We start from the raw sequence: 130394 nt of genomic DNA on the forward strand, positions 1-130394 counted from the left end.
GCGCTGTCCCTGTTCCAGCCCTGGATCGGGTCACCCGGGCGGCGTCGCCGAGTTTCTGTTCCGCGTTGAGCGGCGGGAACCACGACTTTGTAGCACCTTCTCGGGCCCCGCAGCTCGATCTCGAAACAACGCTCCCGCGCGGTCTCTGTCGGGATGAAAAGACGCCGAGAGCAGCAAGCACCGCCACCGGCACGAGCCCGGAAGTCCCGCCCGGCGCGCGCGCGCGCTGACGCCTCGTCCCGACCTGTCATCCGCCGGCATCGCGCTGTCTCGCGCAAGGTCTCCTGGGGCCTGTAGTTCTCAGAGCTTAGACGCACGGCGCCCGCTTCGGCCCCGAGGATGCTGAGATGCGCGGAGGGGAAGCGGAGAGGGGCCCGGAAACGTCGATATACTTTTTTGTCTTGTCTATATGCATCATAAAACCGATTCTTTTTGTTTAGGAAGTTTGGGGTAGATTCATATGCATATCCATACAATAAACGACATTTCCTCTTTCTCTGAGTCATCTACTCAACCTCTGTAATACAGGTGTTAAGTTCTGTCATCAAATGTGTACCCTTCCAGAAATCTTTGTTAGCAAACTTTTGTGGCACTGGCCTGTACTTTATAAGTCTGATGTTACATAAACTGTAAGCATAACCTATCATTTATTGTTCTTTAATTACTTATTGACTATTAATGGAAACGAGTAAAATATTATTAGGGATTTGAAATAACTGATACTATCATGAATCCTAATCTGAATTCTCTGGGACCATGTAAATTTTCGTGTTTTTTTTTGTTTGTTTTTATTTGCCGTTAATATAAATGTGGCTGAAATAACCCGTGTGCTGGGCATGTGTTTTACACCTCACCAAAGAAGGGAAATGTAGAGTAACAAGCATATGTAAAGATGCACCTCATTTTTAATAGGAATTTTGAATTAAAGTTAGGTGTCATTACATATCTATTAGAAATGGTCAAAAATCCAGAACACCGACATCATCAAATGCTGGCAAAAACATGGAGCAACAGAAACTCTCATTCACCGCTGGAGGGAATGCATAATGGTAAAGCCGCTTTGGAGGATGGTGTGGCATTTTCGTCTAAAACTAATTATACTCTTATCATACAATCAGTATTGCGCTCCTTGGTATTTACCCAAAGTTAGTGAAAACTTATGTCTACACAAAAAACTGCAGATGAATAGCTGAAGCCTATTGTATTTCGTTACCAATGTTACTATAAAAAGAAATAATTTTTAAAAAATGAATAAATAATAAAAATCTGCAGATGGATGTTTATAGCAGCTTTAGTCTTAACTGCCAAAACTAGGAAGCAACCAAGAAGCACCCATCGATAGGTGAATGGATAAACTGTGGTATATGCAGACAATGGAATAAAATTAGCATTAAAAAGGAATGAATTCTCAAGTCATGAAACCACATGTAGGAAACCTGAATGCATATTACTTAGTGAAACAAGTCAATCTGAGAAGGGTACATAATATACGATTACGATTTCAAGTATATGACATTCTGGAAATAGCCATACTATTGAGACAGTAAAAAGATCGGTATTTGCCAGAGTTTACGCAGGAGAGGGCTAATGGGCAGAGCACACTTCGATTAATGACAGACCACAAATTTGGTGGTGGTCCCTAAAGATTATAATGGAGCTAAAAACGTCCTACTGGTGAGGGACATTGCACTGTTATACTGCAATGCATTACTCACGTGTTTGTTGTGATGCTGGTATAAACAAACTTACTGTGCTGCCAGTCACCTAGAAGTACAGCGCAGTAATACATGACAGGACACTGATACTAAATGACTGTTACTGGTTTTTGTATTAACTATACTATGCTTTTTAAAAAAAAAATGTTAAAAGTTAAAAGTTCTACCATCCATGAAGTGATCCCCGATTGCCCTAGCACCCATAAGACACAAGCATTACAATAATATTGACTGTATACCCCATGCTATACTCCAAATCCCTGAGATTGTTTTACAATTCACTAGTTTGTTTTCTTTATCTGTGAGTCTGTTTCGTTTAGTTTTAGTTTGTTCGTTTCTTTTGTTCCTTAGTTTTCACATATAAGTGAAGTGTATGGTATTTCTCTTTCTCTTTCTGACTTATTCCACTCAGCATAATACTCTCTAGGTCTATCCATATCATTGCAAGTGGTAAGATTTCATTTTTTTCTATAGCTGAATATTTCATTGTGTATATGTACCATAACTTCTTTCTCAATTGTCTGTTGATGGGTACTTAGGTAGCCTCCATATCTTGCGCATTGTGAATAGTGCTGCTATGAACATAGGGATGCACAGATCTTAAGGAACTAGTGTTTCAGGTTTTTTTTGGATGAACACCCAGAAGTGCAATTGCTGCATCAAAAGTTAGTTCTATTTTTAATTTTTCAGAGAGACTCCAAACTGTTTTCCAGAGTGGCTATACCAATTTGCAATCCCACCAACAGTGTACAAGGGAGGGTTCCCTTCTCCACATCCTCACCTACATTTGTTATTTTTGATTTATTGATGATAGCTATTCTGACAGGTGTGAGGTGATATCTCATCGTGGTTTTCATTTGCATTTCTCTGACGATTAGTGACATTGGCTCTCTTTTCATATGTCTATTGACCATCTGTATGTCCTCTTTGGAGAAATGCCTATTCAAGTCTTCAGACCACATTTTTTTGAAATATCTTTGTGCATGTGTGTTGAGCTGTATGAGTTCTTTATAAATGGATACTAAGCCCTTGTCAAATGTCTCATAGGCAAATATTTTCTCCCTTTCAGTATATTATCTTTTCATTTTGACAGTTCCTTTCCGTGCAAAACATTTTAGTTTGATGTAGTCCCATTTGTTTTTATTTTGTTTCCTTTATTCAAAAAATTACATCAGAAAAAAATTACTAATAGTAATAACAAAGAGTTTACTGCCTATGTTCTCTTCTAGAAGTTTTATGGTTTTAAGTCTTACATTTAAGTCTTTAAATCATTATGAGTTTTGGTTTGTATTATTTTGTTTGTTTGTTTGTTTTTGCATATGGTGTAAGAAGTAGTTTCATTATTTTGCGAGTATCTGTCCAGTTTTCCCAACACCAGTTTTTGAAGAGCGTGTCTTTACCTCATTGTGTATAATTGCCTCCTTTGTCAAAGATTAAATGACCGTGTAGCCATGGATTAGTTTATGGGATATTTTGTTCCACTGATCTATGAGTGTTTTTATGCTGTTTTTAAAGATTAATTTATTTCTTACCATGCTATTTTGATTACTATTGCTTTGTAGTATAGCTTGATATCACGTAGTGTAAAACCTCCAACTTTGTTCTTCTACTGTACTATACTATTTATTGTTAGAGTGTACTCTCTCAACTTATTAAAAAAAATGTTTCTGTAAAACATTGCTTTTATGCCAGCAGCAGCCTCCTACATCCTGTGTTTACTGTCTTTTGATTGCATCATTTCCCTTGTGCTTGATTTAATTTTCTGACGTTTTGTACGATAACATGCTGTACACGTTTGTAGATTAGCGAGCTGGCTAAGGTAGCCTTGTGGGTCTCATAGACGTAGCCCTGCTTGCTTTCAAAGCTCGATGTTTTGGAAGGCCTTTCTCTCAAGTGCACATCGTAGAATTTGGTGTGCCAGATGTAGGATCCAAACCCTTAGTTCTTCTGGGAGAAGCTGGGAGTTGTAAATTCCATCCTAATTCTGTGCTGCTGCTGCAGGGGGTGGAGTTTATGGCGAGCTTGTGTCTCAGCCTATCCTACCCATTTTGATGTGGGTTTTTCTAGTTCATGCAATGTGTAGGAATCTCTCAGCTACTATCTGGATTTTTCAGGGTAATCCTACATAGGGGAATGTGAGTTCAGCAGCCTCCTATGTCACCACTTTAAGCAAGATAAATCCTCCGAAACTCTATTTTGAAATGTAGTCTGGTCATTGCCAATTTGTATATTCTTTTTCAGTGTCCCCACCCTTAACTCATTCTCTCCCATGCCGGAGGTTCAATCAATCAGGAAAAACTGCAGGTTCAGTGCTCAGCTGGTCAGAGACTGTCTAGTCAGTGTCAACTGTATTGCAAGATCATCTTGACCTTCTTATGGTTGTGTCATCATGGCTATCATCTCATGAGGGAGCCACTGAGTAGCACTTAAGGCAGCAAATGAAATGTAATAGACCAGCATCATGACCATTATGCCCAAAACAATTAAACAAGTAGACTTTCAAATCCAAGAACCCCCAATTGCCCAACACGGGCCAACCAAAATTCATTTTTAAAAAACCAAACATATATATGAATATACATTTTACCAAAGAAGGCATTCAAGTAGCAAATAAATGACAAAAAGTTCAACATCATGAAACGTCAGGGAAACGCAGCTCAAAGCAGTGTGATATGGTTACACATTTATAAAAAAAGGGTCAAAAACTTTAAAATTCCAACCATAGCCAATATTGGCAAGGATATGGAAGAACTAATTGTCTCCACATTCCTGGAAATATAAAATGAAAAAAAAACATTTTAGATGAAACGTTGCAATTTCAAAAATGTTATATACTCGCCTAGTTCTGAGTCAGGCTTTCCCCCCAGAGCTATTAACACAAGATAATGTAACCAAACCTATACATACAGCCTAGCATAGACTAACTTTTATTTACAATTTATAACTGTGCTAGATTAACCTGTAAACCCACTTAGATCACCCTAGATTTTATAACGTTTGTGTAACCATATGCTCGAATTTGCCAAGAGTTCCAGAGAAAGGCTGAGACTTAATTAAACTGGCTTTCCATATCTGTGCCACTCCCGACATTGGTAATTGCTGGAACTGTTTATCAGAATGCGGGCAGGGGAGAGGGGGGGCCGGGGGCGTGATCCAGCAGAAACCACCTGACGCAGCCAGGGCAGCCTGGGGACCCGCTATAGACCCCATGAACTTTTCTCATTATACCATCATTATAACACTAAAATCTCCTCCCAGGGGGTAATTTCAAGCCATTTTTCTAGGTTTGATGGACATACATGCATGTTTTCAAAGCGCACATGGGCAGGAATGTCTCCACTTATACATGTGATGCTGAGGTTTGACCTTGATGTATCTGCAGGATTTATCTGAGTAAAGATGAATCTCATCCTTTGTTCTAGGAGATGTCGCTTTGGGAAGTGACCGTCAGTGTGTCCTCGCTTGCCTGCTGGCAATAAAGTTCCTTCTCAAAAGATCACCTGGAGTTGTCTTTTGGCTGGCAACTACAAAGTAACCGGACCTGGTTAGGGCTGGTGACAAGAAATGAAATATATGTATATGAAGAACTGGTTTCAAATATCTGTAGCAGTTTTACTTGCAACTGTCAAAAACTCGAAAGAACTCAAATATGCATAAACAGACAAAGGAATAAACAGTGGCATCCACAGAACGTCACACTTCTCAGCAGTATACAAAGAAGGAAATGTTCACATAAGCACCACTGAAGAATCTCAAAATGAATAAGTCACACGGGGGAAAAGTGTAAACACTTTACCAGAAAAAATCATCTAAAAGTCTAGATAATGGACTGAAAAGCAGGGCTTGCCCACAGGGCAGAGAGTAGAGACACAGACATTAGAGGAAACAGGGTAAAAAGAGATGATAGAGGTTCATTATCGTGACTGTGATGGTTTTATGGGTTTAACTGAATGTCAAACCTTATCAAATTGTACATTTTACATATGCAACATACCGCATGTTGTTTACACCTTATCCAAGCTGTAAAAATATGATTCTAAGTAATTCTGGACTTTCTACTCTTTTTGGAAAATCACTTTGGCAAATCTATATTGATGCCACGTCTTTCCTCTTGCCCTTGTAAGGTGACCTCATCACTTTGCCTCAGTGGTGGGAAATATTGGCGGGCAATGAGTCAGTTTCTACCTGGTTCAATGGGAATGCAGGCTGGTCACAAAGCCACGGAGCTGGCCTCTTTATCCGCCTTTTCCCACACAGCAATAGCCTTGAGGTGAACAGCCCAGATATCCACAATACCTTTAGGATTCTTCCTCTCACAGGGATCTCACTACACAGACACACAGCTCCGGAGGGCCTGAGAATTCCCAAACCTGCTCACCCTTCACAGCCGAAGTGACTGGAACACTGTGCCCGCCCCTTCAGAAAAGGCACAGGCCAACTGGTTGCTGTCAGCTGTCTCCCTTCCCTGTAATTCCAGTGTTTCTGTGACAAGTATGTGTTCTATGGGTCCATTACATTGTGCATATAATTAAAAATTTGACAAAAAATCAGAACTTAATATTCTAATATTAAAAACAATTATTCTATAAAGCAAAAAGCACAATGAGTAAAACTCCAACACACAGCTTTGTTGTTTCACTGTATTATTGTTAAAGAAAAAGGAAATAGCCAAAATTCATAGATGATTAGGCGGAACACATAATCCAACATTTTAGCAAAGATAGAAAGATAGTAAATCCACATAGCACAAAATGCTCACTATAAATCTTCAGGGAAATGCAATTAAAACAGTGAGATAGCACAACACACTTATTCACCTACCCTACAATTCAAACTTTGCACTATGTGAGTTATTAACAAAAGATGAGTAAAAATATATCCAAATAAAGAATTATACAGAAATGTTTCTACCAAATTTGTTTTCAAGTCACAATTAGAAACATGCCAATGTCCATAAACAATTGAATGGGTAAACAAATGGTATGCTCAAAGATAAGAACATTTCTCAGAAGAAAAATGAGGTACTCATATATCATTCAAGACTCTCCAAGTGTTTATGAAACAAAAACAGAAAAAATACTGAGTCCCATCATAAAAATTCTAGAAAATGCAGTTATCTACATTAAAATAGAAAGTAAATCAAACACTTAGAGAGACTATAGGACATGAAATAAATATACAGTGACAGATATGGTCAGTATTTTGACTATGGTGATGATTTCAGTCTCATATATGTGTGAAAACTCAGGAAATATTATACTTTAAATATGTTGTCTATTATATATTTATTATACGTTACTAACATTTCTAAATAATGGTTCAAGGTTTTTTGTTTTTGTTTTTTAAATCTGTATGTACAACGCTTTTCAAAAAATAGGTTTGGCAACACTATATTCAATCTACCTTTTCATGTTCTCTGTCGGTCAGTCTTTCCTCAGCGACAGCAAGTATGGCAAACAATGAAACTTTCATCCAAATTAACAGGAATGCTGGCTGGGTCACAAAAGCCACATCCTTTGGCTATACATACCCCTGTTCTCAGCTCTTTGTTTTCCTGCTTAGGTAGCAACGGCCCTGCGGTGAACCTCTCAGAGGCTACAGAAATACACAAAGCCTTTGGATTACTTTCCATGACATTAACTTCAACTACAGAAGATAAATATGCCCCGAGATCCTTAGACTTCTGTATACAATGATCCTGCAGTCTTTGCCACAGGAATATTTGTGGACGCGCTTTTAGACAAGGCACATTCCACATAATTGGCTGTGGTCTGGTCTCCTCCAATTCCTATTAAGCCTGTGTTCCTGTAGCAGTCATGGATTCCTCTGACGCCTATGGTCTTACAACCAGGGACCATTAACCACTGAATTGTGCACATCGGGGAACACGGCTCTTTGAAAGAGATTCCCAGAGCACTGACATCCCTCGTGAACAAGGAAGAAATTCATGCGGCTCCCAGAAGCCCTTGAAGGTGTCACATCTATGCCCCTCCTCGGGGTAATCTCTGAGTCACCTAAAACTATAGCATCCAAGCTTCTGTGAGGACTAGATAAAACTATGAGGACCAGAAAACCCTGCAGTCTTTCCTAGGAGGTGGGGCAGCTAAACAAGTTTGGGAAAAAATGATGAACTAATTTCTGCTGTCATACTCTTCCCCTGAGGCACAGAAAGTTTGAGCGCCTTGTAAAAGTTGTTCACCTCTTCATACTTGTAGAACACAAACTGTTCATGAACTACCCCACACAGTAAATACAATGCCCACGATTAAAAGAACTTAAACGATAAAGTCTTCATTGTTCACCAACCAAAGCGACATAGCTTTACCAAAGCATGGTAATTCTTGTGTTCGTGACTTGGAAACTCAAAAATGTCATCACAAAGTACCTAGGAAAACCACGTCCCTGAGAAATGCAGTCCTCTGCACCTGCCAGTTGAACTCATATGATGTTCTCTGAGGCCAACACTGGGTCAGGTCCATGCTCCTACTGGTCAGAGTGAAGGGATTGCAGCTCCCCTAAAAACTCAGGCTACTTCTCACGTCCTCTACAATATGAGAGAGGTTAGCTTCCCCGAGCACATTAGGATGGTGATCAATGCAAACTGTGAGGACCCGTTAGGTGGGAGAGGGGAAATAGCTTTGGCCACAGAACCCGACAGTGACATAAATCTGACAAGAGCCCCGGGCAGGTTAGAAAGTGCAACATAGTCAGGTTTCCCACATCACTAAAACTTATGGGGACTCTCCTGACTGTTGGGGTTTGAATGTATGAGATTCAATAAAGACACATGGCACCTCAGTTTTCTCCAGTGTTGTTAACATTAATCAAAGAAATTGTACATTTCCTAAACATCTAAGGCCTACCTCCAGTGTGAACTCTCATGTGCTGAAAAAGGTTAGATTTCCGGCTAAAAGACTTCCCACATTCGCTGCACTCATAAGGCCTTTCTCCTGTGTGAACTCTCTGATGATAAACGAGGGCAGAGACAGAAGTAAAAGATTTTGCACATTCACTGCACTCGTAATGCTTTTCTCCTGTGTGAACTCTCTGATGATTATGGAGGGTGGAACGAGAAGTAAAAGATTTCCCACATTCGCTACACTCATAAGGCCTTTCTCCTGTGTGAACCCTCCGGTGAATGGTGAGGTGAATTCTTTGTGTATAGGATTTCCCACATTCATTGCACTCATGAGGCCTTTCTCCAGTGTGAACTCTCCAGTGTCTAAGGAGTATCGAGCTATTGGTAAACGATTTCTCACACTCACTGCACTTATAAGGCCTTTCTCCTGTGTGAACTCTCTGATGATAACCAAGGGCAGAGACAGAAGTAAAAGATTTTGCACACTCACTACACTCATAAGGTTTTTCTCCAGTGTGAACTCGCTGATGTTCTTTCAACTGGGAACTATACCTAAAAGATTTCCCACATTCACTGCAGTCAAAAGGTCGTTCTCCTGTGTGAACTCTCTGATGACAACGAAGAGCAGAGCTTGAGGTAAAAGACTTGTTACATTCGCTGCACTCATAAGGCCTTTCTCCGACATGAACATTTTGATGATAACGAAGGGCAGAGCCAGAGGTAAAAGACTTCCCACATTCAGTGCACTTATAAGGCTTTTCTCCTGTGTGAACTCTCTGGTGTATATTGAGGTGACTTCTTTGGGTAAAGGATTTCCCACATTCGCTGCACTCGTAAGGCCTTGCTCCTGTGTGAACTCTACGGTGTCGAATGAGTATTGGTCTTTTGGTAAAGGATTTTCCACACTCACCGCACTCATAAGGTTTTTCTCCCAAGTGAACTCTCTGATGATAACAGAGGGCAGAACCCGAAGTAAAAGATTTCCCACATTCACTACATTCAAAAGGTCTTTCTCCAGTGTGACCTCTCTGGTGTTGAGAGAAGTAAGATTTGTGCCTAAACGATTTCCCACATTCACTGCACTTGTAAGGCCTTTCTCCTGTGTGAACTCTTCGGTGTATAACGAGATGATTTCTTTGGGTAAAAGATTTCCCGCAATCACTACACTCATAAGGCCTTTCTCCCGTGTGAACTCTCTGATGATAACGGAGGCCAGAGCTAGAGGTAAAAGACTTCCCACATTCACTACATTTATAAGGCTTTTCTCCATTGTGAACTCTCTGATGATAACGGAGGGCAGAGCTAGAAGTAAAAGATTTTCCACATTCACTACACTCATAAGGCTGTGCTCCTTTGTGAACCCGTTTGTGTTCAGTGAAGTCAGATTTTGCTCTAAAGAATTTCCCACATTCGGTACACTCATACCTCATTTTTTTAGTATACACTGTCTGTTCTTGCGCACATTCACGGCATACGTAACAATTTTCTCCCGTGTGACTTCTCTGAGGATAAATGATGAGAAATTTTTGGCTAAAGGATTTTCCACATTCGCCACACTTGTGCTGCTCTGCCCCAGTGTGAATTCTTCGGTGTTGACTGAAGTTTGAGCTTCCTCTAAAGGATTTTCCACAGTCGTCACACACATGAAGCCTGTCATCAGTGTGGACTCCTTGGTGAACAACAAATGAGGATTTGTTCTTGAATGTTTTCCCACATTCGTGGCACACAAAACACTGGCTTTCAGTGTGGAAACCTGGGTCCTGAACGAATATGTGTTTGGGGCTGAAAACTCTCTTGCATTCTTCCCAAGCGTTGTGACTTTTTATACTTTGGAAAGTCACCTCACACTCGGAGATTTTGTTTGGCCGCTCTGTGGTGTGACTGTCTTGTTGCTGGAGAGGTCCGGCAGGGGTCAGGAAGTCCTTCCCAACCTCGCTGCAGACTGAGGGCTTCCCAGACACATGGAAATTGCAGCTCATCAAAAATGAGGTTCTGTCCACACTGCTTACGAAGGGTTTTCCCCCCACAGGCTGCTCCTGGTGCTGCTGACAATTCGCACTGAAATAAAATTGTTTCCCACACGCTCCACACCTCAACAGTTTCTGGCTGTGCTGTGTTCCCTGGTGCTCGGGCAAGTGAAAAATGTCTCTTAAGACTGGACCACACATTTCACAGGGGTGGGTCTTCTGGGACGATGAAGGTTCCTTCGGAGTCCCGCCATGTGACGCTCCTACAGAAATGCTCGGTTCAATGGACGCCTCCACATCCTCTGCTCCACAGCAGCAACCTGAATGCAAAGAAATGCTGGTGAAGTACACGCTGACTTTATTGGAAAGGGACAACTCAACAACAAATGTGCAACTGAAAACCGAAACAGAGCAGAGGTAACTATGCTTATGTCAGACTAAATAAGACTTTGGGTCAAAAACTGTCACTAGAGACAAAAAACGTTATTAGGTAATGACAGAGCAGCTAATTCATCGAGAGGATGTAACAATTATAAGTACATATGAACGAAATATCGAGCTACTAAATATATTAAGGAAGTACTATCAGATCTGAAGGCAGAAATAGACAGCACTGCAGGAATCACGGGAGACTTCAATACCCCACTTTCAACAATGGATTCTCCAAAACTATCAATCAGAGAACACTGCACTTGAACTGCATTTAAGAATAAATGGACCTGACGTACATAATGCAGAAGGTGTCATCCAACTGCAGCACAATACACACTGTCCTCAAGTGCACATGGAACATATGATAAAATAGATCATGTGTTAGGTCACGAAACAAGTCTTAACAAACTTAAGAAGACTGAATCCTATCAAGCACCTTTTGCAAACACAATGGTATGAAACTAGAATTCATTCAGAGGAGGAAAGCTGGAAAAATCACAAACATGTGAAATAGAAACAACACACTGCTGAACAATCAATAGGTCAAAGAAATCAAAAACTATATGCAAACAAATCAAAACGAAAGCATAACACACCTTACAGATGACTGGAGAATTGTAAGAGGAAGGTCCTCAGTATAAATGCTTATATTAAGAAAGATCTCAAACAACCTTCCTTTATACTTCAGGGTATAAGAAAAATTACGGTCAGAGATAGCAGAAGGTAGCAGAACAAAGATCAGAGCGTAAATACATGAAAGAGAAATTAGAAAAATAGAAAAGATCAATGAATGTTTATTTTTTGAAAAGACAAAAAAAAAATTTGACAAATCTTTAGCTAGACTCACAAGAGAAAAGACTAAAAATCAGCAATGAAGGAGAAGGCATCATACTGTAATTGGAACTACAGATTCAAACCACAGTGAGATATCGCCTCACACCAGTTAGGATGGCTATTATCAAAGAGACAACAGATAACAAGTGTTGGTCAGGATGGAAAGAAAAAGACACTCTCGTACCCCATTTGCCGCGATCTAATTAGTTACAGCCATTAGGGACAACAGTAACTGAAGTTAATGAATATTTTAAAAATGGAAATAACACATAGTCTGACAATCCTGCTTCTGCATATACTATATCCAAAAGAAATAAAATCAGTACCTCGATGAGATATTTGAGTTCCCATGTTTCTTGCAGCATTATTCACAAGAGTCAAGGTACAGAAACAACCTAAGTATCTGTCTACAGATGGATGGGTAAGTAAAGCTTGGCACAGAAACACAATAGAGTATCACTCAGCAAGGAAAAAGAAAATCATGCATTTTTGACAACACCGATGAACCCGGAGGGCACAGGGCAAAGTGAAATAAGGCAGACAGAGAAAGACAAATACTGTACGGTATCACTTATATGTGGCATCGTAAGAAAAAAGAAAATTGAACCATGCAAATGAGCAGACTGCCAGGGGCAGAGGTGAGGGAAAGTGGGCAGACACCAGCCAGTTGTAAGATTAAGCTCTGAGTATCTAATGTAAAACATGGTGCTGACAGTTGAAAATGCTGTATTGTTTACTCAATATTTGTTAAGACACTAAGTATTAAGCGTCCTCTCACACATGAAAAAATAAAAACAGTCATCCCCACTTATCCGAGGACATGTTCCAACACCCCCAGTGGATGCGGGAAACAAGCCGACATGTGAGGTGCAGCGTGTGCTAATGAACTTGACTGTACTAATCATTTCACAATGTACATGTACATCAAATCGTAACATGACGCATTTTAAATACATACACATTATTTACCAATCATAGGTCAAGTAGGCTAGAAAAAGGCAAAGATATCTAAACGCAAATAGAACCCTACAGGACTGTCTTGGATAACAGCCAGCGGTCCTGATCAGTAATGACTGCCAGTGCCTGCGCTTGCTGCTGTGGGCAGAAACGAGGAAATGTCACACAAAGACAAAACCTGGGGCCCAGAAGTACCGTCTATCTGACACGTGACCCAGCCAGGGAGACGGCACACGAGGTGCAATCCGTTGGGCTCCTGGCCAGACTACGACCTCGCATCTCCCGGGGGAGGGCTCGGTGCGGCACGTCCTGGGGCTGCAGGAGAGGACAGGGCGCTGTGGACAAACCAAACCGGGTCCCCCAAGACAGAGGACAGCGCGCCCCCTGGGGACAGGGGGAAAGGGGAACCGCAAAGCCCGGTCCAGGTCACAGGGGAGCGAGAGGGTCTTACCCTGCGAGGACACGAGGGCAAAGTTCTCCAGCATCACAGCGAGGTACAGGCGTCTCTGCGCCTCATCCAGCAGGCGCCATTCCTCCCGCGAGAAGCTCACGGCCACGTCCGCAAAGGTCACAGCCACCTGTCAGGATTCACACCGATGAAGCCAGGAGGAGCCCCGCCCCGGGACCCCACAACCCGACTCCTCGCACGGCCCCCCACGTCCGCCCACTCCACAGCTCCCCGCTGGCGGGGGACACCACGCCCCGGCGCCGGTGCCGCCCGCTGCCTTCTGCCCCAGTTACCCACGGGGCCAGCTCTCAGCAGCAACAGGCGGCGGGGAGGGGTGGCAGAAAAGTGCCATCTAAGCTCTGGGCCAGGCCTGCACAACCCCATCCTTCCTGCCAAGCGAATCCCCTGGGGTCCTTTCCGCACATCGTGTCTGCAAGACACCATCAAACGTGGCTCCTGCTACACCCAGGGCCTGGGGACCATCAGCTCCCCGTTCCTTTCCCACACTCAGCATCACCTGCACCCCCTATCGCTCCTCTCCCTCACCTGGTCTGCAGGGCCCTACGACTCCTGTCTGGAGCTGCAGAAAAAAACCACCCTAGACCATGTCGCCACTGCCACAAACACCTGCATCCTCCCTTCACGACATCCGTAGCTGCACCCTGGTCCACGCAGGAGCTGCCCGTCTAAATGACTCCATCCTGGACCCTTCCCCAGATTTCCAGACATCTATGTCCAGCTGCCTCCTTAGCCTCCACTCAGTCAACTCAGAAACGACTCGGACTCTGGCCAGGGCCAAACCAACTTCGGATATTCCAAAGGAAAATTAACCTCCCACCCACTTCCCCATGTCCTCAGCTGCTCAGACCAAAACCCCTGGGTTGTCCCCAACTCCTCCTTATCCCCCTCCCCTACAACATCCAGCAATCCACATGGCCTTCTTTAAAAATGGACCCCACCCCGACCACTGCTGGGTTAGAGGAGCCGCCTCCTCCTGGCTCCCTTTCCTGCTCCTTGCAGTGTGTCCTCCCGGAGGGGACAGACAGTGCAACCTAAGGGAGACCAACCCCCCGCTGATCCTAGAATTCCATTTTCGCCAATTAGATGCCCAAATTATCAGTCGACCATTTCACGGCCTGATGACTGACCACGTGCTCTTTGTTCTCTACACAAGGGACACCTTGGTCCTGGTCCCCAGCTCCACCACTGGTGGGAAGCATTTTCCTGATGCCATTGAAAAGGAATTTTCTACTCAAATGGCTAACCTAGTAATCAGCTCTTTGTGCAGCTTGAGGACATGCAGACTGACCCTCCCCTTGGGAATGCTTTGTGGAGATAACATACGTCTTGCCTAAGTTCTTGTTTAAACTGCCCGTAGCCCATGGCAGCTCCCTAAGTCTGTAACTGGCTGAGAACAAATCAACCAATCCGCTAACTGTGATGGCGCACGCATAAAAGAAAAATTGCCCCTAAGCTCAGGCCCAGATCTTCAGAGCACTGGCTCTTCTGCAACCGCCGGTGTGATAAATCTGGCTTCTCCAACTCTCCGAGTGCTGCCTGGTTTCTTGCCGATCTTGTTTCACATTTCTGCAACATTTCTGGAGACCCCGGCGAGATTCCAACCACGCCGGCCCTTTGAGCTGCTGGACCGGTGGCTCGGCCAGTGTCAGGGGCAGAGGGGGGGCGGCTGCGAAATGAAGGAGGAGGCGCGCCACACGATGAGTATTCCGGGTTCTCTTTCCGACCGGCACCCAGACTCCTGGGACGACTGAGCCCACAAATGGACTCATAGGAGGGATGGACCAACTCACCAGGAGCAGCCACAGGATGAGGTAAGCTCCCGGGAAACAGCCCCCAGTCATGTCCCATCTCTGGATGGAAGAGGAGCTTGATCACCTCCTAATCTTTAGTTAGAAGGCATTGGTCAGGGTCTCCCCAGTGGGCCTTCCAAAAGAGGGGGAGGCATTGTTTTAACGTGGTGTGTGAATGAATGAATGAATGAATGGGCAGCCCGGTCGGCTTGACTCGGTCAGGTAAAAATTTGTGGCTCCACAGCTGGGCACCCTTAAGGTCCCCTAAAGGCTAGAAAGTCCAAGTGGGCTCATCTGTGGCTCCGTAGTGTACAGCATACTACGGCGCCACTGGACTAGTGTCAGATAGTAAGTTACAAAGCTGAGTCTGCTACGGCTAAGTATCACCTAAGCTCCTTTGGGACGCAGCCAGATGAGCGCCTGAGTGGTCTCCTCTCTGGAGGAGGCACCCACCCTTGTTTGTCTTTGCGTCACCAACAAGGGGTGGGATACATGGGGAGTTGGGGGGTAGTATTAATTACTGATTCGGCTTAAGAATTGTCTATCTCCAAATGGCCCTTTTGGCATAGGGGCCCTCTGTCGAATTATTTTCTTGGAATTTTAAGGTCTATGTTCCCCTTCCATTAGGAAGCTCCCTAAGGCAAACATAGATAGAGGTTCCTCTAAGTCAACTGTCTTAAATTGTATGTTGAAAAAAAAATTTTTTTAAAGGCTTCTCAGGGGATTACGGGGTCAAGTTGACTCCAGGAAAACTTTGTACTCTGTGAGCTTGAGCGGATTGACCGACTCAGGAAAGAACAAGGAAGAGCCAGCAAAAGACATCCAATTTATGTTAGCCACCTGCTGTACAATCATTGAAAAGGACCGCATTCTAATGGCGGCCAGTCAGGAGGCAGATGAGGCCTTTGCTAGGAACCCCCAGGGCCATACCCCTGAAACAGAGGAGTACATTTAGCTGATCCTGTTTGGAATTATAATACCCAAGAGAGAATGGCTAGATGTGCCAAATTTCTAGAGGCCCTCATGGAGGGAAAGAGGAAAGAAAAAAAAAAAAAAACGGAATACAAAAGCCATGAACTGTAAGAAGCTTAGAACCATTGCTCAAGAAAAAGATGAGAACCCGGCCAGCTTTTAAGCCAGCTGGAAGAATCCTTCAGGAGGTATACTAACGTAGACCCCACTTCCCCTGTGAGATTAACTTTGTTAGGCCAGTCAGCCCCTGATATCAGATGCAAGCTTCAAAAGCTGCAAACAGGGCCACAGACTAACCAGAATCCATTACTAGATATGGCCTTCATGGTCTATAACAATCGAGATCTTCAAGAGGGAAAAACAAAACAGAATAAAGAAAAAACAACAAGTCAGGATTATGGCTGTCACAATTGGTTAGGCCCTTGGTACCTGACAAGCGTCCGTTAAGAGACTGGGGAATAAGGAGCCATTGAGTTCTTGCTTCAAATGCAAGAAAGTAGGACATTGGGCAAAGCCCCCGAGTCCCTGCCACACATGCAAAGAAACCGGTACTAATCCCTGGCATTGGAGAATCGATTGTCCACACTCCCAGAGAGGAGGGCGGCCAGCCGATACCCTAGTAGCCCAGGTCCGGGGCCTGTGTGACTGAAGAGGCCTGGGGCCGTCTTCGCCGCCCTTGTCCAGGAATGTGGTCATCACTACCGAGGGACCCCGGGTAACTCTGGACGTCATGCGTAAGCAAATTCAATTTCTTCTAGATACAGGGGCAACCTATTCTGTTCTCCCTGCATTTACAGGAAAACCCTCCTCGCGAACTACGATTATCATAGGAGTAGAAGGGGCAGGCAAGGTCAACCATTTCACTCCACCACTGACCTGCCAATTTCAAGATCAGATCTCTCAGCAGGAATTTTTAATAGTTCCGATCTGCCCAGCTTCCTTGTTAGGACTGGATATTTTAATTAAATTAGAAGCGATGTTGTAACTTGGGTGTAAACCCCCCAGATTTTTAATGCTTCAAGAAGCAGCTAATATACCAGAAAACGTTGACCAACAAGTTCATCGAGTGGCTTGGTATAATGGCAAGCCCGAGCTAGCCAGGACTGTTGCACCAGGAAAAGTTCAGCTTCTATGCTCCTTCACCAAGACCCAGACTTATCATCCGGGCCACTGATAGGAGCGACTGATAGGGCCACTGATAGGAGCGACCCAGACTAATCATCCGGGCCACTGATAGGAGCGATCTCGGCAATCAGGAATTTTCTCCCCCTTCGCCCTTGGACTCTGAAGGGGAAATAAGTTCTCTCGGGACCCCAACTATTTCATCGTTCCCTGAGGGAACTAGATGTGCACCCCCAGGGAAGTTACAAAAACTGATGATGAGGAAATAAGAGTATGTGCATGACCTTGATCTATATTTGTCTGTGTTCTATGTAATATGGTGGTTCGGTTAAAATTCTAATATGATGGAAAGGAAAATGTTTTTGGTAACGGAAGGTATAAAGTATAGAGATTTATTTTGAAGGGAATTGATGGAAAGGTATTTGTCTAAAAAGTTGGTTATTTCTGAATGAGTAGGAAGAGGCGAACTAAAGGAATGAGGAAAGTAGTAGAAGGTTTGTAAAAAAAAATCCTGAGAGAAACGTTATGTGATTAAGCTAAAGAAGATTGGAAGTTTAAACGCCAAAAGTAAGCTAATGCAAAACTAGGGTTGTGTTTTAATGTTGCTTAGATGATTAGTCTGCTACTAATGTTATGGAAAAGTTTTCTGAGTAGAAAACAAGGATTCTGTGCTAAATCAAAATAATTTCTGAGTTTTATGTTGCCTTAAGTTTTCTGAGACTTTTAGAGAATATACTAACATTGGCCCAAAGTCTGAGGGCCAGACACTCCTGGCTATACATTTCAAAACTTGGTCTGTGCCCAATATTCAAAGGAAGCTCCAAAAGTTGGAGCCTAGACCCCAATCCCACAGGCTGCCTTGGTGCCAGAGGTTTAAGGTATCTGATAACTGGGACAGGGCAGAAAAGGAAGCAGAGTACAAAAAGGCGCAAATTTTAGCTGCCATCATACAGGGACAATCTTGAGGTGACTCCAGGCAATAAAAACCTTGCAGGCCTGGAGGGCCTCGATCACGGTCAGCCACTATTGGCATCATCGGGACTGGGGCATAATCAATGCGCAAACTGCAAAAGGAAGGGCACTAGAAAGGCGAGTGTCCATTTAGCCCTGGGAAGCCAGGGAGGGGGACCTCATAAGCCCTCGTCCCACATAGCAAACCTATGAAGGGGCCGCTCTCTCCTCCAACAACGGAGGCCCAAACACTTGCAAGCTCCTGTGCTAGAGAAACACACCGTGATCACAATAGTGGAAAGTCAGATCCCCCTCGACATGGCAGGAAGAAAAAATGGAATTTTTACTAGATACTAGAGCTACCTACTCCGTCCTGAGTCATCCCATAGGCCTCTCTCCAGTGCTAACTGCACAGGGACAGGAACAGTCAGCCTAATGTAATTTCCTCTTCCCATAGTGAGACCAGGACTAGCGATGAAGTTCTCTGCCACGCATCAAGACCGGGGTCCAGTGCGGAAAGCGCCCGGTCTAGAAAACTGGGACACAGCCAGAAAGGGGGGCAGCCCCCTTGCATACCACACAAAACACGTTTGTGTGGAACCTGAGGCTAAACCATTCGTAGATAACCTGCCTCCATGTCAGAGTTTCCTACTAGCAGAGTAACTACCTCCCCGCAACGTGGAAAGTCAGCCCTCAAAGCAAACGGAAAGGGCCCCGAAACTCAGGAAGGATAAGGCTATGTTTGCTTTAAAAGTTTCTACTATAACCAGTGCAAAAATGCATAACATTTACTAAGTGTACTAACTAATGTTTTAACATCTCAGATAATATGACCTTGAACTGCAGCTCCACTACTTCCGTAAAGGACTGAAGAGGCATTTCAGCAGGAAACCCAAGACCCGGCCATGATTAAGGCAGAAAGGGAAAGAGCTCCATGAAACTCCAGTAGGCAGGGACTATGACCCGTCTCAGCAGGAAGCAGATATGGAAGAAGAGACCTACCATCCGTCAACACCCATATCAATAACAAGGTGATTCATGGCTCTTAGAAAGGAGTTCGGCAGGAAAATTATTAGGGGGTTTCTGGGCCTGCTTGCAAAGACACTGAGGTCATCCTATCCTGGAAGGGATCCGCCCTACTCCGTCAACAATTGAATGATTCATGGGGGTCCTAGTCCAGAATATAGAATTGGGGATCCTGCCTTCTCCCACCTGCAGGTGCTTCAAGCTCTTATTTGGTCCCTGTATCCTGAACTGTCTTGTCAAGTTTGTCTCCTCGCGCCTAGAATCCATGAAGTTACAGATGGTTGTGACTTCCGGACCACCCTTAAACCAGCCCCTGGCCAGGAAGATCAAGAGGTTGATGCCCTATAAGAAATTTAAAGGGCATCAAAAGGGGAGGAATGAACAGGAATTTTCCACGCAAATGGCCAACCTAGTAACCAGCTCTCTGTTCTGCTTCTGTAGACATGCACGCGCCCTCCCCTTGGGAATGCTTTGTCCAGATAACACATGCATTGCCTAAGTTCCTGTTTAAACTGCCCGCAGCCCATAGCAACTCTTGCGCGTCGGTAACCCATAGCAACGCCCTCTGCCTGTAATCAGCAGAGAACAAATAAACCAATCAGCTAACTGTGATGGCGCGGATATAAAAGAAAAATTGTCCCTAAACTCAGGGCCCAGATCTTCAGAGCGGGGTTCCAGGCGTGAGTCCCTGCTCAATGCCCGCCCAGCCACGCAAGTGGGGACCACGGGCGCCGGACTATCTCTGCGCCTCCGTCCTCCGCGCTGCCTCTCACCAACTCTGCGACCTGGGACAAGGACGCGACTCTCAGCCTCACGGTCCTCGTCACCCGCGACTAGCTGCCTCCTCCCGGAGCACTCGAAAAGCTTCGGGAACCGTGCGCCGCTGCTGCTCACAGCTCTCGGCGGCCCCCAGAGGCCCGGGCGCCGGGGCCCGGGCTGCAGGACGCGAGCGGCGGCCGCGCGCCGGGCTTTAGGGTTCGGGGCGAAGGGCGAGGAGCCTGGGGGACGCGCACTCACCTGAGCGAGGACCCTCGGCGCCGCCATCGGACTCTGGGAGCGGAACGGGGCAGGGCGAGAGCGGAGGGGGCGCCGGGCAGCGCTGTTCCTGTCCTGGCCTTGGATCGGGTCACCCGGGCGGCGTCGCCGAGCCTCCGTCCCGCGTCTGAGCGGCGGGGACCACGACTCTTGTAGCGCCTTCTCGGGCCCCGCAGCTCGATCTCGAGAAAACGCTCCCGCGGTCTCTGACGGGATGAAAGGACGCCGAGAGCCCCCAACGACCGCCACCGGGAAGAGCCCAGAAGTCCCGCCCGGCGCGCGCGCACGCTGACGCCTCGTCCCGACCTGTCATCCGCCGGCATCGCGCTGTCTCGCGCAAGGTCTCCTGGGGCCTGTAGTTCTCAGAGCTCAGACTCACGGCGCCCGCTTCGGCCCCGAGGATGCTGAGATAAGCGGAGCGGAGGCGGAGAGGGGCCCGGAAACGTCGATATACTTTTTTGTCTTGTCTATATGCATCATAAAACCGATTCTTTTTGTTTAGGAAGTTTGGGGTAGATTCATATGCATATCCATACAATAAACGACATTTCCTTTTTCTCCTAGTCAACCTCTATAATACAGGTGTTAAGTTCTGTCATGAAATGTGTACTCTTCCAGAAATCTTTGTTAGCAAACATTTGTGGCACTGGCCTGTACTTTATAAGTCTGATGTTACATAAACTGTAAGCATAACCTACCGTTTATTGTTCTTTAGTTACTTATTGACTATTAATGGAAACAAGTAAAATATTATTAGGGATTTGAAGTAACTGATGCTATCATGAATCCTAATCTGAATTTTCTGGGACCATGTAAATTTTCGTGTTTTTTTTTTAATTGCCATTAACATAAACGTGGCCAAAATAACCCGTGTGCTAGTTGTGTGGTTTACATAACCATGAACAGATACCTCACCAAAGAAGATAAATATAGAGCAAACAAGCATATGTAAAGATGCACATCATTTTTATTAGGAATTTCAAATTAAAATTAGTTATCACTACCTATTAGAAATGGTCAAAAATCCAAAACACTGACATCATCAAATGCTGGCAAAAACATGGAGCAACAGAAACTCTCATTCACTACTGGAGGGAATGCATAATGGTAAAGCCATTTTGGAGGATGGTTTGGCACTTTTGTCCAAAACTAATTATACTCTTATCATACAATCAGTTTAGAGCTCCTTGGTATTTACCCAAAGTAAGTGAAAGTTTATGTCCACACAAAAACTTGCAGGTATATAGCTGACAATAATTGGATTTCGTTTACCAATGTCACTATAAAAATAATTAAAATAAATAAAAAGAAAAACCTACAGAAAGATATTTATAGCAGCTTTATTCTTAACTGCCAAAACTAGGAAGCAACCAAGAAGCACCCATCCATAGGTGAAAGGATAAACTGTGGCACATCCAGACAATGGAATAAAATTAGCATTAAATGAAATGAGTTCTTAAGACATGAAAACACATGTAGGAAATCTGAATGTATGTTACTTAGTGAAACAAGCCAATCTGAGTAGTGTACATAAAATATATGATTTCAAGTTTATGACATTGTGGAAGCAGCCAAACTTTCGAGACAGTAAAACAATCGGTGTTTGCCAGTGTTTGGGTAGGAGAGGGCTAAATGGGTAGAGCACATTGGGTTAATGACAGACCACATATTTGAATATTGGTGGTCCCCAAAGATTATAATGGAGCTAAAAACGTCTTATTGGTGAGGGACATTGCAGCTATCACTGTTATACTGCAATGCATAACTCATGTGTTATTTGTAATGCTAGTGTAAACAAACCTACTGTGCTGCCAGTCACGTAAAAGTACAGCACAATTATATGTAGTCCATGACACTTGACACTGATAGTAAATGACTGTTGCTGGTTTTTGTATTTACTATACTATGGTTTTTGGTTTTTGGTTTTTAAGTTAAACATTTAGCCAGGGGAGGAAGGGAGCAATTGGGGGAATCATTTTATGAACAATATCGATGTCTAACCAATGTACTGTATACTTGAAACTAATTTAAATTTATTTTTTTAAAGTTAGACATTTATACCATCCATGAAGTGATCCATTCTATTTCTTTAAAAAATGCCGATGGGATTTTGATAGAGAATGCATTAAATCTGTATAATGCTTTAGGTAATAAGATCATTTTAACCATGTTGAGTCTTCGAATGCAATAACATGGAATATTTTTCCATTTCTTTGTATATTCTTCGATTTCTCTTAATAGGGTCTTATAGTTTCCTTATACAGGTACTTCACACGTTTCATTAGATTTATTCCTAGTATTTTATTCTTTTGTTGTAATTGCAAAAGGCATTATTTTTTCCGACACTTCGTTGTTAGAGTATAGGAATGCTATGGATTTTTGAACATTGCTTTTGTATCCAGACACATCACTGTATTTGCTCGTTTCTAGTAATGTTCTTGTGGAGTCTTTAGGGTTTACTATATAGAGAATTATGTGATCCGCAAATAGTAACATTTTGACTTCTTCGTTTCTTATTTGGATGCCTTTGATATCGTCCTCTTGCCTGACTGCACTCGCTAGGTCTTCCAATCTTATACTGAATAACACTGGTGATAGTGGACAGCCTAGCCTTGTTCCTGATCTTGGAATATTTTTACTTTTTCATCATTAAGTCAAATGTTGGCTAAGTGTTTGTCATATATGGCCTTTATTATGTTAAGGTACTTTCCTTCTATACCGATTTTGTTAAGTGTTTTGATAATAAATGGATGCTGTACCTTCTCAAAGCTTTGTCTGCATCTACTGATATAATCATGTGATTCTTATTTTTTAATTTGTTTATGTGGTGTATCACATTAATCGATCTGCTTATGTTGAACCATCCCTGTGCTCCTGGGGTGAAGCCCACCTGATTGTGGTGTATAATCTCCTAAATATGTTGCTAAATTCAGTTTGCTAGTTTTTTATTTAGGATTTTTGCATCTATGTTCATAAGATATTGGTCTGTAGTTTTCTTGTTTAGTGTTATCCTTACCAGGTTTTGAAGGTATCAGGATAATACTGGCCTCATAAAATGAGCTGGGAAGTATTGTCACCTCTTCAACTTTTTGGAAGAGTTTGAGAATCGGTATTAAATCTTCTTTGAATGTTAGGTAGAATTCACTGGTGAAGCCATCTGGTCCTGAACTTTTACTTTTTGGTAGGTTTCTGATGATCGTTTCAATTTCCATACTACTGATCGGTCTATTTAGATTTTCCAGTTCTTCTTGATTCAGTCTCAGAAGGTTGCATCTTTCTAAGTACTCGTCCATTTCTTCTGTTATTAAATTTGGTGTTATATGGTTTTTCATAGTATTCTTGTATGATCCTTTATATTTCTGCAGTGTTTGTCATTTCTCCTCTTTCATCCCTGATTTTGTTTATTTGTGTCCTTTCTCTTTTTTCTTTAGTGAGTCTAGCCAGGGGTTTGTCAATTTTATTAACCTTCTCAAGAACCAGCTCTTTGTTGCATTTTCCTATTTTTGTTATTGTTGTTTTCAATTTCATTTAATCCTGCTCTAATTTTTATTATTTCTTTCCTTCTGCTAACTTTAGGTTTCATTTGTTCTTTTTCTAATTTTTTAAGAAGTGTTAGGTTGTTTATTTGGGCTCATTCTTGTTTTTGGAGATAGGCTTGTAATGATATGAACCGCTTTTGCTGTGTTCCAAAAGTTTTGATATGTTGGACTATCATTACCATTCGTTTCTATGTATTTCTTGATCTTTTTATTTCATCTCTGACCCAGTCATTCTTCAATAGCATGTTGTTTATTCTCCATGTATTTGTGGTTCTTCCCGCTTTCTTTTTACAGTTGACCTCAAGCTTCAAAGCGTTATGATCAGAGAATATGGTTGGTATGATTTCAACCGTCTTATATTTGTTGAGGCTTTCTCTATGTCCCAGTATGTAGTCAATCCTTGAGAATGTTCCATGTGCACTAGAGAAGAATGTATAAGCAGCTGTTTGGGGATGAAAAACTCTAAATATCAATTACGTCCAGTGGCTCTAATGTGTAATTTAAGGATGTTATTTCCTTCTTTTCTTTTTGGATGGTCTGTGCATATCAGACAGTGGGGTGTTTAGGTCCCCTACGATGAAACTGTTTTGGTCTGTTTCTCCTTTTAGTTGTTATTGCTTTATATATTTGGGGGCTCCCTGATTAGGAGCATAGATATTAATAAATGCGATGTCTTCTTGGTGCACGATTCCCTTTATCATTATTAAGTATCCTTCATCTTTCTTTACCTATTTTATTTTGAAGTCTATTTCGTCTGATATTAGTACCGCTACTCCCACTTTTCTCTGAATGTCATTTGCTTGAAAAATCATTTTCCACTCTTTCACTCTGAGTCTCTGTCTCTGGAACTGAGATGTGTCTCCTGGAGGCAGCACATGGTTAGGTTTTGTTTTGTGATCCAATCTGCAACTCTGTGCCTTTTTATTGGTGAGTTCAGTCCATTTACATTTAGGGTGATTATTCAAATACGAGGTTTTCCTATAGCCGATTTATCTTTTGCTTTCTGGTAGCTCAATGTTTCCATTGCTTCCTTGTCCTTGTGTGCTGTTGTTGTTGTTGTCGTTGTTGTGTGTTGTTGTTGTTGGGTTTTGTGGGTTTTCTCTCTAGTCCTTGTTTTGTTATATACTTCAGTTCTGAATCTTTTGCGTGTGGTTACCATTAAAAATATGTAGAGGATCGTTTATATTTTCTTCTGTGTGTGCCTTATCTTCATTCCTCTTTGTGAATTTGGATCTTTGAATCCTCCCGTTTTCAGTCATTGTTGTCTCGATTTGTCCCTATGTATGCTGAACTTTCATTATTCTCTTGCTATAGCAAATCTCTTTTTATTGTTTTATTTTATAATGCCCTATTCTTAGTAAGGTTTGCACTCCTCTGCTTCTATCTGCCTGCTAGTTGCCTCACTCCCAGTTGTTTGTTTGTTTCTGGTCATTTTAAGTGAGCTGACCCCTTTCAGTATTTCCTGTAATGCAGGCCTCATAGTGGAGAATTCCCTCAGTTTCTCTATGTCTGGAAAGGTATTTATTTCTCCTTCATATCTAAAGGAGAGCTTTGCTGGATACTTTATTCTTGGCTGGTAGTTCCTTCCATTTAATAGTTTGAGTATTTGATTCCACTCCTTTCTAGCTTGTAAGGTTTGTGCTGAGAAGTCCAACGATAATCTATTAGGTTTCCTTCTTTTCCCTGGCTATCCTGAGAATTCTTTGTCATTGATTTTCATTAATACAATGTGTCTTGGTGAAGGCCTTTTTGGGTTGAGGTAATTGGGTGTTCTGTTGACTCTTGAATTCGAAGCTCCAGCTCATTCCTTAGATTTGAGAAATTCTTGTCAACTATTTGTCTGAAAATGCTTTCTAGTCCCTAATCCTTTTCCTCCCCTTCGATTATGCCCATTATTCTCATCTTTCCTCTCCTGATGGAATCAGCTATTTCTTGAATTTCTTTCATTATTTTTCATTCTTCGGTTTCTCTCTTCTGATTTATTTCTAGATTTGTCTTCAATATCACTGATCTTTTCCTCCAATTGTTCAACTCTATTTCCCAAGCTTGCTATTATCTCTTGCAGTGTGCTCATCTCCAGAAGTTCTATTTGGTTCTTTTTGAGGATTTCAATCTCCTTGCAAAAGAACTCATTCTGCTCATCTAGTTGTTTTTCAATTCTTAAAATTGTTGATATAAATTGTTTCGGATCTCATTGAGTTTTTTTCAGAAGCACCATCCTGAATTCTGTCATTTAAGCCACATATTTCTATATCTTTAAGCTTATTTTCTGGAGATTTTGTTTCTGAGCTGCTTTGTCACCTTGGTTGCTCATGGTGTTTAATGGACTATTTCTCCACCTAACCATTAATAGAAGTGTATTCTGATTTTTTTTTCCCCAGAAAGATTTATAACATAAAGGTCTTTAGCTCATTGTAAAAAAAGGTGTTTTTCTTTTGGTTTCCAGTAGGTGGCATTTAAGCCTCTTGTATCCCTGCTTTATATAAAGTTTTAATAATGCTTTTTTCTTATGGATGTTTAGTCACGCTTGCTACCCTCAGTCTCTGTTCCTGTCAGTGTCAGCAACAATTTTGGCAGCGTTTGCTCAGATTCCCCTGGGGTTCTACAGTGTTTGGTCTCAGAGGACATGGGGGGAAGGGCCCTCTTGATTGGGGGGTGGGAGCTGCAGCTCAGCCTCCTGTTTTGCACCACAGCTGGTAATAATCAACTGTTGTTTCTCTGTCGTCCCCACTTCTCTGTTCTCTGTCCTGATCCCTAGGCACTGCTGCTGAGCGGAGTTCACAGCTCTCCCAGGCAGGGTTGTTCAGGGAACCCGCCGCACCTTCTCCCCTCCCCTTCCTCCTGCAGGGAGCTCCGGCTGTGAGGCAGCGTCTTTGATTCTCCCAGTCCACCGCCCGACACCCAGGAGGTTCTGACCTGTATGCACAGATACCACACTCAGACATGCTGGTGTGCAGTTTCGATGTTTTTTATTTTAGGTGTTCAGCTTGTTGTTGTTTCAAGGGGAGAGATCTGGGGACTTTTCTTACTCTGCCATGTTTCTTACGTCACTCCTTAATAATCCTTTAATTCCATTTCAAAGTAAAAACCTCAATCTCCTACTCTTTTTAGACAATAAGCTTTGGTTACTGTACATTGACTCTACACGCTCTCCTCTTGTCCTAGCGAAGCCAGTCTTGTCTCAGTGGCAGCTGGCAAGCAATGAAGGGTACTTCCACTCGTGTCAACAGGAATACTGGCCAGGCTGGGTCACAAATGCCACATCCCCGGACTCTGAGATCTCAATTCTCTTTATCTTCATTCTCCTGCCTGCACAGCAGTGGCCTTGATGACAAGAACAACCCGGGGAGGTGATGGGAATCCAAAACCTGTAGATTCTTATCTGACGATGATCTGTTCCCCAAGATACATGGGTCTGAATGTTGAGGTGTTTTTGTGCACCCTGATGCTGCACAGCCAGTGGAATATTTGTGTATGCGCTTTTAGAGGCAGCATATCCCATGGTGGTGGCTGGGGCTCCTCCAGCCCCTATTTATCCAGTCTTATGGATTACCAGTTATGGTTCCCCCGTACTGTTACAAGTGATTTCTGTACATCTGGGCACATGGCTCCTTCACAGGACCTGGGGGAGATATTCGACTCGACTGTACCTGGCATTATCTAAACCGTGGACAAGCACTGGAGGTTGTCACAGCTGCTCCCTCTGTGCCCACAAAAAATCCTGGCATCCAGACCACAAAGTCCGGGGGGCTGTTAGTTGGCTATAACTGTCGTAACAAAGTACCGCCAACAGAATGGCTTAGACAACAGAGGTTCATTTTCCCACAAATGTGGAGTCTAGAAATCTGAGAATAAGTTGTCAGCAGGGTGGATTTCCTCCGAGGCCTCTCCTTGGCTTGCAGTGGTGGTTTCCCTTCTGTGCATATCTGTGTTCTCACTTCTAAGGACACCATCCATATTGCTTACGAATCTACCCTAATGACTTCACTTTAACTTAATATCTCTTTAAAGCTGTTATGTCCAACTAAAGTCACATTTTGAGGTATTGGGGGTTAGAACTTTGACATATAAATTTTGGGGTACACACTTAGCCCATAACAAAGGCTTTGGGTCATAATGCAAATTAAGATAGAAAAGTGGAGAGCTTTTATTCATTCATTCATTCGCAATTACATTGTCCTCTCTAAAACATGAAGTTTGGTTACTAATGAAATCTGTTCTTCCTTTCATGCCGGCAGAGCTCAATTCTGCTTTCAAACTGCCCCTCAAAATGAAAAGAACACCCAACATTAAAGGTAATTAAACAAAAAGGTCTTTATTAGTGCAAAAACCAGAAAAACGTGTAGCACAATTCCTGGGTTGGTGATTTGGAAGCTGCAAAGATTTATCACAAGCCTCACATAAGACTAACAATGTTCCCAAGAAACAGTCTTGCTTCACAAGACACCACCCAGAACTCAGACCAGGTCCTCTGGGCTACACTAGGTCATATCGAAGCCCAGTAAGAGAGTATGGAATGAGGCTCCCTTGGGTGTCCCAATCACCAGTAACTTCCATCAGCAATGAGAGAGCACAGAGGTCAGATTCCCTAAGCATGTGGGGTGGTGACTGATGTACACTGTGGGGACCTGCGAGGCAGCAGAGCAGAGGCAAAATTACTTCTGCCACAGAAACTGGCAATGACTTAAGTCTATCAGGACTCTGGGAAGATCAGAAAACACAGTGCAGCGCCTGAATGTTTTCCAAGTAGCTGGAACACATGGATAATCACCCCACTGTGGACATTCAGACAAGCCAGGTTATGGCTGCCTTGCAAAGGTTCTCCTCCAGCGTAATCATACTAAGCAAAAAAATATCACAGAGTCCCCTATTTGAAAGCCTTTCTGCAGTGTGAACCGAAAGTGTGGAATGACGACAGATGATTGACTAAAGGAACTATGACAGTCGCTACACTCATAAAGGCCTTGTTCCAGTGTGAACTCTGATTTTTATGAGACTGTATCTTTGGTTAAAGAATTATCCATATTCTGCATATTGTTGTAGCTTGGGCCGCTATAAAATAATATAAACTTGGGGGCCTATAAACAACAGAAATGTATTTCTCCCACTTCTCAAGGCTAGACGTCTGACATCATGGTCCCCGTATGGTCAGGTCGTGTCTAGTGAGAACCTGCTTTCTGATTCACAGTGACATCTTCTCTCAAAGGGCCTTAAACAGCAGAAAAGAGCAAGCTCTCGCCTGACTCTTGCAAGGAAACGAATCCCATTCATGAGGGTTCTACCTTCATGACCCATTTACGTTCCAGTTACCTCCCAAAGACCTCAACTCGTAATCGCATTGGGGGACGGGGTTCTAACGTATGAATTTGGGGGAACATAACATTCAGTTCATAATATCACTCATAAGACCATCACCTAGTGTGTACCTTCTGGTGTTGAATGAGACTAGAGCTTTGGCTAAAAGATTTCCCACATTCACAGCACTCATAAGGTCTTTCTCCAGTGTGAACTCGCCAATGTTTATTGAGGTTGGACTTGTTACTAAATAACTTCCCACATTCGCTGCACTCATAAGGCCTTACTCCAGTGTGAACTCTCTGATGTTGAATGAGGCTAGAATTTCGGTAAAAAAGTATTTCCCACATTCACACTCATAAGGCCTTTCTCCACTGTGAACTACCTGGTGTTTAATGAGGCTGGAGCTATGGCTAAAGGACCTGCCACATGCACAGCACTCATATGGCCTTTCTCCAGTGTGAATTCTCCCATGGTTATTGAGGTGGGATCTTTGGCTAAAAGATTTCCCACACTGACTGCACTCATAAGGCCTTTCTCCAGTGTGAACTCTTTGGTGTTCTAAGAGAATCGACCTGTAGTTAAAGAATTTCCCACATTCCTTGCACTTATAAGGCCTTTCTGCAGTGTGGACTCTCTGGTGTTTCATGAGGTTAGAGCTATGAGTAAAAGTTTTCCCACATTCCCTACACTCATAAGGCCTTTCTCCAGTGTGAACTCTCTGATGGTTACTGAGGGTACAGCTTTTGCTAAAGGACTTCCCACATTCACTGCACTCATGAGGCCTTTCTTCCGAGTGAACTCTCCAATGTCTGTTGAGGCTGTAACTTTGGCTAAAGGATTTCCCACATTCACTGCATACGTAACATCTTTCTCTACTGAGGACTCTCTTGTGATGAACAAGTGTGTGTTTGTGCCTGAGAACTTTCGTGCATTCTTGAGGGCTGCGATGAGTTTTCTGCCTGGGAAAGGCTGCCAGACACTTGGTTCCAGCGTTTGGATTTTCTTCAGTGTTAGTGGCTTGTACCTGGAGAGGTCCTGAAGTGGCCGGGAAGTGCTTCCCAACCTCCCAGCAGGTATAGGGCTTCCCAGAAACAGGAGCTCTGCAGTCGCTGATCCCGAGAGGCTTCTCTCCAATGTTCTGTATCTGGTGCTGAGGGAGGTCTGCCCCGAAATGTAACTGCTTCCCACGAAGGACAAGCCTGCACAGCTTCCGTCCAGGATGTGTTCCCTGATGCTCAGCCAAGTACAAAATGTCTTTCAACATGGGGGTACACCTCCCACACGGGTGGGCCATCTGGGAAGACAGACCTGCTTCAGAAATCCTGACCTGTGACATTCTTCCTACAGAAATGCTCTGCTCAGGTGCCTCGTCCTCTGCCCCACACCACCAACCTGAAAGAAAAGAAATATGGTAAAGTGCACGCTGTCTGAGGTAGGAGGGGGCGGCCTGCACGCCACTCTGTGTTTGACACGACCAGGAATAAGTCTGAGGATCGTTTACAGAAGTGAGGAGCTGGGTTCAGGTTGAGGATTCCTTAGTAGCACTCTTGGCAGTACTGGGCTATGAGGTGACAGAATGTGGGAAGCCTCGTGAAGCGAAGGTGACACCACGCAGTGCAGCACAGGGAGGAGAGGCAGGTTCACAACTCACTTCTCTGTAAACAAATTTTAGCCAGACTTGTCTGCTGGGAGTTGACACCGTAACACTGGGTAAAAAAGTACTAGGCTAGAAAGAGCACAAAATGCGGGCAGAATTCAGAAGGGGAGCGCAGGGGCTCCTTCTCGTTCCTGTGAGAACGTTCGGCAGGATCCTGTCTGCAGCGGACCCACCAGTGCTGTGCAGAAGGGTGTATCCGGGCTCAGGAACAGCCGACGGCACCAGAGCAGCTGGCGCTCGAGGACTGTCTACGCGCGCACATCGTGACGGCAGCAGAGGTCAGCGCTGGAGAGCACCGCTGGCCACGAATGAACCGTGCGACGCGGAGGCCAGAGATGTGAGAATCAGCCCGCGGGCCGGACGTTAAGAGGAGAGGTGACATGCAGAACTGTCAGTTGGCGAAGTGTCACGAATGGACATGGAAAGGCAGAAATGGAATGCAGCCTTTGGCTTTGGAACCAAAACCAGAGTCAAACAGAATAGGTTTCTGGTACAGTTGTAACGCCACCCTGACATCACACGCTCCGCCCCCAGGGTGCTACTCCTCAGGACCAGGCTCCCTCTGAGCCCATCTTGCTGTGGGTGAACTCACAGCCATTCTGTGGACCACTGAGGGCTCCCCACCCCACCCCCAAGACGAGCGATGACATGGCCCCCGCGTGATGCACGTGCTAAGGGACAGGCAGGAGGTGTGCAGCCAGGAACAACTCAGCACATGACAGACCGAGCAAGAAAACTAACCACTACAGAGCCACTGAGGAGGGTCTACGAGAACATCCCATTGTCCACCTGTGCAGTGACAACGTAACGGAAATGAAGTGACAACGTAACAGGAATGGGCGACAACTCTTGGCACAGGCAGGCACGCGGCAAGAAGTAAACCTTGGGCAGGGAGTGGCTTTGGATCTGCACAAATCTGCCTGGCTAAGGGGACAGCAGGCAAGGTGGGATCCACAGCGGTGACCGCAAGACAACTGACGCTGGGATCTTTCGCGGGAGGCTTGGGGTAGCGGGTGTTGGGCACGTTCAAGAGAGAGCCGTGCACACACCTCAACCCAGCCAACCACGCACTTACCCGGGGCCCTGGAGGAGCATGCGGTGCCGGGGTCCCATGTGAGAAGGACAGACTTGTCTCTGGGGTAAAGGGAAGGGCAAAGACCAGCTCAGGGCACAGAGGAAGGTGTGAGGATCTTACCCAGGGAGGTCATAAGTGCCAAGTTCTCCAGCATCACATCCTGGTGCAGGCGCCTCTGAGCCTCATCAAGGAGATCCCATTCCTCCCAGGAGAAGTACACGGCCACGTCCTCAAAGGTCACACTGCCCTGGCATGATGGGGACAGATGAAACCACAAACGGCTCTTTCCTAAGGACCTACAATTCCTCCTCCCATCTAATGGCCCATGCCCATTCTCCCCAGCTCCCCATCTCAGAGGAAAACGCGGGCCCTCGTGCCAATGACAGACACTGCGCTCTCCTCATGAAGAACACACAGATTTCTGGGCTCTGGGCCCGGCACAGAAGATTCTTCCAGCTCCCAGCGGACTATTCCTCCAGTACAGCCGAGATCACGAAAGTGCCAATAGGAGGGACCTGGCGGTGTCAGGCACACTCCCGCTCCAAGTGCACACAATACTTAAGAGGACACGCCCAGTGCAGCCACATGCCCAAGGCCACCGACACTTCACTGCCCCACTCCATAGCCTCTCCCTGCCCCCCACTTTATATGCAATAGAATGACCTCCTCCCCCAGGCAACTGCTGAGGGTGAGATCCTATCGCAGAGTTATGTAGACAGCCAAACATACGACACTGGACACTGGACCGATGACACTAACAGCAGTTTAATCAATCACATATATTCAGAGCCGTGGGGTGGGGGTAACACGTGGGGGCTGTACGACGGAAAGCAGTGAACAGCCAGGGGCTGTGGAAGTGCGCTTCGCAGTGTCGAGAGGGCGAAGCGCCCCTAGGTCCCAGCAGGAGGATGGAACTGGTTGATCTGAGTAAGTCCATGGGCTGGTAGAGGACTAAAACCTAATTAAAAAAAAAAAAGGGGGCGAAAGAGGAAATGGGTCTGGTATCCTTGGTAAAAAGAGATCGCTTGATAGTCAAACTTATCCGAAGGCGCACAGTGCGGGAAGGAACTTGCATTCAGGCCAGTTCAGGCCCTCCGGGTTTCAGCGGATGTAAAGGCAGCACCTAACAGTGGGACTGACGCGAGGCCTCACACTACAGCCTGGCAGAAAACAGCCAGAGTGTGCTGGGCGAGTTCAACCGCGATCTCATATTACCACAGATTCCGCACTGCACCCGCTAGGGCCGCAGCTCCAGCCATTTCCACAGAAGTCTCCCTGTCTGACGCGGTCCCTTGCCTCGGGCTTGGCCAGCCAGAATCACGGTGCTCTCAGACGCCCACGCCTCTCCGCCACTTCTGTGCTGCACCTGCCAGCCCTCAGCAGTCCGGACTTCCTGTTTGCCTAAACTCATTCAAAGCTCGGCCCTACTGCTCACCCACCTCACGCCCAGTGACTCTCACAGATGACGGTACGTGCCCTTGACCTGATCCTCCAGGATGGATGAAACACCCCGGGCCCCATCAAAACTGTCACAAAATTCTGGTGGGCGCATAGCACGGAGAATAAGCACCAGCTCTGGCCTAGGCGTCATCTTGCTTCAATTATTCCTAGGCCTCTGCTTCCACCTCATATCCATTCTTCGCTTGGAAGCCCTGGTCACCTGCTAGACTATCCTGTCCTCCACGTGTCTTCCCTTCATGGCCACTTAATTGCCTCACCTGTGTTTGTGAAGCCCCAAATCATCGCCCAAGATTTCTGGCAGACCCCACCCTCCCCTACCTGGCTCCCTAATAGTTTTGCCACCATAATCTGCAGATTACCATTCCTAAGTGTGACCACAGCTCGCTCACCTGGGTCCACAACAGAACATTTTAGATGTTTCCATGGAGAACCCTTCCCAGATTTGCAGACCTGTGTCCAGCTTCCCAATTCATGCCTCCACTCAGTGGTCTGAGAAACACCTCCGACTCTTAACATGGCCAAAATAAAGCTCTTGGCAGCCTCAGTGAACACATCTCCTACTATAATCTTCCTCAGCTCGGATGATGGCACCTATTCCTACAGATGCCGGACACAGGGATCATCCCCGAATCCTGTATTTCATTCTTTCCCTGTCCACATTAGAAAATCTAGTTGCTCCTTTTTAAAACAAGCATCCAGGATCCAACCATTTTTCCGAAGCCACCATTCCGGTCCATTATGCCTCACCTGGAGTTACTAGTAGCCCGCAGCCCGATCTTACATTCTCCTGCCGCACCGCACAGTCTGCAGCCTCCCTACAGCCATATGGAGGCTGGTAAGACCTTTTAACATCGCCTCCCTCCTCTGAGCTAAACCTCCAGTTACCTCCAGAATAGGCACCCAAGTTCTCAGGCACCCTCGCTGTTGGTTCCCACGTGAAAAAACGAGACCTGAGGCTTCTTGAACACGTCCAGCTCAGTTACCTTTGAGCATCTGCACACCTTGATATCAGTTCCTGGTATGACCCGCCATGCTTTTTGCACTGGTTGCAAAGGGAACACCTCTAAATAAAGCCTGATGTGGACTCACAACTCTAGGCTTGGGCTTTCTCCAAGGTCTCCAAATCCAAGGTCAGGAGGAACGGCCCTTCCGACTCCAAGGTGGATATATAAATGTTAAAGCACTATGTTGCACACATCTGAAACTAATATAATATTTATGTCAACTATAATCTAAAATAAAATTTAAAAATAGACTCCCAGGAACAAACAATCCAGAGAAAATGTGGGTGAAGATCAAGGCCACTGAGGTTCTGGGCCACCCTTCACTTCCCCGTGGGGTTCCATAAGCACTTCTGCAGGCAAGGGAGCCTGTGTGAAGAAAGAGGCCTTAAAGAAATCAGTCCATGGTAGTGTGTGAAGGGCTCATGCCTCCTTGTGACCTTTCCTGGCCCTGGAGCCTGGTGACCTCACGCTGGCTGTCTAACCTGTGCGCCTCAGCGTTCAGTGTCCAATGACCAGCCGTGTGATCTTAAACAATGATTCGACCAACAACCCAGCGACTCAATGAACCCATTACACCCCTTTCGTTTGTTCTTCCTTTGAAGGGCCTTTGAGAAGTTTTTAGGACACAAATGCAGATCGTGTCCCTTTGTTTAAAACTCTCCGGGGTTTCTAGAGTTATCACAGCAAGGGACAGCCCCAGCCTGCTATTCCACGTGCCACTCCGCCTCACGCTCTCTGTTCCCCGCACATGTAAGACGGACCCCAAGTTCCCGGAGCCTCCGGGCTCGGACACTCCCACGTCTTCACGCGGCCGTCCCTTCTGCCTGTGACACTCTCCCGCAGCCCGTCACCCCGGATGTCGCCCGCCAGAGCCACACCGGCCCGGACGCCGGGATCCGGGCTGCAGGACGGGAGCGGCGCCCGCACGCGGGGCTTCAGGGTTCAGGGAGAGGAGGGCGACGAGGCCGGGGACCGCGCACTCACCTCTGCTGGGCCCCCTGGCGCGGCCGCCGCCATCGGGGTCTGGGGGCGGGGCGGGAGCGGAGGGGGCGCCGGACACTGAGGTCCCTGTTTCCCCCCTGGACACCAGGGCGGCGTCGCCGAGTCTCAGATCCGCGTCTGTGCGGCGGGGTCCATGACTTCTTTGCGACTTCTCAGCCCCGTCACCTTGATCCTGAGCCGACACTCAGGAGCCAGAAGAGACTCAAAAGACCAAAAACGGCCGCCATGATGAGGGCGCAGGAAGCCCCGCCCTTGCGCGACGAGCACGACGGGAACCCCTCACTCTGCCCCGTCATTGGCCGCCCGCCACGCCTCTCTGCGCAAGCTCTTCCGGGTAATGTAGTTCCCGACGCTCTGCAGGCCGCTGGGTGGAGGTTCTCCATCCTGACCAAACTTGGTACTAATCGTTTTCTAACAAGTTCCCATATATTTGCCTTTCCACAATTTGCCGCCCTTGGAAACTCAAGGTACTTTTGCATTGTCTTGTTACTTTTCTAAAGTGTATGATTTTTTATTGAAGATGTTCTATAAAACTGAATTCAAAGCCACTTGACCTGGCTGAGTCTCTTCCATGTATAGGAGATACACGTTAACGTGTTAAACAGAACGTGAAGTTCTGTTTTTACCATTTTTATTATTTTTTTTTAATTTGCGGAATCATTTTTCACCAGAATTTGGCACATTTCCAGATGTGGTTTTTCGAGTCCTTGATACTGTTCAACTGATCACCTTTCTCCATAATCCTATATACTAGATATTGATGAGATGGGTGATTGAGAATTCGTCCCAGCGGGCGGTGTGTGAAGGTGCCTGTTTGGTAAATAAAATCTCAGAATCGAGACACACTGTCCTCCAAAGTAGTAGTGACGGAAACACTTTTATTGAACAAGCATGAAACCAGAATTTGATGCATATCACAGGCAACGTGTTAAGAAATTGCAAAGGCAGGAAGAAACTCCTCTTTGTAGGATTAACTCAGAACACAGCCCCTCCACATTCTCGGAAGCCAGCAGCTACAGAATGCAGCACACAAAGACTGTCTCCTCTCAAGGATGTCTTCTGCTGCCCCCACGGACATCATCAGCTCTTGTAACTAAGCAGGACATCTTGCTCCCATCTGTCTGAGACGGTGGCTGCTTCCCCTGAGATAACCCCTCCCTCTGCTTGTGGGCAGAAAAATCTCTTTGCTTTCGGTCAGCAGCAACTTTTTTCTTGCAGCTCCGACCAGCCGCTGCTGAAGCTTCCTCGCCTCATGAGTAATAAACGGCATTTCTCAACTCTATGGTTCTCCTGCTGGTTTTTCTGGAATATCCCAACCCAGGTGTAAGTTCCAGGCCTGGGTCTCCTGAGTTACACTCTTACATAGCTAAACAGATATAACCCATTATATACGTGTTTTGGAAATAGACAATAACTAGTCGCCCAGCTCTGGTACCTGCACCATGCTCAACCACTGGCTGAGGGCAGCCTACTGAGATTATAGTTTCTGGAAGGCTACAGTGGATCCCCAAAACAACATTGCTGGGGCTGTCGGCCAGGTTCATTTATCACAGCGAGATCCATCATAAGGCAGAACCCAGCAGCACACTCCCAAGGCTGCCCAGGACTTAAACTATATGGGTGAGAATGGAATAATATGGTTTGGGCAGAAAAAAGGGGCAGCAGAATAATCTTTTGACAGGTTTACCTCTTAGTTTCTCAAACTTCCATCTCAATCCTTATCTTAAGAACATCAAAAGTTACTCTGGTCTAGAAGAAAGGAAATTGGCCCCGAAAAAAAAAAAAAGTCAAGTAAAAGAATTTGACAGCGCCATTTGTCACACGTGGTTCTTCCTAAATCTATCTGGTAATTGGGCTATCTGTGGTAGCTGATTGCCTTTATCCAGAGGAAAAACAAATTTCTCATCTTTATGAAGGGAGGTAGTTTTGTAAATTTGAGCAGGGCGTCCACCGGGCTGAGGCTCCTACCTTCCCACGGGGACTGAGAGACAGCTGGCTAAGCGGTAAAATGGAAAAAGCAGATAACATGCAGGAACAGATGGAGAATATAAGCAGAGAGATGGAAATTACACAGAAAGAATGAAAAAGAAATGCTAGAGGTTAAAAACTCTCGTCTACGTAAGCTACCAGGAAAAAATATTTTCTTCTACGTTCTCTCATTACAATCTGAATTCTTGCATCTTTCTAAATGGCATAACTTCACCAAATGGCTGAGCTGGGGAAGATTTAGTCTACATTGCTCTGGGTCTCCTCATCTAGTTCTGCATCCTCTCCAAGGGAAACAGCCCAGGATTCCAAGTCCCTGTCCCCAAGACTCTTTCATCCCACCCCTATAGAGCTGACCTTATCCCTGACTACTCATCCCCACCCCTTTAGATCAAATGCCAATCAAAGATTGACAGGGACTGCCAATCCCTAAAAACGTTCCCTTTCCCCCTGAGGAACTAGGTCAGCCACTCCCTCACCAGGCAAGACCAGGTCTGGCCTCTCCAGTGAAGCTTAGTCTGTCACACTTGACGGTATGACAGCATCTCACACTTGTCAAACTATGTCTCCAGGGTGTATGTGAGGTGCCATGTACTGTGCCATGTCAATATCACACATCATACAAGGTCCCCAGACGTGTGCATGTCACATCCAGTACCTGAAATGTTTTGTTTTCAGGCTGTCAGTGTGGTAGCAAAACATAGTTCACGCTATTTGTTTCCAGGTGTCACATACAAATTATTTTTATTCAACAAATATGAATTTTTTAATTTTATTTATTATTATTTTTTTTAGGCAAGACCTTATAGATTGCAAGGACCTTGTCAGCTTAAAATCCCTTATAATTTTTTTTTAATTTATTTTTTACGCCTACAGCACCTGGTCTTCGTAGGTGGTCTCCCATCCAAGTACTAACCAGGCCCGACCCTGCTTAGCTTCCGAGATTAGACGGGATCTGGCTTGTTCGAGGTAGCATGGCCATAGACTATGAATTTTTTAAAAATAATTTAACTCTACCTGTTGAAAACTGAGAAAAGGGATTTCTTTCCCCTCCTGATTCTCAGAGCATTTACCTTAGAAAACTTGTAAGAACACTCTCATCCCTTTAAAGTGTATGCCTTTGAAGACCAGATGGGCTTTTTGTCATCTGGCTTTTCTTCTCCAGCTTTAGGACCCAGAAATGTCTTTCTCAAGAACCTGGAAGCCATCTCTTCAGAATGCAAATATCAAGCGTGATAACTCCTCTGCCAGGTCCTGTGGGAAGGGAGGAGCCTCAACTTACAAAAGGACCTTCTTCGATAAAAGCGAGGTTGTTTTCCCTCTGGATAAAGCCAGTAAGCTAACGATAGTCACCCCAATTACCAAGTAGAGTTAGGATGAACTGTATGCGACAAATGGCACCTGTCAAGTCCTCTTCAGGACTAGTTTATCTTGAATCCATGTATGTAATGAGTCGGATCAGGTTTTCTATACAGGGAGGAGTAAGATTTTTGCCTTTGCGGTTTCCCGGTAGATTGCCTGCGATGTTCACCTATTTTAGTTTAATGCATATTCAGTAATAAAACTGATTTTGTTTCTGCTACCTTTCTGGAGAGGATTTATAGGTTGGGAGAAAATTTTGTTTTTATTGCCTCAATAGCCGTCATCGCACACCTGTCTGCAGGGACCAAACCTCAAGCGCCCATCTCCTCCCTATGCAGGAAACATGAGGAAAGGGTGGGCAATTCAACGGTACCAGAGCCTCCAGAAGCCACATCTACAATGTGGCAAATTCCCACGTGCAAGGGCCTCGACAACTTCAACGATAAGTATTTAAAAAGGTAAGTAAGTGGACTGGCCCTTCTCCAAGCCGCCGCTTCCATATAGCTGCTGTGGCCAAAAAGGAGCCCAGAGTGAGTTTTCCTGGACAGTCGCCATTTTGTTTGCTCTGAGCTGGAACATTTGGAAAAAGGCAGTTCACGCTGTACCTACCATTTCTCAGGTATAGACAGAAACCTTTATTAAAATCGACACGTCTCCGGAGGCCAGCAGAAACGTTTCTTTGATGGGGTCTTGCACATAGTTAAAATACAGCTTTTGAGAAGCAGCGTGCCAAGGCCAAGACAGCATGGAGGGGCAGATGGGAGTGGGGTGACGTCTGTAAAGGAAAACTCAGCGTCACGTGGCGCACATCTTGGCAATCCTTTGGGTCACTGACCTCGAAAGCTGAAGGCATCAGTCCCAGACCAAAGTTCAGTCGAGCCTTTATGATCCTGAAGACGAGAAGGGACTAAGCTCACGCAGGACGACGGTGTCTCACGTAGCTGTGCTGGATGAGGACTGCAAGATGACTGAAGTTGCTTTTGTTTCCCACCAAGTTTCAAGGTGGCGTCCAATCCTGAAGAATCTAAAAACACCAGCTGTTGCTGTCACTGTGCTTTAGAATAAAACTGGTTACCAGAAATCTGTGTTCGTCTGTGATGATGAATCTACAGAGATGGGAGAGAAGTCCTATGGGATGAGGCAAGCTAAAAGACAATAGGTTACTGTAAATGGACACATGGACACCTTTGTGGAGTTTTTTCTTTGGGGTGCTAATTCTGGTACCTGCCATATAAGTTACCAAAAAAAAAAAAAAATCCAAAGACTCTAGAAGTAAAAAAATTAAAAACTAAAATCTATATGTTGAGATACAACTAATGAAAGCTGTGAGGATATATTTTAGATTTTGAGGGCAATTAATCTGACCTAAGAAACAAACATATTTTTGAGACAATTGGACACTGATAAAATATTTACTTTCTTTATTACTATTAGGTTATGAAGACTTTAATTTAAAAAATGCAATCTGCTGTTGTATTAAAGTTGTACACTTTATGTTAACAAATGTTACCCCGATAAACTTAATTAAAAAATAAAAATGCATTAAGAGATTATGCCTTAAATGATGTCTCGAACTAGAAGTAAAGTAACCCCCTAGTGTACACGGGGATAGATGAAATAAGAATGGCCTGAAATGATAATGATGGAAGATTAGGTTCATCTGGCTTCATAACAGTTTTTTTTTTTTTTGTATATATTTGAAAATAACCATAACGAAAAGACAGAATTTGTCATTGTATCAGAAGTCTTGTATGCTGAAAAGGATAAATTTCAAAAGTCAGGAGGCAACTTTTGGTTTCAGGGCGTAAGCATACATCTGAACATCAAAATGTACATTTTAAGTATATGCAGTTTAAGTCAATTATATTTCCGTTAAACTATTTAAAAATCAAATCTAAAAACCTCTGACTTTCTAATTATTATACTATATTTTATTTCCTACGGTCTTGAGGTGAATTGTAGCTACTGGCAACTCTTCCCACCTCCATTTTCCATGAAACCACACCGACAATTTCAAAGCAGCCACAGGGGGAGTGTGTACAGCGGGGAAACTGACAAACACCACAAATCACAGCTTGAGATATTGGACTGTTGAATATCTAGACTTAAGAATGTGATGACTACATTAATAACGCACATTAAACTTAAAAATATGTGCTGTGTGTGACCACTGTGTTGTGTACAGTGCAAAAAACAAACAAACAAACAAACAAACGAGAAATATTCTTCCGGTTTTCAAAAGTAATTCCTTGCAGCAAAAAAGTCACATCACTGAAGAATGAACGAAGTTTTAACATAAGTGTTTGTGGTTTCACTCTTAATTGGTAATGAAAAGGGAAACAGCCAAAATTCATTTTAAAAAAATAAACAAGGAAAGGATATGGATATTTTATCAAAGACGACATACAGAAGGCAGATAAATGAAAAAATATGCTCGACATCATGAACGTCAGAGAAATGCAACTGAAACCGCAGTGAGATATTGCTACGCATTTATTTAAAGAGATCAAAAAACCAGCCATCCCCAGCATTGGCAAGGATCAGGAAGAACTGAAACCCTCATACGCTGCTGGTAGCAACACGAAAGGGAACCATCATCTCAGACCGTGACCCTTATTGAAAAGTTGTATATTCATCTATCTGGGGTTCAGGCACTGAAACCCAAGATACTAACACAAGACCAATGAAATAAAGACATATGAAGAACTGCTTTAAAATCTATGTAGTTTATTTGCAATAGCCAAAAACTGGAAACAAATGTCCACAGGCAGATGAACGAGTAAACAAACAGTAGTTCATCATACTTTTCAACAATATGAAAAGCACAAACTACTCACAAAATCATCATTAATGAATCTCAAATAAATATGCTGCATGAAGGTACCCAGGAGGAAAAATAAACACTTTATGACTTCAATCATATGACATTCTAGAAAACGTAAACTCTCCTGTGAAGGAAAGTGAATCAATGGCTGACTGGAGGGCAGGACGTAAATCTGGGTGATGCATAAACTCATGATCATGACTGTGATAAAGCATTCACGAGTTTATACGAATGTCCAAATTTCCTAAGTTGAACAATTTAAATATATTCCAGTTATTGCACATGGTTTATACCTTCTTGATGCTTTAAAACGTGGTTCAAAAGAGCAACCTAGAATTCTGTTTTTGGGAAATCAAGTCTGGCGACACAGTACTGACACCACCATCTCCTTCCTCACGCCTGGCACAGGCGTCTCGCCTCGCTGGCAGCAAACAGTGGCAAGCCATAAAGACTGTTCCGCCTGATTCGACAGGAATGCAGGCTGGTCACAAAGCCAGAGCTGGACGAAGCATTCTTCCTCCTCCTCAAAGATCTGCCTGTGCAGTAATGGTCTTGAGCTGAAAAGCCCAGCGGCCATGGGAATCCACGACATCTTTATTTTCTGGCAGGGCCACTCAGCTACACACACACAGCTCTAGAGGATGCGAGAATTCCTGAGCCTGCTCATCCTCACAGCCGTAGTGGCTGAACACTGTGGACGCCCCTTTAAAAGAGGGGCAGGCCAACTAATTTTCTATGGTCTCCTTCCTCCACTTCCCAGAAATCCAGTGTTTCGGTAACAAGTATGAGTCACCCCATAATCTTACAACCAGTCACACTACCCTAGGGAATTAGGGACACCAGGGCCCATGGCCCCTCTGAGGACCCTGGAAACAGACTTCCTCATTAGTACTGAGCACGATGCAACACCCACTATGAACGAGAGAACAATTTCATGTTGCTGGTGAAGTAACAGAAGTTGCCACAACTGTCCCCTCCACAGGCTGACCTCTGAACCCACAAAACATGGCATTTGGGTTACAAATGAGGCTTGGGCAGCAATGGAAACTAGGCCAAAACTGCAGAGACAGCTACATTCTCTGAGCCATCACATCGTTCCCTCTGAGGCAAAGTTTGGGATGCCAACAAAAAGTGCTCATGTCCTCATGTTAGCAGAAAGCACTTGTTTTCCAACCACCACATCAAGAGTTCCAGGATTCAATGAGCACGAACAATGCGGCCTGCCTTCATTGTCACACGAACCAGTACGATGAGGTAGGCTGGTCTCAGACTCACGACTAGAGGATGAAACACTCCACATTAGCCACATGAGACCAACGGTATTCCTGAATAAGGTCATCCATCTTTGCAAGTCATCGGCAGAGTCCTGAGCCAAAAATGGGCCATGTCCATGGCCTAACTTACCAGAAAAGAAGAAATGAGTGCTCAGGCTTCCCAAAAATCCTTCCTGTGAACGGAGATGGTGAGGTTTCCTTCCCTGGGCGCAATGAGGTGGGTGAGTGACGCACACTGTGGGCAGCAGCCAAGTGGTAGAGGTGAGAAGGCTTCTGCTACAGAACTGGCAGTGACAGAAATCTGGCAATGGCCCCGGGCATTTCAAAAGTGCAAGGCAGTTCCCGCATACCTGGAATTTATGTGGGTGTTCAGATGTATGAGGTTCAATTCAAGCAGATGGCACACTCACAAGGGATCACCCTAGTGTTATACCATAGAAATAACACATTTCTTACACATCTAACCTGTTGTTTCCATGTGACCTTTGTGGTTTCCAATGATAAAGCTAAAGGCCTTTCTTCAGTGTGAACTCTGATGTGTCTTGAGACCAGTTCTGGCTACAGAATTTCACACATTCCCCATTGAAATAAGGCCGCTGTCCAGTGTGAACATCGCATTGTTTTAGTACACTGGAGTTGTAGCTAAAGGATGTCCAATGTTCACTACATTCATCAGGTCAATAAGTCTGGATTTAGAACAAAGGAGTTTTCATTCACTGCACTGATTAGTTCTTGGCGCGGTGTGAACTATCGATGGCGAAGGAACACAGAGCTTTAGCTGAAGCATTTCTCACATTTGCTTCACTTATAAAGCCTTTCTCTAGTGTGAACTCTCCTATGGTTAATGAGGCTGAGGTTTGCAGCAAAGGATTTCCCACATTCAATGCACTCATAGGGCCTTTCTCCAGTGTGAACTCTCTGATGATAATGGAAGGCAGAGATCTGGCGAAATGGCTTTCCACATTCACTACATACGTAAGGTCTTCGTCCAGTGTGAACTCTCCTGTGTTTAATAAAATTGGAGTTTGCGGCAAAGGATTTCCCACATTCGCTGCACTTATAAGGCCTTTTTCCAGTGTGAACTCTCTGGTGTTGAGTGAGACTCGAGCTTTGGCTAAAGGACTTTCCACACTGCCCACATTCATAAGGCTTTTCTCCAGTGTGAACTCTCAGGTGCTTAGTGAGGTTAGATTTGCAGCTAAAGGTTTTTCCACATTCGCTGCACTCAATAGGACTTTGTCTAGTGTGAACTTTTCGACGTAAACTGATGTTAGAGCTTTGCTTGAAGAATTTTCCACATTCGCTGTACTGATGAGGGCTTTCTCCGGTGTGAACTCTCTGGTGGAAAATGAGGCTGACGTTTTGGCTAAAGGATATGCCACACTCGCCACACTCGTAAGGCTTTTGTTTATTGTGAATTCTCTGGTGTACAGTGAGGTTGGACTTGTACCTAAAAGACTTCCCACATTCACCACACTCATAAGGTCTTTCGCCAGTGTGAACTCGCTTATGTGTAACGAGGTGGGAGTTTCGGGTAAATGATTTCCCACACTCTGTACATTCGTAAGGCCTTTCCTTGGTGTTTCCTCTCCAGCGTTCAATGTCATGGGACTTGTTAAATAATATCCCACATTCCCCAGATCCAAAAATATCTTCTCCAGTGTGAACACTCTGATGCCTGAGGCTGCAGCTTTTGCTACATGATTTTCCATGTACCTTGGACTTAAAACATCCTTCCGTAGTGAGGACTGCCTGGTGCTGAATAAGCGGATGTTTGCGGCCGAAGGAGTTCGCCCACCCGCCCCAGCTGTCGAGAGTTGCTGAGAACAGGTGAGCTGCTCCCTTCTGCAAGGCGGCCATGTACTTGGCTCCGCTGTTTGACTGCTCCCTGCTGTACGTGCTCTGTTGCTGGAAAAATCCAGAGCTGGTCAAGAAGTCCTTCCCAACCTCCCCAAAGAAAAGTGTCTTCCCTGACACGTGGCACGTACAGTTCTTCACGAACCAGGCTCTGTCCCCGTTGCTTCTGAAAAGTCTCCCTCCGGAGCGCTGCTTCTCGTGAAGCTCTGTGCTGTCATAGAATTGTTTCCCGCACGTCTCATACCCGTGCAGATTCTGCTTGTCACGTGTTCCCTGGTGCCCAGCCACATGCAAGACGTCACTGAAGATCGAACCACACATTTCACAGGGCCAGGCCTTCTTGGGAGTCAGACTGGCACGGGCAGTCCTGACGTGTGACACTCTTTGTATGGAAAGTGTCTGCTCAGAAAGAGCCTCCTGATACTCCGCTTCATGGCGACCACCTGAAAGCAAGACACACTGGTGACATGCATGCTGACTCTGGTGGGAGGGGGCAGCCGTGTGTCTGACACACTTAGTGTGTGTCTGACGCACCCAGGAGCGAGTCCACGGGTTATCTGCAGGAACAGGAACTGGCTTCAGGTTGACGATGGGGCTGTTTAGCGGTACTGGGGAGGCCTCACGAGATGAAGGACACGACTTGCTCCTCGCCAAACAACTTTCAGCAGGACTTTGTTTGCTGGTGACAAGAGTGCTATGTAAAAGGCTATATCCAGGCCACCCAAAATAAAACTGCGACAGAGCAGCTATTGGTGAGGAATGGGTAAACGCTTCAGAATCCAAGTCACGTAAGCCAATATTGAAGATGGCTGCACATGGAGCACTGAGAAAAATGGGTGAGACATAGAGTCCAGAGAGGTAAGGGGCTAAAGGTAGGTGCAGAAGTGACAAAGCATAGAGGTGACAAGTAAGTATCAAGAATGGGAAAGAAAATGTAGAAATAGTGTGTGGTCCCAAGCTTTAGTACGAAAATACTAGTCAAACAGAACAGGTTTCTGGTATGATTTGAACAGCGCTGACATCATGCCCTCCCCCAAGGTGCCACTCAGGACCAGGCTTCTACTAAGCCCATCTTTCTGAGGCTGGATTCATATCCAGCCAGTGGACCACTGAGGGCCTCTTCCCTCCCCCATCGAGATGGTCAAATATACGGGACCTGGATGATGTAAGCAGTCACAGAAAGACAGACGGCACTGGCCAAGAACAACTCAGCGCATGACAGCCAACAGGAATAAAACCCTAAATGTTCTAAAGAGAATTTCAGAGGAGACTTTTGTAAGAACAGACCATGATCTACGTGAGTGGTGACCAATTCAGTGGTGGCCATTCTCAGCCCAGGCAGGGGTGAGGAAATGTCAGCGAGAGAAAAAAAAGTAGACCTGGGGTCCTCAGGTGCCTTACGTCTGGACAAAGCTACCTGGCCTGGGTGAGGGCAGGCGAAGAGGGGTCCGTTAGGGTGACTGCAACGTCTCTGCCCAAGACCTTCCCTGGGTAACGGCTGGGAAGGTGCTGGGGCTGCTCGAGGAGGGAGAGGACAGCACACACACCTCAGCCCAGCCAACCACGGCGCCTACCCGGGGGACGAGGGGAGGGAGCGGTGCCCGGGGTCCCATGTGAGGATAGACCTGCTCCTGGGACAAAGGGAAGGGCAGAGCCTAGCTCACGGCACAGGGGTGAGTCTGAAGACCTTACCCAAGGAGGTTATAAGTGCCCAGTTCTCCAGCATCACATCCTGGTGCAGGCGTCTCTGAGCCTCATCAAGGAGATCCCATTCCTCCCAGGAGAAGTACACGGCCACGTCCTCAAAGGTCACACTGCCCTGGCATGATGGGGACAGATAAAACCACAAACAGCCTCTCTCTGAGGAGCCGCAGTACATCCCTTCCCCTCCAACATCTGCTGTGCGCCCATCCTTCTCCTAGGCTCCCCAACTCAGAGGAAAAACCAGGCCACGGAATTACTGGTGCTACTGTCTCTTCGTGGGCCCGCTGATAACGGTAAAGCCATCGGCAGCCAAAGGCGGATGGACAAACAGCTACCTAAGCTGTGGGACTAGCGTAGGAGGACCTACCCCTCCACAGGCGATTCCCCTGGCAGAGCCACGGCCGTGGAATTCTCAGTGCAGTGCACCAGACCATCAGACGTGCTCCCCGTCCAGCTACGCATCACTCTCGATAATGCACATCTCATATCTCCAGATCCCACAGCCACGTGCCCATGGCCATGATCATCCATGCCCGACACACTTCTATGTCAATTACCCCCTCTAACCCCACTGCTGAGGGTGATCCCCACCCTAGCTGGGTGGCCAAACTCCTAACACCTGACGCTGGACAGATGCAATCAGCAGACGATTACTAATCTCATATATTCTGGGAGAGGAGGACACCACACGACACACGAGATGACATAAAGGCTGCACTCTAGAAAGAGTGAACTACCAGGGGCAGTCTTTACAGGACTGAGAAGGCAGGATGTCCCAATTCCTGCAGGAGCATGTGGCTGACTTATTTAACTCTACAGGCCCCTAGGGAACTAAAACCCACTCAAAGCGATGAGCAAGCACTGCGCCTGCTCCCCGCGATAAAGACAGCTGTGAGGCCAGAAGACTTTATCTGAGAGCAGAGTGTGGAAGGGAGCGGGCACCAGGGCCAACTGAGGGTGTCCTGGTTTCACCGCATACTGAGGCAGCACACGGATTGGCCTGAATTTTAGGACTTAACCACGCAACTTGGAAGAGAGCATCCAGCGTAGACCTGCCACATTCAAACAGGATCCAATGTCACCACAGAGTTCCATGATTCCCATTAGCGAGAGCAGCCCCAAATCATCCTGTGGTGGTCTCGCTACGTTTCTTGAGTCAGACTTGGCCACAGAGCGCCACACGTGTATGGGGCTTCAGAATGAGCAAATTATGTCGACCTAAAGGCAACTGAGACCCTGTGGGCTCAAGAGAAACTTCTGTCCCCACCCCCTTAACTATAGGAGCCCTGCCCATAAGGGATGTTTAGAGACCACCCTTCTTGACTTACCTGTATGGCAAGACAAACTACTAATTACTGAGCAGGTGTTCTCCTGCAGTGACCTTCTGAGCCCCGAGGCGCCTCACTCCGTCACTAGCTCAGAACGTCTCATATTTTCCCGTTCTGTCTCTGAAACTGTCATGTATGTGGACTTCCCACGTGCAAGAAAGTCAGTCTGACCTCCTCTTGTAATCTGTCTCTTGCTGATTTGACTATCTGGCCAACCAGAAGCAGCAGAAGAGGGAAGAGGAACGGCCCCCCTTCCCCATGTGCAGATCTCAGACACCCAAGGTCCCACGCTACGTTCGCGGCATTTGCTGTGCTCCCAGTAAGCGCAGCTTCCTCCGTCCACCCAACCCTCATTCAAAGCCCAGCCACACCGATCCTCCTCCCGTCCCATGAGTCTCTCACGTGACTGAATACACCCCCAACCCTAGCTACCCGGCTGAATGAAAACACCCCAGGCTTCACCAGAGTCCTCACGAAATCATGATGAGTCCTTCAAGTGGTGAACAAGCATCAATTTCAGCCTGAGTGCCTCGCGCCTTAATTAGAGCTCTGCATCCATCTTATGTCAGCTCTTCCCTTGTAAGCCTTGGCCACCTGCCGACTACCTGCGCGGTCACTTACCTCCCTTATCCGTGGTTATGAAGCCCAAGATCATCACCCAGGTATCCACGCAGAACGCCCAGTCCTTGAGCCCCCATCCTCCCCTTCCTCGCAGCCGTGAAAATTAATCAACAGAAACCTCATGTAACGTGGCGATGGCGGCGCTCTTATGTCTTACCACTCGTGGAGAACGTCAACCAGGAAGATGTATTTTCCACCTCCAACTAGCAGCTGCCTACTCCACTACCCCAGCAGGAAGGAGGAGGGCCTTTTCCTCACTGGGGAACCACTTAACCAATGACCAATGAAAAACCACTATAAATCGAACTCCCAGTTTCCTGCAATGCATGTTTACAAAAGCCCCCCTGAACTGCCCCTGCCTCTGTAAAAGAACATTCCTCTCCTTTTTAATCTGAACTTGCCTGTGGGTCTACCATAGCTTGAACGTCCTGAATTGCAATTTTATTTTTCCCAAATAAACCCAATTCACAGGAGAACCATATGGGTATTTGCTAAAGATCAACATCTGCTAATAGTTTCACAACCATAACCTGAAGTTTACTTCTCCTAAATGTGACCCACCGCTCACTCGCCTTGGTCTTCACAGTCGCTACGTTTTAGATACACCCAATCTGAATCCTTCCTCAGGTGTCTCAATTTGTGTGTCCGGCTGTCCATCTGAGGCTTCTACTCAGCGGTCTCTGAAACATCTGACTCTTAACATGGTCAAAACAAAGCTCCTGATATCCTAGTAAACATTATACCTATGACCAACTTGCTCATCTCTGTTAATGCAGCTTTCATCACTACAGCTGCTAACCCAAAAATCCGGGGGTCCCACTGATTCCTCTCTTTCACTCCCTCACTGACAACGTTTGAAAATCTAGCGCTCTTTTTTCTTTTTTTCTTTATTTGTAAATTGTTACAAATAATTACAATAATTACAATATTTTACATTGGTTGTCAGTAATGGAAGAATCTATACACAGCCTAAAACATGGACTCAGGACCCTGGGCTTGGGGTCCCAGGAAAGCACAACCCACAGAATATGGGAGTGGCGCTGGGATTAGTAAGGGACAGGGACAGCTCCACTTACCTGTCTGGGTTCCATAAGCACTTCCACAGACATGGGAACCTGCGGGGAGAGGCAAGCCTTAGAGGATCGAGTGGGTCCCTGGCGCTCATGCCTCCCTGTACCCTCCTCCCCTGGCTCTGGAGCCAGGTGCCTTCGGTCAGGCTGGCTGTCTAACTTCTGGGCTTCAACGTTCAGTGGCGACTCTTACCAGCACTGTGACCGTGAATAAACAGTCAACCTCCAGCGACTCAATGAACTCATCGCTCCCCTCTCATCTGTTCTTCCTTTGAACAGCCTTTGGGAACGTTTTAAAACCCTAATGGACATAGTGGGGGCTTTTTGTTCAAAACTCTCCAGGGCTTCTGCAGTTCTCACAATAAGGGACAACCCCAGACTGCTACTCCAGGTGTCACTCCGCCTCACACTCACTGTCCCCGCAGAGGAAGGACGGACCTCTTATGTCAACTCTTCCCGGGACCTCCTGGCTCGACCGTCCCCCCCACCCCCCGCGTCTTCACACGGCCGGTCCCTCGGCCTGTGACCTTCTCCCACAGCCCGTCACCCCGCACGTCGCCCGCCAGCGCCTCACCGTCCCGGGCAGCAGAACGGGAGCGGCGCCCGCACGCGGGGCTTCAGGGTTTGGGTCTCGGAGGACTGTGAGGCCCGGGAAACGCGCAGCTCACCCGAGCGGGGACCCTCGGCGTGGCCGCCGCCAACGAAATCTGCGGGCGGAGCGGGTCGGGAGCGAAGGGGGCGCCGGGCACCGCGATCCCCGTCCCCGCCCTGGAGCGGGTCGCCCGGACGCTTCGCCGAGTCTCAGATCCGTGTCTGAGAGGCGGGGACCATTACTCCTGTCGCGCCTTACGGCCCCGGCACCTCGACCCCGACACAGTGATCCGGAGCCTCCGACCAGGGCAGCCGATCCGGAGAGAAGACAAATCGCCCACCACGAGGACGACGCCGGAAGTCCCGCGCGAAGTTAGTTTCCTCACGCGGAAACTTTTCTGAGCCTTTATTGGTCGCGCCGCCGCCGCCGCCTCGGAGCATTCTGGGTAATGTAGTTCCCAGATCCAGCCGCGGCGCCGGGGAGCGGCCACCAGACGTTCAGTGGACATGTCACGCTCCGTCGCGGGGTACGCTCGGAAATGGCAAGCCTGGGTCCCAAAACGGAGGAGGGGCTTGGCTCCTTCTTAAGGGGGTCATACTCAACTTTTGGGGATGTATTGTCTGCAACTGATTACCCAAGTGTTTGGAGACATTTTATGTCAGAATCCATGAAGTTCTCAGAGGCTAAACATATTCTTTCAGATGCTCCCCAAAGCTTGCAGATCCAAATGCACATAATCCATAGTTATTTGGTCAGAAAATGAGCCCACTGGTAGAGGAACGTGGGGTATCTTACCTGCCTGATCTCAGCTCATTGCTGGGAAGTGATGACAGAGGCAAGAGCATGAGGAATTGATATCTCAGAAAAACGCTTGTAAAATGCAAATCATAGAAGGCTATTGATTTTTACAACTATGTAAGGTGACAGATGTTAACTAGACACTGTGGTGATCAATTCACAATGTATACGAATATTGAATTGTTATGTTGTAACAACTGAAACTAATGTTATATGTCAATTATATCTCAAAATAAAAATTTTAGAAAGCTATTAATAATGACTATGTAGTAATTCAAAGATGGTGCCAGAAATGTCTCTGGGGAAGTATCACTGGATGGTGAAAAAATTGAAGATCTCACCTTCAGAAAAAACACACAATCACACAATATGCAATTATTATTATTATTATTATTAATGCCTACAGCACCTGGTCTTCCTAGGTGGTCTCCCATCCAAGTACGAAGCAGGTCCAACCTTGCTTAGCTTCCGAGATCAGACATCAGGCTTGTTCAGGGTGGCATGGCCGCAGACCATGGACTGTGGCTCCACTGGAGTGTGAACCCAGGACCTTCTGCGTGTAAAACAGATGTGCTAACCGCCAATATGTACATTTTTGAAAAAGAAAAACCCATGATGCACCAAGAATAATTTGGAGATTCCTGAATTGGCAAATTTTGAAAGCTTTTCGTTTTGTTTTGCCATTTTTTATATTTATGACTATTGTTCTGTACCCCCTCAGTAAAATCGAGCTATTTAGCACAATTTATTAGTCACTTTGTGTAAACTGCAGAACTGGGGAAAACACACACGAACACAGACACACACACACACACACAGATACATGCACACACAAAGTCAGGGTTGATGCGTGCCCAGGAAATATCTGAGAAGGCCTGAAGCCCTCATGCTGGGTTGGTTAATGCACATCTTGCGCTGCATGGAACCAGTCCCTAAACACTAGGAGACATGGCTCTCTAGTTACTAAGACAGTCTTATATAACATAACAAAGAGCAACTATCCTCTCACCTTTGCCTAATCAAGGGAGTGACATCCGTCACATTTGCAGGCCTGCACTCAAGGAAAGGGGAATATGTAGCTTTGTACACCAAAGGGCAGGAATCTTGGGTGACGCCTTAGAGTTCAGCTTACCAAGGTGGTTTGCTAAGACACATCTGCCCATGAAAATTCATGCTCTTGCCCTTCCTTGTTTACTTGATACTTGATTAAAAAGCAGCGTGGCCTCTCCACGCTAGCATCCAATATATGATACGGAGTCCAGCAAAACCAACACTGGAATATGTACCATGCTGTCTGGCAATGACCGAATGGCCTAGCCACAGACCTCGATGGAGTCCAGAGGCATGCAGGTGTGCTTGTGCTGGGCTTCCCCACTTCCCGGGCCCTTACCTGATTCCAAACCCTGGGATGGAATCACTCTAAGAATTGTAAACCATGGAATGGATTTTTCCCCTCCTTTCTTTGGTACTAAGTTGATATTTTCAGTCTCCTCGTGTGTAAATGGAGACAAGCTACTGCGACTGATAATATCGCTGGGAAAGTTCCATTGAATTCAAGAGGCTCCCTAGTGGGATCTGGGAGACTGCCCAAGGAAATGACTTGGTTGGAAGCAAGAAAAGAAAACCCTGGCAATTTCTCTTTCATACTTACAAAGTTGGATTTTTCTCTTTCCAATCAAGTCACGATTATTCATGAACTATGAGAGCTAAGAAGCAAGAATGGCTATATCATATGAATTTATTTTCTGTTAAATACACCTCGTTTTCTTAGAGTGCTCTTGTACAGAGTTCTCAGAGAATGAGTCACGCTCCTGTCCTCAGCCTGTCCTCCTGGCCACTGTGTTCTCCTCACTGGGAAGCGCATCCTGCGGCTCCTTCACTTGCTGTCTATGCGCAGAACATTCCGTATTTTCATGTCCTTGACAAACTTTTGCTCGTTCTTCAATCTCATCTTTTTACTGTGTTTTCTTCTTTTCGATCGAATAACTAAAATGTAGACATAATGTTATCGTGAGACAAATAAATGAGGAAGAGAAATGGAGACAAAAGAGGTGAGGGAAAAAAGTATGGAAAAATAAAAGGTGCAAACAGTGGAATTTTCAGGACATAATGAATGTTATTTGCCTGACAAGGATGGTGAAAGCTGAATTTTAAAATTATTTTCCCACTTTCTCTATTCAAGCTTCAGAAATGTCCAACGTGGGGGGTTGTGGGAGGAAGAATGTAGAAAAAAAAGACATTGAAAAAAATCTTTTCTAAGGGTCAACGAGGGCCATCCGTCAGGGAGCATCAATTTTCTACGTCTGGGATTGTCGGAGGGGAGGTCCACGCAGGGATGGTTAGTAGCATCGAATCCGACACTGCACTCTCCACATATTTTTGCGAGTACTCGAGAATGTCAGAACTTCTACAAAATCAGGTTTCCATGAGCACGTACGCTGCCCTTTCCTCACAAGGGTGCAGGCACAGCGGGCATCGCTCTGACAGGGGTCTTTGACTTGGGGGTAGTGACCTCCGTTTTGTGGGCCTGGATCCATACATGACAATGAAGCACATAGCGCAGGCGGGACCTCTGCTTGTCTGTGTCCTAAACTCAAGAATAATGCCACATTAACAAGTGTGCTGATGGGAAACGTCTTGTTCGGGAAAAGGTTCGTTTCCTGAACGCTGTTATCTATTCTTGGAATTTCGCTGCAAAAGGAACCAAGCAACCCACACACTCCAGAAATGAACTGTTCTCATCACTCTGTAATTTGATGAGAACAGTTCATTTCTGTAGCTGTGGCTGTAAATATTCCTCTTTCTGACCTCAAACTCCATTAACTCTCACTTAGCTTTGCCTTTGAAAACCAAACCAGCTCAGCTTTCGTGTGACTTTGGATCTGACACAATAAACAGGTTGATTCTCTACCTGAATGAATGAACTTTTCCAGCTCCTTCTCACTCTCTGGAAGCAGATAACTGGACTCGTCTTCGCCCTCGTCCTCGGAGCTCTCTTCTTCATCTTCTAATAATGGTATCCTGACATTTTTATAAAGCAACGCAAGTTGTTGTCTTTCTTCAGCCCGTACCAACCGACTGGAGAGTAATACAGATGAATTCAGGAGAGCAATTTCCATGACACATTATCATGTCTTAATTGTGACTTTTTAAAAAATTAATTTTTTAATTGAAAAACTCCTTAAGATAAATATCTTAATGCGACATCTTACAAAAGAAAAATTAGTACCAAGAAATCCACGATGAATACAATATCGACATTTTAAATAAAGACAGTTTAGGTATTACAGATTTTTCCTTCCGCTCAGCCTCCGGTATAGCTTGGCCCACTACCATCACTAATCCTGTATTTAAAATGTTGATATTTTGTTCACTGTGGATTCTGCAAGGCATTAATTTAGATTTTCAAAAAATATTGCACTGAAATGTGATTTATCTTGATTACTGGGTTTTGTTTTTTTTTTTGACACCCCTTGAAATTTTGCACCTGAGGTGGCGCCTTGCTTCCCTCACCCTAAGTCCAACCTGGATGTGGTTCATCGAACAGTTATTTCTGTTTAATGTGGAAATGGGTGATAGAGTGTTTACTTCTTCCTAAAATACCTACCCTCCTCCCAATTCTGGTTGATTCATGTAATAAAAAAGAATTTTAGGATCAGCTTTTGTGTCCTAAGGGGCTGTGAAGAGGGAAAGGGTGCTGAGGGAATATTCCAGAAGCACGCTGTGCAGCAGGAAGAAAAGGCTCAATCATAAACATCGTAAAAGATCACCAAGAAGTCGGGACCAGGATTTTGATAAGGAGAGTGAGGTGCTCCCTTCAGATGTAAAATTTAAGGGGGTGCCAAAAAACTCGGTAATGATAATAAACATTTTAACTCAATATTTTCAAAACATAAAGTGAATGGGGGACATCCACGCTAAATCAAATATCCAAATTTTAAATGAAAACAGGATCCGACAGTGCTGCCAGTCAAAAGGAAAAAGGTGAGTCCCTGCACGTTTTTATGTATTTTTAAAAGGTTCTTTTCCAAAACATTAAAGTTAATTTTAATTTTACTTTCCTGGTTTAAATGAAAGCAAACTCACCGAGATTCTTTTCCAAGTCTACTTCTGGGAAAAATTAACCACTAAAAGTTATATGAAAACATGTACCCTGAGGCGTGTGTTTTCCTTTTGCCTCAGGCTCTAAAACAGCTTGGTGTGGCACTGGCTGTAACACAAATGTAAAAGCTGTAAGAGCTGACGTTAGCCCAGCAACTGAATGGGGTGCTGAAAGTCCAGGAGGATACATTTTAGTGAGTTATGTTAGAAATCCTTCTATGTGTTAACATCTTTGTTTATACTAATGAAATAAACCGAAATTGCAGTTACATAAATTGAGTCGAAGGAGATTGCCACATTTGATAACCTAGAACCAAATATGCTGGTTACACTCTCTCATTAGCAAAATTTCTTCAAATTTACCTTCAATCTCATTTTGCCTTTCTTTGAATACTTCGAGGTGGTCCTAAAATGCCGACCTTAAAGAATAACCCACGAGGGTGCTATGTTTCTCATGTTCATACGGAATTCTAATAGAGCAAATAATTTAGTGTATATTCAAGCTGTTTCTGATGGGACGTAACGGAACCCTGGGCCTGAGTCCTAGAGCGGGAATCAGTATGCTAGTTTGGGCAGAGGGGCGTGCTGTCCCCGTGCAGCTCACTTTTGTCTAATCTTAATTTCAAGATGATCACATCACTTGAAAGAGCTTGAACGCGAGCTTTATTTGTGCTAATGAGATGAAGTATCTTCCCCAAATGCTACCATTAACCCAGACTACTTTAATAATAACACGGATTTAGTGAAAAAGAGAGAGGTCACTCTCTTCTGCTCCGTGCTGTCAAGATTCCTCCCAGTGAGCAAGCTCACTTTAACACACACGCCTCAGGACGCTACCATCACCTCAGACACTGGCTTTCGAACATTTCTGACCATGATCCACAGTAAGAAATACGTTTTACTTCACGACCATGTATCCACGTCTGACAAGTTTAATTTAATACCTGTAATACTTTCTATTATGTAATACTTTCTATTATTCCTCTACATTGTATTGTCCTGTTTCTTTTATTTTCTATTTTCTTTTTTTTCCATTTATATCATGACCCAACATGAGTACAGTCCATATTCTGAAAAACATTCATCTGAAAATGTATAATAATTATAATAATTTAGTGATTATAACAATTGTCATTATCATCATCATTATCATCACTAATAACCCAGTTAATTTGTGTCTTACTTAAGGGTGGTAATGTCACATAGCCATATGATATACTTACTATATCATATAAAAAATCGCGAGCCCACAGATCAGGGCGATGCTTAAGGCTGTACATGCGATTATAATTACGAGAACAAGAGCAGGCCGGTGCAGAATCAGTGCTGAAAATGGAAAGAAAGACGTTCTCACAGAATTCCATGTTAGCAGTGCCTGGCGGTTACTAAATACATTTGTGAATCATATGGTTATTCCAAGGGGTATGGGAGAGAAAATGAGAAATACCATTAAGAAATACCATTCTCGATTTTAAAAATACAGAAGTGGGATTGCACAGACCATGAGATCAAATAAATTTTGAATTCCCACATAATCGCTGACTCCCCTTTTTTATCTGCCTCCTGTTCTTGGCTGACGCCCTCCCTTTTTTTCTGTCGAGATGTGGGGTCCCTGACTCAGTACAGTAGCACCTGCTGTCTCTGTAGCTGTCGGGGGGGGGCGGCCTTAGCGTTACAGCTCAAGTGCTGTCCTGATGATCTCTGGCTGTGTCGTGTATAATGACAGGACGTTACGGGGAACTCGGGGTGCGGTCCCACCCACCTGCATCCCAGGTGTTGGTGGTCAGCTCTGTTGAATGTGCTTTAAGATCCTGCTTGCTCTTTGTGGGCTCGGGTGTATTTCCTTTCCCAGCATCTGAAGTAAAAAACAAACAAACAAAAAACAGATTTGTCTGTACAAACGGAACAAAAGTACAATTAGCAAGTAAGTACATGACTCGGTTACTTGTATAATCTGACACTTTTTTTTAAGATTTTTGTTTCAAATGTAACTAGCACACAATATAGTATGTTTCAGATATACGCCATAGTTACCCAACATTAAAGTGTGACCAACTGAGTGACTGACTATTCCATGTCCCTCGGTTGCCCTTGCCTCACTTTCTGTCCCTTCACTGGTAAAGGATGAAGAGTTTGGCGACTGGGCTGAAAATGCCCTGAGCTTCACGGCGCAGTGGAAAGTCAGCCTGGCATGACGAAAACGCCCCAACTGCGAAAACGCAAGCACCGCGAACGGCTTCAACATGGACCGTCGGTGTGGGGGATACGGCTGTGCGCTCTACCATTCAACTCTTCTGCATGTTTTCAGATTTTCATAGTAGGGGAGAAAAAAGAATGTGGGTTCCAGATGGTTCGAAAACAATGAGTCGTGGAAATGGCCACTGGGTTTGGCAAAGGGAAGGTCCGCGCAGACTTAGACGAAGGCAGCCTTAGCGACAGCGTAAGTCGTTTCCATGCCTGTGTGTCTTACCACACCTGAGGGCAACAAATCCCAGGTATGTTTCAACACTGGGCCAAAAAGTCAACACATCCTTTTCAGAAGAACTGCCAAGTGCCACCAGTAAAAGCTGTGCTCTTTCCTGACCAAGAGCACAACAGGAGACTGTATTTCCCAGCTCCTTTGCCTGTAGGATTTGTTAGAAAAGTGTGCCCACTTTCAACATGACAGCTGAAAACTGGAATTAGGATGAATTTTCAACATGTATTTTTCCCTATGAGTTGGGTAGGCATCTTCCCACATAACCGAGAGCTAAGGGCTACATGTGAAAACTGGAGTCCTCTAGTGATCTGACCAGCCAGACAATTCTGTCCTCTACCTCTGAATCAGAACCCACACTTGGGGCCTAAAGCTCAGGCAAGGCAGAGGTCTCAGCGAAGTCTAGTGCAGGCTCACAAAACAAGTTGGTGACAAAGTAATGACCAGAACTCAGGCCCCCTGGTACTGTCGCGGCAACAACTCAGTCTCTGGTCTTTGGTGGTGGAGGTGAACTGGCAAGTGAACAATTCATAGCTGAGCTTTAGGAAGATTAATACTGTGTGCCGGATGGATGCTCATATTAACCACGTTTTTATTTTCCGTATTTCCTGATCGCCATTGCTAACCCCACCGTCCAGCTGGGGCCGTAGAGGTTAGTGATGATTTAGTGGCGCCCTCTAGCGCAACGCGCCGCACAACTGTGGGAATGTCCACGTTTCCCACGCCCCCTCCCAGGTCCTCTGACTTACCATTAAGCCTCAGAAACTTCGTAGGTCTCCGAAGTAGATGGCCTTTGAAGAGGATCAGAGAGAAGAGAGAGGTTTAAGATAAATTTAGGAAAATTAGGAAGTAATTTGGTATCAGAGGAGGGGGTCTAACAGTTTCCAAGAGTTAAGATGGTAACTGTTGTTCATAAATTTATTCTAACGCCTAGTAGAAATATGTGGCTTAGTTTGTAAAAGCATGGTGTTCTGTTTCCTTCCAGCGTTTCCTTTTGTGAATATGGACCATTAAGAACATGATGCATTTGGTTTCTTGTCTGCTTTTGCAGTCACGCGAGCTGGCACGTGCCCCCCACTCCTCTGCCTCCCCCCCACCCCCCGGGGTTGAGGACCTGGAGTGACTCAGCGCAGAGTTGAAGGGGGCTGTGTTTCCATCACAAGGCCAGGAAGCCAAGTGCCAGGGAGAGCCCGACAGCAGTAGCCTCTCCTCTGACACAAACCAGATGCTATTATATCATGCAGATGTCATTTCCCTTGTACGGAATCGAGATTGTTTATAAGCACCACAAATGTAAACAATGTGCTGCTACCTGACTTTACAGATGTCAAGGTCAGTTCCTCTGCTCTGAGACACAGTTCCCCGTGGGGCTCAAAATGCAAAGTGTAGAAGGCAGTTGCTTGTAAAGAGCACTTTACACTTACAGAGGATCTGCCCCGGGACTCGGCCGCCCTATCGTGAAAGCGAGCACAGCAAATCGCAGTTGAACTCACACAGACATACTCAGTGCGTCCGGTGGGCCAGCTTTTTGCGTGCGCCAGTTAAGATCAAAGAGAAGCGCAATTCCAAAGAGGGCGCCGCTTACAGAGAGTGAAGAACATACAACTTCATTTCCAAGCAGGGTTCACCTAATCACAGCAGTTAGGGGCCAGGCTCCTAAGGGACACAGCCAATGGAACCCCAGACCACAGTTCTCTCCCACTGACCGTGCATCCAGAGCACTTACCGCGGGGGAGCGGGGAGACCGCTTGAAAATGAGGTACCTGAGTTTTCTTAGAGGACGCTGTGGGCTGTTTGGTGACATTTGTGTCCTGTGACTGCTTATAGCCTTAAAAAGAAAATTTGTAGTAGTGAAATGGAATTACCCTCCCTTTTTACTTCTCCTGAAACAAGTAAGAACAATGGTTGATGCTCCCCATGAAGCCTGCTGTTTGTCCAGCTGGGTTTGAACTCACCTGCGTAAGGTGAGCATAAACCAAGTGGGCATTCCATTAAAAACAAAAATAGAAAGGTGAGAAACCTTTGAACCTTATCCATCACTCCAAAATTGTTAAGTCTTTTATCCTCTGGATAAAAGGAAATATTCAGCTAGAGCCCAACATCTGCCCTGTTTACACTGGGAACGAAGAAGCACTGCTCCCTCCAGAATGTTTGGGTTCTGACCTGGAGCCACCAGTGTGAGGTCAGCGCAGGCTGCCACTTGGGGTTCCTTCACGGAACCGAGTGGGCCAATGGGGAGCAGGACAGAGAGAGGGGTGTGCCCGGCAGGGCTCCCGGGGCGGGGAGGCACAGTTTGCTCTGTGTCTCCATCTCCCGGCCCCATGCGTTTCCTCTTCCGTCTGTTTTTGGCCCCAGGCCCCGGCCCTCACTGTCATCCCCACCTCCCCCTGTCCTGCCTAGGCTCGGCCCGTCCTCGCGGCCTCGGTCACAGTGTGTCCACGATGCACAACAGCGCTCACCTCGTGTTGAACAAAACCTCGAGTCTCACGTTCCGAACTGACAGGTGAGCGCGCGTTTTCTTCCCCTTGCTCTGAAAGGCTGGTGCTTGCTGGCCGAGACAGAGAGGACAGCGGCTTCGCCTCCCGGGAGGACCCTCCGAGGGTGCTCCCACCACTGCTGTCCTGCCGTGTGGCCCTGACACCCTGACCTGTTTTCGCCAGTGTCCCTAACGTGTCGCCCATGGGACCGTGGCTCCTGAGGGCATCTGCGGATCCCTCTGGGGTGGTGTGCCGAACGCGTGCGCGAACGAGCACACGAGCGAACCAGCCAAGTGCCCTCGCTCCCTCTCGTGGTGACTCAAACCTGCTTATTCACGTCAAAATGCACTTGCTTCTGTTCTGCATTTGCACGTGTTCCCAAGCTGCAGCCATGACATGAAGTCACTGCCCAATGGCATCACCTCTGGGTCATCACTGTCCTCCGCTGCTTTCTGAGCGAGCCCCTCCGTCCACCGTTCCCAGCACCGGTGACTTATGCGCTCAGGGGCGAGTACACACTCAACTCACTCCCAAGTGCCTCGGTCCCGTGAGTACGGGAGACGGAGGCGTCTGGAGTTCAGACAACTGTAACCAAGCCATTTAGGTCATGACCTTAAATGACCTGCTCACATGCACTTACATGTAACGTTAACCGTGGAAGACCTCTCTGGCCCCCACCTGGATGGCTGCACCCCCTGGCAGTGCCCAGGCACCGGAGGACCCCCAGGGGCAGCAGTGGCCACACGGCAGTCCCCGTCCGGTCTACACTAAGCTCCAGAACAATGAGCTCATCACCTCCCAGTCCACACAGTTTATTGACCGGACAAGAACAACACTGGTCACTAAACGGGGCGAGCGGAGCACCCAGGCAGCTCCTGGCTCGGAGCCTCGCTCCCCGTCAGTCACGCGCCAGATAACGTTTCAGTTAACGACACGCTGCGTGTCCCACGGTGGTCCGACGGGATTATAACGGAACCGGAACATTCCTACGGCCTAGTGACCTCGCAGCTGTCCTAACGTCGCACGACGCATTACGTGTTGGTGGAGGTGCTGGTGTAAATGAACGTCTCGCACTGACGTCATCTGAAGGTACAGCGGCTACAATTATGCGTATTACATAAGGTTTGATAATGGTAATGTCAACCCTGTCGCTGGTGTCTCTGGTCACCATATTATATTTTTTTCATTATTTTAGAGTGTATTCTTACATAAAAAACAAAAAAACAAACAAAAAACACTTTGCTGTGAAATAGCGCGCTGCGTCACATGGGCAGCAGCCTCAAACATCTTGTGTTTGCGTCTGGACTGTATCGCTTTTGTCTCGTGCTTGACAATCTCGTGTTATTTTGTGCAGCGCCATCTGTACAGGCTTGGAGCCCAGGAGCAGTGGGCTATACCACGGAGCCTCGGTGTGCACTGGGTGTGCAGTTTACACATACTGTCTAGATTTGTGTAAGTGCGTTATGATGTTCACGCGACAGCGAAGTCGCCCACGCGGTGCTCGGAACGTGTCGCTATCGTTAAGCAGCACATACCTATATCCAAAACCCCGATGGCCCTCGCTCACGGCTCCGTCTACGTTGAGAACCGTGTGCCAGGCACTGTTCTGGGTCTTGTGGACATAACACCGGACAAGCGGAATCTCTGCCCTCCCAGACCTTGTGTCTAGTAAAAATGCGAAAGGCGACAGAGGTAATAACATAATAACCGAGTTGAATATACAATGTGCCTGACGTGGATACTTAATATACGAAAGTAGAGCAGGGCAAGGGAATCAAGACTGGGGGGACCTGCATTTTAAACAGATCCTCTTGGCCTTGGACCGGCCCGTGCCGTGTGCTGCTCCCACAGAGAAGCAGAGAGAATGAGGGGAGGCATAATGGGATGTGGGCCCCAGCACCTCTGTACGATCCACTCAGAAAGTTCACAACTGACGTCCGATTCCGGCTCCTAGGAGACAGCGCACCCATAGCCACCTGAGATAAACCCAGGCACGAGGGAACAGGCAAAAAATCAGGGAGCGCCGGGATCTCTGAGGAAGACCCGGGCCGGTTCCTGATCTAAACTGTGCGGGGGGCAGGAGACAGCACAGCTCAGCTACGTGAGTAAAATAAAGAAGGAACTTCCAGGCCTCACTCTCACTCCTCCCCTGCCTTTGCCTTGGGAACAGACTGTGACCCCACAGCTGCAGTCACCAAACCTCTGGTCCCGGCGTCATGGGGAGGACAGCAAGGCGGGACAGCAGCCTTTGCCGAGTAGTTTGGGGCAGGAGGAGACTGCCATCCCGCAGGCCTGTGTCTCGGCACCGGGCATCCGCATGCCCAGGGGCCACTGCCTGGCTTAACGATGCCTCGGCCTCCTCATCCCAGGACCCATTCCCCGACCCTGAACTTGGTGGGTCTTCCAGGGACCAGGATCCCATCCTGTCGCATGTATGCATAACGATTAATGGAGTAGCCCGTGACCCAAGGGAACCGTGCTCAGGTAAAAAGCAATTTTCTGAGCAAAACTGTTTCAAAAGAAGAACCACACACTGGATTACAGAGTCCATCAGAAGCAGATATATTAGAACTAATAGGCCAACATTTTATATTCGTCTATTAAATACACGTAAAGGGATAAGGTATGGTATTAGCAACAGGAAACGAGAATAACAACACATAAAAAAGAACCGAGTAGAAGCATTAGGTCTGAAAAACAACTGTTGAAATGAAGATACAATAGAGAAAATACACAGCAACACGGACAGACGGCTGAGCAACAAATGAGCCAAGCGGAAGGGCAAACGGAAGCCATGTCCAAACAAAAGGAATCAGAGAACATAAAAGACAAGCTGACAGACGTGAGTGACAGACACAGGCATGCTAGCATCCGAATAACAGGAGTCCTGAAAAGAGAAACATTTTAAATGGAAAAGATAAAATGTTTTTAAAATATGAGATAAATTTCCAGAATGTAAAACAGATTAAAGACGTCAGCAGCAAAGGCCCACAGACAGTGTCTTATGAAGTTAAACACATTCTTAGCCAACAATTCAGCTGTTCCACTCCTAGGTTCTTCCCCAAAATACAGGAAACAGCTCAATGTCCATTTACAGAGGAGCAGGATAATTAATGTGGCACATCCATGCAACAGAACGCTACTCAGCCAAAAAAAAAAAAAAAAAAAAAAGCAACGACTGATACACGCTACTATAGCAGTGAGCCTCCAAAACACTGTGTTGAGCAAAAGCATCCGGACCCCAAAGTTGGTGTAAGAATAGAACACTGCGTGACTGTATTTATGTAAAACTCCAAGAGGCTATTTTAACATGTATCGACAAAGCAGATCGATGGATGCCCGGGGCGTGGTAGGGTATGGAGGGATTAACTGCACTGAGACATGAAGGCACTTTCTGGAGAAGCAAAAATATTCTCGATTTTGATTGCAGTGGTGCTAACAAGGGTGCAGGCATTTTTCAAAGTTTATCAAATGATGAGCTGTGCCTTTAAAGTTGTCAGCATCCAAGTGGTGTTTAATGCCTCCAGATTGGAGGAGATCGGGGGTGTGAGCAGACAGGAAATGGGCACCCCGACAGTGCGAGGTAAGGGAGGTGGGGAAGAAACAGCCAAGGGGGCCTGAAGGCCATGAAGGACGTCCTGAGAGCCAGCTCAACGTTTCAAGAAGGAAAGGGTCCATTATCCAAGATGCTGCTGATGACGTCAAGGAAGAAGAAAACAGAGTCGACCATTGGATACAGCAACCTGGAGGCCACCTGGCAGCGATCTCTATTTAGAGTGGGTCAAGAAAGACTGCAAAAAAGTGGAGACAGCAAGAAGACAACTCGAGGCATTTCGTTTTCTAGAATGGAGGCACCAACTCTGGAAGGTGGTGGAGGTGGTGGAGAGATGTCACAGAGGCCCCTGCTGATTGCTCGTATTCTCTCGGGGACATAGGAAGCAAAGTCACCTGCCGAGAGTGAGCATGACGCGAGGCTCACTTTTAAAAGATAACAATCTTGGCAATACAGTTATAGAAAAACCAGCCAGACGCTTATGGACGTTGTGTATGCCTTATGAAACCCTTTGGAGTCCCTAACCCAGGGAATCGGATTCACTCCGAGTGTACAACTTTGGGTATCAGGACAGAATACCCACATACTGGCAGTATGACTCCTGATACGTTAGGTGCTGCTTCTCACAAAGATAATATTGTTAACGCTATTCTTTCCAAGGATCTTCACACGAGTCACATGGGAAATCCATTCAATTCTTTTCATTTACTCCTGCAACATTTATTGGGTGACCACTCTGCATTAAGCCCTGAAAGGTGAGGAATCAGATATCACATACCTATGTGAGCATCAGCAACAGCAGGCAGATGAACACGGCATCCGTGACAATGGGAGCCAGTTTCTCAACCAGCAGTGAGTCCTGGGCCTAGGCGAAGCTCTCATACTCTGAATGTCTAACCAGTCCCTTCAAGCCTATCCAGGAAGGACTGTTGGCCCTACATTAGGGAAATACAGGAATTATTTGTGAACTGGGGAGATTTCACCCAAGCCCTCTTTCCTCCCGTGAGCAGAGAGCACTCCATGGGGATTAGTGAGCACCCTTCCCTTCCGAATCCTCCCTGGGATCCACCAACCTTTTCATCTGGAGAAGACCAACAGAAACAGGAATTCCAGAAAGCCCGTGAGCAATGGCGGCGGTGTCTCTGTAGTGCTGTCTCTCGCTCTTTGCCCCAGGAGCGCATTCTAAACCCACCGAGGCGCATTTCTGACTTGCCCGAACCTCCAGTGTGTCCTCCCGCCCCCGTTCTGCTGTAGCCTCAGGGTCATGGGTGGTGACATTCTAGGGTACCCAGGTCCCAGAAAATGCAGTCCTCCTGAATGTCCTATCCAGACCTCATATTCCGGAGGGAGCTTATTTCTCATGGTACCAGAAATCCTTCAGGACTGAGAGCCAGATAATTTTTATTTCTCACCGTTTAGGAATTTCTTGGTTTTTATTATCAAATATCTACTATAGAAACACTGAACAAAATAAAAACCCAAAACATTAGGGGAAGCAAATCGCTGGAGAGACAATATAACATAGTGGTTAAAAACATGAACTCTGCAGCCAAACAATCTCAGTGCCACTCCTTGTTGGTTATGTGTCCTTAGGTAGGTTTCTAAACATCTCTGCCTCAATTTCTCCATCTGTAAAACTGGCATAATAATAGTACCTATCTCATAGAAATAAAGGGACTGAACAAGTTAATATCTGAAAAAAGCATTTAAAATGAAGCCTAGCACATGGTAAGTGCTGTGTTTGTAAAACCTTAAATTTTTTAAAAAATTAACTGGGTTAATTTCTCCCTGGATCTTTCAGTCCTTATCCACACACATTTTTTTCTAGGTGTTATAGTGAATATGTATATACGACTCTGTGTCCTTCTTATTCATTCAGATTATATGTATTGACATAGTGTCCATAATGACAACTTACAACGCCTCCTGCCTAAAACGAATTACAAACTAATGTCCAAAAATGCAGTAATGGATAAACCACGGGCACCGACACATGGGGTTATTAAGCATCACCATTTGTTCCAACAACATCGGTCTCATACTTCTGGGTAACAACCTTCCCACCATCGGCGATTTCATTTACTAATCTTTTCTAAGGTTAATCGTGATCAACAGTAAATATCTCATTCAGTACTATTTTTTTCTTAAATTCAGATTTAGTATTACACATTCTAGTCCCTAAAGGGCACCCAGACCTCCCCTTTATAATAGCAAAACCTCTATCTCCACAATTATTCACAAAATGTTATTGTAAAGCTTCACATCTAATACTCCAGCTTGAGGCAAAACAGTGTTATTTCCATCTGAAACCCTTTTCCTAGCATAAAGTTTTCCCCACAACAGTGCACTCTGATCCATGAACAGCGGAGATCTCTTATGAAAAAATGTCTCACTTCCCACACTCAAGTTCCTCAAGTTAAGATTCCTGGTGGACCAGGAGAGGAGTTTGGAGGATTTTTTTTTTTTTTTTACTGTAATTATCTGAGGTTAAATAACGGCTACATAACTGCTAAGCTTTCCTCTATGCTTTTCACTCAAAGGTTTCTTCCAAGAAGATATTTTCTATCGAGTAATAAGGGGAGAAGTCTCACTGAACTCTTACAAAATTTCTCCTCTTAATTATACTTGTAGGGTTTTCTCAATGTGTTATCAAATGTACAATAAAAGAAAATCTCTCGTCAGTTCAATTCACAGAGTTTCTCTTCGCCGTGACTCCTCCGGTGTTGAAGCAGCGCTGAGTGACCACTATAGGCTTTTCCACAGTCGTTGCATATAAAGCGTTTCTCTCCGCTGTGCATTCTCTGATGAATGATAAGAGAAGAATTCTTACAGAAAGCCTTCTCACAATGGTTACATTTGTAGGGTTTTTCTCCAGTGTGGTTTCGCAGATGTACAATAAGAGAAGAACTCTCATTGAACGCTTTCCCACATTCGTTACATCTATACGGTTTCTCTCCGGTGTGAGTTCTCCGGTGTGCAATAAGGTGAGAGCTACAGTTAAAGGATCTTTCACACTGATTACACTTATACGGCTTCTCACCCGTGTGAATTCTCCGATGAGCAACGAGGTGACAGCTCTGGCTGAAGGATTTACCACATTTATTGCATTCATAGGGCTTTTCTCCAGTGTGAGTCCTTTGATGTCTAACAAGATGAGCCATCTGGCTGCAGGATTTTCCACATTTATTACATTCATAGGGCTTAATTCCAGAATGAATAATTTCATGTTTGGTGAGGGCTGAGCGTTCTCTGAATGCTTTGCCGCACTCCTGACAGTTATAGGGTTTCTCTCCCGTGTGAGTTCTCTGATGGGCAATGAGGTGGGAGCTCCAGCTGAAGGATTTTCCACATTCGGTACATTTATATGGTTTTGCTCCAGAGTGAGTTCTTTCATGTTTACTAAGGGCTGAGTAATCCCTAAAAGCTTTTTCACATTCATCACATTTAAAGGGCTTCTCTCCAGTATGCATTCTCATGTGAGCAATAAGATGGGAGCTCCAGCTGAAAGATTTCCCACACTCTGTACATTCAAAAGGTTTCTCTCCAGTATGAGTTCTCTGATGTCCAATAAGATGGGAGTTCCAGTTGAAAGACTTCCCACATTCGTTACATACGTAAGGTTTCTCTCCTGTATGAATTCTCGTGTGCACAATAAGATGAGAATTCCAGCTGAAGGCTTTTCCACATTTATTACATTCGTAGGGTTTTATTCCAGTGTGAGTCCGTTCATGTTTCGTAAGGGCTGAACGATTCCTAAAAACTTTTCCACATTTATCACATTCATAGGGTTTCTCTCCGGTGTGAGTTTTCTTATGTTGGATAAGGTAAGAGCTCCAGATGAAAGATGTCCCACATTCATTGTATTCATAGGGTTTCTCTGCAGTGTAAGTGCTCGTATGTTGAGTGAGGAATGAGTCATACCCAAAGACTTTCTCCCATTCATTGTATTTATAAGCTTTCTCTACAGTACCAATTTTTTGATGCTCCATAAAGGACGAGAAGTAGAAGATATTCTCATATTCTTTGTAACCATACTGGTTTTCGCCAATATGAGGTCTTGGATATTCATTAAAAGATGGGCTCTGGTTAAAGATTTGATGGCATTCCTTATATTCATAGAGTTGTCCTCCTGTATGCATTTCCTTATGATCGCCAAACTGTAGTACGTGATTGAAAGATTTAACAGCATCAGTACATTTGAAAAGATTATCTCCCGTATGCACCCTGGCAGGGTGAATAGGCTGCATGGACTGGTAGAAGGCTTTGTCATAATCGTTATTGTCACAGGTAATCTTATCTGCATACATTATGGCTGAGTTACATCTCCAACTTTCAGCATCTGTATTAGGCTTATAGAAACGTTCAATTTGAGAAACTCTCTGAGATGGAACAAAGTTTAAGCTCTGGCTACAGTCTGCCCCAAGTTCACAGAACTCAGTGCCTCTTTGAGACAGTACTTGCTTTTGCATGAAGACCATCTGCCTCATGGCTGTACTCTGATTCATGTGGTACATTTCTACTTGGTCTTTACATCCCAAAATCTCTAACCTGGAGAACCAAGGATCATCCCACACGTATCGTTCCAACTTCATGCTGCGGGACTGTTCTTCCTCAAAGATGCTCTGTGTTGGGATTAACGCTTTGTTTTCGAGATTTTTCATCATTTCTGAAATAAACAGAGAAGAGCTGTGAGAGCACAGAGAAAGAACTTCAACTTCTAAGAATAAAGTAGAAAAGGTGAGATTTTTTTTGTCTATGATATTGACAGGCAAGTGTGAACTTGTATTCAAATAGACTTGTACTACGGCCATGCCACCCCGAACAAGCCCGACCTCATCTGATCTCGGAAGCTAAGGAGGGTCGGGCCTGGTTAGTACTTGGATGGGAGACCACCTAGGAAGACCAGGTGCTTGTAAGCGTAAAAAATTTTAAAAAAGGGATTGTAAGCTGACAAGGTCCTTGCAGTCTGTGAGGTCAACCAAGGGTTACCTCACCTAAAATACAAACAAACCAAACAGACTTGTAAGGAAAAGAAAGATCATAATAGGAAAGAAGAGAGTAGTGAAAAGTGAACAAAAGTGTGCTGAATACTAACAAAATCCATTAAGGAGTGTTTGCCCACGAAGAGGAGAAGAACGGGGGTACGCAGGAAGGAAGTGACCCTAGAGGCCTGAGCTGCTCAAACCACACATTCCCAAGAGAGCCTGTTGCAGTACTGGCCTTCGGCCAACTCCTAGGAACTGACGTCTTAAGAATGTCCTAATGATCTAAGAACGTTTTGCATGCTTGAGGTCCTGAAGCACACGTACCAATTTCTCCAGATATTTGTATAAACGATGTCATTTACAGTTGACATCTGTTTTCCTTTCATGATTACAGCTAGTCATGTGTGCATAAGTAACCAAACCACAAAAATACCCTGGACTCCTAGGCTCTGGCAAGCTTCCCTTAGCAGATGACACTTCACACATATTGTCACAACTTGACGCTGAAGGAATTAAGTGTGTCCTTTGCAACTGCACTGGTAGAGGACTACTGAAAGCCTGCACTTGGTTTTCTCCAGACTTAGCACCTCGAGTCTTTTCCCTCTGCTGATGTCGCTTGGTATCCTTTCGCCGTTACAAAGCAGTACCCTGAGGATAGTGACTTTTGATCCTGTGGGTCCTTCTAGTGAATCAGTGAACCTGGGGATCGGCTGAGGGGTCCTTGACGAAAGGACGCAGTGAATACTATTAAGGTGAAAAAATAAGAAATGACTGGCCTAACAAAAGATTAATGAGCAATCAGGTCCTCAGCGATTAATGTTTAAATTATTAAGTGTCTTAATTCATTTATGTCTTATAATGCCCTGGCTGCTGCCCTATTTTGACACCTGCCAAAATAGGAGGGGGTGGCATTAAGAGAAAGTATCACCAACAGATGCTTCAAGCAGGAAGTTTCTGTGTTAATACACTATCGCATTACTTCCTACTCCACAGAGTTCAGTCAATAACACAAAATTCGAAAGGCAAAAATCGCATGCTTTAAGGACACTCCTAAAGTTACAATTCCAATGACTACAGAATCATTTGTGGATCAGCGACACGAGAGACAGACCTGAAAGGCAGAATACTGTGACGAGACAGATACACAAGTTATAGTCTGATAATCTGTATTTAAATACCGGTACTGCCGCTCTTCTTAGAGGACTTTTCTGGTGATTAAATGAGATTGAGAATCCAGCGAAATGTCCGGGAAATTCAGTCAATGAAGCCGCCTGACACCACTGCTTAGTATCAGTCCCCCAGCAACTGAAGGGTCTGCATTAGTTTCCTCCGGCTGCTGCAACAAACTACCACGCACGTCAGGTAGTGGCTTAAAATGACTCAAACTCGTGATCTTATAGTCTGGAAGTTAAAATCCGAAATGGCTTTCATTGGGCTAAAAATCAAAGTAGCTTCTCTTCTGAAGCTCCAGGTGAGAATCCATGTCCTCGCCTTTTCCTACTTTTAGGAGCCACCTGCGTTCTTTGGCTCGTGGGTCCTTCCTCCAGCCTCTGCTTCCGTCAATCGCATCTCCTCGCTGTATGTGACACCCCCACTTCACTCTTACAAGCACCACGAACTTACCAGGGGCCCACCCAGATGATCCGAGATAATCTCCATCTCAAGCTTAATGTAGTCACACCTGAAAAGCCCCTTTGCCACATGAGGTACCACATCCACAGGCACAGGACACGGACATGTCTTGCTGCGGGGAGGGGCATCGTTCAGCCTCCCGCGGGGTCTCAAGCTGCAGGTACACGGCACCCAGACCCCACATTCTTTCTCTAGGGTTTCCCTCTTCTCTCCTCACCGCAAACCATCTCCCCCTTTCATCACCCCGGTCCATCATGGGAGCGGCTCTACTCTGCTCAAGAACCGGCATTTTTACCACTTTCAAGCTTAGCTCCCAGAAGTTAGGAAATAATCTTCACACAGCTTTTGAATCTCTCCGGGAGGAACTCCTGAAAAGGGCAGCTGCCCAACTCACTGACCAACGGGACGCCCAGCAGTGTGGCCGGGGGGTCCAGAACCAGAGAGACGACAAGGAAGTGCAGTCTCCTCCACCCGGTTAGGATCTGTGGGGTGACGGGCCTCACCGATCAGCTGCGAACCGCGCACAGGGAAGCGCTGCGAGTCTGCGGCCCTGGGCACGCCGAGAGGCCGGCTCAGCGTACGGCATGCGCTGAGCTGCGCGTGTGACTCACTCGTGAGCAAGACACTGAGGAGCCAGCCGACTCAGCTGCTGGAACCGGTCAGGAAACGAGAAAGATAACAGAAAAAACTGGAAGGTCGTGATCTGCTCAGTTACTGAAAAGACAGCTCGAATCACTGTGGTTTACCGACCGCATGATGGAAGGCTTCGGGGCCACAAACCCAGATACAACACCTGCCGTGCCTAATGACCAGGAGGAAGGTCCTCATCAACTCGAGCTGCAATTTCATGAGGAAGAGACCCGAGGGCGAAGGGGGTGGAAGCTTAATGACACAGCTGACATGGCAGAGGACGAAAATCTCAGGAGTCAGAAGAGAGACTACTTCTTGGAGAGGAAAGAGCGGGAGGTCGGGGTGACCTGTCCATTTCCAGCGTAAGGGACTCGCCGAAGGCTAGTACCAGGGATGCGCGTCAGGAAGACGGACAGCATAATCTAGAAGCAGGAGATGGGATTCCTGGCTGTACTGAGACCAAGGGGCTGGCTGAGAGGATTCGCAAAATGGTGGAAGTGTAAGGACGGAGGTGGTGGAACCACAGGGCTTGGGATGGTGACTCAAAAACAACAACAACAAGAACAACTATGGCCGTGCCACCCTGAACACACCTGATCCCGGAAGCTAAGCAGGGTCGGGCCTGGTTAGTACTTGGATGGGAGACCGCCAAGGAAGAGCAGGCGCTGTAGGTTTTTTTTATTTTTTTTAAAAAGAACGGTCAGCACTGAGGGCAGGAGAGGCAGAAGGTTTAGAAGGCTTCAGATCTGAATGAGGGGCAGCTCGTGAGACTCCGCAGACGCCCACTCCCTGCGGCAGATGGGAAGACGCCCCCCGCAGGAGGACAGCAGAAGCGGCGCGGTGCGCTGTTAAATGAAAAACAGCAAGACACAGAACAGTGTGTGTCTTATTCTAGATCTGGAGAGGTGACGCCTAACTACGTATCCCTACGTGCCTGTAGCTGCAGTCACCCTGGGAACACAGAGCGGCAATACCGGGAGTGATCACCTGGGACAGGGTGTCAGCGAAAGGGGCAAAACGAGGACCTCGGAAATTTCGCCCCTCCATGAAAGCAACCAAAACTGTCGGAAACTGGCAGAGTCCATTTCTTCAGAATTCTGTGAGTTGACCAAAGCCTTGCAACAACCCAAGGACAGTTCCTTCGAGAAAAACGGCTGAACCGCAACAATAATCGTGAGCTTTGTGTCATTTTCACGTACCCTAGTCCTATCTCTAGCTCCCTGACTCAGCGGTCGCCTTGGGAAATCACAGCCCGTGTTTCTGGGACTAGAGGGAGCAGAACAAATTGGAGCTTTTCCAAAGCCTCGTTCCCCAAACCAGTCACCGCCTGACCCGTCTGGCGGTCCTCTGGAGGACCCCACGCGAAAGGCCTGCCGGGAACCCGCACAGCGCTAAAGGCTCCTAGGGAGCAGGCATCTGTCGAACGTTCTCAGGCGATGTCTCAAAGCCACTACTGTCTGAGACGACGGGGAACGGTTGGGGCGAACAATACACAAATCAAAAAGATGAAGGAAAAGCCAAGGAGAGACCTTAACATATTGTGGGACCCTAGAAGGCCACATGCAGACACATCGCAATGACACTGCCAAAAGCCAAAGTCAAAGCAAGAATCCTCAAAGGAGCAAGAGGGAAGCAACTCGTCACAGATTGGGAGTCGTCGGAAAACGACTAACGGCAGATTTCTCATCGGATACCACCGAGGCCAGAAAGAAAAACTGTCTACCACGAATTCTGCAGCTGGCGAAACGATCCTTCAAAAATGGAGAAATCGAGACATTCCCAGATAAACAAAACCTGGGAGAGTTTGCAGCTAGCAAACCTGCCCTAGAAGAAATGCGAAAGGGAGTCCTTCAGGATGAAATGAAAGTACACTACACAATAACGCAACAGAACACCCAGAAAGATAATCACACAGGTAGATACGGGACCGTGAACGCATTTTTGTTTCTAACTCCTTTTTTTCTATCTTATTTAAAAGACAACGATATAAAGCGATTTATAAATATGTGGTGAGGAACGCACAATGCATAATTTGTGAAAATAGCAGCATAAAAGGGGGAGGGAGGAAAGAGCTACATAGAAGCAAAGTTTCTGAATACCATCAAAATTAAACTGATACTCATCCAAACTACATTACTATAAATTAAGATGTTACTTATAATCTGCAGAGCAACCACTAATAAAAGAATTCAAAGATTTACAGTAAAATAAATGGTTGCCAACGTGTGTGTGCGCGCGTGTGTGTGTGTGTGTGTGTGTAAGCAGGGAGCGCACTAACGAGGCTTCTTCAGCTTACCTGTGTCGTACAGCTTTCTGGTTTTCAACCATGTGAATACATTACCTACATAAAAAAAATCTATTTCCTTCTTTTTTTAAAGAGCCTGTGGCTACAGGCTACAAATGTGGTTAAGCAGGACGTAAGGACGAGTTCAAACACGGGTCTGAGGGAAGGGCGCAGCGGAGAACACGAGGCGTCAGGAGAGCGGATGGCGGGGACAGCGCGGCCTGCAGGACTCACCTCGTCAAGCAGGGAGGCACATTTGCTCTGACTCAACAGCAGCAAAAAGGTCAACACAAGGGACGACCCTTGTGTTGGAAATGTGTGTCTGAGCAGGGTGACTCCCGGTGGCCCCGGCCCATTCGCAAACGAGGCGGGCTGGGGGGAAGGCCCCTCGCTCCCGCCGGGGGCCGCTCTCACCTGGACAGATGCGCTGAGGAGGCGCGTGCTCCATCAGCCATGGCTCTTCCCCTTGCTCCAACAGGGAGATGACCTCGGGCTTGGCGGTGTGCTTCCCTGCACGGGAGGAGACCGGCCTGTCGCCCTGACAGCGTCCCTGGCCGCCCCGCCCCGCCCCATCCCTCGGGCAGCGTGAGCGCGGCCCGAGCCATGTCACGAGCACTGGGCATTTCACGCTGGCAGCGCTGGGCTCGAGACCACCCCAGCCCTGCCGAGGCCCCGTGAGCTCTGAACAGAGGACGGCGGGCATGGCCATGGAAACGGCCTCATTCCCGGGGGCGGCACCCGCCTTACCCACAGACAGCAGGTGCCCGAAGGTCTCCAGCATCACGTCCCGGTACAGCGTCCTCTGGGCGGGGCCCAGCTGCCCCCACTCCTCCTGCGTGAAGTCCACAGCCACGTCCCGGAAGGTCACGGGCTCCTGAAAGAGCACGCACATTCCCTCTCAGCCTGGGGCCACACCCACCAGCGTCCCCTGGGGATGAGGTGAGGCTGGCAGCCCTGGGGAGGGGACAAGACGCAGAAAGCCAGCCCTGGATAGGGGTCAGGTCTCACTGGGGGCCACTGGGATGTCCTCGAGGGGACTAGATCTCTGGGCTCAATGACGAGGTGAGCTAGTCTCCTCTAAGACTCCCGCCCAATCCCAGTGACACTGCCCAGTGGGGACAGGATCCCCGCCAGGGCAATGCCCCTCTCCTCTGGAGATGGAGACACTCGTGAGGTCAGGACGAGGCGCACGCATGTTACGAGCTCTGGTCCCAGACCAGAGGCCTCGGGGCCAGGACTGGAAGTGCGAGTTGAGCATTCACAGGCCGCCTTTCTGGCCGCAGGAGGGAATTTTCCACTGCCAGGTCATCTCCGTTCCAAGGGCCGGAGCTAAGTGGCACAGACTGAGCCAGGGAGAATCAGTCACAGCTGCTGTTGACAGCACTCTGAGTTTTAAAAAGTCCAAACTGATGTTCTTAGGAAAAACAATCAGGAGTATTTACTGACCAGGACACCCGCGGGGACAACGAATTACAGTCCAAGCCGGACCTTTGCACAGGCGCATCCCGGACAGCTCCTGCGAGAGCCGGCGGGGGCCCTGGCTACCGGCAGGGCCGAGGCTGTGCATCGCCAGGGGAGCTGCGTGGCAGTCACTGCAGCCCGGGCTCCTTTCCAGGTGCCCTTCCTGGCCTCTCCGTGCTCTGCAGTCCTCCCCTCCAACCAGAAAGCAGCTGTCTGGCCGCCGGGACCGCATGGGCCCTGCGCTCCCGCCCTGAGGCCCTGGGACCCTCTACCCACTCACGGCTGCCCGGCACTCCTCCCCGTCCCCACACACCCCTTTCTGTCCCTGCGAGTCACGGTTGCAAACTGAGCCTATCACCTCTGACCGGGGCTGGCCCCAACGCTGGGTCTCTGTCCTGAACTGCCATCCCCCACACACACCTGCTCTCGGCAACCGGCTTCACAAACTGATCCTGCTCCATGAGTCCCCTCCTCCGAAAAGCACTTTAAACCACTGACCACGACTCCCCACTCCCGTGAAACCCACCGCCACCCCAGGCTTATCAGTGCCAGTGTAGCCTGGTTTTCCTCTCACAGAGCTGCCCGGGCCTGTTTGATGGCTGCCGCTTCTACGGTTGGGGGTAATGGAGACTTTTCACTCAAATGTAACATCAGGTAGACAAGGGCAGACAGCAGAGCATCAGGCCACTTTCGGAGCGATGGCACTGGGGGATCGGGGAGGGGAACGTGTTCTTTATGCTACTGAAGCTCCTTAGCTGGCTTTGATGTTCACCTGCACCAACCAAGGTCCAAGCGCACACTCTGGCCGCCGCCAAGCTGCTGCACTGAGCCCCAGGTTCACCTCCCGACCCTCCCAGGGCCCCGGTGCAACTCCCCCTGACCCACATCTAAAAGGAACGGAAGAACCACATTCAACAGTCACAGATGGAATGAAATCGTTAGGGATCCGCCAACCCTCATAAGGTAGCGGACATCGGCAGATCTCCGGCGCCTACACGACCACGGCAAAGGCAGATGGGAACATGGTAACGGAGGGGCCGGTCTCCTGCCAACCCCCAGCTCCCGTCGATCCATTCTATCATCTCAAAATGGGACAACCACACACCTTGAGCCCACTGACATCACACAGGAGGAAGGACCCAGCACCTCCTGTGAAGTACTCTTGCCAAAATTACGGAACCTGAACCCAATCCAGCCGCTAGCCCAACCGCCAGCTTATAGGAGGCGAAGGGCCGCAGGAGCTCATCCGGTGACACCACGAAGGCAAAAGCAGGCAAACCGAGACACGTGACCTCTTGTCTGAGGCATACAAAGCACATGCACGTGTGGTCCTTGCTTGGACTCTGACTCGAACAAAGGAACTGTAAAAAGATGCTGGGGGACAAGTGGGGAAAACTGAAGGTCAACTGAGTATAGCTAAGGAACGCTGTTCATTTTGTCGGTGGTGATAAAGGTTTCATGATCCTTCTAAAAGAAGATAAAAGTAGTTCTCTCTTAGATGTACACTAGGAATTGTTTACAGCTAAAACAACATATCTGAGATGTGCTTGAAAACACTCCATTTATTTTTTTTTATAAAAAGCTGTGTGGTTTAGGGCCACGCCACCCTGAACACGCCCGATCTTGTCTGATCTCAGAAGCTGAAGAGGGTCAGGCCTGGTTAGTACCTGGATGGGAGACCACCTAGAAAGACCGGGTGCTGCGGGCGTTAAAAACAAAACAAAACAAAAGGCTGTGTGTTGGAACAGATGGAAAGAAAGGCAGAAAGCTGAAAGCTGACACCTGGCGAAGCTGGTGAACGTGGGTGTCTGTGGTCAGCTGGATAATGCTCCCAATACGCCCCCCACGTCCCAATCTCCAGAACCTGGGACTTTCACCTTAACTTGACAAAAGGGACTTTGCAGAGATATGCTTAAACTAAGTGTATTGAGTTAGAGAGATTACCCATGTGGGCTCAACGTAACAAGGGTTTGTATACATAAAAGAGGCAGGCAGGAGGCTCAGGGCCGGAGAAGCGGTGGCATTGGGAGCGCGGGTCAGAGTGACACCCTGTGAAGATGGAGGAAGAAGCCTCCAGCCAAGCGTTGCAGGTGGCGCCGAAGGTGAATGCAGGAGCAGCTCCTCCCTGGAGCCTCCAGGACCCAGCCCTGCAGGCCGTTCAGCCTGAAGCTCCAGGACCAGAGCAAGTTCACGCTGTTCTAAGCTGTCAAGTGCACAGGACTCTGTTACAGCAGCAACAGGAAACTAACACAGGGTTCAGGGTCTATCCTGGGGTTTTAAAATCTCCTAGATTAACAAAATAAATAAAAATAAAATAAAACCTCCTAGATTAAAAGGTGGGGTCGGGGGGAGAGCGGCTTTTTAAGAAAGTAAAAGAAATCCCAGCCATCGACGCATGGCGGTCCACACCCTGGAGGACAGACGACAGGCAGCCCTGGAAACAGCAGAGGCGCGCCGGTGCCACACGTCGCAGGGGCTGCAGGGGCAGTGGGACCCAGGAGGCGCTGGGCTCTGACCTTAACCAGCACAGCAAGGGCAGGGGCACAGGCCGAAAACAAATGGGAAGGTCTGTGTCCGGGACAGCTGTGCGCGTGCCCCACGTCCCCGCCAGCCGGCCACCGTGTGAGCACCGCCCCCAGCAGCCCTGCACCGACACATGGGCAAAACTCCCCAAACCCACCTCAGGCTGAGTGTGGGGGTTCTCAGGCTGCCCGGGTGAGGGCACCGCCACAGCGGCGACCTCCGCGGCCCAACGTGCAGACGGGAGAGGAGTCCACGGCCTGCCAGCCAGCTGTGTGCCCAGGAAACCGGAAGCAGAACCGACCTGGTGATCCAGCCCTAGCCAGAGACAGGGAGGGCGGAAGGCCCATCCGAACCAGACCTGACTCTCGAATGCAGCCTCACAGCTCTTCCCTGGATGGCCCAACCCGGCGGCCAAGCAGACGCAGAATTCACGCTGCAGCCACATCTAACCATCACTGAGCTCTAATTCCAATCCTCGGATTGGAGGGATTTCGGTATAAAACAGGACAGGATGACACAAAAGAGGCTCTCCGAGAGAACGGGAGAGAATTGAGAACACAAAGGAGAGACAGAAGACGCAGCGACTGCTCGGCAGGCCCACCGTGTAACAGAAGGCCCCGGGAGCCCTGTGCTGCCGAAAGCAGGATGGCCAGGCTCCCCGCCCACCCCCACCAAAAAAAGAGGACGCGGAACGTAAGGAGACCAGAGACACACAGTTCAGGACGCCCACCATCTGACAGTGGACCCCCAGAAGAGAAGGTAAAGGAAAAGGACAGGAGGGAATTATTTTAAATACAGGACTTCTTTAGAAGAGACACAAAAACACTAGCCGGAAACCAAGACAGATACATCTGACAAAAATACACCTGAAAACACGTGACTAATAAAACACAGCGCAAAGTTAAGACAAGCTACCGACTGGGAGAGGGTGATTTATCTGCAGCAAAGAATCGAGACCCAGAATGCATGTAAGATGCCTACACATCGGCAAGTCACAGCCTGCAGAAATCTGGGGACGGGACAGAGATGGAGAGAAGGAAACACGGATGGCCAACAATGACATGAAAAGACAGTCAAGCTCACTAGCAATCAAGGAATAAAATGAAAATGTCACATTCCATTTTGGTCTTGAAGCAAAAAGTCAGATAGTGTCGAGTGGCAGCAAAGACGCAGGGCGATGAGCCCCTCCTCTCGGCGCAGTGAGAAGTGGCTTTGGTTCTTCAGAGGCGGCCAAAGGGCAGCACTAGTCGTGTTGAAAACACCGCCCCCGCCCCAAACTCGGAACGTGCCGATTCTAGGGGCGTTCCTAGATAAACGCTGCATGTGGGCACGAACTGACACCACAGCTGCACAGCTCGCTGGGGGGACGGCGGACTCAGAAGCCCAGCCACGGAAGGGAGGGACAGAGTCCGTCCTCGGATGTGGCAGGGGAATGAACCTGTCATCTATCATGTGGAGGGACCGCAAAGTTGACCTTGAGTGTGCAAAGCAAGCTGCACGGAGAAAAGGTTTTAAAGAGCGTTATTACCGGTGTTACGTCCACATGGTGGATCATCTATGTATGAGGATGAAAACGGATTAGCTGCGAACAGAGTTCTGGGGGTGGGAAGAGAATGTGATGGGGAGAGACCCCCACTGAACATGCCCCAGAGTCGGGGTCCACAGCTCACGGAGGCCTCAGGGATGCAAAACATGCAAAACCAAGGCTGGACGTGACAGGGAGGCAGCGGAAGACAGGCCACCAGTCCCGTCGGCCCTGGAGACAAGAGGGACGCTCCTGGGACGGGGGAGGAACTGCAGGTTTCACCATTACTGACACTTCGGGTGAGGGGGCAGGACAGGGTGCCCGCCCCGGAAGGAGCGAGCCCCTCATTCCACAGGTAAACCTCACCTGACCTCGCACTTTCCAACATGTACTAGGATGACCTGCAGAGATGTCCCCCGCCCCAGACACATTCCTGCTCGTGCTGCTTTGTGCCACGTGGCTAAGCGGGGGTGGGGGTAGGGGAGGCGGCGGAGGGTGCTGAGCTGGGGCTCGGCTATGTGCCCGCGGGGCGCTCACAGGGCTGCTCCCATCACCCGAATGTTCTGACTGCGCCCCCTTCTTGGAACCTGGGGAAATTCAGACGGCCTCTTTGGAATCTTCAGAATTTCTAATTTATTAGTATTTTAGTGCAAGCTCTTTGTAGAGAAGAAAAATTTAACTAGACTATGCACACTACACCAAGGATGAATGCAGAGTATTACAGTTTTACGTGCAGAACATTTATCGTGCAGAAATTGTCGGTGGACGGAGATGGAGTTTGGGAGTTTCCATATCTGGGGAGGCTGGCTGGGGTTTTAGACAGCCTGGGACATTATTATTATTATTGCCCCTAGTCTTCGAAGTGATGGGATCTGGGCTCCTGTTAGCTGAAACTTCACTATCCAACATGTTTCCAAGAACAGACTATTCCGGTAACACGGGATGGGAGCACTTGATGTTTTCACCAGGTGAATGCTTTATTTCAGTAAATATTTAATTTGGAGGGAACAAGAGAGGGGCATGGGGCTCTCGTTTGTGTTCCTGAAGACTTGCTTATACAAAACGCACAATTCAAGTCTTTCTGCAGGAAGAATCCAGTGAGTGTGGGGAGGGGCCAGGAGCATGTTCTCAGAAATCACAACTCTTCAGACATTGGAGGGTGTTTTTATTTTAATTCTCCGTTTCATTTTCTCAGCGTTAAATCTATCAACTCTCAGAAACCCTCACCTAAATTAACAGCAGAGTGCAGCACAGTGGTTGTTAGGGCTTCTTCACAGCGTCTCATTACAAGTAAATGCTGTTCCCAAGAGACTGATTCAGGGCATCCTTCAGCCTAGCCTCGCTTCACTGCCGATGCTGGTACAGGACTTAAAAATGTCCGTTAGCACGGCAGCGAACACCAGAGTCGTGTTCTGACACCACACAACCCTGCATCGTGCGGTCCAGGCCTTTCTGCCTCCCGGGACAGCGGCGCTGCCGGGCAGGGGTGGCACACTCACGGTGCACTTCACCAGTCACCTTTAACTGTGGGAGGGTTCATTAATTTTTTTAATTTGAGGGGAAGCATAAATTTAATAGAGACGTTATTAACATTTTTATATCACCGTATCTTATATTCAGTTGACTTGTTACTTTAACTTAGAAGCAAAAGACATAAATATAGGAATGCAGCTATTTTTCTTTGTCTTTCATAGCAGAGAATCAATAGAATAAATGTATAGTTGATGAATTAAGATAAAAACCTCTCATTTAGAAATATGGGCTACGACCATGCCACCCTGAACAAGCCCGATCCCGTCTGATCTCGGAAGCTAAGCAGGGTCAGGCCTGGTTAGTACTTGGATGGGAGACCACCTAGGAAGACCTGGTGCTGTAGGCGTAAAAAATAAAAAATAAGGGATAGTAAACTGACAAGATCCTTGCAATCTGTGGGGTCAACCAAGGGTTGCCTTGCCTAAAAAAATAAAAATTTAAAAAAAAATAATGAAAAATAAATAATAGAAATATGGAGGTTAACCGTAACAAACAATAGGTTAAAAACGACCACCTGAGTCATAAAAAGAAATACAATACTGATACATGCTACAACAATGATGACCCTTGAAAATGCTAAGTGATAGAAACCAGACACGAAAGGCCACAGGTTGTATGATTCCCTTTATATATAATGCTCCATATAGGTAAATACATAGAGAAGTAGATTACTGGTTGCCAGGGCCTGGGTGTGTGTGAGGGGGCGGCGGGGGCAGAGAGTGACTATTAATGGGTACGAGGTTTCTTCCTGGGGTAACGAAAATGTTCTAGAACTAGACAGTAGTGATGGTGGCGCAGTTCTGTCAACATACTACGAACCACTGAATTGTGTATTTTAAAAGATTAAACTTCGTGTATATGAATATTTTAATAAAGCTATTATAAAATTTTTTTTTCTTAAGTGGCTGCCCCTAGTGGGCAGGACGAGGGGGGGGAGATGACACCTCTCCGACATCATCGACTGTGCTTTTTTCTCTTGGCAATCACCCTTGTGCCCTTACAAAGTCACGAGGTCTCTGTGCTTTGACTCCCTAACACCCCTCAGACCTCACCCCCAGGCCTTGTCAGAATGCAGCCTGAAGTGTGGACCTGCTCCCCACGGCTCCTCCCCTGCCGCCCCAGCCTGGGACATCTTTCCGGCCACATCGTGAATCCAGCCAATCCGGCCGCCTCTGGCTCCAGCCCTTCTGAGGCTCCTGGTTCTCAGAGGATGGAGCCCGGGCCTGCAGCTGCCTTCGAGCCGCGGGGCTCGGCCTGGCCTCTCCCGCCCAAAACCTGACTGGGGCCCGGTCTTCACCCAGAGCCCTGCTCACCGGACCTCGTACTCTGGTGACGTGACTCCTCTGCCCCCTGGCTCAGGTACGTTCTGTCGCCTGGGCAGCCTCCCTCCCCGCGGCCCAAAGGCCCTGGCTGCTCCATCCCCAGGACCTCTGTGCAGACTGTGCCACCTACCAAGGTATTAGCTGGGCTCTGCTCCCCCAGGGCTCCAGGGCTCCCTAAGCGGCCCAGGCTCCTTGTGTCCCGCACCACGCTGGCCGTGAGGCCTCCGCAGCTGAGGGGGCCCCCTCGGAGCTCCTCAGGAAGAGGGTTCAAGCTCGGCCTTGCTCCCCTCGGCACGCACAGCACTCACCGACCAGCGCGACCTGAATCAGGCACTGACTACATGTGCGGAGGTGGGAGGGCGAAAGGGAGTGGGCTGCCAACCGAGGGGCTTGTCCCTCATCCGTCAAGCAACCCACAGCACAGCCGGGGCTCAGGACTGTGAACGGGCTGCTTAACAGTGAGGCTCCGTGCCATGGAAAACTGAACTCTCCCCGTCTGTGCCCGGAGTGACATACTTCGGAGTGACTCCATCTCTACCCAAAGTTGCTGCTGTAAACTGTGAGAGCACATGGACCGGGATGGCTGGGGACAACCTGGACACCTCAGGGAACAGGGCAGCCCACTGGGAAAAAGCAGAAGCCCCACCTCACCTGGACCCGGGCTGCTGGGAGCACGGCGGCCCGCCTCCCCTCCTCCGGGGTCTCGTCCGCATGCCAGGCAGAGTCCTGAGGACACAGAGCTGGGGGAGGAAGGCAAAGTCCTAGAGGCAACTCTCCCTGCCAGCAGCGCGCCCAGTCGAGTCCCTCCCCGCTGCGGGCGCAGGCAGAGCCAGTCCTGCCACCCCTTAGGCAAGGGAAGAGACGCACCTCCTCATCTCATAGCTGAGAAGATGGGGAACGTGCTGAAATACGTGAGCCCTGCCCGCCCCGCTTCCTCGGAGGCACCGTCTCTCAGACTCTGTCCGTTCACAGCTTTTCTGGCCCTGAACAGTAAGTTACCACATTCGTTCTCATGCGCCCTGTCCTGGAGATGTCACTATCAACTTATCCCTCTGCAGAGTGTCTGAGCCCTCCTTGTTCCAGCTCTGCACAGACAGGTCTAGACCAGAATCCCCTCCCCTAATGCCCACCTGGCTCCCCAGGTCGGATCCCTGACCACGGCAGGTCACTGCTGGGAGAGGCCACAACATGGCAGCCAGTAAGGCCAATGGGGATACAGGTTCTTGACTCACCACCCCAGGAGGCCCATGGGTCAACAGCTGCCATCCCCCAGGACTGGTCCGTAAGGACACCTGCACCAAAAGATCAGGTTAGAACGAGGAAATGAAAAGCACTGTGACACCAATCCTAGTGACTAAAGGCCACGCAATGGAAAAGGAGACCTTTCTCACTGACAAGGTTACAACAAACTTCCAACAACAGAGCTCAGGGGTCTGGGAAAAGTTCCAACACGATAAGCAGATTTATACCCGAAACGCAGAGAACAATTAAGAATAGAACCTCTTAAAGGCTGAAGAGATTATCTGATAAAATGGTTAACTTTTACCTAACTTTTCAAAAATATAAGTAGTAAAAAAGATACTTCTTTGCCGTCTTTAGTGATACCTGAAACCTCCCTTAGCGGTAAAACACACCAATAACGTCACGCTACTATTTAACGTTGCTCTTAAAATAGAGACCAACGCTACGTAAGTGAAGAACAAGAACTAACAATCACAACACTGGAGCGGAAAAGAAACTTCCACCGTCTGCATGGCTGTGAAACCCCACAAATAACCGGAAAATCTCAGAACTAATGAAATATCTCGGATGACTATAAAATATGAAAAAATTACAGTCACTTTGTACCAAGTTTCCCGTTTCACCAACAACCAAGGTTTTTTTTTTTTTCATTTCCACTCGGTTCTAATTCTGTACCAAACAGACACCCTCCGATCCCCCGAGGCCCTCGCCCGCTCCTCCCCTGCTCTAACCTTGCTGGATGCAGCAAGTCACTGGGAAGGCACGGAAGAAACCAGGTTTGGACTCACCCCAGGAGGCCCACGGGTTGATGGCAGCCATCCCACAGGATTAACTGACGGACTAGGCGCCTGGCAGGACCACTGGATTCGGGTGAAATAAGGAATGTAACTGCAACACCAACCTAGAAACAAAAGAGAAAAACACGAAAGTGGTCCTTTCTTACAGAGGATCCGGCGGAAACAAAGAGAACCCATCCGCAGAAGCAACAAAGGACTCCCAGGCAGCAGCATCGTAAGACAGAGTTCCCGTCAAAAACATAACAGAATTCCTGCAGAGAAACGAAGGGTGATTTGAATAAGCTGAAAAAAAAAGAGCACCATCCGAGACGCGAGGGTGGCAATCTGTCAAAGGCTCCAGGCGACAGCCAGCCGCAACGTGGAGGTTCTGTGGGTTTGACAAAAATGATTGTAAAATCTACCTGTAACCCTCGCAGATAAGCGGCTCCCTGGAGCTGGGGGACGGGAGCAGTGGGGTGACTGCTTAACGGGAGTTTCTCCGGGGGGCGATGAAATAGGCAGTGTGTACCGTACAACTTTCTCAATGTACAATTTTATAAAATTTATAGACGTAAATTTTATCTCGAGAAAGGAAAAAAAACTCCACCTGAATGTCCCCCGGTCTGGAGACCAAAGCCCCAACCGCCTAGGCTCCGGGCCTTTGTGCGAGTCCCGCGACCTCCCCGAGGGAGCCGCCGACTGGCGGCGCGGGGCGCGTTCCCGGGAGAGCGGACAAAGCCCCGCACCGCCGCCTGCAACTTGACAACGTCCCGCGGACGCTGCATCTTTAAAGAAATGCGGGGCTGTCCCCCGCCCGCCTGACGTCCTTCACAGCCCGCGATGGGAACGGGCACGAACAAGAAGCGCCCGCCGGGGAAGGCGGTGCGGGCACTCCCCGTGCACGGCCCCACGGCGTCCCCGCCGCCCGCTCCCCGGCCTCCCGCCCCGCACCGCGCGCGACGCGGCCGCGATGCGCAGGGCGCGCGCCGCGAGCGGCCCCTCACCTGGTCCGCAGCCGGCGGCTCCCGCCGCTCTCCGCAGGCGACCTCGCTGGGGCGTTCGGCCCAGGTTCCGCTCGGGATTCGGCCCGGCCGCCCGCGGCCTGGGGGACAAAGGCGCGCTGGTCCGGCGGCCGCGACCCGGCGCCAGGGGGCCCGCCCAGCCCGGCTGCGCGCGGCCGCGAGCCCGGGGGCGCAGGGTCGGCGAGCCGAGGGGGCCGGGAAAGCGAAGCTGGCGCTGAAGGGCGGGCGACGGACCTGCCCAGGCGCCGCGCCAGCCGCGGTGGCAGGCGCCGCTGCTCCCGCCCGTTCTCCCGAACCTCGGGCCCCCACCGCCAGGACGACCGCTTCACCTCGGCCGCGGACAATGGCGGCCGCTCCCCCGGCATAGACCCGGACGCGCCGCCGGGGCTGCTGGGACTTGTAGTTCCGGGAGGCGCACTTCCGGCTTGGGCGGAAGCGGCGCCCGGAGTCGCCTCCCAGGTGCCAGGGACTTAACCTGGGCTGCTAGTGACCCAGGCCCGGGTGGGGAAAGCGGTAGTGTCCGGCCCCAGGCCACCTTCCACCGCCGCCACCGCCCAATTTGGAGGGGAATGTACAAGTCCCAACCCGGGAGCTTCAATCTGCCCATCTGTGAAATGGCAGCGCACTTAGCAATAGGAACTTGATTAAGTCTGAGCACTTTTGAGGGATCCTTTAGTTTAATATTTCTAAGTGTGAATGAAAACGGGTTTCTGGGGAAAGTAACGGTGATCAGGCCATAAATTCCCAATTGGGCAGGTCATAGCGGGTAGCTAGACCCCAGGCCTATAACTTTAGTAAAAGTCTTATTTTGGCCCTAAACCAGCCGTGTCCCTTGGTGCTGTGCATCTGAGTTAACACACCTTTGAAACAAGGGTTACTGCCATCCGGAGAGCTCATAATCTCGTTCTCTACCCTGTCATGCAATCCTCACCTTGCTTTCTCTCATTCCATCCAATCTACTTTCCATCCCCTCCTTAATTTCAAATGAATAAAAATCTGTGACACTCATTTTCTGGAGCATTTCAGATTTTTGCTTTGCAACAATTGTCAGTTTGGGTTCAAATAAACTCAGAAAAATCTTTACAGGTTTGGATGTTCCACGTCGACAAGATTGTGAGGAAGTGGCTCTTCGTATACTATACCCTTTTGCAGATGGGGAATCTCATTTTGAACTTACCCTGGCATATGAGGCCCTACTGCTTAGAACATCAGGAATTGTTCCCCAGAGCTCTCCAGATAGCAAGGCTTTATGGGAATGTAAGTTTTCAATGACATTCTTCGTGATTCTTCCTTGAGTCAACATTTATTGAGCGGCGCTGAGGAACAGAGCAGGGAACAAGGTGAACAAAACCTCTGTCTTGGCCGCTGTCAGTCAAGGCCACTATTCCAGAGCATAGGCAGGGAGGAGGAAAAGACTCCATCCTGCATGTGGAGGACTCCCCAACAACAGCTAGCCCTAGCTGACCCTGGAATTCCCAGGGGTAGAAACCATTGACACCCCTTTGGGGCCCTCGGAGCCTCCTTCCCACCTGCGTTGGGAGTGACTCTCTCCCAGAGCTGCCCTGGCACCTTCTTTGCAACAGTACGGTGGGCAGAGTGCCAGTGGAGGCTGGAGTGCAGACAGCCTCAGGGGCACTGTGATGGCTCTGGCTTTGAGTGAAATGGGGGAGGTGAGGACGGGCCATGACAGGGCAGTGATGGGCTCTGGCCTCATCAAAGGATCACTCTGGTTTCTGTGTGGCGAAGAGACAAGAAGGGCGAGGGAAGGACCACAGTGACCCAAGAAGCCAACGCAGTGATCGAAATGGGATGATGGCAGTGTGGATCGGAGTGGCGGTGAGCAGTGGTCAGACTGCAGACGTGGGGGTATTTTAAAAGTAGAGCCAACGGGCAGTAGATTCAAGGCTCTGCGTCCTGCGCTGCAGTTCAGCCTGCAGTGCCGAGAACAAGGTGGGGCACAGAAGAGGCCTCTCAACTCAGAGCTGCTCTTGTGGGTGGAGAACGGGCTGCCGATGCTGCTTCTCTCTGACCCGCGCCCACTCCCACTACTTCCCCCAGCGTGCTGGTCGGTACCGTTCTCTGTGCTGTGAGGTGGCAAAGGCCTGGCTGCGCAGCCATCTTGGATGCCCCTATTAAGGGGGTCTGGTCTGCGTCTGAGCTGCCAGTGAGGTTTCTGAGAGGGAAGAGGCCGGAGTAGTAGGAGAATTTAGGTTCTGCCCACACACGTCCTTCGTCTGAGAGAGGCAGAGTGGTCAGCCCGTGCCACGTGGAGCGCTCCAGTTGGCTCCATTTCCTTATAGGCAGATGCGAATGAAAGGTAAAGGGAGCGGGGGTGGGGTGGGGAGGGGTGGGAGAGATCCAGGGCACTCTACTTGGGACAGGTAAGGCATTTTATGAGCTAGGATGTAGAGTCACCAAGAGTAAAATAACTAGCACAATAAGCTAGACTCGAAGTTACCTTGTACTCTCCAATCTTAGCATTAACTCATCTTCACCGGCTAAGTGCCCAGGAGTTCAACACTGGGGGATTCTGAGTGCCCGCATAAAGTCAACACGCTGCTCCACTGTCGGTGGCCGTGTGGCAGGAAGCTCCCCCGCCACAGCTCTTCCAGGTGCCTCTGCCGCTGGCTCGGCATTCAGCCTGCATCTCTCACGTCCTTGGAATTTAATGTTACAGGTCTGATCACTTTTCCTTAAAGAAAAATGTCTAAAACATGACATTATAAGGAAATCAGTGAACCCCTGTGAATGCATTCCAAAGCGAAAGAAAATTGCCCATGCAGCTGAAAACCCTGTCTTCCCCTCTCCAGTAGAAACCTCCCTTCTCCAGAGGCAGCCACCATCCTGAATGAGAAATGGGACACTCCACGTGTTTCCCGTAACTTTACGTGTGTATTTGAGAATACAAAGCATTATTTACTTTGCATGTGTTGCATTTATATAAATGCTATCAAGACTGTAAGATGTCGTCTGCAACTTGCAGTTTTTGCTCCATGTATTTGTTATTGAAAGAGTTATCCTTGTTGATATGTGAAGCCCTATTTCATTAATTTTCACTGCTATGTAGTTTTTTAATTCAAAGGATACAAATTTATTGTAAAGAATTAAAATCGTTTAGGAAAATGCAAAGAGCAAATATTGCTTAAAATCTCACCGCTCACAGATAATCAGTGTTCACGTGTGGGTGACATTATTCCACATGGTTCCCGTGGGAGACATAATTTCAGAGAGTTAGGATCATGTATATTGTTATGAACCTAATTTTGTTTCCCCACAATATGCCATTTAATTTCTGCATCACACTTAAACATGCTGCTATTGGTGACTGTTTTGCCGTTACAAAGCACAGTGTAAGAAAGGCCCTATATCCGCATGCTTTCATACTTGGGCAGTGATTTCCACGAGTAAATTGCAAAGGTGAGATCGCTGAATCAGCTCATAAGCACGCTTTCCATTTGAGACTTCCACCCTGATCACCCTGCAAGGAGCGTGCACCCATATAACCATCCATGGTTCTGAATCATAAGGTCCATTTCCCCACTATTTTTGCCTACGCCCAACATAGTCCTTTCCAATCTTTGCCAATCTTTGGACTGCATTTTCTGTAAGATGGAAATAACAGAACTTTCCTCACTACACCTGTAAAATACACCTGTAAAATGGAAATAACAGAACTTTCCTCACTAGGATTTCTGTATTAAATGAGGTTATGTAGAGCGGGATACCGCCTGCCTCATAACAGGTGCTCAAGTATATAGTTTTATCTTTTTATTTGCATCTCTTTGGTTATTGAGGAGTTCATACTTTTTCATGCACTTTCTGTCCATTTGTACTTCTTTGGTGAATTGCTTGCTCGTACATGAGGACTAGAGAGTAACCTTGACTTGGTCCTCCCCGAATGGAATGGAGATGGCTCTAGACTGAGAATTGGCAAAGCTCTCCTGGTAAACACCTTGTTTCTTCAGGCCACACAATCCCTTCTAGCAGCTATTATTAAGCAGCTATAGACAATACAGAAATGAGTGGGTATGTGCTGTGTTAAAACTACTGAAACACATGGGCTGGATTTGGCCTGTGGGCCGTAGTTTGCCAACCTCGGGTTAATGTCGCCATTAAGCCTCAGATCATATTATAAAAATATTTTTTTCCTGTTACCAGGTCTATATTCTTGAAATAATCAGTAAATATTCAATTTTATCAGCTGCTTTCTCATTAGTCATTGAGACTGATTTTCCTCCACCAGTTGATTAAAATGGAACAATAGTTATATATTTTCCTGATTTTTCTCCACCAGTTGATTAAAATGAAACGATATAGTTATATAATTCCTAATATGAAGAACCCCGATTCCTGGAGTACTAGCTGCAAGTCTGCACCGGCATTATCTGATCTGGAACTTTTACACTAATGTTCCTGAGAGATATTGGCCTTGAAGTTTCTTCCTCTGAGCTTTGACAGACTGGTGTCACAAAAGAAGTAAATGTTCAGGTTTCTGCACGTTCCGAAATAGTTGTATATCAAAGGGTTTTCTGTTTCTTGAAGGTGGAAATCATTCACTGATAAAATGGCTTGGGTTTAAAAGTTTATCGTGGAGTAATTTTCTGAGAACTTTTTCAATTTAATGTGAAATGTTTAGTCTATTTAGGTTTCTGTGTTTTCTTCGGTCCATTTGTTTACCAGGATTATATTTTCCTAGAAAATTAGCTTTTTCATCTAAGTTTTCAAGTGTACACAAAAATGTACAAACCTTTTCATATCATTTTTCCTATGTTTATTTCTGTTTTCATCCCCAATGTTGCAAATCTGTATGTCATTTTTCTTAATGATGTTAGTTTGCAATTTATAGTTTTTTCTCAGAGTCATCTTTTACCATATATTCTGCTTTTATCTTTATTACATCCTTCTTTCTGCTTTCATTAGGAAGAATTTCTTTTCCTAACTTCTCGTGGTCACTGAATTTATTTCCATTTCTTCTTGTTTTTGCTACCCTAGTACACCTATTTCTCTAATGCTTCAGACTGACATTCGATCTAATTCTTTCTCATCTTTTTATTTATTGTAAAATTATAGCAATTTTTAGACAAATGTAAAAGACAGTATTCCATCACTCTTATTAGCTATGCTCATTTCTGCATTTCCTTTTAAACCTTTGTCAAAATGCACACATAGAGTAATACAGCGACAATTCTGCACCTTTCACTACCTGTTATAGGTGTTTTCCATGTTTCTGCATAGTGTTCATAATTACGATTTGTAGTGACTTCCTGAAGAAAATTAGAAGCAGCCTCACTTTCTAGCATTGGGGGAAAAGGAAGTAATGGCATTCTGGCTTTCCAGAATAGTACACTCAGTCATTTAATCAAATATCGTAAACCTATTTTGACTTCTCAGCAACGGCCTTTCCCACACTGGTTAACCTTATTAACTAGCATTATTGAAGGGAATTTTGATCTTACTAATTATTTCTCAATGGCAATTTCCCTAGGTATCAAATGCCACCCAGGCTCGGCTATTCTCTGAGATTGGGTCAAATTGTCAAAGACTAAATGTATTTGTATCACTTTTATATACTAAAATGAAATGTGTAGTATTTTTTTACCTCCGGTATGAGCTCTTTGGTCGCCAATAAAGTTAGAATCTTGATTGAAAGATTTCTCACACTGATGACATTTATATGGTTTCTCCCCAAGTGTGTGTTCTCTTAAGGATAAATAAAAACTGAAAGTTTTCCCACATTCATTATGTATATGGTTTCTCACCAGTATGGACTCTCATGTGAACTGTGGCTGAAGGCTCTTCCGCATTCATTACATTTGTGCAGTTTCTCTCCAGTGTGCATCCTTTCACACTGTGTATATATTGAGCAGTCACTAAATGCTTTGCCGTATTTGCTGGAGTTGTAAGGATTTTCTCTGGTACATTTTCTCTTATGCATATTATGATTAGGCCTTCAGCTGAAGGATTTTCCACATTCATCGCATGTGTAGGGTTTCTCTCCAGTATGAGTTCTCTGATGTACATTAAGGTGGGAATTCGGCTAAATGATTTTCCACGTTTATTAGATTCATAAGATTTCTCACCAGTGTGAATTCTCTGGTGCAAAATGAGGCGAAGGCTCTGCCAGAAAGACTCCCCACATTCATTACATTCATTACATTCATAGGCGTTGGCTCTACTGTGATGTCTCAGATGGTGAGCAAGAGATGAAAGCTTCTTAAAGGCTTTCCCACATCATTATAGTCACAGGGCTTCTCCCTGCTATGAGTTCTCATGACCTGAGAGAGGTGCGAGCTATGGATAAAAATACCCCCACTTTCTTGACATCCGTAAAATCTCTCCCATATTAATGATCTCATGCATAGAAAGATATACGCTTCATTTGGTATCTTTATTGTGCTCACTCAGTTTATACAGTTTTTCCAAGGCTACTCCACATGGATTGCCTTCATAAGGTTTCTTTCCTACCGAGATTTTCTGGTGATTTTTCAAAACAAAATTATGCTTGTAAGCTTTGGAATTCTGAGTCAGTTTGGAGGAAATGTCCTTTGATAAGAAATCTCTATAATGAAACAAGTCTGAATTGAAGCTGCGTTTTCCCACGACTTCGGCGTTTTCCCATTTCCTATCCTGGGTTACTACTGGCCCTTGTTCGTATTCCACTGGCCCAACGCAACCATTGTGCTGCTTCTCCTTTTCCGATTCATCCTCTGAGTCCCAATCATCTGCTCCAGGAATCATCGAACTCCAGGAATCACTCCTTGTGGATCTTGCCAGGTTCATGTTGCTGGCTAAGTCCTCACCAGAAATGGCCACTGTAGATGCTGACTCTTGGTTTTTAGGTCTGTTCTTCCATTCCGGAAGGGAATGAGAAACAGTTTACGTGCTTGGAAAAAACTCCTAGGGAGTGATAAGACAAAAGCAACAAGATGTGCGTGACATGAATAAACATTTTTAAAGATCAACTAAGGGAAGAGATGGGACTTTGAGAAGAAAATCAACAAAATGTACACACAGAGCAAAAGGGATCCACAAGAATGATCAACAAAGAGTGATCAGCAAAACAGATTGGGCACCATTAGGAGAAATATCACAGAATAAATAGGCATTCCCAAAGGTAAAATATTCAGGACAGCAACTCTTCTTTAATACTCAGATCCAAGGAGTGAAGCAAAACTAAAGAAACTCTTCCATAATAAATCCAAGCCTCATCAGGATTAGGGTGATTTGCGGTAATTTAACTGCCAACCAGAACAAAACACACCCCTTGGTGGGAGATAACAATACATAGTCTCTACAATATATCATCTGCAGTGTCCAGTATACAAAAAAAGACTAGACACGTAAAGAATCAGGAAAATGACTCGTAATCAAGGAAAAAAATGTCAACAGAAACAGACATACCAAACATTAGAAGTAGCAGGAAAAGATTTTAAAATAACTATTATAAACATGATATAGACTTTAAAGGAAAAACTACAAAAAGAATCAAATGAAAATTCAAGAATTAAATAAAAATACAATATCTGAAGTAAACCGCAAATGGGCTTAATAGTAGACTGGACACAGTAGAAGAAAGGATCTGTGAATTCAAAGACAGGTAAGTGGAAACTTTATGATGATACATATTATGAGAAAAAGTAAAACGACACCTGACAAATGAACTATCGTGTAGCTAGAGTTCTATGAGAGATGTAGGAGATAGAATACAGCAGAAGAAATATCTAAAGAGAGTATGGCAGAAAGCTCTCCTACAGCTGATTAAAGGCAACATCCTATAGCTCCAAGAAGCTCAGCAAACTTCAGGTAGAATCACTTCGAAGAAGACCTCACCTATGACATCATAATCAATCTGTTGAACACCAAACACAGTGTCCACAGCTCTGCATTCATGGACATGGAGGGCCATCTGTATGCTGTCTACATCATTTTATTAAGGGACTTGAACATCCCCAGATTTCGGTATCCACGGGGCAGGGTGGTAGTTCTGGAACCAATCCCTTGTGGATACTTAGGGATGACTACAAAGCAAAAATCTCCAAGGTGATCACAGGAAAAGAATAGATCACACCCATGGAGCAACTAGAAGGAAAACAGCTAATTTTCCACAAGAAAGAATGGAAGTGAGAAAACGAGACTAGTACCTTTAAAATTGAAAGGAAGAACCTAAAATTCTACATCTAGGAAGAAAATCCTTCCAAAAGTAAGACTAAAGACATTTGAGCAAAAAGCAAAAGAAGTGGAGAGAATTTTTCGCCTTCTGATGCACCACAAGTAATACTACAGCATGCTTTTTTCTTTCTTTTTACACAGAGTAATATATTCCCACCACTCTGCAGTCATATGAAATAATAAAACATTAGAATCGAAAGGGTAATTAATATCATCCCGATGGTGAAACTGAATACCAGAGCAGGTACTAGAACCGAAGATTGTTTAACTAACTGGTGCAAAAGCCATGAGTTGCTGTTATGTCTTTTAACCTTTGACCCTCTACCTCTACTGCTGTATTTGGACTATATTCCTTATTACTGCTGGCTTCTATCAACTGTCTGCATAACCTGGATTTCAAAGAATTATATGTCTAACTAGAAGCTTCTCCCCAATGACCATCATCCTTCAAAACAGCACCAACCATAACAGCATGAGTATAGGCAGGTACATATATTTCCTGGCAAATATTCTATCCCAAAAGTCCAAAATTTATAATATTAACTTTTAAATTTTATTATCTTTCCAAAAATTCTTCCAGCTCACAAATCAACAACTATTAGTGTTAATTTTTTTTGTCTGTAGGCAATTTTTGTTGCAAATACTCTACAGTGACAGTAAGACAACCTCAAAGCTCTAGAATAAGGTAACGCTCAGAGTTAATATATAAAATCAACAAATGATGATTTGAGACTCACCATGTGTATAAACAGCATCAATTAATGTAAATGCCTTTCTCAAATGCAACCTCAAATGTAATGAAGTCTAACCCTGAGGAGAATTTGTTTATATATGTGATGTTAAGTAAGCTAGAACCTAGTCAGTACAAGAAAGATCACAATATCAGTAATACCTTGGATACTGGTGTCTGTAAAGCATTGAAATTTGGCATGTCACATCTTTTAGACATAGGCGACCCAGAATACAGTTAAGTATTTACTGAGTTAAGTAATCTGAACTGAGACTAGAGAAGCCAGATATGGTGATAATGTAGATCTCATCCTAATAGATGTTGCCTGTGCAACATCAACAACCTGCAGAGAAAATGTTATGATTTTGACATCTGACATCATATTTGTTAGCATTTTATTGCATACTTTAATGTTATGATAAATACAGCTAGTAAAGCCATTCTAAGTGACAGTCTCTGGAGAAAAGATATACATGAGAACTAAATTCTCTTCTTTAAAATGTTAACTTTTTTGTTGAGCACGTATTAAAAGACTTACCAAAAAAGAACATCAAAAAATGGTAAATGGTCACAGGCAGTGTGGGTATCTATGGCCATGCTACCCTGAACAAGCCTGATCCCGTCTGAATTCAGAAGCTAAGTAGGGTCGGGCCTGGTTAGTACTTGGATGGGAGACCGTCTAGGAAGACCAGGTGCTGTAGGTGTAAAAAAAATTTAAAAAATAATAAAATTAAACATAAAAATAAAAATTAAAAATAAAAAAATAAGGGATTGTAAGCTGACAAGGGCCTTGCAATCTGTGAGGTCAACCAATGGTTGCCTCCCCTAAGAAAAAAATTAATAATAATAATAATAATAATAATAACAACATCAACAATAACAATAAAGCAGCATATCCAGAGACCTAGCAATAGAACCATCAGTATAATCTCATGAAGTTATTCTCTGTATATCCTCTGTGCTCTCATAAGAACAGATCATGAACTGCCTTTCAGAGAGAATTGAAACACAGGTGGCAGCCTCATCCAGCCCAGAATGACAGAAGAGGTTCCAAAAAAAGCCAGAACTTTAAAATGTGACAGATTTCATTCGAAAGCTCCTCAGGCTACAGTGTGTTTTTCAGACTCCATGGAAATGATCAAAGGTAGAATCTGTGGAATTAAGAGCAACCGAAAGACTGAATAATTTGGGGAAAATATTGTACAAAATTCCTTTTAAGTTCCTTCTAGATCCTGTTGACTGTATAAAGCAAGAATAACAACAATACATAATGGAGTTTATATAATATGTGCAAATAAAATATTTGACAAGAGGGCAAATGGCAATTCCATCGATAGAAGTTCTTATATTGTTCATTAAGTGGCACAATACTAACTCCGGGCAGATTATGAAAAGTTAAAGATTTGTATTGTTAACCTCAGAGCAAATAAGACATAAGATTATAGAACATTACAAAGATATAAAGCTAAGAAGGAAAAAAGATGAAATATAATAATAAATGATACCAAATTAATCCAAAAGAAAGAAGAATGGAAAAACAAAGGTACAAAGACCAAATGAGATAAATAGAGAATAACAAGGTGGTAGACAAAAACCCAAACGTGTCAGCAATTACATACTAAATACATATTTACTAAACATATTTAAGAATAAGATTGCCGAAATAAATTACAAACAAAATCCAACTGAATGTTGTTTTTGATAGACCCGTTGTAACATTTCAACAGATAAGTGGAAAGTAAAAATAAAGAAAAAGACATATAATGCAGTACAGTAGATACCAGGAAGCCATTGGCTATATTAAGATCAAGCAAAGTAAACTACGAGACAAGTGGTATTACCAGAAGGGGGAAAAAAGGATATTTCCCAGTGATAAAAGGGTAAGTTCAACAGGAAGACGAGAAAATTTGACACGTCATTAAGCCCAGAAACAGCTTCAAATTACATGAAGCAAAAATTGATTTAAAAAAAAAAAATAGCTAACAGAACAACCGGTCTAGAAAATCCATAAAAATAAAGGGTGTGCAACACAATTAAGCAACTAAATTGACATATACTGAACACTGTGCCCAAGAACAGAATACCCATTAACCAAAAAAAAAACAAAAAAACAAAAAACCATATGCTGTGTCACAAACACATTTCTCAATAAATTTAATAGGAAGGACAATTCATACAGAGAATGTTCTTTGACCACAGTAGAATTAACCCAGACACCAATAACAGAAATCTCATATTTGGAAATTGAACAATGTACTTCCCAAATCGAAGAATTTCTATATTTTCATTACTGTTCAGTTCAAAACAAATACTTACAACACACTTTGTAGTTTCAGTGCTAAATACTACATGTGAAAATGTGCAGGATGCAGTTAAAGACTTAAGGGAAAAGGTGTAGCTATAAATGCAAACATTAGAAGAGATTAAAATTAATGACTTAAGCTTTTACCTCAAGGAGCCAGAAGAAAGGAAAGCAAATTAAACCAAAACAAGGGAAGGAAATAATAAAGAGCAGAAACCAATGAAAAGGGATGGAAAAAATACGATTATCTCAACAGACAGAGCATTTGATAAATTATAGCACCCATTCATGATACAAACAGCAATTCAGGAATAAAACTTCCTCAATCTGATAAACAGCATCGGATCATATTTAATGGTGAAATACTGAATGCTATCCCCTAATGTCAGGAGTGAGGCAAGTATGTCAACTCTCTCAACACTTTTATTCAATACTGCACTAGATAATCTGTGGTGACAGATATCAGAACAATGGGGAGTCTAACTGGAAAGGAACATAAAGGAAATGTACTGGGTCACACAAATATGCAGTTGTAAAACTTTATTCTCCTGTTGTACCATTAAGAACAGCACAGCTCACTGTATGTTAATTACATCTCAATTTTTTTTTAACATAGTAGAGGTCTTAGCCAGTATAACAGCATTAAGAAAGAAAAGCATATGGGAGGGGGGTCAGGAATGGATGAAAAAGATGGAGGGATTAAAAAGTAAAAATTGGTAGTTACAAAATAGTTATGGGGGTCTACGGCCATGCCACCCTGAACGCACCCTATCCCGTCTGATCTCGGAAGCTAAGCAGGGTCGGGCCTGGTTAGTACTTGGATAGGAGACCACCTAGGAAGACCAGGTGCTGTAGGCATAAAAAAGAATAAAAATATTACAAAATAAGGGATTGTAAGCTGACAAGGTCCTTGCAATCTGTGAAGTCAAGCAAGGGTTGCCTCACCACACCCCCCCCAAAAAAAAAGTCATGGGGATATAAAGTACAGCATAGGGAATATAGTCAATAATATTGTCATAACTATGAATGGTGTCAGTGAATACTAGATTTATTGTGGTGATCACTTTGTAAGTTACATAAATGCCTAATCACTACATTGGATACCTGAAACTAATATAATACTGTATGTCACCTATAACCAAAAAGTAAAAAATCATTAAAAAAAGAAAAGCATAAAGACTAGAAAGGAAAAAATAAAGCTATCTTTATTTGCAGATGACATGATTGTGTAAGAAATCCAAGGAAACTGACAAACTAGAACAAGTAAGTGATTTTAGCAAGTTCATAGTATAGAAGGTCAATTTCAAAATAAATTATACACACTAGCAACATATATTTACAAAATGAAATTAAGGAACAATAGTATTTCCATTAGCATATAAAATATCAAATGCCTAGGAATTAATTTAAAATGTGCAAGTCGTACACTTAAAAAGTGCAAAATATTGCTGAGAAGAGTCAAAACACCTAAATAAATATGACATGATCACAAAATTTGATGGTTCAGCATGTTAGGATGTAAATTCTTCCCAAACTGACCTACAGATTTAAGGCAAAAACAAAAACAACTCAAGTAGGAATCTTGTGGAATTAAAAAGCTTGATAATTTCCAATTGACAATCTAACTCCGAAATTTATATTAAAGTAGCAAAAACGTGGAATAGCCAAGACAATTACAAACAATAAAATTAGAGGTTGACTTTCACTACTCTACTTCAAGATTTACTGTGAAAGTACAATTAAGACATATCATATTGGCAAAGGGCTAGAAAAATGGATCAATTAAAGAGAAGAAAGTAGAGAAACAGATCCACATGCATACATTCAACTGATTTTTAACAAAGGCTTCAGAATAATACAGTGGAGGAGAGGAAAGTCCTTCATTCAATAGTGCTGGAGCGACTGGATAAACATAAGAAAAAATAAATGCCTTGATTACTACATCACACTTACATAAAAATTAATTCAAAGTGAATCATAAGTCTTCATGTAAACACAAAAACGATGAAAGTACCAGAAAAAAAACTGAATATCTTTGTAATGTTGGTACAGTCACAGATATCTTAGGACATTAAAAAAAAAGAAAGAAAAGAAAAAAATAATAAAATTTGTTATTAATTTTGTTGTTAATCTATGAGCCACCTATTCTACTCCTAGATATTTACCCAAAAGTAACAAAAACAGACCCACAAAAAGCATTGTAAAAGAATGTTCGTAGCAGCATTATTCATAATAGCCCCAAACTAGAAACAACTCAAATGTTCATCAACAAGAGAATGGATAAACTGTGGTCCATTCAAAAAATGGAATACTACTAAGCAGTAAAAAGGAACAAACCAATAATGCATACAATATCACGGATGAATCTCAAAAATCTTGGAATAAGCTTTATACGAAAAAAATAATGTACGATTCTTTTTATATTTAGTTCTGGAAGAGACAAAAGTAATCTATGGTGGAAAAAAATCTGAAGAGTAATTACCTTCATTAAATGTAAAGAGGTAACAAAGGAACTTTGGGAGGAATGAAAATGTCCGCAAGCTCAATCTGGATGATGTTTACATAGATGAATACATTTTTTGTCAAAAATTTTCAACTGTACATGTAAAATTTGTACATTTAAAAAAGTATTGTTGGAAAAAAAAGTGACAACATGGATGGATCTTGAGATTACCATGCTAAATCAGACAGAAAAAGTTGAGAACCATATGACTTCACTCACATGTGGGGCGGGATATAAAACGGAAAGTAACAAAGATGACAAATAGACCCATGGACACGAAGAGTGGATTACTGGTTATCAGAGGGAAGGGGGAGGGAGAACGTAGGTAGAGATATGGGAGCGTCAGGTATTTGCTGACGGAAGGAAATTTATGGCTGGTGAACACACACACACAATGCAATATAAATATGACATATTATTGAATTGTACATTTGAAATCTATTTGAATTTATTAACCAATGTCACCCCAAAAATTTTAATTAAAAAAAAAAAGACCCATTGTCTTCAAAGTAACAATAATAAGTTGGAGCACTGACTTCTCAACAGAAACCATGGGGTCCGGAAGACAATAGCATGGTGTCTCTAAAGTGCTAAAATAAACTGCCAACCTAAAATTCTCTGCCAAAAGTATCTTTCCAAAACAAAGAGGAAATGAAGGCGTTTTCAGGCAATCACAAGTGGGGGAACTTTGTCCCTGTAGAAGAAATGACAAAGGGAGCGTTCAGGCAAGAGGAAAATGATCCCAGATGGAATTATGGAAATGCAAAAGGTCATGGAAATTAAAAGCAATGGTAGATATGAAGGAACGCATAGACTGACTGGAAGGAGCTCCTTCCCATCTCACCTGGGCTACAATCTTGGGAGAGCCCTCTGTCCACCCTCCAAATTCTAGCTGGGCAACTATTTTGGCCTTGGGGATCCAAGGCCCTGTTCACATGAGAGACCAGGATGTGAGAGTGGGGAAGAGGAGAAACCTTCCATCCTAGGGTTCAGTGACCCCTACGCTCCCAGGCAGGTCAAACCCGGGCAGATGGATCTCAACACAGGGCACAGCTTCACCCACGGTGACCAGGTGCCAGGTCTCCAGCATCACCCCCTTGTACAGGGCCCTTTGGGTGGGGCCCAGCTGCCCCTACTAATCCTGGGAGAAGTCCACGACATCATGGAAGATCACCTGCTCCTGAAATGTCACCCACACATTTGCTGGCTCAGGTTTTTTCTGCAAAGCTCCCAGAACAGGGAGAGGGGGGCGTGAGAATGTGAGGATGGGCCCAGGTGCACAGAGAGATGTCCTGAAAGGGTCTGGCTGCTGAGAGAGACACTGGAGCCTTCCTGGGGGCCCCAGCGGTCGGCCATTTCAGAGGGGAGCCCAGGGACTCTTAAATGTTTACCGCCCGAGAATCTCTCCCATGTCTTAATAGACTCGAGACCTTCCACAAGATGAAAATGTAGTCCTTTTGATAGAAGGATGATAATATTACTATCTGCTGATAACGTTAACATTTGCAAGGGTTCTGCAGGCCGGTGCTGTGCTAAGCAAGCATTCTACCTACTGGAAGCTCACTCAATCCTCACAGCAGTTTTAAGAAGCAGTTCCTACTTTCTGGGGTCTGTTGAGGAGCCCGAGTTCGGAATAAGTGTACAGGGTTTGGGGACACGGTTACGCTGGCTTCATAAAGTCATTGAGAGATGTTTCCTCTTTGAGACAAATTATTCCAAATGATTGAAAGACCGGATGGTTCTTCAGATGTGCGTCAGCTGAAGACGCCTGAGGCTGGAGATTTGGGGACTGGATCTTGAGTGGTTATAGGGCTTTGTCGGTAAACTGAAGGACGGCAGGACTCATCCGGTTTTCTATCTCGTTTCCCTACTTGGCCAGAATGCTGCGCTGAGAGGACCTTAAGAGGAAAGAGGGGCGAAAATGCGGGACAAAAGTCACAGGCTGGAGGGTCACTCCGATCCAGCCGTGAGAAAGACACGCGAACTCCGCAGCGACCCTCCCGTCAGGAGCGAGGGGACGCTGCCACTCACCGGGGGTCGGGCTACCAGGAGCCGCGAGGCCAACGTCCCGTCCGACTCAGGGGTCCCCAGAGTCAGAGGCGGGGGGTATGGGGCGGGGGGTGTGTACGGAGGTCCGCGGTCAGCCTCGCCGCAGCATCCACCGCGCGGGGACTCTCTCCCTCAGACCCTGACATCCGTCCGCTCTCGACTTCGCGGCGGGACGGGTACAGGCAGAGACGCGGACGACCCCGGGAGACATATCTGGGGCAGGGGACTTGACCCAACGGAGGACGAGAGAACGTTTGGAAAGTACGGGACCACGACGAGACCGAGCCGTCGGGAGGGAAGCGGAACTGACCAATGGGAGTGCGCAGCTGAGGGCGCCGCAGAGTCCGAACGAAGCCGCGATTGGGATTCTGGGAGTTGTAGTCATGCGGCCCGAGCCTCAGACCGTCCACCAGGCACAAGTATTAAAGAAAGCCAGATTTAGGGGATAACGGTTACACCAGCCTTGGCCACCAGGTGGCGAGGTGGAACACCTAGAACCTAGAACCTCATACTTACTCCTAGTTACTGGTGCCACGCTCAACAAACGGTTGCACTGGGCGGCTCCAGAAATTAGGCGTCCCTGGCCAGGCCTAGGCGGCACTGACACCTTATTCTCACTGTAATTCCCAAAACTTCCCGATAAGCTACCGTCCGGGAAGCATTGGTTGGAGAATTTTGGTTATATTAGAGAATCATGGTTGAGCCAACAACGTCCACCAGGCGGCGCACGAGGACACCTTGAGCCTCGAACTACCCCTCCCAGAAGGCACCGCGGTAAAGAGATCGGCCAGGATGTACGGACGCAGTGGGCGGCTCCAGATACTTAGCTAGAAACCGTGCCTTCTGGGAGTCGTAGTCATGCGGCCAGAGCCTCAGACCGTCCACTACAGACACAAGTATCAAGGAAAGCCAGACTACATTTCCCAGAAGCCGGAGCGGCGCTGGTTATCCTCACGTCGTTCTCTACAGGCCCTGTGCGGCAACGGGCATTCCGGGACGTGTAGTCCAAACTCCCCTGCCACACATAGGCCGCACCGAGAGACCGTTTTCTCAGTATGATGACCAGAGCCTACCGCTGGGCGAACGCCAGGACCTCAAAAAGGGCGCCGAATGTGGCTGCGCAGAGTCGGCGAAAACTGAGGATGAGAATTCTGGGATTTAGGGGAATAACGGTTACACCAGCCTTGGCCACCAGGTGGCGAGGTGGAACACCTACAACCTAGAACCTCATACTTACTCCTAGTTACTGGTGCCACGCTCAACAAACGGTTGCACTGGGCGGCTCCAGAAATTAGGCGTCCCTGGCCAGGCCTAGGCGGCACTGACACCTTATTCTCAAAACTTCCCGATAAGCTACCGTCCGGGAAGCATTGCTTGGAGAATTCTGGTTAGAGAATCGTGGTTGAGCCAACCATGTCCACCAGGCGGCGCACGAGGACACCTTGAGCCTCGAACTACTTCTCCCGGAAGGCACCGCGGTAAAAGAGACCCTCAGGATGTATGGACGCAGTGGGCGGCTCCAGATACTTAGCTAGAAACCGTGCCTTCCGGGAGTTGTAGTCCGTTGTCACGGGCCTTTCTGCATTCTCAAAGAGCTAGGGACTACAGTACCCAGAAAGCCATGCGGCAGTGCAGTCGAGCTCTACGGACTTACCCTCTTCAGCGGCAGATTAGAAACAGCCCCACCCTCACAAATACACTTTTTCGAATAAAAATAAATGTCACGATGTGCTTTTCATATGTGACAAAGGCACATATTTCAATGTTATGTCCATGCTTGGCTGTTTTTATCGAATGGTTAATGAAGTGTTTCCCGGCTGACGCAGTCTCGTCCTTTTTTCTGACTCTGAAAATGAAATCCAGGGAGTAATCAAACGCTGCCCTCAGCCCTCTGCCTCCCCTCTTCTTGGTTTTGTCTGTTTCTCGGCTAGGTGGGGGTGACGTCGGCAGGCGCCCCATGTTGGGGGTGGAAAGCGAATACTTATTACGGGTACATAAGTATGGATGCGGGGACAAGAACGAACGACAAAAATTGACCGGCGATGCTGTCCTGGGAGCTGCGCAAGAAAACCCCGCGTGAACGTCAGGGAGCTACAGTGGGGGCCCACTAGCGCCCGCGCAAACCCGGCGGTGGGGGGACGAGGATGGACGTCGCCACGTCTTGAGGTTTCACGAAGGCGTGCGACGTGGGAGGCTTCCGGTGTGGCCGGGGAAGTCTGCGAGACCGAACCCCGATCGCAGCCCGGCAGCCTCGGTCCCAGTCGGGTGCGGGAGGAAAGCGGTTAACAATCGGAAGGTCGCGCTCCGCCCTCTGGGAGATGTAGTCAGACGCGGCCGGGCCGATGGCAGCCGTGGCATTTGTGCCGCGGTCTGACGATCAATGGGGAAGGGTCGGCGGGGGTGAGACTCGACTCCGCGGGATTCCGTTCCCTCCTGCTGCGGATCGACAGTGCCGAGTGGTGCGGTGTGGCAACCCCCCGGAATAACCGTCAGTGAGCGCGCCGCCCTCTGGGAAATGTAGTTCGGCGACTGTGGGCGCAGGCGCATTCCCAGGCAGTGGCGGCGCCGCCTTTGTCCGATCGTCCCGTGGGTAAGTGATATCTGGGGTGTCTGGGGCGAGGGAGGCCAACCCAGGCGGTATCCGGGATCTTCCCTGGGGTCTCGGCCGTGGTACCAAGCTGCACGTGTCTGTGCGGAGTCTCTTTTGCTGTTTAGGCTCGGGGAGAGTCGCTTCTGGAAACTGGGTGCCAGCGGAGTGGGCGGGACCCGGTTCTCGGAGTCCAAGGTTTCGAGAGGAGAGGTTGAGGCAGCTGTTCGACCCTCGCTTTGGGAGAGGGGTCACAGTCTCCTTTTTGGGTATGGTCACAGTCGGAGAGGCAGTCGACCGGGCCTTTCAGAGACTGGAGCCAGCCTAACCTGCATACCTCTTCTGCTTTAGTGGGACGTTGGGGTCCAAGTTTGGTGATGACCAAGGTCTCATCTGGAACCTCACCTTCCTGAGAGGCACAAAATATTAATCTCAGTCGCCTGGGACGGAGAAATCAGACTCGTTATATTGAACGCTTATTGATCTCTGACTGCATGCCTGGCACCGTCCAGGTTCCTTTACTAATTAGTATCACAGAGATTTAGATGTTCTGGGTGCCAGGCCCTGTCTTAGGTCCAGGGGCCTCTGCATAGACCCCCAACATGGTCTCCGTCCCCTGAAACCTACAGGGGAGATGATTTTTAAAAACCTATGAACACATCACTGAAGGCGGTCTCTCCCATCCAGGACACTGCAGTGAAGACGAGGCACAACAGGGCAGGGCAGAACTGAGCGCACAGTCACTCAGAGTCACAAAGGGAAGGTACAGAGACGAGGGAAAGGTATCCTATCTTGTGCCTGAGTTACTTTGGGGGAAAATACCCCGTGACGAGCTTACAAGGCACCAGGAACAGGTAGCGGTACCTGTGTCTTAGACTGTGACGCTCACTGAAACTCGAGGCTTCCCTGCCGGCAGCAGTCACCGTCAAGTGTATAACGCTGCTGCGCGCCGCTGTCAGCCCTTTTCACACTTAAATTCCGGCCATACCCATGTTGGGTTACACCCTACTCTTATGGGGAGTGGGGGACTGAGGCACACCACGCAGTTCCCAGGGACCCCAGACCTGTCTGGCTTTCTGTGATAGTCACGAATCGTCATCACCCTGGAATTCAGCTGCACTCAGCGGTGTGCCTCTTGCCACCCTAGTCCTGTTTTCCCGTCTTTGGAATGAGGGGGGACAGTTTGAGGTCATTCATCGGTAGCGCCTGGAATATCCCTGGGCACACAGCAGGCGCTCAGAAAACGCAAGCTGAGGTCTGCCGCTGTCAGGTCTGGCCTGGGTGCTGGGGTTCGCTTCTGGCACCCGGGCTCTTCTACCTGCAATCAGGGGACCTGCCGCGTGGGGTCTGTAGTCGGCACAGGGCCCGCTCAGTCTCTCACATCCCCTTTCGCCCAGCACTGCTGCAGAAGAGCCAGCTGTTCTGCAAGAGGCCAGAGGAGGGGATGACGGCTGGGCTCCTTGAGGCTGGGACCCCGGTGAGTACGCTGCCACGTGCTCGTCGGGCCAACCATACCTGAGAGAATCCTGCCACCCAGCGTGGCTTTGTCGTCATTCACCAACCCCTCTTCAGCCGGCTGAGGACAGTCATGTGTGATGTTTCAGGAGCAAGTGACCTTTGAGGACGTGGTCGTGGACTTCACCCAGGAGGAGTGGGGGCAGCTGGAGCCCGCCCAGAGGTCGCTATACCGGGATGTGATGCTAGACACCTTCGGGCTTCTGATCTCTGTAGGTGAGGAAACGACCAAGCCCCCAGCATGGATTCTAATTTTCTTGAGTTAAAAGTTGGAGTATGTCCAGCTGTTAGAGCAAATACCTCAGATATGACTTGGGCCTCAGGGACCAGACTGCTTTGGTTTAGAAAATGTCGCTTAGGATGTTTTCCATGTTTTCCAGTTAAAATTCCCACGTGAAAATGCCAGAAGCAGGACATCATGGGGTTAGAGGGACATACGCGGTCCCATATCTGCAGAGTCCTACACTAGACCTTGGTCTTGCTGCGTAGCGGTCAGGAGCCCCCACCCTCCTCACCTCCCTCTGTACCTCTTTCTGCCACCAATCACAGACGGGACCCTATAAAGGTGACAAGCGAGCTGCCAGGGTCCAGGACCAACAGAAAAGACAGGGTCTCCTTTCGGCCACCAGGCCCCATCCACACTGGTCGGCGTTGGCAGCAGACAGGGGCGAGCAGAGCGCCGACTGGCCGGCCAGGCCTGGGTCACGTGTAAACCCTGAGCGGGGCGGGGTCAGGGACTGAGAGTGAGGCAGATACGCTGGGTCCCATACCACGATGACTTCGGCCTCTCGGGGTCCCCAGCGACTTGGGACCTGGAAGACTGAAGGTGGAGTGGGCAGAGGGCGGGGAAGAGTCCTGGACACAAATGCTCACTCCCCGGGTCTCCCCCTGAGCAGGACATTGGCTCCCAAAGCCAGCTGTCATCTCCCTGCTGGAGCAGGAGGCGGAGCCGTGGGCGGCGGCCGACGGAGTTCCCGACGGTGTGTGTCCAGGTGAGCTGACAGGTGCAGGGTGGGGAGGAGCCCACTCTCCCCCGGGTGTCTCTCTCTATCTGCTCTCCGATTCCTTGGGACAAGCTGACTACTCGTTCTTAGGGAACGTTCCCCTGGCACCGTCCTGCTGTGAGTGTGACCAGGCTCCTGTCTTGGCTGAATCTGCGTTCGTGTTCAGGGACGGGCCACACAGTAACTAGCTGAACGATCAGTAATGCGAGCGAGACCACTGCAGGTGACGATGAATGCTGACAAAACAGAAGCACGTGCACGGGAGACACTCGAATGGGGGGGCAGGGTTGGCGTTGGGAGAGGAGGCCTCGCCTCTCCAAGGAGACGACGCAGGTGCGGAAGCCTGAACCGTGAGGATGGTGCAGCCGTGCGACAGTCCAGGAGAACAGAGTTCCAGGCAGAGGAGGCGAGCGCAAAGGCTGAGGTGGTTGGTGCCAGGTCTTGCTGCGTGACAAACAGCCCGATCTTAGCGCCGGAAATGGGAGAATCACTTCCGACTCGTGCATCCGCGGCCCGTGGATGTGGCCTGGGCTCTTCCAGGTGCCTGGAGCCTGGCTGGTGGTTCTGCTCCTCATACCTCTTGGCCAGCTCCTGAGACCAGGAGGCAACTCTGCAGCAAGTGGCAGTCCTGTCGCTCTGGCAGGCAGATTCCCACAAGTGTCAGGTCCTGACTGCGTTTAAGCCGTGGCCGATCACCAGGGCCAGGAGGGACGGCCATTGTGCGGGAGGGGTCCCGCAGGTTCTCTCCGGCCTCTAATGATGAGCAGCCTTTACCCGGTATATTAGTCTCCTGCCGCTGCTACTTCACATTGTTACAAACACAGTGCATTGAAGCAACGCAAACGATCTTACAGTTGTAGAAGCCAGAGATCCAAAACGGGTCCCAGGCTGTCCGCAGAGCAGCGTTCCTTCCGCAGGGTCCGGGGAGAATCCATGTCCTTTCATCGTGTAGCCTCCAGAGGCCGTCACGTTCCTGGACTCATGGCGTCCATCTTCAGCGTCCGCAGCGGCCGGTCAGGCCTTCACATACCGTGTCCCCGACTCTGAGCCTCCTGCCTCTCTCTCACTTTTAAGAAGCCTGGTGGCATGGGGCCACCAGCTAAGCCAGGGTGACCTCAGGCGGTGAGCTAACGTCAAACGATCGGCAACCGTAACTCCTTGGCACAAAGGTAACAGTGTCCTCACGGGTTCAGGGCGTAGGACCTGGATTTTTTTGGAGCCACAATTCTACCCGCCGTGCCCGGCTTCACCTCTTTTTTTGTTCCACTTAACTTTTCACGAGATGGCAACATACAGGGAACGGACCAACTTCCCATCTCTAGGCCAGTCCAGGGCCGGGTGGGGATGTTACACGCTGAGGACGTGGCTTCGCGGAGGGCCAGGGACAGACAGAGAGGCCGTCCCGCAGGACGTACCAGCACGACTGCCTGTGTGTCCTCATTCAGTGTGTCTGCTGACCCTGCTCTGGGTGAGGTACAGTGGTGACCAAAGCAGACAGAAGTCCCTGCGTGTTGGGGCTCCCAGTAGGGGAGACAGTAAAGCAGACGTGAGTGCTCTAACCCACTAGTCACTTGCACCCATGGTCCTAGCGAGAGGCATTTTAGCAGTTCGGTTAGGTGCTGCTTCACATCTGGGCTGAGGTGAGGTGGTGCGACAGCGACAGGCTGCCAGGAAGAGACTGGGTCTGAGCAATGCGACGCCCAAACGGCCCTTCCCACGCGGCGGCTCCTCCGTCACCACGCGGCGCTTGGAGGCTGCGTTAGCCTGGCCTGGCCGTCGCTCTGCTCCTTCCCAGCCTGGGCATCTGCGGTGTTTTCCTGAAGGCTCCCTGTCCCCAGCGTCGTCTTCTGCTCGAATTCTCTGTGCCCCCCGTGCCAACTCTATCCATGCCACTCACGCCCGCTCTCTCCCCTCTCTTGGTGCATCCCCTTCTTCCCCTGTTCTTCCCCTGGTTTGCAGTAGTGAGAGGCTCTCGTGCTCTGAAACTTCAAAGCTCTCAGCTTTATTCTTCCACCCAAGCACCTGCTAACAAACTTTGTGTCCTGGAACTGGGATTAAGGGACGTTTCCATTTTTGTTTCTTTCAGACTTTGAAACTGGGTCCAAAACCAGACCGTCAGCTCCAAAGCAAGACGTCCCTAAGGAACTGCCCTGCAGTGTCCTGGTAGGAAGGTTCCTGTGGGACACTCTGTGGGGCTCTCAGGGGGAAGGTGCTGAGGGCCGTGTCAGGCTGGCAGCCTTCACCCCTGTGAAGACATCCGTTCAGGAGCAGCAGCTGAGGAATGGGCTTGGGGAAAACTCAAGTCTGAGCCCCGATCTCCCAACTCGACCCATGACCCCTGAAAGACGAGGCTCCCACACGTGGCGAACACGCGGAAAGAGGGAGAATCCGGACTCAAAAGCGCGACCGAAGACTCGCGCAAAAGAGAAACCCTACGGATGTCAGGAGTGTGGCAAGGCCTTCAGTCACAGCTCTGCCCTCATCGAGCACCTTCGAACGCACACAGGAGAGCGACCTTACGAATGTCACGACTGCGGAAAAGGCTTCCGCAACAGCTCGGCCCTCACCAAACACCAGAGAATCCACACTGGTGAGAAACCGTACAGGTGCGCGCAGTGTGGGAGGACCTTCAACCAAATTGCCCCACTGATCCAGCATCAGAGAACTCACACGGGCGAGAAGCCCTACGAGTGTAGTGACTGTGGGAAGTCCTTTAGTTTTAGATCCTCCTTCAGCCAACACGAGCGGACTCACACGGGCGAGAAGCCATATGAGTGCAGTGAATGTGGGAAGGCCTTCCGGCAGAGCATCCACCTCACCCAGCACCTGCGCATCCACACCGGGGAGAAGCCCTATCAGTGTGGAGAGTGCGGGAAGGCGTTCAGCCACAGTTCATCCTTGACGAAGCACCAGCGAATCCACACAGGGGAAAAGCCCTATGAGTGTCACGAGTGTGGTAAAGCCTTCACTCAGATCACACCACTGATTCAGCATCAGAGGACGCACACGGGAGAGAAGCCCTACGAGTGTAATGAGTGTGGAAAAGCCTTCAGCCAGAGCACACTGCTAACTGAGCATCGGAGGATTCACACAGGGGAGAAGCCCTATGGGTGCAACGAGTGTGGGAAAACTTTCAGCCACAGCTCATCACTCAGCCAGCATGAGCGGACGCACACGGGAGAGAAGCCTTACGAGTGCAGTCAGTGCGGGAAAGCCTTCCGGCAGAGCACACACCTCACCCAGCATCAGAGGATCCACACGGGGGAGAAACCCTATGAGTGCAATGACTGTGGCAGGGCCTTCAGCCACAGCTCATCCCTAACCAAACACCAGCGCATCCACACCGGGGAGAAGCCCTACGAGTGTCACGAGTGTGGCAGGGCCTTCAGCCAGCTTGCTCCTCTCATTCAGCATCAGAGGATCCACACGGGGGAGAAGCCCTATGAGTGTCACGAGTGTGGCCGAGCCTTCAGCCAGAGCTCCCTTCTCATAGAACACCAGAGGATCCACACCAAGGAAAAGCCCTACGGCTGCAACGAGTGTGGGAAGTGCTTCAGTCACAGCTCATCGCTCAGCCAGCACGAGAGGACACACACCGGAGAAAAGCCCTATGAGTGTCCGGAGTGTGGGAAATGCTTCAGGCAGAGCACTCACCTCACTCAGCACCGGAGGATCCACACGGGAGAGAGGCCATATGAATGCAGGGACTGTGGGAAGGCCTTCACACACAGCTCCTCCCTGACCAAGCACCAGAGAACTCATACTGCGTGACGCCCTCCACACGAGCTCGGACATGGGAAGCCTTAAGCCATAGTTCATCTGTTACGAGACTTGACCCAATAATACTCATGAGCAAGAACACACACATATTTGTACACAACCGTCACACACAGTACACTCTTCAGATCATCCAAACAGTAGGGAAATGTGGAAGTGATCCATGAGGGCCCACAGCCTTGAGTGCTCACTAACATTACAGAACCCAAAAAGGAAGTGGGAAAACGAGTGCATTTGGTCTTAGTTTCTGTCCAAAGATCCACCAGATTCCCAAACAGGTTTTCAAAGTAGGAAGAAAAACAAAAAATGCCTTTCATTTATGTGACCCAAGTGCAATCCCAGTTTATCATTATTACACATCTTGGGGGTTGTTGGGGTTATGAATGGTATTCATTGACTCTTGATATTCCCTAAACAGAATATTGCACAGTGGTCCAGACATGAGTGACATCTTTATGGAATCACTATGCTTACTCAGATGTCTCATTACAAAATTTTCTGATATGTATGTAAATCTTTTGTTCAAGGTTTATATGGCAACTGGTCTCAAGATATGAATCACCTATGACGAAGTATCAGTGCGTTATTAACATTTTAAATTTGTATATTATTTTGTAGTAAATTAATCTTCATATGCCATAGATTTGAAAAGTTTTATATAGGAAGACTGGAAATGTAACTTTCATGTAGCCCTGTAGATTGAGATGGGTTTTGCTCTTCTGTTCTTGTTCTAAATTTTTTTACAGGACTTGGGCACGAGAAACACATATTGCCATTTCACAAAAAATAGATTTTTTTCCTGTAAGCCACCACCTCACGAACAGTAGCAATTTCATGTTGGAACCTTACATTTTGGAATATTTATCCATTGAAAGATGTACACATTAATCCCCTGAACCATTTTTTTTCATTAATTCTTCATACTGGTATTAATTAAGCATTTGATTTTATATAATTTAACCTGAAGATTTCTAGTGTTTCCCTGAACCCTAAATCCAGTAAGAGCAGTCTCTCTGGCATCCAGAACCCTAAAATGGTGACTCGCCACCCTTGACTACTGCCACACAGTAACAGTAACTCATACGCTCTGGGAGAGGATGTTTTTTCATACAAATACAATTGGGTCAGTCTTGCCTAATAATCCTCCGGTGGTTCCTACCACCCTTCAAGACCTACAGTATGAAGGTCCTGCTCTGTGCTCACAACGTGCTGCCCTTCTCAGGGCCTAGAGAACGGACTTTCTGATTCCTTCAGGGACCACTCCTGCCACCTGCCAGCCGGTTCATGCGCATATATCCTCCCATCTCTGACCCATGTACCTTTCCTGAGGAAACCCTTTCCAGAGACTTTGCAGTATACACGGCCAGCATTAAATTTCCGCTTCCTGGTTTCAGGGCTAGCACTCTCAGAAGACTGAACATAAGGGGCACTCTCTCTAAACTCCCTGTGGAATTGGGGTCCTTCCCTTACGACCTCATTTAAGGTATTTGCCGCCACAAAGGCCCTTTCTCCACACATAGTCCCATTGGGACTAGGATTTCAACCTATGGATTTGTGGGCGGGGGAACCCAACACAGTCTATAACTGAGGCTATTTGAGCATTTCTTCCCATGCAACTCTACTCCCGTCTAGCCAGGTTTCCACGTGTGATTTCCCTTTCTCTGTCCCCGTGAACCCCACCCGTTCTGTCAGCCCACCTGGGTCTCCTTGCCCTCCAGATTTTATACCTCGGGTCCTTGCACAGTACCCCATGATCTGTGGACAGAGCCCCATGGACTCCCCTGGGGATACTAGGGCCACCTCCTGCTTCCCTGTTGCTGCATTTCTCTTAGTGGTCTATGTCTCTGCATGTCTGAATGGGAGTTGAGACCCTTAACACAGACTCCCGGCCACTAATGCTTGTGCCTGCTCAGCTTCCCTGAGACTCACAAGTGCGAATGTCTGGCTATACTTTTTCTCTGTTCAACAAGTCCACTTGTGAGCTCTTCTATGTTTGGGGCACGCTGGTGGTTAGGGGAACAGCAACGAAATCCTGAAATCTGTTCAGTAGTTTTTTTTGGTGGGTGGGGTGGGGGTAGTGTTTTGAGAAAAGCAATCCTGAAACTATTTTAGTGGTATTTCGGAATTCAGCAAATGAAAATGTTGACTGAGTGGTGCTAGGGTTCTCACTATTGAGCCAGACTACATTTCCAAGAAAGTGCGTGTGTGGGACCAGCTTGTGCTGGAGACATGAAATTTCTGCTGTTGTCCAGGCTCCCCAGCCAGACCTCGGTTGCAGTGAGCCAGTTTAAACTCACTACAATTCCCAGAGCCTGCCATTCATTGGTCACCCCACTTGTGGAAGGGTGCAGTCGGCAGTTACCTAGAGTCTAGGAACCCTGAGGATGAGAATTGGGCGAGTTATAGGGTATCATGGTTATGCAAACCTTCTTCTCCAGAGAGTGCACTGTGACACCTAGAACCTCATACTATTCCCAGAGCCTCCGCGGTTCGGATGCCCCTCCCTACGGAGAAACTCAGTAATGGGCTCCAGTAAAATCGGCCTTACCTGGGAGCTAGGACTTTCTCTCGGAGTGGTATCCAAGCGACGCAGCCTGGCGTAGGCCATACTGAGACCCCTTTAAGTTACCATAATTAACAGTGGCTCCTATTGGGCAGGCCTCTGGACCTCTGGAATGTCGCAGTCAGCGCCTCGGCAGAGTCTGGGAAACCTGGGGATGATAATTCAGGGATTATAAGGGAACCTTAGTTATATCCTTGTCCACAAGTGGCAGACTGGGACACCTCGGACCTCGTGCTCATCCCAGAAAGCTTGCATTAGGATTGCCCCTTCTCAAGACAAAACATAGTTCGTGGCTCCAGAAAACGGTGTCCGGTGGGAGCAAGGACTTCTGAGAGTGGTAGTCCAGGCTCCACGGCCTGGTGTAGTCCGCACTAAGAGCTTTAAAGCACTATAATTATCAGAGGCCACTGTTAGAAGTTGGTCAACCCCACGGCCAGAAAGGCACCGTCGACGTTTACGCAGACTCTTGGAACACTGGTTTTGAGAACTCTGGGAATTACAGGGAATCATAGTTACACTAACCTGTCCACCAGGTGGCAGACCGAACACAGAAACTCTTACTACTACTCCCAGAAGAATACGCGGTATAGGTGCCCCTCACTTGGGAGAGACGATGTGGGCGTCACCTTGGAGCAAGTACTCTGGGAGGAGTAGTCCAGGTTCCCCTAGGCCGCACTGAGGCAGCTTTTACTCACTGTCATTCTTAGAGCCTCCGTATGGTCTGGCGACCCAATCTCCGAAAGAGAGCGGTCAGTGGCTCTACAGAGTTCAGGAAGCATGGGTTGGAGAATTCTGGGGGTTCTAGAGAATCGTGTTTTCAAAGGTCTTGTGCACCAGGTGGCACTCTCGAACACAGAGGCTCAAACTACTTCTCTCAGAAGGTGCTGTGGTATGGATGGTCCACACGAAGGAGCATGACAGGTTCCAGAGGCGATGTTTCCTCCTATTCTTTCTGGGAGGTTTTTCGTTTGTTTGTTTTTGTTTTCCAATGATCCCTGGCCAGGGTTACAGTCTCAAAGAGCTACGCACTACATCTCCCAGAAAGCCATGCGGCAGTCCGGTGGTCCTTTACGGAGTGTAACCTATTCAACTCCCTATTTCAAAGATTCCACTTTTACAAATGCATCAGGTGAAATAATGTCATAATATGATTTTTATATTCGAGAAAGATATATACTTAAATGTTATGTCTATAGCTGGGGATTTCTGTTATTGAATGGGTAAAGAAATGTGACCTGAACCAAACCCGTCCATTTCGGGATCCTGGAATGGAATCCAAGAAGCAATTGAACTTTGCCTTATTTACTTTTCAGTCTCTCTCTCTCTCTCTTTTTTAATTTTTTTATTTTTTTACGCTCTCTTCCTGTGTTTTATGTCTGTTCCTCGGCTACACGCGGGCGACTTCAGTAGACACCTTCATATAGCAGACATGGAGAGAATATGAGGGGAACAAAATGAACTCTTCTGGTGTCGGAACTCGAAATCCGATAACGAATAAACTGATGAGCGAGGACACATGAGTACGATACGTGCGCGCGAAACCCTGGGGGTTGAAGTTCGGCGCCTACTCGCGCAGGCACAGTCCTGGCCACGGAGCGGACCTGGTATTTGTACTCAGGTTCTACGAAGGAGTGCAACGAGGGCGATTTCGGGTGGCAAGTTCAGGGTGTGCTTAGCGAAGTCCGTAAGGGAGGACTGGGATCCCGGCCCAGCAGCCACAGTCGCTGGCGGATGAGGAAGGAACACGGAAACGCTCGGAGGAGCGCGCGCCGCACTCTGGGAGATGTAGTTTGGGGAGCCTGGGCTCCTGGTGTCGGGGAACATTTTGTGGCAGTGTAACGGTAAGTGGGGAAGGGTAGAAGCGAGGAGACTGAATCTGACAGGCAACCACGAGGTCTCGCTCTGATCCCCAGCCTTCCTGCTGCAGTGGGACAGTCCAAGCGGCAGGGGGCCACCCCCAGGCAACCGGAAGTGACCGCGCGGGCTTCTGAGATGTACTCCGGGGCTTGACTGCGCAGGCGCAGCTCTGGCCCGGAGCGCTCCGTGCTTTGTTCCGTCATCCCGCGCGTGAGTGAGATCGGTAGTGGCAGCGGTGCGGGACACTCACCTGGGCTGGGATCTGGGGTCTTCCGTGACTCTCGGCCGTTATGTGAACCTAGCCCCGCCCGTTTCTGTGCATGGAATCCTTTTTGCTCCTTTGGCCCGGGGAGAGTCGCTTTGGAGACAGCGGGGACTGCCCGAGCGGGCGTTGCGGGGTTTAGGGGATCTCAGGATCCGAGAGGTATTGGGTCACCGGTGCGGCACTGGCTTTCGCAGAAGGGGTAGGAGCCTCCCAGTTCGGGGGCACAGCAGGAGGGACAGCTGGCCCAGCACTTCGGAGACTGGAGCCAGCCTGACCCGCATCCCTCCCGTTTTAGTGAGACGTCCGGAATTCCGAGAGTGGGGACAACCGAGGTCCCACGACGGAGTCATTTGGAGCCTCACCTTCTAGGGGGCCCTTTGGTCCCCAAAGGGTGAAATGAGGAAGACCAAAAGCATAATATATTAACAGAAAAAAAAAAAACTCGTTATATTAAACTATTTAGCACTGACTGCATGCGAGGCTCTTTCACTAATTCATCAAACAGGGATTTAGATATTCTGGGTGCCAGGCCCACTCCTAGGTCCAGGAGCCTCTGCATAGACCCCCAACATGGTCTCCGTCCCCTGAAACCTACAGGGGAGATGATTTTTAAAAACCTATGAACACATCACTGAAGGCGGTCACTCCCATCCTGGACACTGCAGTGAAGACGAGGCACAACAGGGCGGGGCAGAACTGAGCGCACAGTCACTCAGAGTCACGAAGGGAAGGTACAGAGACGAGGGAAAGGTATCCTACCTTGGGCCTGAGTTTCTTTGGGGGAAAATACCCCGTGAGGAGCTTACAAGGCACCAGGAACAGGTAGCGGTGCCTGTGTCTTAGACTGTGACGCTCACTGAAACTCGAGGCTTCCCTGCCAGCAGCAGTCACCGTCAAGTGTATACCGCTGCTGCGCGCCGCTGTCAGCCCTTTTCACACTTAAATTCTGGTCATACCCATGTTGGGTCACACCCTCCTTTTATGGGGAGCGGGGGACTGAGGCACACCATGCAGTTCCCAGGGACCCCAGACCTGTCTGGCTTTCTGTGATAGTCACGAATCGTCATCACCCTGGAATTCAGCTGCACTCAGCGGTGTGCCTCTTGCCACCTGGCCCCGTTTTCCCGTCTTTGGAATGAGGGGGGACAGTTTGAGGTCATTCATCGGTAGTGCCTGCAATATCCCTGGGCACACAGCAGGCGCTCAGAAAACACAAGCTGAGGTGTGCCGCTGTCAGGTCTGGCCTGGGTGCTGGGGTCCGCTTCTGGCATCCGGGCTCTTAAACCTGCAATCAGGGGACCTGCCGCGTGAGGTCTGTAGTCGGCACAGGGCCCGCTCAGTCTCTCGCATCCCCTTTCGCCCAGCACTGCTGCAGAAGAGCCAGCTGTTCTGCAAGAGGCCGGAGGAGGGGATGACGGCTGGGCTCCTTGATGCCGGCGTGCTGGTAAGTACACTGCCACCCGCACGTCGGGCCTCCCCAGTCCCAGCCTGGGGTCCTCCCCAAGATCATTCTGGCCTCAGAGCCTTTGCCCTCACTGTGCCCCCTGCCAGGAGCGTCCTTCGGCCCACTCGCGTCCTCCAGATCTCCGAGGACCTTGCGGCTTGCCCCACCTGCCCCTGCTCCTCCCTCCATGTGAGGAGTCAGGCATTTCTTCAGCACACGGTTTGGTTCCATCTCCTGGCTCACTGTCTTCCTCACTTGGTAGATGTGATGAAGACACACTGCTCCGGGCACCGTTGCAGGCCTCACGGGTGCAGGAGCAGGTAAGGCAAGCAGAAATCTCTTAGAGGATGGGCTTGGGGACTAGGTCCTGACTAGAACAGCACCGGAGGCCTGCCTGAGGTGGTGGCCCATAAGCAAACACCTTCAGGAGGGGAAAGAATGAGATCAAGGCCCTCAGAAAAAATGTTCCAGGCAGAGGGACCAGCATGAGTACAAGTTCCGATTGGCATGGTCTAGAAGCAGATTTTTACTCAGAGCTTCTGGATAAAACACAGTCTGACACCTTGATTTTAGCCCCATGGGACCTGAGCAGAGAACCCAGCCATGCTGTGCTGGATTCTGACCTACAAAACTAAGATAATAAATGGCTGATGTTTCAAGACAGTAACTCAGGGTTAATTTGTTTTGCATCGAAGGATGACTGATACCGGGGAGGGGAGCATCTGCTTTCAGTGTCATGATTAGAAAGATCATCTCCATCCCAAGATTCTTTTTTAAAAATCATTTTCAAGGGCTTTGTCTCCTTCCTTTTCTACCTATACTTGTAAGGATATTATTTTGGCCACAAAGATGAGACAGGAATCCACCCTGACAGTTTTCCAGATGTTCCCTGTGCAGACACACTGCCACCCCGAGACACCTGCGCCACGGCAGGGTTCCTGGTGAACCCAGTACACCTTCTCTTGCCAACTACACTTATGTTGACTCCTCGACAGCATTTCTTATACATTTGGCTGGATAGAAATTTTTCATAGCAAAATTGCTGGAAGGTAGGGTTTTGTCCTTTTATATCCTAAGACACCTCTCTTCCTCCAACAACACCTCCACCCAACAGAAAAACCGACCCCGAATCCCCAGACATGAGACGCCCCTCTCCAAGCTTGGCCTTGTCCTTGTACACCAGCTCCACCTACCAGGCAGCCAGTGCCAGCCATGGCCTTGCTGAGGACACTCATGTGTGATGTTTCAGGAGCAAGTGACCTTTGAGGATGTGGTTGTGGACTTCACCCAGGAGGAGTGGGAGCAACTGACCCCTGCCCAGAGGATGCTGTACAGCGATGTGATGCTGGACACCTTTGAGCTCTTGGTCTCCATAGGTGAGGCCATGTCCAACCCCCCAGCATGGATTCTAATTTTTTTGAGTTAAAAGTTGGAGTATTTCCAGCCATTAAAGCAAATACCTCAGATATGACTTAAGCCTCAGGGACCAGACTGCGTTGGTTTAGCAAATGTCGCTTAGGATGTTTTCCATGCAAGTTAAAATTCCCACCTGAAAATGCCAGAAGCAGGACATCATGGGGTTAGAGGGACATACGAGGTCCCATAACTGCAGAATCCTACGCGAGACCTGGGTCTTGCTGCGTAGCTGTCAGGAGCCCCCATCCTCTTCACCTCCCTCTGCACCTCTTTCTGCCACCAATCACAGATGGGTCCCTATAAAGGTGACAAGCGAGCTGCCAGGGTCCAGGACCAACGGAAAAGACAGGGTCTGTGTCCTGGGTGCCCATCAAAGTCCCCTGGGTTGTCTCCTTTCGGCCACCAGGCCCCATCCACACTGGTCGGCTTTGGCAGCAGACAGGGGAGAGCAGAGCACCGACTGGCGGGCCAGGCCTGGGTCACGTGTAAACCCTGAGCGGGGCGGGGTCAGGGACAGAGAGCGAGGCAGATACATTGGGTCCCATACCACGATGACTTCGGCCTCTCGGGGTCCCCAGCGACTTGGGACCTGGAAGACTGAAGGTGGAGTGGGCAGAGGGCGGGGAAGAGTCCTGGACACAAATGCTCATCCCTGGGTCTCCCCCTGAGCAGGACATTGGCTCCCAAAGCCAGCTGTCATCTCCCTGCTGGAGCAGGAGGCGGAGCCGTGGGCGGCGGCTGAAGGCGTTCCAGACGGTGTGTGTCCAGGTGAGGTGACAGGCGCAGGGTGGGGAGGAGCCCACTCTCCCCCAGGTGTCTCTCTCTATCTGCTCTCCGATTCCTTGGGACAAGCTGACTACTCGTTCTTAGGGAACGTTCCCCTGGCACCGTCCTGCTGTGAGTGTGACCAGGCTCCTGTCTTGGCTGAATCTGCGTTCGTGTTCAGGGACGGGGCGCACAGTAACTAGCTGAACGATCAGTAATACGAGCGAGACCACTGCAGATGACGATGAATGCTGACAAAACAGAAGCACATGCGCGGGAGACACTCAAATGGGGGGGCAGGGTTGGCGTTGGGAGAGGAGGCCTCGCCTCTCCAAGGAGACGACGCGGGTGCGTAAGCCTGAACCGTGAGGATGGTGCAGCCGTGCGACAGTCCAGGAGAACAGAGTTCCAGGCAGAGGAGGCGAGCGCAAAGGCTGAGGTGGTTGGTTCTAGGTCTTGCTGCGTGACAAACAACCCGATCTTAGCGCCGGAAATGGGAGAATCACTTCCGACTCGTGCATCCGCGGCCCGTGGATGTGGCCTGGGCTCTTCCAGGTGCCTGGAGCTTGGCTGGTGGTTCTGCTCCTCATACCTCTTGGCCAGCTCCTGAGACCAGGAGGCAACTCTTCAGCAAGTGGCAGTCCTGTCGCTCTGGCAGGCAGATTCCCACAAGTGTCAGGTCCTGACTGTGTTTAAGCCGTGGCCGATCACCAGGGCCAGGAGGGACGGCCATTGTGCGGGAGGGGTCCCGCAGGTTCTCTCCAGCCTCTAATGATGAGCAGCCTTTACCCGGTATATTAGTCTCCTGCCGCTGCTACTTCACATTGTTACAAACACAGTGCATTGAAGCAACGCAAACGATCTTACAGTTGTAGAAGCCAGAGATCCAAAACGGGTCCCAGGCTGTCCGCAGAGCAGCGTTCCTTCCGCAGGGTCCGCGGAGAATCCATGGCCTTTCATCGTCTAGCCTCCAGAGGCCGTCACGTTCCTGGACTCATGGCGTCCATCTTCAGCGTCCGCAGCGGCCGGTCAGGCCTTCACATATCGTGTCCCCTACTCTGAGCCTCCTGTCTCTCTCTCACTTTTAAGAAGCCTGGTGGCATGGGGCAACCAGCTAAGCCAGGGTGACCTCAGGCGGTGAGTTAACGTCAAACGATCGGCAACCGTAACTCCTTGGCACAAAGGTAACAGCGTCCTCCCGGGTTCGGGGCGTAGGACCTGGATTTTTTTGGAGCCACGATTCTACCCGCCATGCCCGGCTTCACCTCTTTTGTTCCCCTTAACTTTTCACAAGATGGCAACATACATGGGAACGGACCAACTTCCCATCTCTAGGCCAGTCCAGGGCCAGGTGGGGATGGGACACGCTGAGGACATGGCTTAGCGGAGGGCCGGGGGCAGACAGAGAGGCCGTCACGCAGGACGTACCAGCACGACTGCCTGTGTGTCCTCATTCAGTGTGTCTGCTGACCCTGCTCTGGGTGAGGTACAGTGGTGACCAAAGCAGACAGAAGTCCCTGCGTGTTGGGGCTCGCAGTAGGGGAGACAGTAAAGCAGACGTGAGTGCTCTAACCCACTAGTCACTTGCACCCATGCTCCTAGCGAGAGGCATTTCAGCAGTTCGGTTAGGGAGCGGCTGTGCTGCTTCACATCTGGGCTGAGGTGGTGCGACAGCGACAGGCTGCCAGGAAGAGACTGGGTCTGAGCAATGCGACACTTGAACGGCCCTTCCCACACGGCGGCTCCTCCGTCCCCACGCGGCGCTTGGAGGCTGCGTTAGCCTGGCCTGGCCGTCGCTCTGCTCCTTCCCAGCCTGGGCATCTGCGGTGTTTTCCTGAAGGCTCCCTGTCCCCAGCGTCGTCTTCTGCTCGAATTCTCTGTGCCCCCCGTGCCAACTCTATCCATGCCCCTCACGCCCGCTCTCTCCCCTCTCTTGGTGCATCCCCTTCTTCCCCTGTTCTTCCCCTGGTTTGCAGTGGTGAGAGGCTCTCGTGCTTTGAAACTTCAAAGCTCTCAGCTTTATTCTTCCACCCAAGCACCTGCTAACAAACTTTGCGTCCTGGAACTGGGATTAAGGGACGTTTCCATTTTTGTTTCTTTCAGACTTTGAAACTGGGTCCAAAACCAAACCGTCAGCTCCAAAGCAAGACGTCCCTAAGGAACTGCCCTGCAGTGTCCTGGTAGGAAGGTTCCTGTGGGACACTCTGTGGGGCTCTAAGGGGGAAGGTCCTGAGGGCCGTGTCGTGCTGGCGGCCTTCACCCCTGTGAAGACATCCGTTCAGGAGCAGCAGCTGAGGAATGGGCTTGGGGAAAACTCAAGTCTGAGCCCCGATCTCCCAACTCGACCCATGACCCCTGAAAGACGAGGCTCCCACACGTGGCGAACACGCGGAAAGAGGGAGAATCCGGACTCAAAAGCGCGACCGAAGACTCGCGCAAAAGAGAAACCCTACGGATGTCAGGAGTGTGGCAAGGCCTTCAGTCACAGCTCTGCCCTCATCGAGCACCTTCGAACGCACACAGGAGAGCGACCTTACGAATGTCACCAATGTGAAAAAAGGTTCCGCAACAGCTTGGCCCTCGCCAAACACCAGAGAATCCACACTGGCGAGAAACCCTACAAGTGCGCGCAGTGCGGCAGGACCTTCAGCCACAACTCATCACTCAGCCACCATAAGCGGACGCACTCGGGAGAGAAGCCTTATGAGTGCAGTCAGTGCGGGAAGGCCTTCCGGCACAGCACACACCTCACCCAGCATCAGAGGATCCACACGGGGGAGAAACCCTATGAGTGCAATGACTGTGGCAGGGCCTTCAGCCACAGCTCATCTCTAAACAATCACCAGCGCATCCACACCGGGGAGAAACCCTACGAGTGTCACGATTGTGGCAGAGCCTTCAGACAGCTCGCTTCGCTCATTCAGCATCAGAGGATCCACACGGGGGAGAAGCCCTATGAGTGTCACGAGTGTGGCCGAGCCTTCAGCCAGAGCTCCCTTCTCATAGAACACCAGAGGATCCACACCAAGGAAAAGCCCTACGGCTGCAACGAGTGTGGGAAATGCTTCAGTCACAGCTCATCGCTCAGCCAGCACGAGAGGACACACACCGGAGAAAAGCCCTATGAGTGTCCGGAGTGTGGGAAATGCTTCAAGCAGAGCACTCACCTCACTCAGCACCGGAGGATCCACACGGGAGAGAGGCCTTTTGAGTGCAGGGACTGTGGGAAGGCCTTCACACACAGCTCCTCCCTGACCAAGCACCAGAGAACTCATACTGCGTGACGCCTTCCACACGAGTTCGGACATGGGAAGCCTCAAGCCATACATAGTTCATCTGTTAAGAGACTTGACCCGATAATAGTCTTGAGCAAGAACACACATTTATACACAACCTTCACACAAAATGCACTCCTCAGATTGTCCAAACAGTAAGGAAATGTGCAGGTCATCCATGTTGAAGGCCCGCAGCCTTGAGTGCTCACTCACTCTATTACAGAACCGAAAACGGAAGAAGGAAAATGAGTGCATTTGGACTTAGTTTCTGTCCAAGGATCCACCAGATTCCCAAACAGGTTGCAAAGTAGAAAGAATCACAAAAAATGCCTATCATTTATACAAACCAAGTGCCATCCCAATTTATCATAATTGCTCATTACACTTTTGGGAACATGTGGGATTATGAAGTTATAGATTGGCACTTGATATGTCTTAGAAAAAATATGGCAGAGTGTTCCAGACATGAGAGCAGCATCTGTATGGAATCACTATTTACTCAAATGTCTCATTAGAAAGTTTTCTTATATGTGTGTAAATCGTTTAAGGTACATGGCAACCAGTCTCACAATCTGAATCCCATGTGATAAAATAACATTGTAGTATGAACAAATTTTAACTTGGTTATCTGCATTATCTTGTAGTAATTTAATCCTTATATCCCCTGGATTTGAAAGGATTTGTATTGGAAGACTGGACATGTAAGCACCATCTCATGAGCTTCCATGTTGGAACCTTACATTTTGGAACATTTATTCCTTGAGAAATGTAAAACTTAATCCTCTCTTGAACCATTTTTCATTTATTCATCTTGGTGTTAAGCATTTATTTTTACATAATTTAACCCGAAGGTTTCTAGTTAGGAATCCAGTAAGAGCAGTCTCCCTGGCATCCAGAATCCTAAAATGGTGACTCGCCACCCTTGACTCCTGCCACACAGTAACAGTAACTCATATGCTCTGGGAAAGGACGTTTTTTTCATACAAATACAGTTGGGTCATTCTTGCCTCATAATCCTCCGGTGGTTCCTACCGCCCTTCAGGACCTACAGTATGAAAGTCCTGCTCACAACGTGCCGCCCTTCTCAGGGCCTAGAGAACGGACTTTCTGATTCCTTCAGGGACCACTCCTGCCACCTGCCAGCTGGTTCATGCGTATATATCTTCGCATCTCTGACCCATGTACCTTTCCTCAGGAAACCCTTTCCAGAGACTTTGCAGTATACACGGCCAGCATTAAATTTCCGCTTCCTGGTTTCAAGGCTAGCACTCTCGGAAGACTGAACATAGGGGGCAGTCTCTCGGACCCCCTGTGGGATTGGGGCCCTTCCCTTACAACCTCATTTAACCTTACTGCTATAAAGGTCCTTTCTCCACATACAGTCCCACTGGAAGTTAGGGCTTCAATCTATGGATTTTGGGGCGGGGGACCCAACACAGTCTATAACTGAGGCTATTTGAGCATTTCTTCCCATGCAACTCTACTCCCGTCTAGCCAGGTTTCCATGTGTGATTTCCCTTTCCCTGTCCCTGTGAACTCCATCCGTTCTGTCAGCGCACCTGGGTCTCCTTGCCCTCCAGATTTTACACCTCTTGTGTCCTGGCCCAGCATCCCATGGTCTGTACGCTTTCCAGCCCTCCCAACTCATCTGGGCCACCTCGTTCTTCCCAGTTGCTGTATTTCTCTCAATGGTCTATGTCCCTGTCCTTTGGATGGGAGTTGAGACCCTCGGCACAGACCCCCTGACACTAAAGCCTGTGCCTGCCCAGCTTCCCTGAGACTTTCAAGTGTGAACGTCTGGCTATATTTTTGTTTTATGTTCCACTAACCATCCGTGTGAGTTTTACAATGTCTTAGGCTGGGTGATAGTCAAGGAAACAACAAACAAATTCTGAAATCTTTTGAGTATGCTTTGTAGTGGTTTGAGAAAAAGCGATTTCGAAAATAGAGGTATTTTAGGATTTAATGAATATGATTTTGGGGTTTCTAGGGTTTTCAATATTGAAATATTGACAAAAATATGGAGTGTAGACTAATTGTATGTACCAGTGCACACACATACCTTTTTCTGCATATGTATGTGTTTGTATATGTGCCTATATACCCTATCTCAGCTGAAGGAACCCTAGTAGCATGCATACACCTGGCACTCAGATTTGACCCCCAATACTACCCCCAGACCCGTTCTCTGGGACTGGAGTAATGGCTGATTTCAGGGTTGACAAGAGTAGAAACAAAATGAACTTCGAACATCCTATACTAGAAAGGAAGAGCGAGTAAGAGAGAGTGCAGATATTATTACTTTTCTTTTTATACCTCAACGCTTCTCACTATTTGTGATAAGCACTATAATTTGTGTGATCTCTGAAAAGAAACTTAATTAAAATAATACTTGTCACGTTCACCAGAGTCACCTAAAGGGAGAAGTCGAAATTATAGTTCAGACCTCCACTACCTGGCCTTTCTCTGGCTCCCATGATTCCTGCACAGCATCTACCCCCTGCTCTGTCCCAATCACAGACCCTGGTCCACCACATCTGCCCAAGAGCTGGCTGGCCACTCATGGGTCTCAGGAAGTTCCTGGGTCTCACTGGGTTCCAGGTCTTCGCTGGCCTTTGCCAGCCTACTTGAAAATGGCAGACAGTGAAGGCTCAGCATTCTCCCCATACACCCCTCTGCTCAAAGCTATGATATTCCCACAAGAGGACTTGACAGTGTCCCTGTACATCCCGAGTGGAGAGTGAGCCCAAAAGCTGAGACTCATACTAGCGATCACACAGTAAACCTAGAGGGTACAGGCACGGACCCAGGCTTCTGATCCTGAGCCCAAGTCTCCATGGCCTCATCACCACCAGTCCCACAGGCCTAACCCTGACCTCAAATGAGATGGAGACTGCCCACCCAGCCCAAGCGCTCAACTTATGCCAACACTGAGGGCTCAGAAATGTGCCCATAACTTTTACTCAGTTTTTAAGGGGCTAGTTCCTTCCACTTTCTTACATCTGGAAGGCAGATGTGAGGGCAGGAGCCCAAGCAGCCTTTCTACCTCATGAGGCAACCCTGAAGATGATACTACTGGGCAGGGTGGGCGCTGGATCCCTGCTGACTGAGGAACTTCCCACGGCTCAGGAATGCTACCTCTGTGCCTCTTATACATAGGGAATTAACTCTTTTAAGTAAGCCACTGGCTGGGCTCTGAGCTCTATGCCGTCTCTTTCACTCTGTCCAAGGCTGGTCCCCTCCCCATTTCCTCTAAGGCATGCTCTCCTCACCTGGCTCTTCCAGGGCCTTAGAGAGGTCCTGCCCTAGGGAGGCCACCTTGTTGTAGCTCTCAGGACAGTGCACCAGCATCCAGGGATGGACACTGCCGGGCAGGACATTCAGGAACAGCTCCGGCACATGCTCCTTGGAATATGCCTTAGGTTGCAGCCACTGGCAGCACAGCTCGTGGAGCTGGGCCAAGGCCTGGTGGATGAAGTTCCAGAAATGCAGGCAGGAGCGCTCGAACTCAGCAGGGGTCCTCCTGCTGGTCCGCAGCTGCCAATCTTGGTGTGAGCAGTTCTGAGGGAGATGGAGAGCTCCTAGGGGTGACAGATGCCTACTTCAAAGGCAGCATCTTTCCAAATCTACACTGGGAAATGTGACTGTGCCCAGTCAGGGATAGGGTGCCATCATGGAGGGCGGATCCACATAATTGCAGCTTCAAGGAAGAAACACCAGGGGCGACAGGATGCTGTGAGCTCTTGGCCAGATTCCAGACCTGTAGAGGACAGAGACATGCCCTCACAGTGAGAGGCAGGCCATGGGACACCCACACTGAAAAACAAGCAGGGGCCTCTGAGCTCATCAGCCTGTACCCACCACGCCCAGAGTGCAAACAAAATTAACTCCAAGTAATCTGCTTGTTAGATATCATTAGAGTTTTGTACTTGTGTAGACAAAAATTACCATAAAAAGTGGGAGGTGGCAACTCATTTTGTAAGACTGGTATTACCAGGACTTCTTTAAAAATCAAGTCATCAGGGGAGGGGAAAAAATGGCAGATATGACAGAGGCTTTGTTCATTCCTCTTGCGACCAAATCAGAGTTGTGACAGAAACACAGAGCAGACAGTAACCAAAGTCACCTGGGATCTAGGTGAACAGAAGTACTACAACTAGGGAGAGAAATAAGAAATCAACCTGCAACGGTAGAAGGTGGGAGGGGGCGAAGACACAAGACTGCCCGGTCCCTAGCCGCTGACTGGGACAGAGACTGCGGCAACTGCAGATGCCTCTTAAAGGGGCCGTGTCCGTGAGTGGACTTTCGTGGTGACAGATCTGCTCGCTCTGAGCACCAGCGCTGGGTCAGCTGCTCAGTGGGGCAGCAGGGACTTACAGGGGGTCACTGAGTTGTCGGAGCAAGGGCTGGAGGTGAGGCTCTCTCCCGGGAAGAGGTGCTGGCAGTATCCTTTGTTCCTCTGTTGAGTCCTCCCTCCTCCCAGATTCAGTGCCACCGTAGCTGAGATATCATCAAACTGGATAACAAAAGACGCTCCATCCAGAGGATTCCCTGAAACTCTGCCTCCCCCAACTTGCAGCCCTACCCAAGCCACATCCAATTGTGTCCTCGGCGAGTCCAGTGCTCCTTGCTGACCAAACTCCAAGACTCACGCTGGTGGCAGCTGACCATGGTTTCTGGTGTAGCCTCTTGAGGCAACTATAAGCACAGCGTCTGTGGATTGCTTGCTGAATCTTAACAGATGGCCCCGGAGGGGCACGGGGTGGGGCTAAACTCGGCCTGCAGTTGAACCCCTCTCAGGACTCTGCCACTGGACACCTAGTACACAAAGCCATGCTAATAAGACCGGGAGACTTAGGAGCTTTGCTTATTACATAGAAAGACACAGAAAGGCAGCCAAAATGGGAAGACAAAGAAGCAGAAACCATATGAGAGAACAGAACAGAGATCCAGCAATAATGAAGTCAAGCAATCTATCAGATGCAGAGTTCAAAACACTGGTTATAAAGATGCTCAATGGACTTAGGGTAAAAGTAGATGAACTCAGTGAGAACTTGAACAAAGATAAGAAATATAAAAATGGAAATGGAAATTATAAAAGAGAACCAGTCAAAAACGAAGATTACATTATCTTTGATGAAGAGTATGTTAGAGGGAATCAACAGTGGATAATGAAGAGGACTGAACTACTGAAAGAGAGGATGGGGAAGCCAAGGACACTCAATTAGAATGGCAAGAAAAAAGTAGCCAAGACTATAATAATAATTTAAGGAGCCTGTGGGACACTATTAAATGTAAAAATATCCGTGTCATAGGGGTACCTGAAGGAAAACAAAAAGTTGAAGAACCATTTGAAAAAATTGTGATGGAAAACTTTCCTCACCTGGTGAAGGAAACAGACATCAACCCCAGGAAGCTCAGAGAGTCCCAAGAAAGAGGAACCCAAAGAGGTTATAATTAAAATGCCTAAGGTTATAATTAAAATGCCTAAGGTTAAATACAAAGAGAGAATCTTAAAAGCAGCAAGAGAAAAGCAGTTAGTTACCTACAAGGGAGCATCCATAAGACTGGCAGCTGGTTTCTCAAAAGAAACTATGCAGGACAGAAGAGCTTGGCACAAAATACTGAACATGATGAAACCCCAGGATCTACAACCAAGAATACTTTATCCAGCAAAGCTATCATTTAGAGTCGAAGGATAAAGAGCTTCCCAGATGAAAATAAGCTGAAGGAATTTATCAACACCAAGCCAGTATTACAGGAAATGTTGGAGGGACTTTTTTAAGAAGAAAACACATGTATCAAAAACAGGAATAAAGAATGGGAATAACTACATTCCTATCAGCAAGTACCTCAAATGGAAAAGAATTAAATGTTCTAACCAAAAGTTAGAGAGGCTGAATGGATAAGAAAACAAGACTCCTACATATGCTGCCTACAAGAGACTCTCTTCAGATTAAGACACAGACTAAAAAGAAGGGGATGGAAAAATATATTGTCTTGATGGACTTAGAGGGTATTGCACTGAATGGAAGTAAGTCAGATAGAGAAAGACAAATATCGCGCAATTTCACGTACATGTGGAATCTAAAGAACAAAATAAACAACAACAACAAAAATGGAAATGAACTCATAGATACAGAGAATATTTTGAGGGCTACTAGATGGGAGGAAGGTTGAGGGGACGACAAAAAAGGGCAAAGGGATTAAGTACAAATGGATAGATACAAAATAATCACGGAGATATAAAGTGTAGCATAAGGAGGCTAGTCAACAATGTTGTAAAAACTAAGTAAGGGGGAAGAAGGGTACTAGATTTAATGGGGTGATCACTTTGTGAGTTATATAGATCTCTAATCACTATGCTGTACAACTAAAACTAATATTTTATTCTATGCCAATTATAATTGAAGAAAACTCATTGAATTATACAATGTAAATCCGAGCAACTAATTGTCTATTATATTTCAATAAGCCCGGGGAAAAAATACAAAAATAAAGTCAAAATAGGAAAAAGAAAAATTACAGAATAATCTCACAAAGATGTAAAACTCTTAAGGCATTAGCAAACTCATTCCAACGATGCTGTACATGTGATGCATGTAACATCGCACGGGATTTGGCTTTATTCCAGAAATGTAAGGTTCCTTCATCACTAAAAACTCTATTATGGGGACTTCAGTTTCCACTAACATGGAAGGGCCGGGTATCAGGCCTGCTCCTCAAATTAAAACAACGAGAAGTCTGAACGAGATCAGTGGACAGCCTGCAACCATTTCTGGAAATGGCAGGGACCTGCAGGCCTGGACCAACCCGCCTGCGGAGCCAGGCAGGTCTGAAGAGTTGGCCGGACGGGGCGCAGCAGGGCGCGGAGTTGGCTGCTGAATGGAGTTCGAGTCCTGGGCGGCCCTCTCCCCACCCGCAGCTGATCCTGAGAGGCGGCTACGTCATTCAAGGGAAGCCAGATTTGGGGACGTTTAGGTGAAATCTCTTGACTGTAATGGTCGGCAAACACTGAGGAAGCTAAAAAGCAGAAAGCAGCAGGCGGCGGCTGGGCCAGGTCTCCACAACTGGCCTCGGGCCCTTGACGTTCTCCCCGGCTGCGAACACAGGGACCCCACCCCGGGACCAACCCCAGGGCGGCTGGGCAATCCCCTTGGCTCCCCAGATTCACACTCGGAGACCCTCAGTCCCCCACCCTGCGCCCACCTGGGCACCACAGCCTGCCCCGCCCCCACGAGGGGCCCCCATTGACCCTGTCGTCATCCCCTCAGACACCCCCAAACGCAGCTGCTAGGCGCCCTCCAGCCTGCCCACTACTACCCGCTCAGGGAAGGAAGGTCGCAGCGCTCTGCGGCCCGGCCAGACCCACCTCAGGCGCAGCCGCCCCGATCGGGTCCCAGCGGCCTGGAGCTCCGCGCGAAGACCGCGGACTCCTCAGCACGCGAGGGCCGCGGGCTACAACTCCCAGAATGCAGCGGGTGCTCCCCGCGCATGGGGCGGGGCGACGGCGCGAGGGGCTGGACCACAGCCAATCAGCTATCCTTGCTCGCGACTGACCCGCCCCCGCGCCATGGCAACCAGGTAAACAAGAGAAGGTTAAAAAAACACTGCCCTGACAAGCAGAGACACAGTCCCAGAGAGACAAGGAGACGCAGAGACAGGGAGTAACAGAAGCTTGAGGACCCAGAGATGGAGACAGGGCCGGGGGCGTGGGGGGGACCTGAACCCCAGAGGTGGAGAGATACACAGAGAGGCCGACAAACACAGTGAGTGGGAGACAGACTCAGACAGGGGGAGGGCCACAGACTGGGACAGACAGAGGTAAGAACACTTAGAAATGAAGATGGAGAGAGAAGCAGAAACATGGAGACGACAGAGATGGAGAGACCCAGAGGTAGGGACATCCAGACAGAGACGTGAAGGCACTGAGGCCCAGAGACACTGATTCGCTAAAGAAGGTCGTTTCCGCATACCCAGGAAACTGACAGAATTCGAAGACCAGCCATGCGGGGGCTTCAAGAAACGCTAAAGCAGAGGGAATTTTAAGAGGCTCCTGGGGTGAGTAATGTGCTCAGAATCCCAGCAGACAGGAGAAGCAGGACAAGGGCTAGGATCCTACTTCTCATTACAGAATTTTCTAGACGGCAAGTTTATCAGGCTGTCATTTTGTGTACACTGATTTTTAAAAAATGTTTAACCAGTTTTATATTCTTTTATTTACATACAACACTCACATTTTGGGGTAGTCAGACCTAAAATTTAACTTGTATAAACACCCACACAATCAGAACAAATAATAGACCCACTGCACAAAACACTCCCTCCTGTTGCCCCCTCCCCCACCCATAACTTTGGCAACCACCGATCTGTTTTCCAAGACTAAAGTTTTGCATTTCCCAGAATTATATAAATAGAATCAATCACAGAGTATGTGGCCTTTTCAGATTGGCTTTTTTCACTGGACATAATTCCTTTGAGATCCATTTAAGTTGTGTATATCGATAGTTAGTTTCTTTTCATTGCTATGTAGTATTTGATGGTGTGGATATACCACAGTTTAACCATTCTGTAAAATTATAAATAAACTCAGATGTGACCTGTATTATGAGATCTTGTACATACTATAAAGCCCTTTTATAAGTACAGTGCCATCTGACATAGAAACAGAGAAACATGTCAATGGAACAGAGTCCAGAAACAGATTAAAATACACATTAGAATGTGGGATTCTGATAAAGATAAAATTTCATTCCATTAGAAAAAATATTAATTTTTGAATAAATGGTGTTGAGACAAATGACTATCCAAGTGTGGGGGGGGCGGGGAGTTGGATCCCAATGCCTCACTACTTATAACAAAATTAATTCCAGATGAACTTAAGATTTAAATGTAAAAAATGAAACCATAAAAAGACTTATAGAAAACCGAAGGATTTTAAAAGTCTTTGTTTAACTTTTTGTTTTTGTCTCCATCCAGGAAATATTTTAATCCAAACTACAATTTGTCACTTTTGAGAGATCCTTTTATACAAAAGTATCGAGGAATTGGCTAAGCCTAACTGGTTGAGAATCTGGTCTGTGTCACCTATCTAGTAAACAAAGCGAAGCTACAAAGACAAAAGAGAGAAGTTCTGAAGATTCCAGCTCCAGCCTGAGTAAATTAATCTCTATTTCCATATTGGCAGAACCCATCAATGCACTATAAATGTTATTTCCTGCTGCAAGAGAGGTTTCTGACTTATATTGTATAGGTCTTGTACAGACCTAATAAGAAACAAAACCCAGAAACTATAATGGAAAAGTTGTAAATTTAGCTACATTTAAAATAAACTTTTTTCATAGGAAAAAAAAAATGTCATAACCAAAGTCAAAATACAAATTGTTAGCAAAATATCTGCAGATGACTGGCAATGGCTGAATGTCCTTAATATATAAAGAACTCTTACAAATCAACAAGGAAGAAACTTAACAATCCAAGAGAAAATAATGAACTAAGTACAGAATAGGCCATTAACATCTAGGAAGAAAAAATGGAAATGGCTTAGAATCGCATCAAAAGATGCACAACTTCCTTCATAATAAATTGAACAGAAATTAAGGCACGATGTCACATTTCATATATTGGATTAAGAAAGTTTACCAGCTCTGAACATTGTTAATAATATGGGAAAACAGGTGCTACTGCTTAGAATACACATCGTTCATCCTCTTCAAGTGACAATCGGACAATGTCTTGCAAAAGTTTCAATGCATATACCCTGACCCAGCATATGCACTCCCACAAATTTATCCAAGGATATCAAGGCATACCTGTACATGTGTGCAAAATGAAACAAGGATGTTATGTTGCAGCATGTATAGTATGAAACACTTTTTTATAATATCTATATGTCTGTTGACAGGTCCATACAACTGAGGCCATTAAAAAGACATACTTGTACACACAAAATGGCCTCCAGAACACATGGTGAAGAGAACCATCAAGGTAGAACACAAAATATTATACCCCATGTGTCCAGAAACAGCCTCCTCCTCCCTTCATTAAATG

The 130394-nt window shown here is 47.3% G+C and overlaps 7 protein-coding genes, 1 long non-coding RNA gene, 2 other non-coding genes and 6 pseudogenes across 19 annotated transcripts; 8 read left to right on the plus strand and 8 right to left on the minus strand.

Moving 5' to 3' along the window:
• Positions 1-5303: 5303 nt before the first annotated feature.
• LOC120607125 (zinc finger protein 345-like) lies at positions 5304-20399 on the minus strand. Its single transcript, XM_039868720.1, has 3 exons — positions 20112-20399; positions 13216-13342; positions 5304-10861 (listed from the first exon to the last, which is right to left on the minus strand). Exons 1-3 carry the CDS (start codon positions 20136-20138, stop codon positions 8568-8570), a joined length of 2448 nt encoding a protein of 815 aa, XP_039724654.1. The 5' UTR covers positions 20139-20399; the 3' UTR covers positions 5304-8567.
• A 7558-nt stretch (positions 20400-27957) lies between these two features.
• Positions 27958-35420, minus strand: LOC120607126 (zinc finger protein 501-like). Its single transcript, XM_039868721.1, is given in 4 exon segments — positions 27958-29301; positions 29304-30358; positions 31819-31945; positions 35148-35420. Coding segments are annotated over 4 exon segments (1437 nt in total). The 5' UTR covers positions 35181-35420; the 3' UTR covers positions 27958-29079.
• Positions 35421-38018: 2598 nt separating this feature from the next.
• Positions 38019-38137, minus strand: LOC120607167 (uncharacterized; annotated as a pseudogene).
• Positions 38138-38417: 280 nt separating this feature from the next.
• On the minus strand, positions 38418-50164 carry LOC120607128 (uncharacterized). Its single transcript, XR_005654064.1, has 3 exons — positions 49766-50164; positions 49198-49236; positions 38418-39537 (listed from the first exon to the last, which is right to left on the minus strand). It is a non-coding gene; the product is annotated as an uncharacterized LOC120607128 (long non-coding RNA).
• On the plus strand, positions 38984-39108 carry LOC120607163 (small nucleolar RNA SNORA16B/SNORA16A family). The gene has a single exon (XR_005654073.1). It is a non-coding gene; the product is annotated as a small nucleolar RNA SNORA16B/SNORA16A family (small nucleolar RNA).
• On the minus strand, positions 41224-49191 carry LOC120607127 (zinc finger protein OZF-like). Its single transcript, XM_039868722.1, has 2 exons — positions 46161-49191; positions 41224-44911 (listed from the first exon to the last, which is right to left on the minus strand). Exons 1-2 carry the CDS (start codon positions 46345-46347, stop codon positions 43413-43415), a joined length of 1686 nt encoding a protein of 561 aa, XP_039724656.1. The 5' UTR covers positions 46348-49191; the 3' UTR covers positions 41224-43412.
• Positions 50165-50978: 814 nt separating the features above from the next.
• LOC120607160 (uncharacterized) lies at positions 50979-51094 on the minus strand (annotated as a pseudogene).
• A 1205-nt stretch (positions 51095-52299) lies between these two features.
• On the minus strand, positions 52300-64390 carry CUNH19orf18 (chromosome unknown C19orf18 homolog). Its single transcript, XM_039868791.1, has 8 exons — positions 64381-64390; positions 63967-64029; positions 58885-58986; positions 57908-57949; positions 56445-56537; positions 55906-56008; positions 53493-53659; positions 52300-52567 (listed from the first exon to the last, which is right to left on the minus strand). The coding sequence occupies exons 1-8, from the start codon at positions 64388-64390 to the stop codon at positions 52458-52460; spliced, it is 690 nt and encodes a 229-aa protein (XP_039724725.1). The 3' UTR covers positions 52300-52457.
• A 212-nt stretch (positions 64391-64602) lies between these two features.
• On the minus strand, positions 64603-84446 carry ZNF606 (zinc finger protein 606). 9 transcript variants are annotated; one of them, XM_039868732.1, is made up of 8 exons: positions 84106-84243; positions 83114-83226; positions 82214-82375; positions 81735-81823; positions 73467-73593; positions 73134-73229; positions 67737-67854; positions 66913-67345 (listed from the first exon to the last, which is right to left on the minus strand). In XM_039868732.1, exons 2-8 carry the CDS (start codon positions 83142-83144, stop codon positions 67150-67152), a joined length of 819 nt encoding a protein of 272 aa, XP_039724666.1. In that variant the 5' UTR covers positions 83145-83226; positions 84106-84243; the 3' UTR covers positions 66913-67149. The 9 variants fall into 9 exon arrangements, with proteins under 9 accessions (XP_039724661.1, XP_039724660.1, XP_039724659.1 ...); XM_039868733.1 differs by lacking the exon at positions 66913-67345 and adding an exon at positions 72954-73021 and having other exon boundaries at positions 67675-67854; XM_039868727.1 differs by having other exon boundaries at positions 64603-67854; positions 81735-81809; positions 84106-84446.
• On the plus strand, positions 67988-68104 carry LOC120607158 (uncharacterized; annotated as a pseudogene).
• Positions 71001-71109, plus strand: LOC120607161 (uncharacterized; annotated as a pseudogene).
• On the plus strand, positions 79989-80107 carry LOC120607165 (uncharacterized; annotated as a pseudogene).
• A 9161-nt stretch (positions 84447-93607) lies between the features above and the next one.
• On the plus strand, positions 93608-93726 carry LOC120607166 (uncharacterized; annotated as a pseudogene).
• Positions 93727-96063: 2337 nt separating this feature from the next.
• Positions 96064-96182, plus strand: LOC120607157 (5S ribosomal RNA). Its single transcript, XR_005654072.1, has one exon. It is a non-coding gene; the product is annotated as a 5S ribosomal RNA (ribosomal RNA).
• Positions 96183-102051: 5869 nt separating this feature from the next.
• On the plus strand, positions 102052-109569 carry LOC120607132 (zinc finger protein 135-like). Of its 2 annotated transcripts, XM_039868737.1 has the most exons (5): positions 102052-102466; positions 103861-103940; positions 104068-104194; positions 104875-104970; positions 107069-109569. In XM_039868737.1, exons 2-5 carry the CDS (start codon positions 103908-103910, stop codon positions 108751-108753), a joined length of 1941 nt encoding a protein of 646 aa, XP_039724671.1. In that variant the 5' UTR covers positions 102052-102466; positions 103861-103907; the 3' UTR covers positions 108754-109569. The 2 variants fall into 2 exon arrangements, with proteins under 2 accessions (XP_039724671.1, XP_039724670.1); XM_039868736.1 differs by lacking the exon at positions 102052-102466 and having other exon boundaries at positions 103475-103940.
• A 3762-nt stretch (positions 109570-113331) lies between these two features.
• LOC120607135 (zinc finger protein 135-like) lies at positions 113332-121135 on the plus strand. The gene is made up of 5 exons (XM_039868742.1): positions 113332-114888; positions 114966-115208; positions 116138-116264; positions 116977-117072; positions 119173-121135. Exons 1-5 carry the CDS (start codon positions 114580-114582, stop codon positions 120351-120353), a joined length of 1956 nt encoding a protein of 651 aa, XP_039724676.1. The 5' UTR covers positions 113332-114579; the 3' UTR covers positions 120354-121135.
• The last annotated feature ends 9259 nt before the right edge of the window (positions 121136-130394 follow it).

The sequence above is a fragment of the Pteropus medius genome, unplaced genomic scaffold (assembly GCF_902729225.1).
Source record: "Pteropus medius unplaced genomic scaffold, Ma_sr-lr_union100, whole genome shotgun sequence".
NCBI lineage: Eukaryota > Metazoa > Chordata > Mammalia > Chiroptera > Pteropodidae > Pteropus > Pteropus medius.

What these genes read in the sequence shown, in the direction of transcription:
- LOC120607125 (XM_039868720.1), bottom strand. Translation starts at nt 20,138, where the DNA reads ATGGCGGCGCCGAGGGTCCTCGCTCAG. An exon ending in CGCCGAGGGTCCTCGCTCAG is followed by an intron (nt 13,343 to 20,111) that starts GTGAGTGCGCGT and finishes GAATCCTGACAG; the next exon opens with GTGGCTGTGACCTTTGCGGA. An exon ending in TGCCCTCGTGTCCTCGCAGG is followed by an intron (nt 10,862 to 13,215) that starts GTAAGACCCTCT and finishes CTTTGCATTCAG; the next exon opens with GTTGCTGCTGTGGAGCAGAG.
- LOC120607127 (XM_039868722.1), bottom strand. Translation starts at nt 46,347, where the DNA reads ATGTACTGCGGCTCCTCAGAGAGAGGCTGTTTGTGGTTTTATCTGTCC. An exon ending in GGCACTTATAACCTCCTTGG is followed by an intron (nt 44,912 to 46,160) that starts GTAAGGTCTTCA and finishes TCTTGCTTTCAG; the next exon opens with GTGGTCGCCATGAAGCGGAG.
- CUNH19orf18 (XM_039868791.1), bottom strand. An exon ending in GAAGTTTCTGAGGCTTAATG is followed by an intron (nt 56,538 to 57,907) that starts GTAAGTCAGAGG and finishes TTTTTACTTCAG; the next exon opens with ATGCTGGGAAAGGAAATACA. An exon ending in GGAAAAGTTCATTCATTCAG is followed by an intron (nt 52,568 to 53,492) that starts GTAGAGAATCAA and finishes TCTACATTTTAG; the next exon opens with TTATTCGATCGAAAAGAAGA.
- ZNF606 (XM_039868725.1), bottom strand. Translation starts at nt 83,144, where the DNA reads ATGGCTGCCATCAACCCGTGGGCCTCCTGGG. An exon ending in GATCCGACCTGGGGAGCCAG is followed by an intron (nt 81,824 to 82,213) that starts GTGGGCATTAGG and finishes TTCCTCCCCCAG; the next exon opens with CTCTGTGTCCTCAGGACTCT. An exon ending in CGGGCACCTGCTGTCTGTGG is followed by an intron (nt 73,230 to 73,466) that starts GTAAGGCGGGTG and finishes CCTCCCGTGCAG; the next exon opens with GGAAGCACACCGCCAAGCCC.
- LOC120607132 (XM_039868736.1), top strand. Translation starts at nt 103,632, where the DNA reads ATGAGGGGGGACAGTTTGAGGTCATTCATCGGTAGCGCCTGGAATATC. An exon ending in TCCTTGAGGCTGGGACCCCG is followed by an intron (nt 103,941 to 104,067) that starts GTGAGTACGCTG and finishes GTGATGTTTCAG; the next exon opens with GAGCAAGTGACCTTTGAGGA. An exon ending in CGGGCTTCTGATCTCTGTAG is followed by an intron (nt 104,195 to 104,874) that starts GTGAGGAAACGA and finishes CCCCCTGAGCAG; the next exon opens with GACATTGGCTCCCAAAGCCA.
- LOC120607135 (XM_039868742.1), top strand. Translation starts at nt 114,580, where the DNA reads ATGAGGGGGGACAGTTTGAGGTCATTCATCGGTAGTGCCTGCAATATC. An exon ending in CCTCACGGGTGCAGGAGCAG is followed by an intron (nt 115,209 to 116,137) that starts GTAAGGCAAGCA and finishes GTGATGTTTCAG; the next exon opens with GAGCAAGTGACCTTTGAGGA. An exon ending in TCCAGACGGTGTGTGTCCAG is followed by an intron (nt 117,073 to 119,172) that starts GTGAGGTGACAG and finishes TGTTTCTTTCAG; the next exon opens with ACTTTGAAACTGGGTCCAAA.